This window comes from Semicossyphus pulcher, unplaced genomic scaffold, assembly GCF_022749685.1.
Source record: "Semicossyphus pulcher isolate SPU_LCO1_2020_fin unplaced genomic scaffold, fSemPul1.0.p SCAF_21, whole genome shotgun sequence".
NCBI lineage: Eukaryota > Metazoa > Chordata > Actinopteri > Labriformes > Labridae > Semicossyphus > Semicossyphus pulcher.
Genome location: NW_027211695.1, coordinates 9,714,466 through 9,818,853, shown reverse-complemented (window position 1 = coordinate 9,818,853; position 104,388 = coordinate 9,714,466). Strand labels below are relative to the sequence as shown.

General features: G+C 39.4%; 7 protein-coding genes across 8 annotated transcripts; 4 read left to right on the top strand and 3 right to left on the bottom strand.

Moving 5' to 3' along the window:
- The first annotated feature begins 2,806 nt into the window (after nt 1-2,806).
- On the top strand, nt 2,807-53,409 carry ppp2r5b (protein phosphatase 2, regulatory subunit B', beta). The gene is made up of 13 exons (XM_069671806.1): nt 2,807-4,215; nt 29,085-29,281; nt 31,624-31,725; nt 33,052-33,144; nt 33,484-33,614; nt 35,646-35,705; nt 39,011-39,119; nt 43,025-43,078; nt 44,628-44,678; nt 44,867-44,986; nt 45,182-45,309; nt 46,309-46,410; nt 49,502-53,409. The coding sequence occupies exons 1-13, from the start codon at nt 4,023-4,025 to the stop codon at nt 49,737-49,739; spliced, it is 1,578 nt and encodes a 525-aa protein (XP_069527907.1). The 5' UTR covers nt 2,807-4,022; the 3' UTR covers nt 49,740-53,409.
- Nucleotides 53,410-56,740: 3,331 nt separating this feature from the next.
- On the top strand, nt 56,741-59,049 carry LOC138601228 (glycoprotein hormone beta-5-like). The gene is made up of 3 exons (XM_069672809.1): nt 56,741-56,788; nt 57,639-57,840; nt 58,861-59,049. Exons 2-3 carry the CDS (start codon nt 57,640-57,642, stop codon nt 59,047-59,049), a joined length of 390 nt encoding a protein of 129 aa, XP_069528910.1. The 5' UTR covers nt 56,741-56,788; nt 57,639.
- A 1,918-nt stretch (nt 59,050-60,967) lies between these two features.
- Nucleotides 60,968-61,803, bottom strand: gpha2 (glycoprotein hormone subunit alpha 2). Its single transcript, XM_069672847.1, has 3 exons — nt 61,683-61,803; nt 61,185-61,369; nt 60,968-61,072 (listed from the first exon to the last, which is right to left on the bottom strand). Exons 1-3 carry the CDS (start codon nt 61,801-61,803, stop codon nt 60,968-60,970), a joined length of 411 nt encoding a protein of 136 aa, XP_069528948.1.
- A 7,660-nt stretch (nt 61,804-69,463) lies between these two features.
- On the bottom strand, nt 69,464-77,503 carry LOC138601138 (uncharacterized; the record flags this gene model as incomplete). The annotated part of the gene is made up of 8 exons (XM_069672719.1): nt 69,464-69,503; nt 70,019-70,212; nt 71,835-71,901; nt 75,465-75,601; nt 75,932-75,960; nt 76,264-76,374; nt 77,223-77,298; nt 77,441-77,503. Coding segments are annotated over 8 exons (717 nt in total), but the record flags the coding sequence as incomplete, so codon positions are not given.
- Nucleotides 77,504-79,720: 2,217 nt separating this feature from the next.
- Nucleotides 79,721-84,293, top strand: LOC138600959 (aldo-keto reductase MSMEG_2408/MSMEI_2347-like). Its single transcript, XM_069672524.1, has 6 exons — nt 79,721-79,816; nt 80,140-80,441; nt 80,596-80,741; nt 83,187-83,326; nt 83,457-83,615; nt 83,730-84,293. Exons 2-6 carry the CDS (start codon nt 80,194-80,196, stop codon nt 83,907-83,909), a joined length of 873 nt encoding a protein of 290 aa, XP_069528625.1. The 5' UTR covers nt 79,721-79,816; nt 80,140-80,193; the 3' UTR covers nt 83,910-84,293.
- A 494-nt stretch (nt 84,294-84,787) lies between these two features.
- LOC138600779 (uncharacterized oxidoreductase YtbE-like) lies at nt 84,788-89,391 on the top strand. 2 transcript variants are annotated; one of them, XM_069672279.1, is made up of 6 exons: nt 84,788-84,944; nt 87,345-87,647; nt 87,894-88,039; nt 88,241-88,380; nt 88,500-88,658; nt 88,750-89,391. In XM_069672279.1, exons 2-6 carry the CDS (start codon nt 87,403-87,405, stop codon nt 88,927-88,929), a joined length of 870 nt encoding a protein of 289 aa, XP_069528380.1. In that variant the 5' UTR covers nt 84,788-84,944; nt 87,345-87,402; the 3' UTR covers nt 88,930-89,391. The 2 variants fall into 2 exon arrangements, with proteins under 2 accessions (XP_069528380.1, XP_069528381.1); XM_069672280.1 differs by having other exon boundaries at nt 84,790-84,872.
- Nucleotides 89,392-89,462: 71 nt separating this feature from the next.
- Nucleotides 89,463-95,677, bottom strand: badb (BCL2 associated agonist of cell death b). Its single transcript, XM_069672282.1, has 4 exons — nt 95,547-95,677; nt 94,688-94,840; nt 93,907-94,127; nt 89,463-92,641 (listed from the first exon to the last, which is right to left on the bottom strand). The coding sequence occupies exons 2-4, from the start codon at nt 94,830-94,832 to the stop codon at nt 92,504-92,506; spliced, it is 504 nt and encodes a 167-aa protein (XP_069528383.1). The 5' UTR covers nt 94,833-94,840; nt 95,547-95,677; the 3' UTR covers nt 89,463-92,503.
- Between the last annotated feature and the right edge of the window lie 8,711 nt (nt 95,678-104,388).

Genomic DNA, 104,388 nt, shown 5'->3' with positions numbered 1-104,388 from the left:
AGTTTGAGTGTAAATGAGTGTGAATGGCATACTTAACAAATCACATTTAAATGCGCATAATTAGCGCTTTTCATTCAAATGGGCATTTGTGCATTATAATTTTATTGAAATGTCTTTTCTCTTGTCTTCATTTGCAGATTTAGTATCGAAATAATCCAAAAGTAACTGAAAGTAATCAGTTACTCTACTTTAACATTGTGATATTTGGATTAGGTTACTGATTAAATTATTTAACAGGTAATAAGTAACTGTATCAGAATACATTTTTAAAGTAACCCACCAAACCCTGCTTTTCTTTAAGCGTCACCATGAGGTTAGCATGTGGTTTTTTGAATGAAATGTCAAATTCATGCCTGCCTCAAAGAACAAGATTTGCTGATTTCTTGACTTTTACTGTTACGCCATCATCAGGCCAAATATTTAAATTGTCCAGTACTTGGGTTTATCAACAAATATGCAAAGCAATGAGGCCACCATCAACATCAGGTGGACTTTGTGTTTTGTGCTAATTTGGAAATCTTGGCGAGCTAGAACATATATGAAAAATCAATGTTAGAATTGTCTCTTTTAGCATGTAAGCGTGTCGATGTTAGCATTTAAAAGCTCAATGAGTTGCTATTCATAGTCCGTTTAATTATATTTCATTATACAACCTATTATAGATTGTAGCCAAACGTTATCAGGTTGAATAGACCTGAGTAGAGTGTTTCTACAATAGCCCACAATTTTTATATTTCTTATACTGAAAAGACCAGTATATCCTGCTAGCAATAGAAAGCAGACCAGCGGGGCTCCTAGTCCTTACCGGACTGCCGGTCCCCCCCGGTGTTTTCCTCAGAAGGCAACCGGCTAAGCTCATCTGCGCTACAACCTAGAGGCGGAGGATGAACATAGGGGGAGGAAAGGGGCGCAGAAGCGTCCTATAACGTGCCTTGTACTAGATATAAGATTATAAAGCTGGACTGTGTTTATTGTGAGGAGAGCATTAAAGAGGGTTCAAGGCTGGCATCGCAAACACGTCAACAATACACATTCACCGGCAGCCAAGGTGCGACTTTGAGAGGGAGATGAAAGCGCGTGGATAATTGCGCTTTTGAGTGCGCGTGTAAGAGAGAGAGCAAGAGAGAGAACAAGTGGCTTAGTGCAGAGAGGAACAATGGATTGGACTTGATCCTCTAAACCAACTACAACCCCGAGCACACGAATAAACAACACACACGCACATGCGCGCGCTCACCTCAAATAGGAAGCGAGGAAAATGGGGAAAGGGAGGGTAGGAATGGGGAGAGTCAGACTCAAACACTGATTAGCGGAGAAGAGGAATGAATATTTCATATCCGGATGAAACTGCTGCCAGAGGTTTGGCAAAAGTGATGCAGTGAGAGCAGCGCGAGGCGCTAATGACGCATCTGTTTAAAATTACCGAGTTTAAGAGGCTTAGACATGCAACATAAATAAAGGTAAATAAATAAATAAATCCGTCCTATAGCGTCATCCGCAGTGAGGAGCCTCTTTCCTCTCTCTCCTTGCACCACCGTTGGGCTGAGGTACCATCGACAAGACGGCCAGAGTGAGATGAGCAAGCATCCGGTCACATTTTTCAAAATAAAACCTTTATTAATGCACCTGCCTTTTAAGAGTAGCGTATAAGTGTGGCACCAACACCTTTACTCTGTGCCTTCTTGTTTCTTGAGGGGAATATGGTATGTGTGGAAGGTCCAGGCGTGGGATTTTATACATGAAACAACACAGGAGAAAATTAGAGCCATACTGATCTTTGGCCATGCCACAGGACTTAAATCAGTCTGGACAAGACTCAGAGAAATGGTAGCATGTCCTTCAATTCCCATTGTGTATTAACCAGTAAATTGTATTTTAAATTATTCTGAAATACAAAAATATGTCCACAAATGTTGAAATGAATAAAAATAATATACATTGTTATAATGACCAAAATGCTTCCTTGCTCTTTATTGTTCACTTTTGTCCATTGTTGTTGGAGTCTGACTATGACCCCTTCTCAACTGAGTGTAGAGTTCATTGACTGCGATTAAGCGATTTGATGCAGAATCTGTCTTGAAGTTGTGCTTTAAAGTTTGCCATTTCTAATTCACATTTGCTATTATTGGAAAAGGGGCGAACAATCGAGCCGCATTTGCACAAGTAGTATGAGTATGGGATGTTGTTTATGGATTTCATAGCATCCAACACAGTAATTCCCTACAAGTTGATATGGAGACTAGCCCCACTAAAGCCTGAACCACTCTCGATTTTGTCGAGTTTCTCACAGATAAACTCCAGACAATTTGAAAAGGGAACAAAACTTCCTGCCACAAAACCTCTGCACATAGCGTTCCCCAGGGCTATGTGCTCAGCCCACTGCTGTTTACTCCAATCATGTTATTTAATATGATATACAACAACACCCCAACAGGCCCCAACAGCAACAATGATGACACACAAAAAAAAAGAGCAGTCAGACCTCTCTGATGTCAGCGATGCTTAGATTCTTAAATTCCATGGTGTTTAATCGAGTTACCACACAGCAAACCTAAGGCAGTAGTCCACCATAGGAACTCGCCACAGGGAGGTATGAAACAGGGGTGCTATTAGAACAACACACTAATATTTGCCCCAAGGTAATCAGGCAATAAGTTAGTTTCGATGTAGGCCATCCACAAAACGCAATCACACGTTATTTTATCTAGCTCGTATTTTATTTTAAAAACCGGATATTAGCATATCCTGTACACTCCCGACTCAATGCGTGAGGTTTGACGCATCTCGGTGAGGCGCTGTACGACCGGATAACAGGATCGGAGAAGGGGGACAGGAGCAAAACGCGTCAGTCTGACAGACATAGACGGGGTGCTATTGTATAACACAGGCCTTCAGTCTTTTTAATCCAGGCTGCTGCTTACAGGAGGAACGGCACCTTTCTTTTATTTTTTCTATTTTCTTCTTCTCTCACCGCGGAGGTAGAGACGGAGGGGAGCAGCGGGGCTCGGTGTTGCATCGGCCGCTGGCGGAGGAACCTGCACATGTCGGCGCGGTGAGGGACCGTTCGTTTCCCCGCCCTGATACGGTCGGAGGACGGCAGGAAGTGGAGGTTGTGTATAAACCGCGGCGAGGACAACATAATCCACCTCTGAGAAAAACGAAGCAGGTGCGGCCGTTTTAACGGTCGAAGGAGGATCCGTTAAAACGAGCGAGAAGGACAACAGTGATGCGGCAGCCGAGGTGGGCCCAGATTGATGATTTTATGATATCATCATCCACCGCCAGGACCGATCACTGATTCTATCGATAAGGAGCATCATCGAGGGGAAAACTGATCTGGAATCCGTTTGTTTGTTTTTGATCTGGATAAACAGGAGCAGGTTAATCGGGGCTTGGTTGCAGTGATTTCTTTACATAAGGAGCCTCGTGATCAATTATAGAAATAAATATCCAAATTTAGGCCCATGACTTAGTGTGTGTGTGTGTGTGTGTGTGTGAGTGTGTGTGACGCCATACAGCAGCAGCAGAGAGGCGTGTGTGTGTGTGAGGAGGCGCGCCTGTCTGAGCATCATCTGGTAGCCTAGCTGTTCAGGCTACTCTTCCACGGGGATGATACACAAGCGATTTTTCATCTGTGCGTAAAAACTGAAGATTCAGGGATGCTGCTCATGTTGCTGCTGCCATTTCCTGTCCGGCTCTGATAGATAGAGACAGCGAGGCGCACAGCACGAGACTGGACACCTAGAAATATCTTTCCTTTACCTCTCCTCCGCCTCTGCACCTTCTTTCCCCTTTATCCTCCTCCCTTCTCCTCCTCTTCCTCCTCCTCACCAACTCTTAGGAGCGTGTATTCATTCTGATCAATTGATTAATCCATCTGTGATTCAGAAAGCCACCCACTCTTCCATCCTCTACTTCATTCACCCATAGCCTGTATCCTCCTAAGCACCTCTTCACGGCCCTCACGCGCGCAAAGGCACGCACGCACGCACCACCACCGCATCCCCACCTCGACATCCAACATGGAGACGACCAAGCTGCCTCCGTCAAGCCCTTCCTCGCCGACCACCAGCTTCTCGGTGCCGTCCGCGGAGAAGGTGGACGGCTTCCCGCGGAGGTCGATGCGCAGAGCCCGGCAGAGGAGGTCCCACAGCTCGTCCCAGTTCCGCTACCAGAGCTCCCAGGTGGAGCTAACCCCACTGCCCCTGCTCAAAGGTGAGTAACTACTTTACTGAAGCAGCCATGGGTTCAAACATACAAGTGTATCATATGAGAGGGCTACCATTGGGGATGAGGAGTTCAGTCAGGTCACCATAAACTCACTCTTTAATCTGGGATGAAACACCCCTAGATGAAAGTAAATGCCTCTTCCTGTTTTTACATAACAATCATCGATCAGTACTGTGGAGAAGTTCTATGGATGGATTGTTTTTTTTCTATTGATGATGTCCACTGATACGTATTGTCCTCTCTGTCCTTTTCCTTTCTGACTGATAGAGAAGATAGCAGGGGTTTTGATTTATTGATAGGAACCAGTTTGGTTTGGATTTCTGTAAAAGCCTGCGATATTCAGATCTAGGGCTGCAACATTGATCAGTGAAATAACTGAAACATTAAAAAGAGAAAACACAAACCATTATGTGCAACGTTTTGCAATGATTTGAAAGTGAACAGCAAATCCACTCTTTGGAGAAAATTACATCAGGGATTTTCTTTTTGCATTTTTTGTTTGAAAATTAACTTGACTGATTGATTATTAACATTTTCCTATCAGTTTTATGTAACAAAACTATTTGATACGTCTTCTGCATCTTATTAGCCTTCTATTAAGATTTGATCAAAGTTGAAGTAGATAAGAATAAAAAACGATATGGAAAATGATGCTGCAGGCGGGATTACAGTTGAGTAAGACATGGCATACTTGTCTTTGAATTATCCTCATTATTAGCATGAGCTAAAATTGCTAAATATTATCTCTTATAAGTACAGATTTCAAATCGCAGTGTTTACATGCATTGTAATCTAGTTCATTATAAATATTAATGTGTTTAAATGGATATAAAGTGAGTTTGTCCCACCATTCGAGTTCGTCACTTTGCTGTACCAGCAACATCCGCTCATCTCCCTGATTAGTTTATGGCAGAAGCACCCCTCTATTATGAGACCAGCGTCTTAATCAACCTCTGAACAAAAATGCAAACAAAACATAATTGTGTAACGGCTATGTAAAGATTAAAACATCAGACTGGTGTGGCATCTCGTCGAGGTAGTTAGAGCTGCACTTTTTGCAGGTCTGTTTTTTCCAGTGCTCTCGAACTGGAGCTGCTGGTACTACACAGTGGCCACTTTGATCTGTGTGAGTGTGTTCAGCTCAGAATGAAGGCAAGAGGCTACAAAGACATGGAACCCATTTGCTTTGAATTTATACCTTATGGCTGCAAGTCCAACCTGCTGTTACTGCAGATAGGCATGACTGGGATAGGAAGACCTGTGTTGATAAGTAAGAGTTGAAACGACTCATTGTGCAATCAATTTGTCCATTTTTGATTGAAATCAATTACAAATAATACGATTACTTTATATGAAATAAAATGCTCCCTGACTTCAAACCCAAGGCTTCTGCTTCTACGGCCTTGCTCAGTCTTGTAGCTTTCACAGGGGAACATCAACTTATGTTAGAAAACCTTTTTATGCTTATGGCTCTTCTGTACATGTGTACGTATAGCATGTACTGCACACATGCTTTAACCCCTCAAAGATATGTTCTTGCTAGCAAGTGAGCATACATCACAACACCAGATCAATACTTTTGTACCTTTACTGAGGTTCTTACATTAAACAAGGCCTCCAACCAACCATGTTCCTTCCCCCTTTTCTATATTTTCTTTCTGTAGAACTGCTCTATGTCTATTTATTCATCTACACCTCTTCCTCACCTTGTTATCGTCTTTCTTTCTTATCCTTGTGTGCAGCAGAAGGGCACATTGTAGGTCTTCATATATGCCTCTGACCCCTCTTTATGAGGTTACTCACCGTTTCATGTAGCCTGCAATCTCATCCCATTAACCCTCTACAAAGAAAAGACCTCTCTGCTTTTAGAGTTGGTACAAAGTGTGTTCAGCTGCGTGTGTGCTCTTATATGTGTTTTTATATTTCATTTACCCTGCTACAACTTCCTCTCAGGCCCATAAGCACGGGGTGTGTGCAGCATGATGATGGAGGCTTTTCATTTCAGCTTCACAGCACCTTTGCTTCAGACTTCTCTGTGCATACATGCTGTAGACTCCACAGACAAAAAGTCCCAGTTATCACATGGCTGCTGCACCGCTGCGGCACTGTTTCTGGATCCCCAGGAGGAACTGATAGTAAGATTCTGCAGCACCGGCGCAGGAGAAAAGCCTGGTGTGGGGAAGTCTGTAACGGGCTGTATGTAGGCCAAGTGTAGACAGACTTGTGGGTGTTTAACCCTCCAGAGAATAACATTCCCATTGTTAATTTGAACTCCTCCTCCTGTTAACAACGGCACATCTTTTATACTTTAAGCCCAGAGCAAATGCCTACTAACAGCTTTAGGCTGAATATGAAACATGATAGAGACAGAACGACATGGCATATAAAAAGAAAGAAAATAAGAAGAAGCATTAAAGGTTAAATCCACCCTTTAACACTTGAACACCTGCAAGAAATAGCTTTTAGGGATGAACAATGCTTTCATATGGATCAGTTTTGTTGTGTGATGCTGTATTATAGCTTTATTTTTAGAACAAGGGCACTTATTTTTTGATCACTTTAAACAGGAAGTAATCCATCCCAGGAGAGACAGATTTACTGATCCCTATCCTCAATCGATCACCGTAGGATGTAGTTGCATATTGGTGATTTTTCATCAGTTGTGTTTGAAACATACCAGCCTTTAAGAGTTTTATTCTTCTCTAATTGGACATTGTTTTTTGTATGATACATGAGGCAGGTTTATAGACATTTGGAAGAGCAAAAATTAAAGTCAATTCTTTGGTCAATTTTTCTGCTAAATGCAGCCCAGTTTCTCTAGAAATCTCTCAGAAATATTGAGCACCTCTCAGTAGTCCTTCCATTGCCATATGTCATGCTGGTGCAGGAAGTAGAAGTAGAATGCGCTTTCTGTAGCCAGGTGGCAATGTTGACATTGGAGCTTTTCAATTATGATGTATTGGGTATAGGGTTATTGAATGATATGCAACAATCAGCTTAGTCATCTACTTAGAGAGTCATCATTTTTCAGCTTTTATTTATTTATTTATTTATTTACATTTTTCAAAGGATTTAGGGAGGATTTTTACTATTCCAAGACTTGAAGAACGGTCCCAACCTACGAACTGGCATATAATCTTTCAACACTATTTGTAAGCAGGTTTTCATTCAGATATAGATAGATACCAGAAATTGATTTACCTTTCAGTTTCAGGGCTGTTGTTCTCTACCAGATCCTGACCTCTGTTCAGAGGTCCAAGAGACTCTTTAAAGGGGTTTTACATCAAATCATAAGTGGATTAGAGCTAGTGTTACTATTATATGATGGTTGAGAAACAGCAGACACACTGAAGTTGTAAATAAGAATATCTAGGGGTTATTTTCAGGAAATATGGACAGGTTGACAATAACATAAATCCTTGTGATGCTTCAGAAAACATTGCACTGATCTGGAACACTAAACCAACCAATAAAAGAGCAGCAGGCATGGTCAAGGCAGCCAATTAATCAAAAGATGAAAGGTGAAGGGTACATGGCTCCTATGATCCAATTTACAGTGGCCCATTGGCCCGTAGCAAACACACATGCACAGGCATTTCATCCCTTTCTTAACACTGTCTTTTGGAATTGGACCAGAAAGCGGTTGCACTGTTTTGGACAGTTCCTGTCTTTTATAATAGATAGCACAGAAAAGCTTTAAAAACTTTATGGTGAGATATCTTTCAAGGTCAGTTTAATACATTTATAGCACTCTTCAAGTAAACGCCTATTTTGATGCAGAAACAGTTTGTCTTCCATAAACTGCCTGTCTAGAAACTTGACTGTTTATCGAGCTAAAACTTACTTGTATAAAAAGGAGATAGATCTCTGCCATTACCACTCTGAACATTCGCTGTATTTCAAGAGGTTTCTTTTTTTCCTCACTGTTTCAATGTGACTGTAAAAAGATGGAGCTTTGATGTAAGTACTGCTGAACACTTTCAGACAGGGCCCCAAATGGGACGATGATTAAGTCACACTGAGGCACCCAGGCTCCATAAACTTGGAGCTTCTCTGGGACCTAGGAAAATTAAAATGTTTAATATCTGCAATCACACAGTTACAGAGCTTCCAGATGGGTATCAAAAATGTTTTCAGATACTATGAAAGCATGTCTCTCCTCCATGTCTCACTACACTTGAATAGGCACACAAAATGAGGAAATACTTGAGGATGGTGTCCAGTAAAGATGGTGCTGGGAGTTAATGGTTCTGGAAGCTGAGTAGATCTTATTGGCTTACATCATCTCTTTAGTGTTTCCATTTGCAAAGAATCAGTATCAGACTGCATTAAGCCATAATTTGATTCAAAGTCTATCTATCTATCTATCTATCTAGCTATCTATCTATCAATGCTAGCTAGCTTGCTATAGATCCAGCTAGCTGTCGACCTACCTTGTTTGGCTATCCCTCTATTTAGCTATTTTAATCAAAACAACCTTACCTGCTAACTTGCTAACTTGGAAAATGGCTAGCTACAAAGCACTCAAGCTAGCTCGGTATAGATCTAGCTAGCTATCCAGCTATCTTAAATGTTAAAATTGTTAATCAAAACAACCTTACCCCTGCTAACTTGGAAAACTGCTAGCTACAAATCTCTGAAACTAGCAAGTTAGCTGGACATTTAACGCTATCTATTTTTTGCTATTTATCTATCTATCTATCTATGGCTTGCTATGAATCCAGCTAGCTATCGAGCTACCTTGTTTGGCTATCCCTCTATTTAGTTATTTTAATCAAAACAACCTTACCTGCTAACTTGCTAACTTGGAAAATGGCTAGCTACAAAGCTCTCTATATCGATCTAGCTAGCTAACGAGCTAATTGTTTATCTATCACAACTACAAAACAACATTAATTAATTTGGTAGAACGTGCATCAGATTGGGTTTGCTGATTAAATTCCTGCCTTAACAATGTGAGACTTGCTTTTATATTTGCATGAATTCGCCATACCGATGTATAGCTCATCATATAACATATTATTTGTTGCAGATTTATCAGTGTTGATTATCAAATTGGTCCTTGGCTTTCCCCTGGTTGTCCTCCTCCATGTCTTCAGTTACACTGCAGCATTCTGTCAAACTAGAGAGCAGGCTGTTAGCCCAGCACTCCTCCCCAGCTGTGATGCTCTCCCTTGGGCAACAGGCACCAGTCAGGCTTTCCGGACACGGGTGTTATGCTGTCGCTAGCAGGCTAACCAGACAAAGGTCACATTCCTGGCACAGATGTAGTCAGTAGATAAAAAAACTTATGATTAAGATTTATGTATTGTCCACACACCAAAGACAATTTGCACAAATGCGACTCAGGATGACTTTCGTTTAAACTCAAGAACATTACTAAGCAACTGTGTTTCTGTGAATAGTGGAGGATTCTGCAACCAAGCAAAGCAGCACAAGAATCCTTGGTTTTGACCTTGAGATATGCTTGGTTTCAAATCTCTCTTAATTTGTAGATTTTGTAGATTGTAGACTAAAAAGGCAAATGAATCATATTTATTTAATTGAAAACACATATGGATTCAGCATACAATACAATCACAATGTGATCAGATTTTCCGCACCACTAGGCTTGCATTTGATTTGACTTACAGTAAGGATGAGTCATCCAGCAAAAAATACCTTCTTCACATTGTTTACCTGTGAAAAAGGATCCACTTGATGGATAAAACATGTCATTAACAAGGATGGAAACAGCATAACTACAGCTATTGTCGTCATTGCATGATGACAGATGGAAACATAATTACTGTAGAAGTTTCACCACTGTGGTTTAACAGAAGTGATCCAAGAGAGTAGCAGAAATGTAATTAAACACAGCAGGTAACATTGTTACTGAGGTAAAAACACCCTCACTGCAGTCGGAAATATTATCATTGTGCATAGAAATGTAATTATTCATGGAGGTGTGATGTGGATGGCAAATAACCATGATTAGGCATGCAGGTTAGGTATGGGTTTAACATTTGAGAGTTTTACTATGCAGCGAGTCTGTGATGTTGTTTTGAGGGTGATATCTTACAGAGGCACTGCAGTGCAAGTGTTTATTAAAGCCTTTGTTTGTGATTGTGTGAGTGTGCAGGGTGATCATGGGACACTTTCTAGTCTATCTTGAGATCTTGGGGAACGTTGTTGCAGCCAGCAGCTATCTCAGCAGGAGCTCAAAGAGAACACTCACAAAACAAACGTTCTGCTTAGCTCAGCACTCTGCGTTCGCCACAGTAAATGGTTTAAGACCTAAGCTGACATGACAGGAGAAGTAATATGTAAGAAAAGGATAAGTTATGCCTAATTTATAAAAAGTACTTCTTAGACTTATTCATTATTCATACATTTAGAATGAGGGAAAACAAGTATCTGTTTTTGGAAGTCACAAGATGATCATACTAAAACAAACCCATTTGAACTCTGTGTCATAAGAGGCACTAGTTTTGTCATCCTTGTTAAAAGAAAAACTTGATTTTGGGTGGCACACCATATGATGTGGAAAACAGCAGTACATGAAGCCAAGAAAGTTTCCTTTTTTACCACAGCTGTTTCTTATAGTCAGTGGTGTTGTTGGAATCCTTCTCATCAAAAATTGATACCTAACTGTTTATTATTATCCCCCCACCAATGTGGAAGCAGCAGAGTTGCAGAACAGCAGCAGCCCTAATTGCTGTTTTGAAAATGAATCAAACACCCTCAGCTGCTGTTTGCTTATCAAGGAGCTGAATCCTCAAAACAGCTCAACAAAATCATTAATAGGAAAGCACTCATATCAAGTTATCCATAGATAGAAGGTTTAATGCAAACACTATTCAGCGTGCAAACTAGTACCAGCATGTCTGATTACTATATTAACCATGCAAAGGAAATATGCATATTAAAAAATAGCCGTGCATGATGGTTTCTGTCCTTGACGTGTCCATCAGTGGCAACCAGCAATAGCGGCTTTTCAAAGGGCTGCTGAGTGGATTCAAATAACTGCCAGGCCCTAAAGGATGATGTGTGAGCTTAGAGAGTGTTAAATCTCCCTTACCTGCATGAAACCCATCGTGCCGGCTGGCTTTAGCTTTAAAGCATCTCAGAACACCCTGCAGATATACAATCGGCACAGCATTGTAATTGAATCAGGCTTTGTTGCACTGGGAAACAGATGGTGAGTTGAACCAGAGTGTTATATCAGGAAGAATTAAATGTTAGACGTTTGAGGTAAAGTAGTGATCAGTTTATGTGTGCATGCTTCCTGTTAAGATAATGATACTTATTGCACAACAGCAAGCAGTCAACCTTTTGCAAACAGGATGTCTTGTAGTATTACATCTAAACACTGATTATGCTTTCAGCACACTGGATGCTTTTTAACATGTTAAAGGTGCCTTCTCTTTATATGAAATGATTCATTTAAAATGTTCCCAATGATGTCTGTGAAAGAACGAAAACACACTGCTGTTTGTGTTTCATGATCAAAACTGGGACATTTTCACAGCTAACAATAAAGGGATTAGAAGGAAAACATGCCGTCAGACATTTCTGTTATAAAATCTTAAAAGACAACCTCATAAAACTTAATAGAGTGAAAGTATCATTTTAAGGACAAGCTGTACCAGCCTTAAAGGTGCAAAAAGACTGTAAGCTTTTTAAATGTAACATCATGTGTTTCAGGGCAAAAAAACAAAGAGACAAAGAGAGAATGTCTTGGCTGTGGCTCAGTAGCAGAATCGATCGTCTCTCAATCGGAAGGTTGGGGGTTCGATCCCTGACTGCTACAGTCACATATCGAAGTGTCCTTGGAACACTTAACCCTAAATTGCTCCCAAAGGCTTAGGTATCAGTATGAATGTGCATAGATACCAAATGGAGATTGGCACTTGCCATCAGTGTGTGAATGTGAGTTTGAAAGGGTGAATGTGAGATGTAGTGTAAAAGCGCGTTGAGTGGTCTAAAGACTCAAGACTCCTGTTGAGTCTGCGATTGAGGTTTTCAAACATGAACATCAAAGTAAACATAGTGGAAAAAGTGGCGAGGATCAACGTTAGCTATGATCTGGACAACACATTCAAGCAACAGCATCTCTGCATCCACCTCTGCATCTATTTCAACATCACAGATAGCAGCCAGGTAAGGGATTAAACACTGGCTGCATTCATGGCTATATTGATTTACTCTGCCAAGCATGTTGATAGCCCACAGGCGTTGGATGGTGAAAGGTACGGCCTATGTTTCAACATGGTTTCTAGCAGCATTTTAGGAGCTGTGATGTCCAATTGGTTCATTGGGGCTTGGCTCAATCCTGGAATGCAGGACCTCTAGTCCGTACCCAAGAGGTTAGGGTTGGATGTACTTCTTTTCCAGTAAAACTTAGTTGTATCCTGGAGTGCTAGACAGCGCGGGTCTATCAAGTGACTTGTTCTGTATGGTGTTCTGAAAGAATACCCTTCAAAGACTTGAAATTCTCACAGACCTGTAATCCAGTTACCTGCTCATTCCTGTTTGAGCATACATTTATGTAACTGGTTGGATGACATTTAACTAATTTTAATTTTATTTACATGTGACCAATCAATTGATTGATTGGCCTAAATTGTGTTCTTCCATGTTAAGTGCACTTTTGTGAACAACAATGGCATGCAATTGCCCACTGCAATTTTACCCTTTGAGAGATTGTCGAGTGCAAAGAGTTAGCTATTGTAGGGTATTGTATCGGCTGTATCTCATCATCCATTCTGATGTAACTCTGCTCTGATCCTCTAAAATTTAGAGTCCAAATTTCACTATATGTCCTTATTATTGGCGCTGACATTAGTGTAGCATTAAATGGAGATCACTACATCGCTATAACAGTTAGCAAGCTAGTTAGCTCAGCTGGTGAGTGTATTAGCAGTTACCTCTGGCAGGTAGTTTACTTAGCAATGTCACCAAACTGGTAGAACCACATATTTTGCGAAGACGCCAGGTTGAAGTTCATTGTGCCTCTTTCTAGCGCGACCATGCTTTTGAAAAAAAGGAGGAGGAGGAAAAACTTGTTTGTAGTTGGCCTTTGCTTTCCCACTCAGCTTGATAATAACTCAACTCAACTCTATTTGCTTGGAACTGAAAGTACTTTCACTCAGTCACATGAGGTTTTTAGCTGGGTGTAAAATAGCTGTGTTGCCTGTGGTTGTTTCTTCCATATGACACAAACAAGGCAGCAACGCATATAGTGTGTGTATTCTAGAGCTTTCATTCTTTGCAAAGTTGCTGCTTCAGACCTGAGTGGTTAGCGGGTCTGTGCAAAGCATTTCATGTCACGTGATGATCATCTTTTTTACCAATAAATGGACTGCGGTGTTGTAACCATAGACTATATACATATTGGATGTAGCCACTGTGATGTCACCATTTGGTTTGTTTGTTTGTTTGTTAGTACAATGAACCGCGAAGCAAGGCATACAATTTGTCCGAGTGTGTGCTTACCCAAAAGGCAGCAACAACACAAACCGAGTTTTTTGGCTGAATTAGCTGAGGTTACACCTGTCACTCAGAGCGGCCACACCCCTAATTATGTATAACTTTAAACCTCATTTAATTTAAAAGGTGAGTTATATAAAATTCACCCCCAATGAGCAGAGAAATTAGCTATAGAGAGCAAAACATCGATCGCACGTCAAGTGGAGCCGTTCCATGCAGTCAGGCATTTGTTTTAATCTGAAATGCTAATGATGCTAACTGATTTTTTTTTATTGTTAAAGGAAACATATAGAAAATTGGCTGAAACACTAGTGATAGATGCAAAATTTTCCTCGTACAGCAACATTTATGTGACATACAGTTTGCATTAGCTAACATAAGATTCCATGCGTTACCGGCCTCAACAGACCAAATAAGACTGCAGCAGTGAAACCTCTGCGTGTATGGAACTAAGCAAAGTTACTGAGGATTTCAGGGCGGATATTTGGGCGGCTGTGGCTCAGTGGTCAGTTGTCTTTCATTAGGAAAGTTGGTGGTTTGATCCCCAGCTCACTCAGCCTACAAGTCCAAGTGTCCTTGGGCAAGACACTGAACCCCAAATTGCTCCCGGTGGAATAGGCATCGTTGTGAATGTGATGACTGATTGACAGTTGGGCATTTCATGTAGCAGCCTCTGCCATTAGTGTGTGAATGGGTGAATGTGACATGTAGTGTAAAAGCAGCTTTGAGTGGTCGCAAGACTAGAAAAGCGCGATATAAGTGCACTCCCTAAAACCTCCTCACTGAGAACAATGTGTCCTAATGTTTTCATTTTTGTTTGTCCAGCATATGTTGTTGTCCACATCATAAAAACAAATGTATGGCAGGCTCTGCTTTAAATGCTGCAGTCACCTTCTCCTACAGATTATTTGTGGGGGATTGAATTACTCTTTGTGTGTGTGTGTGTGTGTGTGTGTGTGTGTGTGTGTGTGTGTGTGTGTGTGTGTGTGTGAGTGTGTGTGTGTGTGTGTCTGTGTAAGGGAGAGGCCAGCTGGATGGGCCTGGTATTGGGTTACAGAAGGCATGAAGTAGTTTCTGCTCACTGACTATCTCAGATCAATTAAAAGGGAGAGTCGTGGAGAAAGTGAGGGGGTGATGAAAGAAATGGAGTGATTGAGGAAAGAGGAAATGACTGAACATTAACTTGACAGGTGGGGGAGGGATGGAGGGAGGAGGAGAGACGGCGAGATAAAAGATTTAAAAAAAGGCAGAGGATATTGCAGGGAAGAGTATGTACTGAAATGGCTAGCGGTGCAATAACCACAAACCCTGCTGTGTCACTGGAGAAAGAGGTGATTCTTAAAGGAACACACTAATGCTCGGACAAATAAGCTCTCTGGTTCGATCACCATAAGTGTAACCTCTAGCGTGTTGACTATTAAATGTGCTCTTGTGGATCTATCTAAAGTAGCGCATAGCTAAGTAAGCAAAGAAAATCAAATATTAGACATGCTGAGGTTGTGAATCACGCTTAAAGGAAATTGTTAAGGAAGATGTATTCTGCATTTGATGTTCGACTAAGAGCAGAAAATATGTGCAAATGTTTTCATAATTCACAGCCATCTTTTTAAAGAGTAAATCAGCCACAAGGAAATGTGTGATTTATTTTTTCTTTTACCACAATTTGTGTGACAAGATGCAGCAGCAGTGTGGAAAGCACTATGTTGAAAATGTACGCTGCACAGGAAACCAGCAGATTATTATTCAACCGGCGAGGGTGACAAAGCTGCTAATCAAATGTTGAGGATGTCTCCAGCTGGGATAACCGTCTTAGATATTTGTTGATTTACTGTCTCCAATTTGTGTTTACATTTGGCACAGCAAATATTGCTGTTTAAGGATAATCTTAATATCTTAAGTCTGTGGTCAAGGAGAATTGGGCTTTAAGAGCCAGGAGGAGACATGTCCAGTAGCCCTGTCTGTCTGTGAAATCTATTTATTGATGGTGATTCAGCTGATTACAGGGAGAGTAAGCACCTAATAACTACAGGCAAGACAAGAACCACAGCCTGTAACACCCAGGCGCTCGGTTCATTGTGCTGTGTGGTGGAAATGTGTATTATTAGTAACATTGGATTATTTAAAGATGGGCTTAGCCGACACTTAATCTTTGCCATGACTTACCCTCTTCTAACTGCCTTTGTTAAAGAGAAAATGAGATTTTTTTCTATCCGTGAATCCACTGAATACAGCTTATGTAGACCTTCTGCAATGCTTTCATCAAATGCAGTGTTGTTTTAAAGCAAATGTCTTCAGAGAGAGTTTTATTAATGATTTTTTCACTTCAATCATAACTATTTTTCAGATGGTAAACATCTTAATTTGGAAGGATTTTGGAGACCCATTATTATGGCATGTTTTATGCTCAGGATTTAGTGTTTAAGCCTAAAAATAGATAGAAAAAATAACTGTTAATATTTCTAAAAAACTAAAAGTGTTCAAGTATCTCAGGGTCTTATAAAATAGATTGTGAGATTGACAGATGGGTTGGTATTTGGCATTGTACCAAACCGTCATGGTGAAGAAGGACCTGACCCATAACGTGAAGCTCTTAATTTACCAATCGATCTACGTTCCAACCCTCACGTATTGTCACAAGCCTTGGGAAGTTACCAAAAGAACGAGATTGAGGATACAAGCGGCAATGAGTTCCCTCCGCAGGGTGGCTGGGCTCAGCCTTAGAGATAGGGTAAGGAGCTCAGACATCAGGAGGGACCTTGGAGTATCTGATTAGGATGCCTCCTGTGCACCTCCCTCTGTAGGTTTTCCATGCAGACCCAGAGGTAGACCCAGAACCCGCTGGAGGGATTATATATGCCACCTGGCCTGGGAACACCAAAGGATCCCCCAGGAGGAGCAGGAAAATGTTGCACAGGAGAACGACGTCTGGGCTAACTTGCTTAACCTGCTGCTGCCGCAACCCGGCCCTGGATAAGCGGAGGAAAATGGATGGATAGATGGATGGATAGTATCCCATAGAATTTCTATTCAGCCTGTTTATATTTCACAAAATAACCTTTAATAATAATATACAGTATGTTGATCAAGAAACACTATTTGAGCTTTTCGACCACATCCCACAGTTAGTGCAGTTCTTGATATACAACAAATCCACTTAAAAGGTACTAAGTAGTCTATAAAGCTAGCATGTTTATGCTACATCAAATGATTATTTAGGCCACTTTTGGACAGTGGAATAAGCTATAAACATGCCATTGACATATTATAAATTTTTAATGTTGTTATAGCTAACATGCTAGCGAAATTTCGGTTAGCTACACATCCAGCAGACACAGAGCAATGTTAGCATTAATTTGGAGATGTTTTTATGTCCAATTAGCAAATTTAGGCCTAAATCTAACATCCACTCTTCTTTTAGCTTTGTTTGGCCTCTCCTGATGGATATAACTAGCTCTTAACTACATTATGCGCTATCTTCACCAGCAAGTTGCTAATTTTGTGTGATAGCCATTTTGTGCTTTGCTAGCTCAAACTGAGGTCAAACAAACAACTACTTACAAGTCAATGATAAATGATTGAAATGATTGTGAATGTGAATAGCCATACTTTATTAGGGACAGGAAAGAAAATGATAAAAGGCCTGGAGCGTTTTTTTTAATCAACACTAATAGCTTATTGTGCATTAGAACTATTGTGCATGTTCAAAGCGCTAGTTTCTAACTTTATTTGTCTTGTTGGGTTTGGCTTAAAGACGCAAAAACTCTCTGAAGGGACATGCAGAGTCACAAGACAATGTCTTTGGGGTTTGAGGGACACCCAGCAGAAGAACAATTATTGGGTGACTTTACCAAAAACATTGTAAAGAGCTCACACTTCCATCAACAGTGAACGTAATTAACACCATCACTGTCATTAAGGTTGAGATTTGTTTTGACGCTGAATATATTGAGTAGTATTTAGAAACCAGTCTCTTTTTTGTTACATTTGAAGTAGAAATTCTAGATCCAGACAAAAATCAAAATATTATGTATTGTTCCTTGGCCAGAGAGCAATCTGCCCACTAAATGTATAATGGAAATCTGTTGATCATTTGGTGAGATCTGCTGACTGACACACAGGCACAACCGAGAGCTCAAAAATGTTAGCTTGAATTTTATAAGACTGTACATACTGTATTTACGTTATATGCTAATACCTAGCCGGGGACATTACCTATTCTTGGTACCATCACCGAATGATGACTTCCGAGTATTTCCTGCTCTAAAGCGACAGGATGATTTGTCCTGTTCTTTCTGGGCAGGTAAATAGCCGTTTACTCGAAAATCTAAAGATGGAGCTACAGGAGTTGTGTAGTCAATCACATATGATAACATCCCTCCTCTTTATTTTCATTCTGTCTATTATCAAGATAAAGGGCAATGTATCGTACTTGTTTCCTAGACAGTTTGTCATGTAGTGGATGTGTTTATTAGGTGGATTAGTTTATTTAGAGATGGACTTAAAGCACATCACTTAAACCCCTTAAGGTGATATTTATACTGTCTTGACTTCCTCGCTGCATGGTGTCTCACTTTTGATAGCAGCTGAAGCTCCCTTCTACTATTTATAACTGTCTTTCTCCTGCTTCCTTTCTTTATCTGCCTCTATCTCCCTCTCCCTTTTCCCCTCCCTTGCTCCCTCTCTTCCTCTCTGCGTCACTGTATCTGTGCATTAAGCATGAGCGTGTGTGTGTGTGTGTGTGTGTAATGACAGAGGTGCAGAGGCGGCATGGATGGTAGCTAAAACAGAAGCTGTCCTCTGTCACACACTCAGCCCCAAACAGAATAACTGTTATTTAAAGACGAGAGCTGTACTTGCTCATTTGAGAAGAAAAAAAAAGGCTTGGAGAGATTGATGTTTGGAGGAGAGGAGGGGCAAGATGGAGGGATTGAAGGGAGGAAATAAGGGAGGTACCTAGTGATGGAAAGATAAGAGAGAAGCCGGAGGAGGAAGAAGGGGATGATGTCATCTTTTAACCCTATGTTGCTCCCTTCTCCCTCCTTTTTCCTCCCCAGATTCTTCCTCGTCTCCTCTCTGCTCCTCTGTCTTTCTTCAGCAGGACTATATTTAGATTTGTGCAGCTGCGAATGTGTGTGTTTGTGTTTTGATGCTGTTGCAGGGCGCTTGGCACTGCTCAGTCTTATATGGTGCTGCTCCTTTTACCAAACGCATCCCCTCCTTCTGCCTCCTCTCGCTCCCACCATCTTTTCCCTGTCACATGCTGTCTTTTCCATCTCTGTGTTTCATGTCGTCTTTTTTTATCAGCCTCTCCATCATCCTTGCATTTAAAGGATGCTTCTGGACATATTTTTATTATTGTCAACAAACCCAATGAAAAGACCAAAACCATAAATGAATCTTTCCCACTAATGAGAATTCTCTACCTTATGTTATGTCTTTTTACTAATCCATCTGTGTCCAAAAACTGTTAAACAAATTAAAAAGGTGCATTCGGTGACAGTTTCCGTCATTCAAATGACTATGAGGAACTTTATTTATGGTTGACTCAATCACACATACACTGTACTGCTGCAAATACTGTCTTGTGCAGCAAATGTGGATTAAACCGACAAATGCACTATGTACTCCAGTTTGAATAATTTTCTCTAAAAAAATAAAAAGACCTGCTAGAAAGAACTTACAAAACCTAAACACATAGTATTCACTAACTCACTAAATATAACTAACTTTACATATATTAACAAGCAGTTTAGATTTAAAGAGCAAATAGTCTTGGCGGTCAGTGTCAGTGCTGGGATTAATGCATTACAAAGTAGTCAGAGTCAGAGTACTCAAATTACTTTTTTATTGTAACTAGAGATGTAACACATTAGTTCTGCAATCCAAGTAATCGTTATTTAGTTACTTTTTCATAAAAAGTAATCCGTTATTTCCAAGTAGCACTGTTTCTGTGTCTCTACTTAGCTCAGTACCGGCGAAAAGGTTAACCTACAGTTGTGTCTAGGGCTGGGTATCGATAAGAATCTCTCAATTCGATTCGATTCCGTGTCACAAGGTCCCAAATCGATTAGATTCGACTTCTGATCCGATTTGATTTGATATCTATTTTATATATTTTCTATATTTTTATTGTAGGGGTATTACAATATCACTGCACCTCTAACCTGGTGCATTATCAAAATGTTATGTAATGTTTACAATAAGAATTAACCCCAAAGAAGTTACATCATGTTCTTTTTATTTAGCATGACAAACACACAGCAGTAAACACAATATTAACAATTTTATGAATTAAGACAGCTTATGAACTTTTTTTCCAGTTTCAGATTTTTAGTCCATCATTTTTGTACATCTGACTCATGGTTTTGATTAAACGAACTGGGGTTCAACTTGCGTGAGATTTGGCCACGAGATCTCATAGCGCGAAGAACAAAACCACACGTGACTAATAGATAAGGGGAAATTCTACAATTTTTTCCCCCCTAAATATTTAGTTTAGAATACAGTAGTTAGAATCCCGATCCCTACTCCTACCAGTTGGTGGCGGTAATGCACCATAACATTGTTTGCCAAATGCCAAAAAACACCACAAGAAGAAGAAGATGTGGGGAAAGGCATACTGTATAACAACATGCCGAAAATACACTTGTGGCCAAAGCTGACGCTAACATAAACATCAGTGCAAAACTAACTTACATATTCATGGACGCACACACGATAAAAAGACATAGAAGTTTGCAGTTTACAAGTCTGTGCATGTATCCTTTACTGCCATGTTTTAGGGATGCGCTGAGTTATGCTGTGTTCAGGAGTGCTCAGAAACGGGAGTGATCAGACACGATCTCGGGATTTATTAATCGATACTGGGTCATTCGAATGGAAATCAATTTGAATCGGAAAAATACATTTTAAAACCCAGCCCTAGTTTTATCAGTGTGCCTGGAGCTAGCTAATTCAACTACAGGCTGGCAGAGAGGACAGCATTTACTTTGTGGAAATATTCCCATTATTTTGAATTTTTGGGCGAAAGGGACAAGAACAACATCACGGTGAAATGTAAGTTGTGTCTGCAGGATAAGTGCTTGTCAGCTATGAAGAGCTCAACTTCCAATCTGAACAATTTTTAAACACAGCTCTGCAACACTAGTGGGACTAAGAGCCTGTGTTGTTTTCGTTGAAACAGCTGTGCCTAATACTGTATGCCTCTGTCCAGTTCACTGTCAGATTGTTAGCATGATAAAGAGCTGTAAAGGTTATATTGCAATCTGTCATTCCTGTTATTAGGCTGCAGATTATGGGCTGTAAACTTGGCTATTCAGTGACGGTAGAGTCAATATATTCAATGGTAGACGCACAGTAAGCTGCTGTAGGTTGCTTTAGAAGTGGTTAGTGTACAACATTTAATTAATCTCTCTAAGTTCATCTTGTGCCTTTCCCTCGTATAAAAACAAAACCTGAACCTAAAATGTATCTGAAAATGAAGATGAGCCCAAAAGAGGCAAGAAACAGCTTCTTCAATTTAAACACACACTGCGTCTTGATACAAGCTTCTTAGTTCAGTAGCTACTAAACTAAACAGCTTATTACTAAGGCTTTTACATCAGCTTCAATCAATCAATCAATCAATTAATCAATTTATTTGTCACGTTATATAAAATACACTGAAATGGGATTGAAGGAGAGATGAGCTGCTTATTTCCACAACCTGATGAGTAACCCGTAGTCACATGTTGCCATTGTTCAATTACATTCACACAGGTACCACCACTACTACTTGCAAAAACCACCCCAAACACAAAGATTAATGACATGAATCTAACAGAGCACGGTACAAATTCTCAAATCCCAGCCTGTATTATTTAAACAACAAAGCGTATTCAGAAACCTGAGTCAGGTGTCGTAGTATTTATTGTGAAGTGACTCATGAATCTATTTATTTGTCATTTTGAAAGAAGAGCAGGCTGCTAACCTCATTCAGTTCATGTTTGTGGAGACAATTCCCCATTTTTCATTTGACTCCACCAAGTGTCAGGCAGTTTATTTTTTCTTTTTAAATGGGCAATAATTTCAGACAGCACTCCTCAGTGTCTGCAGAAATACAGTGATTCAGTAGCTTCCTACACTGCATACAGTAAATGAATTGGAACAGCTGCTGTCTAACTCAATCAAAGTTCTTTATCAGATTTTTCTTTCTCGTCTAAATTAGACTGTTCTCTGCATTTCTGTTGTTCTTACAACTTACTCTTCATTCTTTGTCATTGCTTTTGTACCACCTCCCGCTTATATTGCACCCCAAGCCATCCATGCAGAGGGGCTCTCAATGAGTTGCCTCTCTGGAGGTTTCTGACATTATTTTTCCAAATAAACCAGAGATTCTTTTTTCCTTCTCAGACAGCTACAGGGCTGGGTAAGAGCCTTTTGTTGATGTGTGCCTGTAAAACCCAATGAGACATTTTATGTGCATATTTGGCTAGATTTCTACTGGGAGCTAAGAAGTCTTTTATGACGTCTGCTCGGTTGGCCCTTGCTGAGTCCATTCACATGCACATTAGTGAACGTGTTTCTTAGTAGAATATGGTGTTAATATGGAAACTTAGAAATATTAAATAGTATAAATGATTCAGTATCTGTTTTCTAATCATCCAAACTCTTTGATGTCTAACATCTCAGCCACTAAGATCTGAACCAACAAAGAGTGTTTCAAATCTGTATCACATGTTTACATGACATTATATCCTGGTTTCAATTTGGAGTATTCTAGGGAAAGTTTATCAAGCTTTTTGAAATCTGGATAGGTTGCAATGTCGAACACATAACCGAGATACACCAAAAACTGAATTGGAATTGCAAAGAGTGTGTGTTATTGAAAGCACAATAGGCCCTCTTAATAATTGAGCGTCCACTGTAAAGCTTATAAAGTCAGTTTTACTTACATGATATACATGAAGGCCTGCGGCTGCAATATATTTAAAGCATAATTTTATTTCGCCCTTTTCAGTGGTACAAGCTGTAAACGTGATAATTGTCCAAAGTTAATATATTGAACACATCCAGTGTGAATAACTGGAATAAACACTCCAATAAAGCCATCTATTGGCTGAGCGAACTGTTGGTTGTCTGTCTGGTCCATTTACATGTCAGGATGCAAAATAAAATGTGTAAAAACTTAATGACACTAAAGTCAATAGCCATGAAATTCTCATTTTAACAGAGCCAATGCACACACACCAGAGCCTCTGGTTTTGTGGAAATTTTGGAGCAAAGTCTCTGATTGGTCAATCGACTAAACACAAAGGAAGTTGATAAGTGGACGTCTGACAGTTTTCAGCATAGAAATATGAATAAATGATCACAAGAAGACATTGAGGATTCAAAATCCATAAACTTTCAATATTCATTATTCAATATTTTGAATATCAAAGAATTTTGATATTCAAAATATCAAAGTTTGGTGATGTAGTAAATGACTTCATTTGTGCTGGGAAATAGGATGATAGGTCAAATATGCAGAAAAGTTGCGAGGTTGAATTTTCGTGAATTCGCATGAATTTGAAAGGTGAAGTTGAGATGTGACATCTAAAAACAGATTGTTCGCTGCACTTGCCTGCAGATATCTGTCTGATATCTGATATATGTCAATAAAAACCTAAATTGTCGTCATATGACTGCTGATGGGAGCAGAGGTGGCATTACCGTGGATTGCAACTCGCCTACTTTTGCTCTACACACAAACTGTTTTTCCTGCATGCATCCAAAGCCTGCAGATACGTGATTGGTTAATACTAATCGGCAATTAAGGCAAACTAACTATTGTTCATAAACGCACACACGATAAAAAGAGTCCGTCAGCGCTCACTGATGTCTCCGTAGTTAGAGCAGTAAACAAGTTTGGGTAAGTCTCCCTCAGTGTTTTTGGGGGGGATGCGCTGTGTAGTGCCGAGTTCAGGTGCGTTCAGAAATGGGAGCGCTCATCACGTGACATTTTTTACACTATATGTGGTATGTTGTGTTTGCTGAAATCCACTGAATGTGTTATAGGTTACATGAAAGTAAAATGTGTGGCAGTGTCATGTTTGTTAAGTTGAGTGTTAAAATGTCAGCAACAGTTGCATCATTCTGTCGATTTACTTTGTTACAGTCAGAAAGTGAGGAACATCTGATGAAAATGAAACATGCTTTTAATGTCATTATGAGAACTGTAATGATATTATTAAGTACTCATATTTGTACTCGGTATCGGCAAGTACCCAAATGTAAGTACTTGGTCTTAAAAAAAGTGGTACCGATGCATCCATACTTGAGGGAAATATCTGGTATGTTTGCTGTTGTATGCTCAATTATGTTCACCATTATGGCTGTCTGCTTATTGGTGCTGGGCACATAGTGTACAGAAAAATGTTGTTAATTAGATGAGATAAATGAGAGCTGTGATCATTCCCTGTGAGTCTGTCATCATAAGTGACTTCTTTCCCATTACACATGGCCATCACATCAAATCAATCTCTGATATAGAAATATTGATTAGTCTAGCTTTAAAAAGTCAAACAGTTGAGCTTTATTCTTCAAATTATTAGGAGAATAAATAAAGGCATAACACTTAACTACATTCATTTAATGCTGCATTTTAGATTTCATAATCAGCGGCCAGTTTATTACTCATTCAAGACACCAATTTGGATTGTCAGAAACATGAAAATAGCTTTGCATAAATGACTCACTTGCTGTGATTAAGATCTTAGTTAATAGTCTAATCACTGCACTGGCACGATATTAAAAGCTGTAAGAATGAATGGGTCTGGAGTGACCTGCACTGACCTAATAATAGCACAGCCACGAGGAAAATTCACATCACTCATTAAATCCACATTTCGAACTGACTTTGTGGCTTCTGTATCTGTTGTTCCAAGTGTAAGCTTTTTGTACCTGTACAAGACACTTAATAGACAGTAAGGTAACACTGGTGCCAGTTTGCTTTGCCTTAATATGTTCTGTGGCTTAGCCTGTCATCTTCTTTCACTTTTCCTCTCTTTTTTCTGCTCTGTCGTGTTCTTTCTCTTCACTCTCTCCCACACTTGCTCTCACATGACCCACCAAGTCTCTTCAGTCTCTACATCTTCCCTCTTTTTTTCTCACCTCCTCTCTCGCTCTCTTGTCTCCGGAACGCGCACATACATGCTTCTTCTTTCCCTTCGTCTTTTCACTTCACTCTGTTTTTTTTCTCGGTCCCAGCACAGCACATCTTCATACAATTACTTTCCATTAAAAATGGATTAGATTTCACCTTCACAGTCCGTCTACAGAGGGAGAACACGAGGGAGGGAGGGAGAAGAGGGAGGGTATGACAAATCAGGAGAGAAGGATTAAGAGAGAAAAGGCAGGAAGGGACAGATAAGGAAGAATAGAATATAAATAAGTAAATAAAATACAGAGGGGTGGAGAAAGACAGGAAAGAAAGGTACTCTTAAAGAGACAGAGAGGTAGAAGCAGCTACCAGCAAAGAACAATAAATGCAGAGGTGTTTTTGTGGTCCCCTCTGCAGATTTAGGCTCACATTCCTCCTCAAAGCTAAGTCAGAAGTAATAGTTCACCCTCTTTTAAACTTTTTCACACATTTTTGCATCACAAATAGTCAGAAAATTGTGTGAATGTGGCTGTCAAATATTTGTTCAGTCACTGAGAAATGGCTGCAATTCAAGAACAAATTGACCGCTTAGTACGGCTCAATGGACAGGCTCATAGATGTCAATGCTAGCTGTAAAATGGGCAAAACGGAAGGTTAAAGAAACCTCAAAGAAAGTCCTTATGCAAGTCACATCATGAAAAGTGAACGGAAAATAAAACAAGACACTGAATGTTCCTGATATTCTGACTCTTTACACAAACACCACAGAATCATCTGCATACAGTAGAACTTTTCTTGAATCTTGATGTAGTCTGGTTAGATTAACACTCAATTTAACCCCCCATACACAAAGTTGTGCAGGTCTGTTTATGTTTTTTAATGTTCCATTTCATCGACTTTACAAAACAAGCAACTTAGTAGGTTTGTTATGTATTAGGCCTTTGATAAATCCTCTAGTGAAAACAGATACTCTCATATTAGCATCTAAAGTATCCTGGGCATTGATACAATAAAAAGACCCTTAAATTTCATTAGTGTGTTGTCATATGCCAGGACACATCAAGCAAAGGGCAGTCCTTGTCTATTGTTGTGAAGCTCAGTGCCAAAGGGAGCAGATGGTCCTGGTGTGTCCCAAAGAGCTGAGGAGGCCTGGGGCTGGAAGAGCTCCAGTCAGCCCCCCCTTAACCCTCCTGAGTTTCCCACCTTGGGGTTAAGAAGGGTTAAATCTAATCTGCTCCTGCTGTTTGTGTACATGTGAGTGTATGTGTGTGTGTGTGTGTACGGGAGCCTTGGATCATCCTCTTTCCAACAGCATGGTTAGTCTAGACTGCTTCCGTCAATTCTAAAGCTTTATTTTTTTCTTCGGACACAGTAAACTGACTAAACAATATAGTTGCTTCACTTATATAGGAGCCAGGCTGAGACCACTATTCTCCTAAGGGTGGCACAGAAGTCAGTGTCTTGTTTAGTGTTTTTTCATGGTGTCACGGCACCCTTAGATTAACTGCAAGCATTTTAGATCAACCACTCTTTCATGTTTTCACTCAGGCAACAGTTATGGCTTGATAAGGACCAAGTGTAGTATTAGGAATCATACATAATGGGCTTTGTCCTTTTAGCCACTCTTGCAGTATGGCTCAAGGGATGGCAATGCCAGTCTGTGGGTCGAATTGTCACTTTGTTCCAGATGAAGTGCCAAAAAATATTGTACAGACATTCATGCTAAATCTTTTGACTTTTGTGATCCCCTGACGTTTCATCCTGCCCCAAAATGACATTTTAGGTTTTATTTGAAGTGCCTCAACAACTAGTTACCATAACATTTGGCACACACATTTATGTCCCCCTCAGGATGGATTGTTATCACTCTGGTGATGCCTTTTATATAGTGCCATCTTTTCAATTGACACTTCCATCAGTCACAGCTGAACTCAAAGAAAGTCAAATCTAGGACTGTTATCTGTGTTTCAAGGCTAACTAATCCACTGGCCCCTGTTGCTCTGTATTCCATCATATTGTCCAGTTCAGTCAGACAACTCGCATGTGTGATAGTTTGAAATGTTTTTTGCAGCAGCAGGACATAGCTTGTGTTTGGCGTCTTGGCTCCGACTTCATCACTCCTCGCAAATGTATTTAACATGCTGATATTTGAGGAGTGATGAGATAATATCTTAAACCCCCTCGCTGGAGCCTGCAGGTGGATGCTGGGGTGATGGTGGAGCTGAAAGTATGAGCGTTGTACTGGTGCAGGGCAGCGATGGTGATGACAGAGCAGAGGGAGAGACTGGAAATCTTGCAGCGTAAATAGACTGCCAAATTGGAAGGAAGTGTTTGTCAGGTGATTGTGGAGAATGACACATGTCAAGTGTGAAATCAGTGCAGCTCGAGTTGCCTGCCTGACGCCAGCAGGCGTCGCTCCATTTATCACAGTATTGAAAAGTTCTAGACTGTACTCTGTGTTGTGTTAAATGTTAAGTACAGGGTGACCATATTTTCAAACCTCCATATAGGGCCACTTTAATTTTACCGCAAACCCTCATGTATGAGCTCATGGTACAATTGGATATTTCATCATTGCACCTTTCAACACCATGGAAAGTGCCTCAGCAGATGAAAAATCATTACAAAAATTACGAATTTTTTACTGAAGTAGGTCGCAACAGTGCTACTTCCAGCCTGTTCCCACCGTTTGTGTTTGCTCGTTTTAATATGGCTTCGTATGTCTGCATTTCCGCCGTGGAAAATGGACACTAGCAGTGTGTGCAAAACCCAGCATAATTATTGCCTGGTGTTTTTCAAAGGGAGCTGTAACTCTCCTGGAACTGAAAAACACTGACTTCCTTTTCGGCTAGACAGGTAGCCTACCTGACGTTACGCAGCAGGTCCTGTCGGTATGATAAGGCGGGCTAGCTAAGCAACAGCCGCACGCCGAGATTGATTTACGCAGTATTAAACTTTGACTCATGGCGCATAAGTGATGTTTTTCTATTGGTTAAAATAGCAACAGCCTTGGTAACGATGTTGATTGACATATATTAATTAAGTAACATGCTAAGATGGTGAGCATTATAAACCTCATACATGCTAGCATGTTAGCATTGTCATTGTAAGCATGTTTTGCAATCCTGTCATTAGCATTTAGCTTAAATCTGCTAGCTAGGCACAATTTGTAATGCTTCTTTAAATTTAGTTTAGTTAGCGGCTGTTTTATTACAGGCAAAATGAGGGTATATAATATAGAATAGGCCCCTTATTGTTTCTATTGGGCAGAAGTACGACTGACAAATTTCCCTATTTGAAAGAAAAGAAAGGGAGTTCTGTCAGCTACAGTTAAAGGGTCCTCTCAGCTAAAATTACATATTCAAAGAAGTGATCAGTTTCAGTGTCTTTCCAGCCCACCTTCGTTAATATTATTTATGACAACAAGATATACAGTATATAATGTCATACACATACAGTCTGGACAACTGCAACATATTTCCAGAAAGAAAAGTGTTTTTTTTTTCCCAACGTATTGTTTATTTTAATGTAGACCAGCGTATAATTGTTCTGACCAAACCTTACATACATCTTCCTTATTTAAGATTCTCAAATTTCATCAATCATCTGGTTACTCAGGAGAAGAACCAAGCATTCCCATTTGGCTGCTGTCAGAGCTTATAGTCTTTTTTTTCTTTTTGCGTAATACTTTGCAGGATTAGCTGATAAGTTTCACACAGCCCTCAGCACCCGCAGAATCAATTTAAAACTCCCTGCATGTGTTCAGTAATCCACGGGTATCAGCTTCTTTCTCTACATCTGTAAAAAGAGGTGTTTTTGGAGGTTTGAATGTGACGGCCGGCAGCAGGTTGTTTCATTGTGACGAACAGGTCTGCAGAATGATTCTGACAGGTAATAGGAATGAGATACAACACAGCCCTCTGGAGGAAAGTGTGTGTGGACATGTGTGTGTGTGTGTGTGTGTGTGTGTGTGTGTGGATTCAAGCCTCTGTGTGTGTGGGTGTGTACGAATGTGTTTGTGGAGTAATAGTCTGCTCTTTTTTCCTCATTACCTTTGAGAGAAGATCTAACCTGTAAAATACATCTCTGTATACTCTAACAGTCTTACTTCATCAAACGTTTCACTATCAAACACAAAGCGTCTTTCAGGTAATCCATGTGACTTGGCTCAGCAGCATCCCCCTTTTTGTCCTTTAACCTCCATGTCTAACACTTCTCTTCTTTCTCTGTCTTTCTTTCTCTCTACCTCTCAATCATCCAGACGCCCCGGTGGCAGAGTTACACGACCTGTTCTGTAAGAAGCTGCAGCAGTGCTGTGTGCTGTTTGATTTCCTGGACTGCGTGGCTGACCTGAAGGGGAAGGAGATCAAACGCGCAGCTCTCAACGAGCTGGTGGAGAGTGTGGCCACTAGCAGAGGAGTCCTCATAGAGCCTCTGTACCCAGAGGCCATAAAGATGGTAGGAGGGGAGGAGGAGAGTGGAGGTTATGGGTTGAAATGATGGACTTATAGATGCATTAATTAGAGAATACAATTATAGATATAAGAGTATCTGAAGCAATTAAACACAAGATTGTAGCACAGACAATGACAAACAATGTTAATAGTAGATAAGCAAAGGAAACATGAAAAGCAAGATGACAATTTCCTCAAGGGGTTCAATCCTTATTATTTGGAACACCTGGAACTCTACACACAGCAGGAAAATAAACTAAAAAAGAAGAATGAAAGGGTGGGCGAAGGATGAAAAGAAAGAAGGCAGACAGAAGGTAATATCCAGCTATGGAGCGCTGGAGTGTTCAAAGGCTGTAAACAAAGGTGGTAAAAGAGGAAAAGAGAAAGGAAGAGAGGGATAGATATTTAAGCAAGTAAAAGGAAAGGAGACATAAAGCGTTAGCAAAGGGTGCTAAGTAGCAATAGTCTGCACAGATGGCCTGAAAAGAGAGGTGGACAAGAAGTGGAGTGTGGTGGAAAATGTGTGTACACCATCACAAGGCAGCAGAGGTCCCAGAGGATGTAAAGAGGAGGAAAGGAAACGGGGATTGAGGACAGAAGGTAATGCAGGCAGAGGATATAGCTTATGTTATGGAGTCACTATACTCAGAGGATGTGAAAATGCTGATGGGACCGAGGATGAGATGAAAGGAAAGTGGGCGAAAGCTTTAATGTGGAACCACATTAAAAAAAAATCTATAAAAGAAGTTGCTAATAAGTTTATAGATTAGAGCGGTGTAACAGCATCAATGTGAGGCCAAGAAAGTAAAGTTCAAACAGGTCCAAAAGCCTAATAGGCTACTGGACAAAACAAACTAACACCTGTCAAATGATTTTTTTAGTTCCCATATCTCCCACAAATGTAATGGCAATTTGCCTCTTTTATTTTACATAGAAAAAAACCTTAAGTCTACTGTCATTCCTGTTCCTCTAGGCGCAGTGGTGCTCAGAGCTAAATGCTTACATTAGCATGCTAACATGCATACAATGATAATACAGAAATGCTGAGCAAGTGTTAAGCAAGTATGATATTTTCCATGTCCACTATTTAAGTTCAGTGCGTTAACATGCTGACATATTTTGCACATGGTCGATCAACAAACCCACAGACGCTCTATCATTGTCATTCATAGCCACTGCTAGCATTGCTAAAGTTAACCAAAAGGTTGTTGCAGCAAAAAGTCGATAAAGTAATTTGTCTGAAATAACACTGAATCTTGCTGGGAAAAGAATTTGAGATGGATGTTTATATTAAAGAAAGGGGATACAATCAGTAAAAGAGAGGATGGAGAGCTGATAGGATAAGAGTGAGGAGCAAAGAGGTCCAAAATATGCTTACATGCTCATGTAAAATGAGCCATATCCTCCTGCTGTGAGAAGTTGTACTCATGCAAACAGATCTTTGCAAAATAACACTTGTAAGTGTGACGTCCAAAAAGAGCTACGCTACGGTCAAAAACTAGTGTGCTCTCCAGGCTCCATTGCGAAAGATACCTTATACCAATAGGAAGCTAGGGCTGGGTGCAATCATAATTGGTGTAAACACAACAACCAATTAAGTTACTTGAACACTTTGCTATATTCTTTGCATAAATGGCTCTTACAACGCTGAATTAAGGCGCTAGGATCACTACGGCTGTTTTTGCAATGTAGTTTATGCACTTAATGGCGAGTGGAAATGCATTTGTTGAATAAATCATGATATAGCGAGAAGTCATGTTGCATGGCTTATTAGTTCCTCTCCAACGCCATTCTGCAGACAGCATCAAATATGGCCGACAGTAGCAGAAGAAAAGTGGTGGAAGGCCTTTTTTTCTTTTCAATGAGCAACCACTTCTTCTTTTGATTGGATGGTGTAATCTGATATCCACCCAACACCAATTGTTTTACCCATTATATTTGATGGATTTGGTTGACCTTTGAAATTGTCCTTTGAAAAGAGGACTCTTCAAAACTTGACATTTGAATGATATTTTGTAACACAAACCATTTATCCTGGATTTATCCTCATAGTTGATTTAGTGTCGTGACAAATGTGTGCATCCTGTTAAAATATCAGCCTGATGAAATATGGAAATGAGTCAGAGGATGTTTTTGTGAATGCTTTTCTCTGTAATGACTATGACTATACTGTAACAGGACAATTGAGAAATGTCAATCAGAGACTCAAAGACTTAGACTGAAATAGAGTATTTGGAAAGTATACCTACACTGCTTTTCCTCTATACCCCCCAAAAAAGGACCAGTCCCTCATTAACCCTCATCAATTTTCATCTTTTCATTCATTTTCCATTTGTGGTTTTCCAGATCTCTGTAAATATCTTCCGGACTCTCCCACCCAGCGAGAATCCAGAGTTTGACCCAGAGGAAGATGAGCCGACACTTGAAGCCTCCTGGCCACATCTGCAGGTACATTATACAAAACAAAATCATGTTATGGTAAAATTATGACTGTCCTGCAGTGGTAAAGATAGAGGAAAATGTGTTGACTTTGGCCTTTTCCCTTAAAAAAACTGCTAGGTGTTGTATGCACTTGCTTTGTTATGAAAGTGAAACACAGTGCAGTGTCAGTAACAGCCATGACAAATGGGCCTCACTTTATATTATATATCATATTTAGGAGGGCAGACATTGCCATAATGCACACAACTCCCACCAGGTGCTGCTGTTAATGCAATGTTCAGCATTTATCTGCACATAAACATAGTGTACCTGCTTCTCAGGTCCTTTAGATCAGTTAAATCTGCTGTTTTAAGCAGAAATGAACTCAAAAATGTTCCTGTTTTTTCACCCTGATTAACAAAATGGAGCTCTAGCAAAGTAGAACATCCCATCTTCTAAATAGACTTGTGATGTTTGTCTAGATGACATTTGGTAGTACATGGTGTACAGTCACTCCTGCACATTCAGGAAGAGATGAGTCAAAATGTAAGCGTGAAGTCCAGACTGTCTCATGGAGACAGAGCATACAGGGAAGAGGTTACGTTTTCTAATGTCGCCTTTTGAGATCCCTATAAGCTCATGTCCATCATGCAATGCTTCCAATAGCAGCTTAAAAGATGTAAAGATATCGCTATCTTGTTAAAAGTTAGAAGACAAGATTGACACCATACATACAGCTGTTATTTTAGCCTAGCATTTACATTGGAACAGGGGGGGCGGTTAGCCTTGCTCTGTCAAAAGCTAGAAAATCACAGTAGGTTTTAACAAATTATTTTAATCCATATGAAAACAGAGACTGTGTAAAAACAGCACTCTTTTTTCTAAGCTAGGCTAACCTCATCTTACTTGCTGCACCATTAGCTTTACACTTTACACACAGAGACATTGATACAGGTCTTCTCGCTCATCTCACTCTTGACAAGAAAGCGAATAAGCTAGCTTATTTAAACAATTCCTTCTGCATACTTTTGCTCACAGAGGGAGTGTAGAAAACACATCCAAAGCGAGCATAAGAGCAATCTTGGTTGTGTCAGTCATGGTTCTCACTGCAATCTTTTTATTCTTAATTTAACTTCTTTGATTCTTTGAGCTCCTTTTTGCTTAACTAAGCTAACCATCTGCTTGCTTTAGCTACATTAGTTAGCTCGTTACAGGCATGTGAGTGCCATTAATATTTTCATCTAACTTTTGTAAGACAATGAATAATTCCAAAATCTCAAATTATTCCATTAGAAGACAAACAAACACACAATTTATGATGTACTAATAGCTTGCTGCTTGTGTCTCCGTTAGCTGGTGTACGAGTTCTTTCTGCGTTTCCTGGAGAGCCCGGACTTCCAGCCCTCCATGGCCAAACGCTACGTCGACCAGAAGTTTGTCCTGCAGGTAATCCTCTCCCTCCTGAAGGAGTAAGGTTGTTAAATCCAAAGCTTCAAAATGTTTCTAAAATCCTGATAAATGAAAATGAAAGGAAATTACTTAATTGCAATTTAAAAAGATTATGTTGTATTAGTTTTTCTTTGTGGTTGGTAAAAAAAATGTTTCTGTGACCCATGAAATGTTCTCATTAGAGAACTGGTCTAGGTTAATGGTCAAAATTCAGTTTCAGTGTGTTTGGATGTAGGAGTGAGAGGGTTTGAGAATTAATGCAGTCAGAAGCAATTCTTACAAGCATATTACAAAACATACAGTAAGCATTTCTGTAATTATTGTGTGTGTGTGTAGCTCCTGGAGCTGTTTGACAGCGAGGACCCCAGGGAGAGGGAGTACCTAAAGACCATCCTGCACCGTGTCTATGGAAAACTACTGGGCCTCCGAGCCTACATCCGCAAACAGATCAACAACATCTTCCTCAGGTACAGGCTGCCTCCTACCAATCCAATGCACAGGATTTAAAGGTGCTATTTATAGCATTTAAAAGTCAATACATGAAGCATTAGCCAACAAAGAGCATCAACAGGGAGAAAAGCTGGGTTAATGACCTCTGTAATGCATTTTTCCATCAGCACACTGCTTCACTGGAACAAGTGATGATTTTAAACAAGAAATTATTATATATTATATATATAATCATAAATTTAAATTGAATTTGAATTTGAATTTATTTTATTTGAATAGGGATGATGCAATTTGACATAGTTCCAGTACATAGCACGAGACTGATGTGTTGCACAGAGAGTTTATAGCTTTCGCTAATTTTCAACTCTTGTCCCTAGTTGGGCCTTTACATATACAAAATTATACAAAGTAAAGCAGTCCGTATCATAAAAAAAACCCAACAACAACATAGAACTACAGATTTGAAAGTACAGTTAAAAATATATGCTATACTATAACAACACACAAATACTACACAATAATAAATAAGTAATCTAAAGTACAATAAGCTAAAAATTTGTAAAGCCCTTGTTTGCTTTAAGCCAGCATTTAGCCTTTCAAGTGAAAGATTTTATATCAGGGATTAATTTTTTGTCTGTTTGTAATGTGTTCCAGAGCTGACAGCCCTTTATGGAGACGGCTGATTGTCCAAATTTAGATCTTAATTTAATTTAGATACTGATTGTTGTATTTTACAATTACCCTTATTCATGCTCCTGGTTACTCTCTTACTGTCCTGTCTTTGGACATATCTGGTAAGGGGTTCAGGGGCCAGATTGTTAATACACATTTGAGAAAACATAAATGCATGAAGCTCTCAAAACTTAATAGGCTATATTTTTGAATATGTGACAATGATGCCACCAGATGGAAGTGGTCAATATGCATTTTGTAACAAAAGTTACATGAAGGAAGAAAGCAAGTTACTGATATGAGAAAATGTCAAAACATAATGTTATTCCAACTTGAGAGCACTCATATGTTAAATGGTCCCCCTTAATGCTGGTGCTGAAGGCTAAGGCTTAATTAACCGGCCACAGACAGAATGAAGCGCACTAGGTGCATTGCTTCTAGTGTTAATATTGGTGATAGCTTTGCAGCCATTTGGTCACCAATTTTTTGTTATTTTTTAAAAGTTCTTTTGCTGACTCTGAAGTACACCTCGCAGGCTGACATTAACAGTTTTCCCACACAGCTGCTTGTAATTATGGTCTGTGCAAAATGTATAAATGGAACATTGGCAATAACACAGAGCAGAATGGGAGACAAGCAGCAAATCCTTTTTGGTAGAAGTAGTACAGACATTTAATAGAATAGTTTAATTAACATTGAATTTCCCCTCGGGGATTAATAAAATATCTCTCTTTAAATTTTGAGAACACAAAATGTTACATGTAGTATTTTCTGGCTCACCGAAGTAGTATCCTGCCACACATGCAGGCAAACACACACAAGGCCTGTTAAAACATGACTGTGCACATTCGCAGTCATAACACGCTCAGAATCAGCCATCCTGCCTCTATCCAGAGATTTTAATCATTGTGCAGTGACACAAATCTCTTCAAATGATCGGTTAAACAGCTCTGACTAACAAGAGGGCTGTGATGTACTTCATCATGTTTCATCTTTTCCCTTCACTAAGTGTGCTAGAATAGTTGTGTTTGCAATATAATTAAAGCACAGGAGAGCTGTGATGCTGGAAATAGTTCTATTTCTTTTTAAATGGTTTAACTGTAATTGTACGCCATTTCTAGCTCTCACGTGATATCATTACATAAGTAACAGAGTTCTATTTCAGACATTGCTGATCATGATACTGATTAATATCCAGTCCAGTTAATGCATGGTGGATTTTACAAGAGAGAAACAGAATATGTTCTCTAGAATTGCAGTTCTTGTTTTACTTCCTTTTTTGAGCCTAAAAATTCTAGTTATTTGATGGACTCATCCATCATTACAAGTCTTCACTCTCTCTTTCTCTCTCTCTCTCTCTGTTTTCGGACCTTCAGGTTCATATATGAAACTGAGCACTTCAACGGAGTTGCAGAGCTTCTGGAAATCCTTGGCAGGTATGTGTCCAAAATCATGTATACACACTTGGGAGCGTTCTCTTCACTCTGAAGGAAAGCATACTTTGGCATGACCTTGTGAATGCATTAGAGTGGAGTTGAGTGTTCACACACTTACATTTACACTTACTGTACCTGCACCGCTGCTTGTATTTATGAGACAGCTGGTAACCCAGTGACTTAGGCAACTCCAAAAACTGGTGAGAAAGCAAAAGCACAACTGCAGCTGCTCAACACCAAAAAAACAATTTGCATTCATTTTTCTTTTATTATTATCGGCCCCTTTTTCTTATCAGGTAAACACACCTGTGAGTCCAAAGCCTGACGGAGCAACAAATAAGTTATATGGCAGGGAGGGAAATAAGTTAAAGTAGGAGGGACACAAACAAGAGGGGAGTTAAAGACATAAATGAAAGACGACTCAGAGGTTGGTGTAGTTGCTTGCTTTGTCTTTGTAGCCAGTAGGAGAAATATAGGAAAGAAAGACGAAAGATTGCAAGGAAGCAAAAGTGATAAAACATGTATTGCTCTTTGCCTGTGCACACACACAAGTCTATGGGAACAAGAATGGAGGGGTGATAGTTAAAGAAAGAAAGATGAAGAAAATGGAGGATGAATACATACATTTTTTTAAATTGTCCAGTGTGTTTTCTTTACTCCTTGTTCTCCTTGTAGTTCAACATGTACCATCTTTTGCCTGCTTTTTGAGATAAAAATAAGAATGTCAACCGCATCCCTGTGCATTTCTTATAAGTAGGAACAGCTAGTCTGGCTCAGTCCAAAGTGGAAAAATATTTCTACCTTTTCGAGCCATCTTGTTGACATAATCTTTTTTATTGATTGAAAAATACATAAACATGTTAGCTTGACTATTGTGAGCTTAAGTTGTTACTTGGCATCAAGTGTAGAGCCAGTGTTAACATTGTGAGTCAGCGGCTGTTGGCTTGAGTGACCAGAAAAGTCAGTTATTTTGTGCTTTTTACAGTTTCTTCCTCCAAGGAACTGAAAATCACAACCTAGCTTAAGCTGGCTAGGTAGGAAGCAAGTAGCCTTTAAGCTATACTGGGATGCTATACTTTTTGCATTCTTGCTTGAAAAGAAACACTCTCATTGCAGAAGTGCCAGTTGGTATTTCTTTTATTCAGGGGTGATTTAAAGAAGCAGTTGGCAATTGTTTGACTTAGCTCTGATTACTCTGAAAGCTGTCGCTGGCTAGCATGACTACAAAGTTTTATTGTTCATCTCAGAGTTGTGTCTTTCTCTTTCAAACAAAACATTGCAGAGATAACTGACCAGCTAGTTGCTGCTAGTTGCTGTTGTTAATAATGGCTTTTCACTTTTATGATGAGTAACAATTTAAGCTACATGACAACCTCGCTAGGAGGCTAGGAGAGTGGTGGCGTGGTTATAGAAGATAGATGGTAGTTACACTTTCTTGGAGAGAAAGTAAACAAACATATTTACTTTGTCTCATTTTATAACACCATATTCAAGTTTGAGATGGAAACCAGAAATGATTAGCATGTTGACATTCTTCTGTTAAATAAACATTGCTAGCAAGCAATAGCAAGATTAAGTGTCTTTCCCCTACATCTCACCATGTATAGGGAAATAATTTGGTAGACATGCCTTAAAATAATCTTTTTTGATACAAAAAAAAGGAAAAATCATTTTAAAAATAGGGCTGAAATCAAAAAGATTGAAGAGGTTTGTCACAAAGCTGGTTAAGTTATTATTTTCACAAAAATTTTACGATTGTTTCTTTACTTTTCCCCCAATATAAAACAAAAAATCTGAAACTCTATTTCTAATCCACAACCACCATTTGACCTGATCAAAAACTAAAATCAATTATTGGACAATGACTTTTGAAGTTTGTTAACTCTGAGTCAATGACGAGGAAAAGGGATGTAGTTAGAGGAAAGGAATAATCCAAGGTGAGAAAAGAGGGAGGAATGGAGGGATGAGAAACAAAGATAAACAACGAGATGGAGAGAGGATGAGTGAGTCAGAAGTGGAGGAAGGAGGAGGGAGAGCAGGAGAGGAGAGAGAGGTTTGTATTCATGTTGGTGGTAACAGAGGTATTTATAGCTCCTCCCACACAAGGAGACAGGAAGAGAGAGATGGGCGAGGGAGGATGCATTGTACAGAGAGAGAAAGAGAGCAAGAAGATAGAGGAATACTGAAAAAGGGGTGAGAGGGAGGCAGAAAGAGAGATTAGAGGAACAGCAGGGGCAAGATATTTCTGAAGGAATGTTCTACTGAGCAACGCGATCAGAAAATGAAGACAGACAGACAGGTAGACTGACTGATGTAGCCTAGACAGATTTAGATAAATAGTCCATGCGAACTGACAAACAGGTCAGAGTGCTGCTGAATAAATGTTTCAAAGTTTAGTTCCCACGCTTCAGCTGCTCCTACTCTTCCCTCCGCGGGTTCTATGTCAGTCAGTGTAGTAGTGAACAGAGCAGACCACACATTTGTCCAGTCACTTGGAAATGGACACAGTATAAGAATAGACTCTGCCTCACAGTCAAATGCAGGTGCTAACACAGATATGAAAGGTAGATTTTATAATTAAATGCAGGCCCAAATAGAATCTGTTTTTACTAGTTATCCAGAATGAAAATCTATGGAATTCAGCAGCATGTTTTTCTTACTTGGAATGTAATAGACATCAATTATAGATAACAAAGATTGTTTTACAGCAAAAATAAGCACACACAATACAATGAAACCAACCTAAAATTACTTCAGAAAGGCTGAAAAAATAATTTAGTAGATTTAATTTGAATTTGACATTCTGTTTCATCACCAACAGTTCAAAACAAAATGTGATCCTATGTGGGAAAAATAGACAAAAGAAACACTAGTATAAAATGTAGACAAATGGCTACCAAAATGCTCCTTAATGAGGAGCAGAAAGACAAGAAATTACTTTACAAAACCATAAACCATTAATTGTTCATCTCCTAGCAATTATTATATGAGCACAAGCAACTTGATTTTACTGCAAAGAAGGCAAACTTGATAAAAGTGAGTATATACAGTATATTTTTTTAAGGCTATTTTGTCTTTATCAAGTAGGACAGCTGAAGAGAGACATGAAACAATGGGAGAAGAGAGTGGGGAATGCAATTCAGCAAAGGGCTAAGGGGTGGAGTCAAACCAGTGCATCAAGGACTGTAGCCTCTGTATATGGGGCATCTGCTCTACCCTCTGAGCCAAACCAGCGCCCCTAAAATTGAGTATTTAAGTGCAACTTTTAACCTTCCTGTCCTTTTCTTTTCTCTCCTCTCCTCCAGCATCATAAATGGCTTCGCCCTGCCCCTGAAGGCTGAACACAAGCAGTTCCTGGTTCGGGTTCTCATCCCCCTACACACGGCAAAGTCCCTTTCCATCTTCCACGCACAGGTCAGTGACCTATTCCGGCATGCGCTAACACTTAAAGGCTTTGTTTGTATGAAGGTGTAATGGTACTGCACATATCTGAGACTCAAACACAGAGATGTAGCAGGACACAAGGTGTAATCCAAAAAAAGCTTATTTTTCTTGCAAACCAGGTCGACTACACATGAGGTCAGTGTGAGACAGCAAACAAATCCAGTAAGTGAACAGGCAAAAATCCAAAAACAAAGAAATCAGTCAAAATCTGTCCAAACCAGCACTAGGAAATAGCTGGAAAACCAAGAACGAACTAAGATGTACAAAGAGAATCTGACAGGGAACACAAGGGAGTCTATGGGACTGGGGATGACATAATCAGGGACAGGTGTGTAATGAAAATAGGTGTGGATGATGAAGGAATCAAGAGACACAAGGAGAGGATGTAGTCTGCATCTACATCCACATTCAAGGGACAGATGCTTTAATGATTGTCTGTTGTTCCCTACAGCTGTTTTCCATGTGTGCTTATGTCATTTTTTAAGTTCAACTCTGATGCTGTTTGCAGATTTTTTTTGAGCCAATGTTCTCAGCATTATTTTCATCTTTTTCAAGCCAAAACAACAGAAACAGAACAACCAACCAACCTCTGAATTATGTTTCTGTATGCCAGAGCTTTAAAAAGCAGTGAAACTATATTTAGATCTCGGTTCACTAAAACTATCAAATGAAACTCCCAATACTTTGTGATTTTGCAGTTATTCTCCTGACCGAGTTGCAATGCTTGCAGGTTTCAGAGCCCGTACCCCTTCTACTATCCTAAATATTTAGGGATTTTACTGTACCTAAATCTTCTGCCAAAGGTTTCACTGGTCTCTTGAGTTTAATGCAACAGTTAGAACAGCCTACAAACATTAAGCTTTAATATGTACATGACAAGTAATAGGATAAAACATACTAAACTAATATGCTGTACATGAGTATGTCAATGAATATATCTCAATGATAGTATAGCAGTTATGTATTGTTTTGTAATGTATCAAATGTTCCACTAGGAGGCGCAGTTGAGTCACATATAATACTGCAGAGACATGCACTCAGCTTTAAATCACATACAAGTGTGGGGTTTCTTTGATCTTTGTGTGTTCATGTATGAGTAAGTGTGTTTGGGTTAGCATAATATTTGGTAGCTGGTCTATTGTGCTTGCGTCTGTGCATTTTATTTTTGTCGCCCATTATTTGATTATGCACAAGGTACAGCTTTCTCTACACAAACTGTTCTGAGGTATGCGTGTGTGTATGTGTGTGTGTGTGTGTGTGCGTGTGTGTGTGTGTGTGTGTATTCTAGGCCCAAGCATCACCGTGCCCTACATTTCTCCTCCCCGTCTCTCTCCCTGTGGTTCACACACATACATTATTCACACACTAAAACACACACTCGGTTGGACAGGGTCACGGGGGATACAGTGCTGGTGGACAGCAGTTTTGTGCTCAGTGGGCGTGGCTCCGCAGCACTGACCCAGTTCTGGATCTCCATATCAAAATATAATACAACAGCAGAACCTTTTATTCAACTTAAAGGTTTCTTTATGCTGAGAAATGATGCTGTGATGAATCATCCTTCCTGTAGCTTGTGAAGGGTTTTCTCATTTTCATTCACGTCACTGAATTGCGATAACAGCTGTTTAAACTATATTGTGTAGCCACAGCATAGCACATTATGGTTCTTTTACATTGAAAGCTCACATCAGACTGTTATTCTAAAGGCCAATTGATTTTTTCCCCCCTAAGAGGCCAGTATATCCTGGGTGTATGTTTTGACTTATTTACTCATTTGGTCAAATTTTAATAACATAGTTTTCTCCAGTGTCCACATTTTTGTTCATACTGACAATGGTGGTACAAGTCATTGGTGCAATATTTGTGTGGGTGACACTAAAAAAAGCCACAATGTATGTCTGTTTGTGTGTCTGTACACTGAGAGCAGTGAAAAACTGGAATCCAATTCCTTGTAGGTGTACATATACCTGGCCAGTATAGCTGATTCAGATTCAGACAGTTTCCCAGCTGTAGGTCTGACTTTTTATTCCGTTGCTTAGTTCCATTGCTGAAATTTGAGCAGCTTGTAAGTTACTCTGTGATTGTTGAAGTTAAAAGACTACTTGTTACTGGGAGTTATGAGTCTGGTCCATTGATCCATCAAAGACACACAGCTAACGCTAGCTTCACCCCCGCGTTCTTACAATGTGGAACAAAGACAACACTCAATGTCTAAGTGCTGCAAAGTGACTCAGCAGGTGCTAAGAAAGCATACGTAATATTAACTTCTATAAGGAATAAGTCATGACAATCTTAAAAAGCTAAGCTAACTAGATTGAGCTATCCAAGTGAAAGCTTTTGCGCACAGCTTGCGCTAGCTTGACCCCCTCATTCGTATAATGCGGAACAAAGACAACACTAAACGTGTATGAGCTGCAAAGCGAACGAAAGCTAAGCTAGCTTGAGCTATCCAAGTGAAAGCTTTTGTGCCTAGCTTATTAGCTTCCACTATTTGAATGGAACACAAACTTAACAGCATGATATGTACGCCAAAATGTTGAATTTTGTAAAGGAGCAGATGTTTTATTTTATTTTGAAAAGGTGTAATTGATTCTAAGCTAGCCTTGCAGGGCTAACATACACACAAATAAGCAGTAAACACAGAAGTTGCATTAAAATGTCATTATGAACCACTGCCATGGATGCCTGCCCAGATGCAAGAAGCCAACATTAGAGCTCCCTTGAACAAATTCATCCCAAAAAATAGATTCTACTTTGACCTGTCACCTTGACAAATCAATATTGGTAAAATCTCAGCCTTACAAACACTACAATGTCCATAATCCTTAGCCTAACAACGGTCTGGCCTGACAACAGAATCCAACGTTATATTTACCCCAAGCAGTTTCTCTAATCCCTCCCTAATGCTTTAAATAGTTTGACCGATCAACACCTTTGTTTTAATCCTCCTATTTTTCCTGCTTTTCTTTTTATTCAAGCTTGACATCCCTTTTTTAGCCTCCGCTCCCTCTTTCCCTCTGCTTCTGTAACCATGTTGTGGTGCGAGTGAGGGATAGGACAGTTAGGGAAGGAAAGAGAGGACAACAACAAAAGGTGGGATATAAGAATGAAAAGGTATGAGGAGTGAAAAAAGATGATAGCTGCCGAAGATGTGAAAGCCAGACAGGTAGAGAGACAGACAATGGAGCTTCAGGTCAGGGCTGAGACAAAGAAAGAAACTACAAAGGCAGAACGTAAAAACAGATTGCCCTACAAAAAGATAGATATAACCATCTGACAGTACACAACTGTACTGTCTATAATGATAAAATTGGACAACCCATCATAGTTTATATTGATGACATTTGAACTTACTTAACCGAAAGTCATAGAATGAACTTGTACAGTAATAATGTAAACAAAGAAAAGGTATAAAGTAGGACAAAGAGGAAAGACAAAGAGGCAGAGACAAGAGGTCTAAACTCTATCTCACATTAGCCTTAAGGGACTTCTTCTGTGTGACATCACTCCTTCCGAAGTAAACACGCACACACACAGCCTCCGTCGCCACGGTGCCCACTTGCCCCGGCAACTGGCCCGGTTGAAGGGGGCAACCGCAAAACACACACATGCACACACACACGTACACGTACACTTGCTGGATAATGAGAAATGATTGCAGATCTTATAAGGGGAGACGAGGGCTGATGTAGAAGTAGACACATACACAAATGATCATACACACTTGTGACACACATCTCCCCTCGGAAAACGTGTCTTTCCGATCTTTAACAATGTGTAATCCTGAGGGATAAGTGCTAAGATCCCCCTTGTCTCCTTGACAGCTTCAGGGAATGCGTGTGTGTGTTCTAACCGTCTCTTCTCTGTCCTTACAGCTGGCCTACTGTGTGGTGCAGTTTATGGAGAAAGATGCTACAGTGACTGAATACGTAAGACAGTTTTTCTGTTACTTTACCATACTCACACAGTGCTGATCAAATGTAAAATATAAAGTCCTTAGATTTGTAGTGTAGTTTATCACCTATACCTATACATATACCTGTGATATTGGGCTAAGACATTGCTTACAAATTGGGCTGTGGCAAAACATCTGCTCAAATGAGTACACGTAATCTGAAAAAGGTTGCAATTGGTGACAATGCTTACAGATACAAGAGTCTGCAGTCCACCTAAGCTCTACAAAACAATTTTGTGTCTTCCACCATATTGTTTTTGTTAAATTGCAAACAAGTTAAATGTTTTGGTCCATTCTCATGAACCTTTCCAGCAGCTGTTCTTAGAAAAAAAAGTTGTAATAAACCTTTTAGCATTGTATGCTAAAGGATTAGAACCAAACATCAACAAGGTTAGCAACTAACTGGTAAACATATCAGAGCATTTAGCAGCTAAGAAGCCATATATTGGCCTCAGTGGTTGGTGGAGACCAAATCAGATCTAATAGGACTGTGAATATTGGACTTGCAAGCATCGTGTGGCCAGAAACATGGGTCCCAATGAATGCTAATGATGCTCTCTGTCTGCTGAATTTTATGAAGAAAATGATGGTTCCTTAGCACGTTTGCTAAATCAATATTTTAAATTGATGTCAGTGTTTAATTTACATGAACATAATTTGCTCTAGAGTGGCCAAACATGTAATTATCACTGCTTTAAACAAACCTCCCCAGTTAGCCAACGTTATTTGGATGTAAACAACTTGTAATATCCCTGTGGAATTAAGGGTTACTATCAACATTTTTACCTAAATTGTCATCAAAGCTGATAAAAATCCATCCATCCATCCATTATCTATACCACTTATCCTGTTCAGGGTCGCGGGGGGCTGGAGCCTGTCCCAGTTGTCATTGTGCGAGAGGCGGGGTTACACCCTTGACTGATTGCCAGTCAATCACAGGGCTGACACACGGAGAGAGACAACCTTTCACTCTCACACCCACACCTACAGCCAATTTAGACTCACCCATTAACCTGACAAGCATGTCTTTGGGCTGTGGGAGGAAGTACCCGAAGGGAACCTATTCATGCACGGGGACAACATGCAAACAACACACAGAAAGGCCCATGTCATCCCAACCAGGGTTCGAACAAGGAACCTTCTAACTGTGAGGCAACATCGCTAACCACTGCACCATCATGCAGCCCAGCTGATAAAAATGAAAAAAAAACTTTTACTACTACTACTCAAGTTGTAGTAAACTGAATTTATTCTTTTTTTATCCATTTAGGTAAATAGTTCACCAATGTAGCATAAACACTGCTGGTCTGAGGTTGAATTAAAGTGTTTCCAATAATCTGCTTCTCCATTTACCAACATCTATAGATGACCTCAGTACCAAGCAAACAACATATTTTTTAATGCACTTGCCAAAGTATTATTGTATTATTGAAGATGGCACAGATGGACCCCAGCCAGCTATCCTGCTGGGTTAATGGCTGCAGTGTTAATTCATATTAATGCACTTCATATTTTCTCTGCAGATCATCAGAGGACTGCTAAAGTACTGGCCAAAAACCTGCACGCAGAAAGAGGTGAGGAAGCTCATAATAACAAATCAGTTGAAACATGTTGAAATACTTGTTGGACACCTGTATTAATTGTATCTCTTCATCCTTCTTCAAAGCATGTTAACATTCTTATTTCATTTTGGGAGTAATATGAATGTGTTTTCTGTCATTTATGTATCAAAAGTGTTGCATTTGTGTTTCTGTTATTACAGGTGATGTTTCTAGGGGAGATTGAAGAGATCCTGGATGTGATCGAGCCGTCTCAGTTCATCCGGGTCCAGGAGCCACTCTTCAAACAGATTGCAGCCTGTATCTCCAGCCCTCACTTCCAGGTATATACCATATCTCTCTACATTCATCCAATTCTGTAATGTTTCAATGTAGACTTGTTACAGCCCTCGCACCTATGTAAGAATGTTTGTATTTTTTTTTTTTTTGAGAGCAATAAGCCGGATAACTGTAACCCAATTTGATGGGTAATAAAGGATAAAAGAGAGTAATCTCTTCTGTCTCTGTGTTTGTTTTAGGTAGCGGAGCGGGCTCTTTACTTCTGGAACAACGAATACATCCTCAGTCTGATAGAGGAGAACTGTCAAGTCATCCTGCCGCTGGTATTCGCCACCCTCTACAGAGTCTCCAAGGAGCACTGGAACCAGTAAGTGGCTCACACACGAACACAAATACAATTCACAACCTACAGTATATGATTGTTTCATTGTGTTCAATTGGAGCGTAGCCTCAAGCTCTGTTATTAGATATATGACACTTCCAGTTGGTCCAACAGCGGATGAAACATGTTATATGGACATCTCCATTAGGACAAAAGCAACTCTACTGGCGCTAGGCTAAGTTGGTGGCTCCATTGAAAGGCCTGGAAACTTAAGTTAAGACCAAGGAGGATTAACCATGTTTTTTAATGGCTTAGAATGGCTGGTTGCGCAACTTTAGCGAGAAATACGTAACACCCAAAAAGTCACACCATCCAACATACAATGTAAAAATACCACGTTGTAAGATATAGTCCTAATTCTAAAAATGTCTTATGCATGGGGCGGCTGAGTTCATCTGTAGAGGTCGAGGTTATCTTTCAATCTAAAGGTTGGGGTTTCGATCTCACATGTCAAAATGTTCTTGGGCAAGACACTGAACCCCAAAATGCTCCTGAAGGCGTAGCCATCGGTGTGTGAATGGGTATAGATCTTGACTGAAATTGGTATAGTAGCCTTTGCCGTGAGTCTGAATGAGTGAAACTGACATGTAGTGTAAAAGCGCTTTGAGTGGTCAGAAGACTAGAAAAGCATTTTATAAGTACAGTCCATTTACCATTTACCATTTCCATTGGCCATGTACAATGGTCAGCTCTAAAGCGTAATACCAGTATATGTTGAATACTATGGAATTATTAATATCAGATTTACATTCAAGCAGCATTTAAAAGTTGTTCAGCCAGTCAAGGAGAAGCCAATTTAACTTACTAACTCTTTACACTGCAAAAACTGAACATTATTGCTTACATATTGGCTACTAACCCATGAATGACCCATGTGTAATTAATTAGACTACACATAAAGTTCCCAGTGGGTTTCTTTGACCTCCATCTCCTGACCCATGAATGAATGTCAAGGTTTATCATATTCTCACTCTGTCCCTCCAGGACCATCGTGTCTCTGATCTACAACGTGCTAAAGACCTTCATGGAGATGAACAGCAAGTTGTTTGATGACCTCACTGCCTCCTACAAAGTGGAGAAACAGAAGTGAGTATGACTCACTCTCTTTTTGTATGTGTTTATTTGTGTCACTGGATACGACAATGACAACAAGAGGAAGTAATAGAAGGCTCTTGAGTCATGTTTGAGACTGTACTTGTTCCGTTATCCATCACGTTGTATTTCACATTGTAAGTATGTATCGCTTAGGTCATCCTTTGAACATCACATCATCATCATTACACAGTTTCAAACCCAAGATAGTGGATACTTTGGGAAACTAAATTTATAGGGGTAGTTGGACATCTTTGCTTTCTTTCCGACAGTGAAATGAGAAGTTGAATATTAATCATGTCTGTGATTTCAGTACAGAGTTTGGGCATGGTTGGCAAGGAAAACAGCTACCCTGGCTCTATATAAAGTTAAGAATATGCTTATCAACACATATAAAGTTGACTTATTTATACAGTCTGTCTTGTGTGATTATGGCAAACACATGCACGACAGAAAACATATATATACAGTGTATTTTTTAACATCTCCTTAGCAATTCAGTGCAGAAACTCCTGCTATACTACATGATTCTAAATACAGTTGAACACAGGTTTGGTTTGGGTTGCTCTACTGCTGATTTATTTGTGAGTGCACCCAGGCTCAACACAAAACACCTCTTGGCAGGGGTAGTTACTGTATATAGTATCTACCTAAAAATAGCCATATATACTTATTACTGTCCATTTTCCAGAGTAACATCGAGGCAATCATGTTACAGTTGCCCAGGTAATGTGTACACGCTACTGTCCCTGCAGGCATCATAAGTACCTCCACATAACTTCACCAAGCCTGCAGAGAAGTGCAACCTCAAGGACAAACTCAAGTGACAAATGTCCCCTCTGTTGTTGTTCAACAACTTGTGGGCGGCTGTTGCTCAGGAGGTAGAGCAGGTCATCCACTGACTGGAAAATTGACGGTTTATCCCCAGCTCCTCCAGTTTGCATGTCAATGTGTTTTTTGGCAAGATACTGAACCCCCAAATTGCTTAGCATTGTGTAAATGAGTGTGTGAATGTTCTGGATAACATGTAGTGTAAAGTAATATAAGTGGTGGGAATACTAAAAAGGTGCTTAATAAGTGCATAATAACAATAAACAGCGGACTTTGTTGGGTCAACATCAAACACTAGTGGGTGTTGTGGATAACTGGCACATACAACCAGTGTTGTGACCAAGTCATCTTTGTTCAAGTCCCAAGTAAGTCTCAAGTCATTTGGTCCAAGTCTCAAGCAAGTCTTGAGTCATTTTTTCTTGGGCTAGTCAAGACAAGTCAAGTAACAGATTATGTCAAGTCAAGTCAAGTCGAGTCCTTAGTTAAGGCAAGTCAAGTCCCAAGTCAAGTCACTTTTTTCCACCCAACATACAGCACTCTTACCTGTATCCGGTCTTTATAAAGAGAAAAGACAAGGTATAAGTAGCCCGTCTAATAATGATATTATTGGCCAATTTATATAACCTGTTCCAAAATTATGACAATTAATTGTATCTGTATTATCTTGGCACAGACGCAGCCATGATAATGGTCTGGTCCCAGACAGTATTGAGTAGTGAGTACGACTGATGTGGCTTCTCTTCGGGAAAAAACATCAGGTAGCGGGGGGCTCTGATGTTGCGTGTTGCCATAGCGAGAATTTGACTGACAGCCAATCATCCAATCATAACAATCACATACCGGGGAGCTTTTTGAGTCGTCGACTCATGCTGCATACATACTTAATAGTAAGACAGAAACTTGACAACATTGAATTTTACAACATTCAAACTTATGAACACACTCAAGTCATCCGAGTTATCATGCCTCAAGTCAAGTCAAGTCTCAAGTCATTAACTTGCAAGTCCAAGTCGAGTCTCAAGTCATAATTTTTTGTCAAGTCAAGTCGCAAGTCATCAAAACAGTGACTCGAGTCCACTCGAGTTCAAGTCACCAAGTCTCAAGTCCACATCTCTGCATGTAACTACAAATATGCACATTATGCAATTGTCAACAAAAAATAAACAAAAATGAGGACAGTTTTTATTTAACTTTAACTTGTAAAATCCTGAGCTAGGTGCCACTAGGCCTCTTTATTCATGTGTACAGAGCTAGGTTAGGTATTTCAACCTGTCCCCAGTCTTGATAATATCCGTGTACATAAGGTTTTCAACATCATCCCACACAGACAGGAGGTCATTGCTGTAAAAAATGAAATATAGTGGCCCTAGTATGGTGCCTTGCGGTACTTCTGCAGAACTGGCTCTTGTCCATGATAATACTTTATTTACAATAACACAATTAAATATATTGTTAGAAAGGTTATAGTTGCACAGTTTAGTAAAAAGTATTAAATAGATAACTTTCAATTGCTTTGTGTAGGTCAAGAAACCCTTCCTTTATCTAGATAAACCCTGATGATTTAGTAGAATGGTTCAGTCTTAAGGCCCCAACAACAGCAAGTGTACTGATTGAGCTGTATTTTCTTACTTCTTGCCTGTCACTGGTTTTGAATACTGGAGTTGTAATGGCAGTTTGAAGAAATCTTGAAACTATACTTTTCTCCAGTGACCTTTTTATTAAGGTGTGCATTAGGATTTTACAGGAAAAAAGCACCTGATTATCTTTTGTTTTGAATTGTTTTGAAACAAATGATTTAATAATTATATTCGCTATAAAGAAATGTATTTACATGGAATTTAAGGAAATGTTATAATTATTTAAAACCACAGAAATCTCTTGATTTTTTCTTCCCAGTTCGGTTCATATCTTAATAAAAAAACATAAGGTATTTGTTATCTTAAGTCATGTAGCTCCACACTTTAGTCGGCTATCTCCAGATTCTCTACAACCTTTTGTCCTGACGTTTTATTTGCCTACTTTATGATGCTAGAAATTAGCTTTGGCCTTCCTTTACTGCATTTTAGTTCTAAGGAACATATACAGGAACCAATCCTTTACCAAAACTGATTGTATAGATATTTTCTAAAGCTGCATCTCTTGACTTCATTCCTGAACACGAATCACAACATTGCCATGCTTATACTCTTGATCTCGTACAAATGATTTGTAACCTGATATGGTTTCTTGTTCTTCCTTTATCTTGCCTCTCCAGGGAGATGAAGCGAGAGAGGGAGCGTGCAGAGCTCTGGCGAGGCCTGGAGGAGCACCAGGAGCGCCGGATGCAGATGCTCACCGAGGCTGCCAGGAACCAACGCAACCTCCAGGAGCGAGGCGAGAGAGGGGACCCGCCTACTCCTTCGTCCCCACAGACGGCTCACTCTGACCAGCCCGAGCCAAAACCCAGCGGGGCCTCCTCTTCCTCCTCTGGAGCAGGGGAAAGCGCCACCTAGGTGTTGCTTCACTAAAATTGGATAACACAGGGGTTAGGGGACAGGGAGAAGACATGAGGTTGATGGTGAAAGTGTTGGGAGTTGTCAGATAAAAAAAGGTACATAACAAATCCACTGTTCTTTTTATCTCGTATCATAGAGGAGGTGGCTTTTTGTGAGAAAGCCTACATACTCAGTGATCCAAGATAAAACCTTCTTTCTGACAGAGTTGTGTGAAACTGGTTCACCTTTTGCTGTACACACATTATGTTGCAAATCTGAAGATGAATATTGTCCTAAAGTGCAGATTGTCATTTAAATTAATGGCTGGTTGATTAAACTGCAGGTCAGTACCCCCAAATTGGTAGCTGGCCTTCAAATCAGCCTCTAAATAAGAGATGGAATTTCTCTTTTGATGCATCACAAACCAAGTTTAACATAACTTGTCTTGATATTTAACCGATCAAGTCAGAGTCTGTACTGTGGCCTTGTATTTATCTTTTGGTCAGAGATGCTTATTTCATGCGTGGATAGCACAATCCATTAATAAAAACAGAAGCAATTTCACACAAATGTCCCAAAACTTTTGCCGTACAGACCAGACACACTAACCGTCACATGCACACAGACAGCAGGTACATATTTACTGTAAATATGAGAAGACAGAGCTAACAAGACAAAGTGTATCCAGGTCATGCAAATCTCACACACCAATAATCATTTGATGCACCAAGTTTCTTTTTGACACACACTCACACACACACAGACACACGCATACATGCACACACACAGCTGGGTCTGGCGCTAACTCCTCTCCCATTCTGTCGGGTTCCACCAAAGGACGAGCCTAAAGTCCCTCAAGGTTAAATAACCACTGATGAAGATAATGAGAATGATATAAAGTACAATACTGTTCCTTCTTCTTACTTGTTACTCTACTACTACTCTACTCTACTCTAAGTACTACTGATGATGATGATGATGATAATGTTTTTATATATATACATATGTCTCTGGATATTTCTGTAGTGTATTATGGGAGAAACACTAGTGTAGCAGATACCATAAAGGGGAAGGCCGGCTCGAATTCACATCACATGTTAACTGTATGAGGCCATAATGTGAGCGCTGGAATTCAGCGGTATTCCCCTTTAACAGACCTTAAAGAGGGGAGGAATGAACTGGATTGGCAGTGGCTGTTTTTCTTTTCTTTTGAAATGATGGATGTTAGTGGTGCGGTGGGTGTGTTTAAATGGGAAGTTTCAAAGAAATCCAAAAACATTCCATGTTTAAAGATAAAGTTTTTTTTGTTCTTTTAAATGTGCCCTGTGGAGAAATAACGTTATGTTTACATTCAATGTTACACACCAAAACACACTTGTGTTTCCTTTGCAAATATGTTAAATGTATTTCCTTTCTCATTAAGCATTTGTTAAGCTAAGTCTTGCAATGTTTACATCCATGTTTCCTTGCTAGCAGTCTTCTTCTTCTTCCCAGCCTTTGTTGGTTATTATGCTATGTTTTATGCACATTAGTGCCACAGTGGAATAGCATGGAACTCACTCACAAGTTATCATACATGTTTATACTCATGTACAATACCAAAACAATGGTGACCCGCTCCTGTAAACATTGCTCCAGAGAAAATCTCCACAGGGTTCCTTTAATTGTGATGTTGCGGCACACAATGGTGGTTTTCTTTTTGTTTAAAAGTTTGACAAATTTCCTCAGAAATTTAAGTTATAACTCCTTAACTACTAAAAACAGTTTCCATGGAAACTGGTAAACTGGAGGACAAATAAAGCGCACCACAAGTGTTTCAGAGCAAAAGAAAAACACAGTAATCCAGTTGGATTTCTGCACCCGGGGCGTCTGTTCCTTTAGGCTCAGCAGACCTGACGCTGCTAGAAGGCGACCACGACGACGATAACTTATTTCAGTGTGAACCAACAAAAATCAGTTTATTCTTGTCTGATCATTATGGTAGAGTGATGGGATAAAGAGAGGGGGGAAAAAAACTGAAAAAAATTATTTTAGCAATATTTTCATTCTTTCAGGATAATCTGTGTGGTTTTAGGGGGTTAAACAGGAAGTGGGTGTCACACTCAAATGTTTACCCCCCACTCTTGTTTTTACTCCTGTTGCGTCCTTGATATTCACATTGTCTTAAAGGTACTTTCTGTGTACATTTATTTGATGAAAAATGATTTTTGCTTTGTAATTATGTTGTTTTTTTCTTGTTTTTTGTATGATCTCGTTCATTTTGTGGAAAACTGATACTGATGCTATTTATTTTCTATTTGATCAGGAAATGTAACCTTATTTGAAGATGATGGTCAGGTTGTGTATGTGTGCGTGAGTGTGTGTGTGTGTGTGTTGGTATGTATCCAATGAGTGAATCAGTCAGCAGGAGACGTGTGTAGACAGAGTGATAGAGAACGAGAGAATACAGTTCTCTCTTTGTTTCTTTTTCTCTCTCTCTCCTTCTCTCCTTCCTGAGGGACAGGGTTTGAATCCGAATGTATCATAAAACGAATCGATTGATTGTTTTTTTGACGCTCGAGACGCAGAGCTACCTGTCGGCTGCTTCGTAACCAAACATTCAAAAACCCTTCAAACCAGCAGTTTTCAAAACACCCACTTCAAATGATGCCTGAGTCAACAAGGTTCTGAAACCCACTTAACTTGCAGCTTTAAGATTTTTGAGCTGTTATGAGTAATTTAACATTTCACGAAGAGTCATGAATCTTACATTTCTGCTCCTTGCCCAAATGTCCAGGTTTTCTGGAGGCTTTAAATTTGATTGACTCGTTTGGATGCTTCAGGCTGCGGTCACACCTAATAAGCTGTTAAAGCCCTTTTGTTTTTAAGACGTAGACACTGCAGCTTTCCTTTAATTCCATCAGCAGATATTAAATCCAGGATATAAATTACCACACGTTGCATTACAGTTCATTGTTGACCTGAAAAAACAGTAGTTTGCAAAACCATGGTCTTCATTGCATGGAGTAGCTCACTTTTCCTGGAGACTGATCAATAGTGATCACATGACTCACTATTGAACTTAGTCAGCTGGTATTTGGAATTTATTGTCAAATAATCACTACTGAACAATTCCCATGAAAATTGAGACAATTAAAGGCTCTGGGAAAAGCTGGAACCTGAGTTAAGATCATTACACGTCAGTGGTTCTGTGCCTAGTCTTTATGTAAAGCTAGATAACATCTGTGTAAGGTTTCATCATCCCGCACAGACAGGCATTAGATATACATTATAAATAATAATGGCCCTAGTATGGAGCCTTGCGGTACTTCTGTAGAACTGGCTCTTATCAATGACAACAGGTCATTCACAATAATGCAACTAAATATATTGTTAGAGAGAATAAACTACCAAAATGCTTTGTGTATGTCAATAAAACCTTCCTTTGTCTAGATAAGCCCTTATGATTTAATAGCATGGCCCGCTTACTAGCTTTTTCTGCAAACACATGCCATGGTCCTCATCAGGGGATGGAGTTGCTCCCATTTCCTGTAGATTGATTAATAGTGATCACATGACGGAAGTATTGAACGTCAGTAGGTGGTATCAGGTGTTAGGAATGTATTGTCACATGATCACTACTGAACAGTTGCCATTAAAATTAAGACAATTGAAAGCTCTGGGAAAATCTGGGAAATAGGGACCTCAGTTGTTTCAGTGGTTCCCAGCCTTTTGACTTTTGACCCCTTAGAGCAAAGGCATGTCCACTTGCGACTCCTTGGCCTTTGTGTGTACGTAAGTCGGAGCAGTGAAACCAAAGAGTGTTTTCTATTCTTAAATTGTTTTGATTGCAGGGTTTTCAGAGGCAAAAATATGATTCGGCAAAAAGGGCAAACATTTGAGGGAAATCAGAAAAATAAAAAATATTTTTTAATTTTTTTTTTTGCCTTGTCTATTTTATTGCTTTTGGCCTTACTATTTATCTTAGGATCCAGTTAAGTGACATTTGCCTCTTTTCTACATACGACAATGCAGAAGTATAGATTTAAATCGCATACATTTGCATTGAGCATGCTCCATGGAAGGCACAGAAAATGCATTGGCACTTTAGGTGTTACCGCAGCCCAATACCAGTACACACCTTAAAACTTGCACCTGCAGACCCCATCTGGCATGGCACCCTGGGCCTCCAAAAAAAAAAATCAAATGCATCCATTTGGTTGGATTTCAAACACTGTTTTGATTCAGGCAAAAAACACTCAAAAAAAGAAAGAGAAACAGACATAAAACCTGACCTTGCTGTCATAAACCTCAGCTAACTTATGATTTTTGTTTTGGCTAGCTTCCTTACAAACCCTCTTGATTGTTACTGTCAGTCGGTCAGCTGACTCGGGAAAAACCAGAACCCCAGCTCCCACTGTTCTAGAATTCTTAAATGTACTGATCAACAGTAATATTCATCCTTCTATAATCCTGCCGTACATTCTAGAACAGGAAGCGAGAGAGGAGAGAGTGTTCATAGAAAGCTCTGGTATCGCCTCACAGACAGCCATCAAACTCTGCTTGCATTCACCATCACATTTCCTCTCTACGGCCATTTTTATGTGGCCACATTTAAACAATGCTTTAAATCTGAGGGGATGTGAGTGGATGGAATGAAAGCAGCAAGTAAAGATAGAAAACAGAGGAGGAGAAAGACAGAGGAAAGAAAAGACATAGAGTTAGAAACGAAAGAATGGCAATAAGTCAGAGCAACAGTAACAGAATGAGAATATAATGTTACCGAAACAACCGCATTACGTAGCAATTTCACTGAATTTCTAGATTTGCACTGTCTGCCCAATGGTCTGTGTTTGTTGTGTTGAAGAAATACCTTAGAGAAGATGATTAAGACGATGCAGAAGAGGAAGAAGATGTATATTTTGGGGACCAACACAGCGGTGGGGGGGTTTGAATGTAGAGAGGCTTACTACTGTACGTAACATTACAGGGGGGTGTAGAATGGAGAAAAAAACTATGTGCTAAAAATGAAACTTCACTTTGAGAAAACACTCTGGGAGTCTGTGCTGTTTTTGTGTCACCTCTTGTTTCTAATCTTATTTCTCGCTATTTGAAACTTTGATCTAAATGCACAATGTGTATTACTAGAGGGTAACAAATTTTGATTTTTATATAGACAATGTGTGATTTGGATAGAGGTTGCTAATGTAGTTATAAACTCAACAAGAAGTGTCACCTATCCTGCATTTCCCTTCACCATATACAGTATACATATAGCCTTTTAGCCTCTTTTAGATTGTTTTGTTTTATGGCCCAAAAGCTCCATTATCATCAACACAGCTCTTGTTAGCCGACTGTTCATTACCTGCTTAGCATCAAACAGCAGACAAAGTTAGCACCAAGCTTTTTGAACAACTAAAGCTGGGTACACACTACTAATATAATCAATATATTAGTAGTGTATATATGTAATCAAGCCGATTTTGGGCCTGATTCCCCCCTTATGACAAAAGAAGCAAAGTCCCATGAGATTATCTTGCCAGATATTCTTGTGGTGTGAGGTATGCTAAGAGTTATTTTACTTCCCCTGATCTGCTCTGAAGAACCTTGTGGCCGTAAACATTTTTCAAATCATAAATATTAAACCTTACAGTTATTTACAATCCTGTTGTGTGGGGGGAACCCAGAGGACAGCCAAGCACGCATTCTGTGGATTGTCACCTTGAATGTTAGCGAATTGGTAAGCAAGCTACTGAGGAAGGAAGAACAGCAGCTGCAGCCAGCGGTTGGCTGTGCATGTTACAGCTCGCGCTGGCTCAAAATCCTGCACATGTACAGCTCATGTTAATCCAGTCTCCACAATTTCATCCATATTTTTTTCTTTTTTTTAGTAAAAAATAGTCCAAAAACATCATCGTAGTTCATACACTATAGGAACAAAACTGTATAATCTATCATTATTTGTCGTTGTGTGGGGTCTCTCACATTTTTAACATCTGTTAAGATTTTAAAAAATCTTTTAGTGTGGGCCAGCTTAAACAGTTTAAAAATGGCAAGACTTTTCTCTTAAAAGTTGGTGGAGACCAAAACAGAGGTAAAAGGAGAGTGAATAATGGTCTGTCAAGTAGGGTCAATCAAGGGTCATCAAGGTTAAACACAACACAAATAAAAATGTGTGTTGCTCTGTTGAATGTGTAAATAATGAACTGTTAACTAATATGTTATTTAATATAAGATATTTACCAAAAAAATGTCTCCAAAAACCAACAATTTTTTATACTAATTTCAAATGTTGTATTTTTCTGATTGTTTCAGGCTACCATTGATTTCCATTAATTTCCATCATGTGTCAAACTCAATTGGCCGACTCATAGTCCTTGCTTCATATGCATTATCTATCACAATTAACATCAATCTGTATTGAGTTTAATCAGAATAACCAAATATTTAATTTTCATTATGATAGAAAATTGTAACATAAATATGGCAAAAATGCTAAAGCTTCAGGGTTTGTGGAAAGGTAAGCTGCAGGTAAGGTAATGGTGTGTTTTAGTGAACAGGATATACACAAAAAACACTGGTATAGTATGAAAAAGTATGTTCATGTACGGCAGAGGAGATAGTTATTCTGATGAGTTCACATTATCTGCTTTAAACTCTTAACGATGAAAGTGACAGGAATTAAAATCACCTATGTACCTTTGTCCTTTTATTCGCATTTCCAGTCCTTTGTCACTGTAAGTGTTAAGTTGAGTACTGACAACCCTCACTGAGAGTAGACCGCAGTGGGATAATTGCAGACACACACACACACACACACACACACACAGTGAGAGAGAGATACAGACTGAGTTTAAGAAAACATAGACAAGCATCAGTATTTTCCAGGGAGTCTCCATTATTTCTGGCTTGGGGTCTCTAATGGTTTTTCATTGTAATTGCTATGATGTCAGAGTGTCCGTCCGCCCTAATGGCCTCCTAAAAACAACAACAAGGACAGATTGGTTCCATTCACTGCTTGTTGTCCGGGCAGAGAGACACAGACGTCCAAGCAGCTCAAATCTCTGGAAGACCCTCAGCAAAGAAAGGTGAGAAGATTTTTTTATGACATCCATAAAGTTATGTAGGGCAGATATAACATTGCAATTTTTTACTATTAATTCATATTTAAAAGACAGCTGAAAAGTTAACATAGGTCTGTTTAACTGCAGCCTATAGTTTAGCCTATACAGAGTCACTGTACTCAGAGTGGTGCTCTCAGTACTTCTAAAAGTATCAATCTGTTCATGCAGAAAGAATTTTTATTTCAGTGTTGTATTTCTTAAGGGAAGTGAGGCTTTCTGCAGTCTGGCTGAGATGAGGTAATTCCAGTTTTAGTGAAGTGCAAGGAGTTTGCTGGATGTGCAAAGTAATTATGCAGATGTCTCCAACAGCATTAAAAGAATGATTCTGATTGCAACTAAAAAAAAGAAAATCTCTTTTTATGCTATTAAGAGATTTCTGATTAAATATGATATTCAATTCTTTTGCTTGGTTTTTGTTATATTAAAAGTCTAAACTTTAAGTAATTAGTTAATATATTTTCAGTGTTCAGGTCACTGGTGCTATTGCTGCAGTAGCCATAATGGACACTAGAGGGAGTTGTGCTGAATGTTCCTGTCTATTTCTCTGAAAGTCAAGCCTTTTGTCAGATCTTCAGGATCATCTTCCCTTATATTTGACAATAATATAGCAAAACATTATATATTTAAAACAATAGGAAAAACTGAATGTCGTCTGTTGTCACTGATATTAATTTAAACTCATTAAAATGTATTTTCAGTAACAACAAATGACATCCCAGCCAGGTCGATCACTGATAGCTGAGGAATAATAAAGTAAATATTTGAAGGAATATTGTCTCTTCTTTTTTTTTCTCTTTTGACCCATAATTCCTAGCATGCATCTCCATCCCCTGTCCCTCTCTGTCCTCCTCCTCCTTGTTGCCGGGGCAGCCGTGGTCTGTGTTGCAGTGACATCAACCCTGCACGGTTTCCGGGGCTGCGCGGTGCGAGAGTTCTCCTTCGTAGCCCAGAAGCCTGGCTGCAAGGGGCTGCGCATCACCACTGAGGCCTGCTGGGGGCGCTGTCACACCTGGGAGGTAACATACAAACATACATACACAGTAAAGTGACAGAACATCTTTCCCACTGTGAAAGTTTCTCTAACACTGGAGTTGTTAAACATCCTATAAATGATTGATGAACCAGGACTCAACCCAAACCATAAGAGGCTGATGGCCCTTTCTCGGCCATGACCCATACGTCATTGTCAGAATAAATGCTCAAACCCGTCCAAGCAGGGTGGGGTTACAGGACTTTTATTGAGCTCATTCTAGTTTGCAAGGATTCCTATTCCTGCTCTCAGTAATTGAAAAACCAAGTTTAGGGGGGTTAGGAACTCGATTGAAAGAGTTTAGAGGGGAAAGAGCTCTGAATCAGCAGCAATTCAGTCACATAGAAGAAGAATGAACGAATGAAAAAAAAGGACTCTCAGCAGCATGTCATGGTCCTCCTCAGCCGACAGAGGCTCATTTGATGATATACTCAGGGTTCATTTCAAGATTTTAGTTTTTATCTAAATACAGAGAAGACACTATGGTGTAGTTGACAGCTCTGAGAGGAGCAAGTGGACATTATTAAATTGGTATTTAGATTTGTGTAAAGCGCACAAATATAGAGAATATCAATTACTTTGTATTTTATTATTTATCCAAGTGTCATCTTATGTGTTATTTAAACCAGGCCGGAATACCGTTAAACAATAGTTATTACACAGCTGTGTTAAATACTTGATTCTGAGGTCTGTTATTTCTCAATAACAGACCGTTGCTATGAAGAACAGACCGTTGCTAGGGATGCGGCTCTAATCACAATCCGGAGGACTAACTGTAATCATATCAATCCACTGAAAGAAGTCTGGTAAAGTTGACGTCGACTTGTTTACAGAAGGAAAAAAAAAAAGAAAAGAGACAAAACAGCGGCGAGAAAGCACTAAAGGTTAAACGATACGGGGGTGTATGGGAAAAAACTATATATATATATATATAGTCTGAGGACATATCTATCAGAGCAAAGTAACCTGTGTTCCATCTGTGTGTATGTGTTTGTGACTTTTTCAGAAACCTGTGCCGGATCCCCCCTACATCCACCGCCACCACCGAGTGTGTACGTACAGTCGTACACGTCACATGACTGCCCGTCTGCCGGGCTGTCAGCCCAACGTGTCCCCTCTCTACCACTACCCCATGGCTCTGCACTGCCACTGTTCTGTCTGCTCTACACAGGACACAGAGTGTGAGACCTTCTGAGGTGCAGGACACTGTCTTCAGCTAACAGTGTTATCAACAGTTTTACTGATATGAACGACTCTGAATAAAATAATGAAATCAAGACATTTGTGTGAGACTTTCTGAGTGGGGGATGAGAGCGCTTGTGTTTATAAAGTGCTAAAGAAAGGACACTCGACATAAAATCTACTGAGTAATTTAGTATTGTCTTACCATGGTCTGAAGACTATTAATGTATACAGTTATACATGTCTGTATGTAAGAAATGAGAAAAAAGGGAAGTATTACATTTCAAAATAAGAGTTATGCAACTGCTCTGATCCACAGTTGCATAACTAGAACTCATTGGTATTAAGTGTAAAGTTTAAGATAGGATGTAACTTTGTTTGGCAATATTGACCAGTAAATTATCATTTAAAATGAATGTTAAATGATAAGGTTCTTTAACACATCAGGGACCAGGGTCTACGTAAAGTCCCAGGGATTTTAATTTGCCTCCCAAAAAGTCCCTCCTGCAGAGGTAGTATTTGTAGCACTTTACTTTTTCGGGTATGACTTGCAGCGCTTGACATATCTGATTGCTGAGTGTTTGCAGCATGCAGAAGACCGGTGGAGTGGCAAGAAGTATGACCATCCAGTTGTGGTACAAGTAAATAGTGGCTCTTAATTTCAGCATTAAACTCAATATTTAAAAGACAGGACAGTGCATGGGAAAAAATAAGAAATGTCCTTAATTCAAAATGAATGCAGCCGTATCTCCCTAAACCAGTGTAAAATGTGTGTAGCTTTTTGACCTCTGGAAACACTCTACAAGTCTACAAGTCCCTGGTACTTTTGGTGGAACACAGCTTAAGTGTATACTCACAGAATGCATGATCCTATATAAATCTGGTTTTGTGATTTGCCAACCTGTAGCTGGCATGATCCACACTGAACAGAGAGACAGCGGTGGTGAGGTCAACAGAGGCCCATTGTAATGTTGTAGGGACACACCTTCCTTGTGGGTATAAAGTATAGGTCTTGACAAAGTATGTCACTGAATTCAAGGCTTAAGGCTCAGTTTTAGTGAAAAGGGTAAAGTAAGGGTTAGAGTAAGGTATGTTGTGGTCATGTTTACTGTTTGAGAATGTTAAGTCAATGGAATGCCCCTTTAAGTGGAAACCAGTTAGTGTGTGTAAAGCAAGAAAAATCAATGTCCACATACTTTACAGTTGCAGAATAGAAATTTATTGAAATACAATTTCATCACAAAGTATACAGTGCATTCTTTCTTTTTTCATTTCCAACATTCTTTGGTTTCATCAATAGATATTATTTACAAAATGTCTTTTTGTTCAAATTCATAAATATAAATAAAATTTGTACATTCTTTGGTCTCTTGTCTGTGTATAGTGGTTACTGCAAAGAATGAATGGGATTACTCAGATATATGACCTTTATGTTGATTCCAAAGGTTGACAATATATTGACTTTTTTGTTTAATACAAGTCATATACGTGTAATGTAATGCTGTCTTTAATTTTGGCATACTTCAGAATGGGAAAGTGATGTGAAATCTTTTCTGAGTTGATTTTCATTCTGGACTGTGTTTGTACAACAATTACTACTGAGAAACAGTATGAATTATAGTGGAACTATTCTTTTAGCTGCTCACAAAGTCAAGTGTGTCAAGCCTCCAAGCAAAGTAAAAAATTAAAAAGATTCAGCCTTTAACACAAATGCGTGTCAATCAAGTTTGGCAGAAAACCTCCCTCACATCACATTTTACACTCACACAGACACACTCACATCGACAGTAACTTGCTGGAAGGCCATTTTTTCTTTAAAGCTGGATTTTTCAAGTCAACATAGATACAAAAAGGATTATTACTGTTGCATCACTGAAAAATTGCATCTGATGTTAGAAAGTGGTTCCTGGTATCGTGGTGTACGTTTGGTGTCAGTAGCGGGACTTGCGGCACATGTCACAGCGACACGCCTTCGCCGTCAGAATCTCCATTTCATCGTGGTGACGACCGCGAGGGCAGTCAAGGCGAACTTTAACCTGAGGGAAAACAAGGCAGAGGACATGAACAATTGGGAATAAAGATTTTTTCAATGTTCTAAAATGCTGTTTTAACCGCTCTATTCATTTAGCATCATCTTCGTCCCCTCACCTTTGCATCCTTGCTGATGGTGCAGCACCGTGAAGCAGAGGTGATGTTGTGGGTGAAGTTGGAGGCCACCAGCACTGAGTATCTGGATGGAAAGGCACTGGACTCGCAGTAGCCCACGCAGGCATAGACCAGGTGAGTGCCTTTACATGTGCCACGACGGTCACTGCGGATGGTCACGTTGAAGGCTGGAGAGGAGACAGAACTATGGGTGAGGGCGAGGAAGTATATGCTGTGTGAGTGCGAGAGCTTTGGATGCAGCACTCTAAGAAATAAGAGCAACATTTAAATTTATGTTGATACCTTGATATAAAAAGCAGAAACTCTCTAATAAGGATTATTTCTCAGCTAGAATGATTGTTCACGCTACCGTTCTCAGGACCACATTTCCCATAAACCCTGTTACTTTGTGTCAAAATCAGTGTTCATCTGGAAAAAGGGGGAATAAATGTATTCTGTTTTGGCAACAGTGTTAGTCGTTTAATTCTGTGTTTTACTTACGGTGTAGGTGACACCCTGGGGTGGGGCCATCAAAGCTCCAACCAATTGGAGAGAAGAGAAGCAGGAGTGACATCACTGGAAGGACCAGCAGGCAGAAATGTGAGGTCATGCACAGCGACATCTGGATGGCAGCCTGGAGTGTCCAAACAGAACACCAAAGTTACTTTAAGACATGAAAAAAATCTTTTTCAGAAGGCTTAAGAGTTTTTAACTTTTAAAAAACATTAAAACTTTAATGAGTAAAGTGTTGAATGTTGAATATTTGACGATGCGTAACTGAAGCTTAGTAGGTAAGTGGGTAAAAAACAGCAGAAATCAAGTATATTAAATGCATTAATCTGGATTTCTGGCTCCCTCTGGGGGTTGCCAGATAAAACACCTTGCTTAGAGGGGATGCAAGGTATGGAAAAGAAGGGAAAAACACTGCAACCTCTGATAAAGTAATGAGTGGGCCAAGAAAGTCAAAAACGTTCTGTATCAGTGATCTAAAGTAGCAGCAGTTTTCACTCAACCTGAGGTGATCTTCTCCTGCTCAACTTTCCCCTCAAATCAAAGCGTTGCCCTTACCTAATAGGTGATTTCCCATCCTGCATGTCAGCCTGTGTGTCACTCAGCTGAGTACCAGCTAATGTGGATAAAAACAATACTGTCTTTCTCTTTTCAATCTGCCTCATTTAACAGCAACCTGCTGACACACGTATGTACACAATGTTAGGAGCGACTCGTACAAATGTACACATAGCTGAAATCCTGACAGCAGTGCTATAATCAAATGCTGTACACGAATGTAAGTCTTCCTTTAAGAAAGAAAAAAGTGTACACACAGGCATGAACACCGACATATACTTTCTCATATGTGCACACATGCATGTATGATCTTGAGTGAGCGTCCGTGGATGCACGTGCTCATGGCCCCCCACAGCACACACACTCTAACACGTGTGTAAACAATAAAGTCATGATTTCCCTGGAATTTGGTGATCCTGACCCTTGACCTCTAAACTGGCAGCTATTTCCAGCTCCGCTTCCCTCCGACTGGAGCGTTGGGAATTGCCACCGCGGTGATGGTGGAACGACCCAGGGGACGCCATTAACGCTGCTGGTACGACCAAATTAACAGGGTCAGAACTGTGTGAGTGTGTGTGAGGACATTAACCCCGTGTCAGCTGGTGGGGCAGGGGGGGGAAATGCCCTGCTTTTTCCTCTTATGTGGGGTTTCCACGCCTGAAGGTTTGGTTTGTCATTTAGGAAAGTGGTTTGTAATATGCTAGTGGGAGGGCTGTTGTTAAAGACCACCAATGCAGAAAAAACAGAAAAGTTACGATCTTTAAAGTGCTTATAACATCACACAACAACACACAAACACATACATACCTTTTGTTTCAGAAAGTGTGCATGGAAGGAACTTATGACTGGACACGCTGCCCACCCTCATATCAGAGTGTCATAACCTATTTCTTTCTATTTCACATCCTGGTCCACAACATTAACTTGTTCTTCAAATATGCATTAGTAAGTTCAGAACTGAAAGATTGTCATACATTCTTTCTAAAAAGAACAAACTTTATACATAACTTTTAATTATTTTGCTAGAAATAAAATAAAAGGATTAGGACACTTGGCAGGTGAGGGGTATTTCAATGTAAATCAAATTGCCTGTATTCTTCTTTATAACAATATCATTCAGCTTCTGACATAGAAGTTACATTGGACTTTTTAAAATCTGATATTAAAACTATAAAATAGCTTTTATATATACAGTTTATAGTAGTTTGGACCAAGTCAAGGACCTGAAACTTCCCCCTATATTTTCTATTTATACTGAATGACATCAACAGGGTGTAATTTTTTTTTAAAGTAGCATCACAACTTTTTTGTGCAAATCTGAGCTCATTTAAAGCTGTGCAGCCTTGTTGACAGGAACAATACAATATAAAGATACCACAGACTTAAGGTAGAGTCATATTAATGCTTAGTGTTTTGTTATAAAAGTAAAAGTCAAGCCAAGTAGTGAGGATTTTCAAAATAAAACTAACCAAACAGTTTTATTTTGAAAATTATAAAATTTTCAAAAAAATGAAAATTTTCATATTTTAAGAACAATTCAATTCTAAAACAGGCAATTTTTGAATATGCAAAATTTGGGAATACATTTATAATTTAAACATCATAAGTATTTAGCAAGGTAAGCTTGAAACATGTCTGCAGAATCAGTATGTAGTAACATTTGAAACATAAGGAACTTTTCCATATATCTCCCACTTTATTACATTCAGATTGAACAGTGTATTTTGCCCATATTTACATCTTAATGTGACATTTAGAATAGAATTATCCACACATGCAATCAAAAGAAAAATAACTGTATAGAAATAAAACAAAAAATTGCAAGTCAACAGTCAAGAAAAATCAGAGGTTTTAAAGGTCTATTCCACCAATCTATAGACTGATGCATTGTGTAAAAAAAAAGAGCTCAACTCTTACCTTAAGACGGACTGTAGAGCAGGAAGTGCAACTTCTGGAGTGCAGGGCAGGTGTGTTGGCTGACAGGTGTGTGTGTCGGTTCTGAGCCTCATGCAGGGATGTAAGTAACTCAGGTAAGAGTGAAGGCACTTATAGCTGTGGACACACCCACATTTACACAGCGGAGAGTGTGTGAATCTTTCCTTTTTTCCTCTTTTCTATAGGTTCTCTTTCTTCTTCACTCTTTCTACCTGCATCAAAAAAAGTGAAATTCTCCCAAAAATATTAAATTGTCTTTAAAGTTCTTTCTTAACTGTCTTCCTCCTGCAGTGTTACCATCTCTGTGTCCCTCCACCCTCCCCCTCCTCGCTCTCTGTTTTAAACCATTAGGGGGGCCGCTGCTGTGACACAGAGGAAAACTAGATAGGTTTTCCATCATTGCACCACCACAATAGTAAGAACACACACAGCTTTACCTCACACACACACGAAAACACATACACCAGCTATACATACATACCACAGTTCTATATGCATACACTATGCGTGTATGCATGTAACGTCACACAAACATAATGTTATAGGCCTCAGCTGCCAGTTGATACATACTCCAAGTGATCTAATAAATACACTTAATGGGAGACCTTTTACACACGCACACACACACACACACATACAAACACACACACAGACACAGTCTGCCTGGATTTCCATTTGTAGCCGCAGGAGGAAGGGCAGGGTTGGGTCAGAAGATATTGTGGGTTTGGGTCATCTGTGTGTGTGTGTGTGGCACATGATGGGCATATTGTTGGGAACGCCTGGCTCTGCTTCTCGTCCTCCCTGTCTTGAACAGAGAATGTCAGCTTAGCAACCACCTCCCAGGCTCCTGCGGGCAGACACATTCGTTTAATAGACTCTTTGATTATTTGTTGGACATTTGCAGCTTGGAAATGACCTGATAACACCCCAGATGACTGTGTTTACATCTTTAATAACATTTTAAAAGAACCAAAAATGAGTCTCCTTTGTTCTTGGTGAGTATCCATGAGAAGCTTGGTTCAGGGTGAAGGAACTAATGTCTTAATTCGCTGGCAACAGCAAGAATCAGAATCAGCTTTCCTGAGGTTTTTGGTTTTGCGATGACTCTTCGTAAGAAGTTTGGGCTAGGTTGGAAGTAAGTGCTGTTGTGGGTCATTAAAGCCCACTGTGACACTATAGCCCACTAATATGAGGCCATAAAAATAAACGACTTGACTTTAAATAACTATCTTTGTCTCTGACAGACCTCTCAGTTAAAAAGCAGTAGCTGGAATCGATCCAGTGTGTGACTCAAACTCACGTTTGGCTTTAGCTCACTGTACTGTGGTTGATCCCAGGTGTTATATTCATCTTTGTTTCATTGCATGTTTTTAAGTGCAGCAGCAGCTCCACATCTGTCTCGTATCCTGCAGAAAGACAAACTGCAGATGTTTGTTTATGACCTTTGATCCACTGCAATGACAAAGTCAGAAAACCTTTATGAACAGAACTGTAATGAGTAACTTATCCTGTAATAATAGGCCTTGATTGATGCATTTAGGCTTGTTTCACGACTGCAAAGATCTCTTGAAGGAAGTAACGTCAAGTCCTACTAATGCAGTTTCTAATAACAAAGGGAAGCTTTTTGCCAGTACAAGAATATTTCAAACTTTACACAAAAGAACATTTTCTTTTCAACATTTTTTCCAAAGAATGATTAAGAATAACAACAATAAGGCAGGTCGCTGCAAAGAAAAAACCTACTTGCTTTGCTTTGGATGGATTGAAATATTCTAACTGTACTGGCTGATTTTTTTCACTTGTTATAAAAAAACAAAACATTAAAGATAGAATTACAATTAAAAAGACAAACAGTCCGACTAATTGATATTGCTTTTGTAGCCAAAGCCTGAGATATCTTTCTCTTCTTTGCCACAGAGCTCCACCTTTATTCAAACATTTAACATACACAGTGATGAGCCAAACTATTATTCTGTTAGTGACATGTGCTTTCATTATAAGGAACACACTCTGTAATTTGTTTTGAGTCCACAACATATACACAATCCTGCTGCTTAAAGATGCACGAGATTACCAAATGTGTACTAATCCACCGCTAAAAATAGGCCCTAACAAATCCACTTTTTAACTGTTGTTTGGATAGCATAGGCAAAAAATGTATTCATTAATTAAAATAATTAAAAATAAAACAAACTACAGTGACCAAGTTTTTCAGGAAGTTAAACCTTAAAACCTAAAAAAAACAAAACAATATATTTTGGACCTGTTTTCAAAGACTTTTGTACTTAATAAGAAAATAATGGGTTTTGAGTTGAGTATCAAACTTTGGGTTTTGAGCCTATGAAAATAAGCTAATTGTAGATTTTTTCTTTAAAACCCTCTTTCTGCTCCACATACGAACCATAGTTGGAGAAAAGTTAAATATGGCCACCTTCAAGGTGATCATTTTTCTTCATATACATTTTGTTGTTTCAGGTAACTTTAACTTATATAACTTTTCAATATAATAATAAACAGGTATACTCTATATGTAAAGTATACATATAGACTCGAGTCACTGTTTTGACAGGTTATATAAATTGGCCAATAATATAATTATTAGACAGGCTACTAATATCTTGTCTTTTCTCATTAAGACCGGATACTACAGGTAAGAGTACTGTATCTTGGGTGGAAAAAAAGTGACTCGACTTGGGGCTTAACTTGACATAACCTGTGACTTGACTTGACTTGCCCGTAAAAAATGACTCGAGACTTGCTTGAGACCTGGACCAAATAACTTGAGACTTACTTGGGACTTGAACAAAGATGACTTGGTCACAACACTGATATATATACACAAACATATATAACTATATTGTTACTTTATGTAGCTTTGTTGTTCAAAAAGTATATAAACACCTGAATGAGCCAAACTGCTGGCCTGTTCCGTCATGATCATGAGCATGCTCTGTAGTTTATTTGGAGTTCACTGAATATATCCTAATCTAACTTAATGGATTGTAAAAAATAATGGATTTGGAGTTGAGTACCAAATTTGGGGGCTTTGGTCCTATGACAATAAGTAAGCTATAGGATAAAGGACAGTTTTCCTATCTTTTAAACCCTCTTTCTGCACTATAAGAACCATAGTTCCTCGATGGTGCATGTTAAAATTATGTCACCTTTCACATGCTTGAATTCTCACACATGCTTTTTTCTTTATACACATGTTGTTCTTTCAGTGGGTTACTTTATAGCAAAATCTCCCTGGTTGTAGTTCTCACTTAAATACTTATTTAAAATAGATGCTATGGCTCCCAGTGCCGCACTCTCACACTCATTCTCACTCTCACACATCCTAAGGAAAACACAATTATCATCTTATGGCCCCTCTACCCCAAACATTCCCAATCCAGTTATGTCAATGGAAAACGGAATGTGTGACATCATCAACTAACCCCCCCCCCACACACACAAACATGCAAAACAATTAGTGTGTTGATTATAAATTGCACGGACGGCCACAGTGTGTGTTTCTTCTGATTTCATGCCAACCAGAGAGAGAGACAGAGAGAGAGAGACTATAAATCTGAATGGCTTACAGCACCTCATCTGGAGAGAGTTCGATGTGAATGAACTTTGCTAAACTGAACTGGAGACTCTCTCTCTCTCACACACACACACACACACACACACACACACACACACACACACACACACACACACATACACACATTTCTCCAGTGTGACTCAGCGGGGTGACTGATGTTTGTATCACTCAGTGGCCCCATCATTCTCGGCTGCCGTGGAAACCATGGCGTCTTGAATAACTATAATATCATTAATGTGTCCGCTTCCACTTCTGCCCTGTTATTCTAATCTCATTGTGTGTAAGTGCGTGTGTGTGTGTAAGAGTGTGTGTATGTGAAGTCAAATATATGATACATGTGTGTGCCTGTATGGCAGTGTATGATGTATGTGTGTGTTTTGAACTTGGGGTTGGTACAACTGTCTGTGTCTGTTATTGTAAGTGCTATAAGTGTGTGTATCCTGTCTGACAGGATATTGTGTGTGTGGTCAAAGTGTGTAAGTGGATGAATGATAACACACACAAATGATGTGTGTGTTATTTTGGGCTCTATGACAATGTAAGGAGAGGATTAGGCAAAGTTTTCCTGTTTCTAAGATGATGTTGGAGTCCAGTTGACCCATTTACCCCCATGTATAAACACACACATGCAAGCATGGCCACGTGCACGCACACACACACGCACACACCAATCCTGTTCATGAAGTTATCAATAACTGCTTTTGGCTATTTTGTCAAAGGGTGACAAACATCACCCCTCAGTATTCAAATACACACACACACACACACACACACACACACACACACACACACCTGAACACACACAAAAAGATAGAACACTTAGCTAATTCAGATTGACAGGAGGAAAGCGGAGTTTCCACAAGGTGACACTCAAAGGAGCTCAAGGTGTGCACTTATGAGGGGACACACACACACACACACACACACACACACACACACACAACAAGGGGGGTGGAAATTTTACGAAACAGTCGGCATTGTCTACAACATTTACCAGCATAAGGCTTTGGAATGTGTTCCTGTGGATATGCTAGTTTGTACACAGATGAAAATGTAACCATTTGCTTTTACTTGTTCCTGCCGTTTCACATTTTAAGTAATAGTTACCAAATTGCATGAAAACAATACAAACAATGATTAACATGAAAAATCTGAATAACTAGCTCCACTGAAACTTAAGAAAAATGTACGAGAAAAGAAATCTAATGAAAATGGTTTCAAATATCATGCAAGTAAAGCAAAATGTGGCAGAAATGAGATGGAAACTGAGAAATTAGGGATTTATTTCTCGGAATTCTATGTGATGCTATTAAAACAGTAAAACGAGGCAAGCTAATAGCAAGGTGTCTATCTGTGACGGAACAATGTAAAACAACCACGATCATTAAAACAACCATGTATGGAATAGGAAGCAAGGAAGTAACAATATCAATTACATGTGCTTTCAAAGAGTTGAAATAAAACAGGACCTCACACTCTGTTGCAACAGTCAATATTATAAATTAGATTCATGTAATAGAAAATTGTATAAAAGAACAAGAGGACATATTTCAGCACAATGGAAAAAATAATAAGGACACTAAAATAAAAGCTGATCAAACACATCTATAAAATATTGTTCCTGAAAAACAAACCAGTGAATCCATGACTGGAACCAGTAGAACCTCCTGTCTGTCTGCCACATTTCTCAGGGGTCTTTGAGCAACAAGGAGAAGGGAAATACATGGCTGCAAAGAGAGAGACAAAAAGAGACTTTTACTGTTTGTTCTTTTTGACAAACTGCATTCAGGATTAATGTATCCAAAAGGCTACCGTATGTCTCTATTAGCATAAAAACCCCTTCATGTGTAAGATTATCTGAGATGCTCTGTAAACGTGGATACACTTTTGTGAGTCTTGCCTCGGGATATGTGTAGTCTCAGCTTGTCCTAACAGACATTTTGGGGAATATTGACGATTTGGATTAGGAATATTTGACAACTTTATTGTGTCAGATATACAGTACCAATTAGCTCCCATTTATCCTGCAGGTTTAACAGTCAATCAGATCTTTAATAAGACAATGACATCATCATCATCTCCCCAGGTATAAATCTTACCCTTGCTGTTAACAGATTTATTTATCTGATGAAAATCTTTTCAGCTCTGGCTTGGAGCATGATGGTGAGATATTGTTTACTGTTTGAGTGGCTACTCTGAATCTGATGTATCTGCTCAAAGCCCACTGAGCCGTCATACCAACCGGGCCAGTTGAGACAGAATCCCAGGCCTCACAGGTGTCCCAAGGACAGAGTCTGCGTTATCTCCTTCCTCATCATCCTCCTCCTGATCCATTTCCTGTATTTTGCCTGAATGCGCTTCGCCTGGAGTCCCACTTCCTCTGAGTGTGTTGACATCTGATTTCTGCTGGGGTTCAACAAACTCTCTGCTCTCATTCTGAAGGAGAGAGGATTAAGAAAATAAAAATAAATACCCCTCCCATCAAACACCAGCTGTCGAGCAATGAGTTTGTTTCTGCTTGAGGTTCCTGCCTATTAAAGGAAGTTTAACTTGAATCTTCGCATAATGCTTGCTTGTGGTGGCTAAATGTTGGTTCTAAATAATATTACTAAGAGTAAGGTCTTGGCCTGCTCTATAAGAGTCATGAGGTAACTGCATCATTACAATGTACTGAGTTCTCCGCATGCATGTGTGGGTTCCCTCCAGGTACTCCGGTGTCCTCCCAAAGACATGCTCTTCAGGTTAATTGAGGACTCTAAATAGCCCATAGGTGTGAGTGTGAGTGTGAAAGGTTGTCTCTATGTGTCGGCCCTGTGATTGACTGACCGATCAGTTCAGGATGTACCCCGCTTCTCGCCCACTGTCAGCTGGGATTGGCTCTAGCTCCCCACGACCGAGTTTGCAGAGTTAGCATGATGTTCTATACTGTATGTAGCCATTCAATTCCAAAACCTGTGTGCAGGACTTGCATTTGCACACACATAAGCCAAATACATTGAAAACTTAGTCGAGAATATAGTTTTCTAACCAACTCGTGGAGTTGTCTTACTCAGTATGTGGCCAGTATGGTATCTAATTCTGGTATGGAGGTAATGCTAACCGACTAAGAAGCCTGATTTTGTATTTCGTGTTATGTCTGAAGCCGACAATTATTGTTAGCACTCATTTTGAGCTTTAAGTTATTATTATAAACTGCATGTGTGCCTTTCTAGAATGGAATGTTTGATAGGTTTAGCATTAACATACCCTATAAGTGGTTGAGCTTAGCTAACAGTCAACAGGTTTGTTCCTTTTCCCTCAAGGTCAAAGTGTCTTTATGAGTTTAAATTCTAATAGAATTCATTCACATAATGTACATTTGAAAGCCCAATCTTTTTTGTAGTCCGTGGACTACATTGGTCCTGAATTTGTTTGTGCAATCAGAACACATGCTAACAATCATTTCATTGTTCAAACTTAATCCTTTTAAAACCTGGTAGACTTGTGTTGGCACTTCCTTCTAAGAAAATAAATAACTCAATGGGCTGACATTTTTAGTTTCAATCATTTTTTCCATTTAAATATAATTTGAGTGGAAAAAGCAAGAGAAGGATGAGGTAGAAAAAAACTGTCAGAGTGGACACGTGTAAAAAAACACAGGATCAGATGAGATGAAGGACCACAGAGGGAAACAAAACAGGCGTAGGGTAATTTTGAGACTTTGTTGCTAATCAAACTGAAGCACATCACCAGAGACACACAGAAACACGTCTGATGTAATGCTATTATTAACCTTAATCACACTTGTTATCCTACCTGTCTGCGCTAATGTTAGCCTGGGGCTACAATAAAGACAGAGATGCTACAAGAGTGTGTGTTTATATATGTGTTAGAGAGGAAACGAAAGTGTGTTATGAGATTGATTTTGGAAGATAAATGCTTGGCATCAATTCATTTTAAACAACTGTGGGCCACAACGACTGACTGATTCTTTTGACATTTAAGAGAGTGACATATTAGTTAACCAGTTAATGTGCTGAGTAAAAGACAGAAGCGAGTGAATAAATGAAAAGAATCACCTTGTCACCATGTCCCGGGTCTCCATTGGCCTCTGCCCTCGTGCATGGATTGTCCACATTCACCCTGCTAAAGTTGGACAAATAAAAGTTTTTACTGTTGTAAAATTTTATAAAACAACACAACTTTTTATACATGGGGAAATTTCCTTTTCCTTTCAAAATAAAGTTTTTGATTCTTATGTTGTGTTTTTGTACAGAGCTCATCAGAGAGCCAGATCAGCTAACGTCCTATCTATTAAGTTCAAGACCAGTCTACCTTTATGAATAGACATTCAAGTAAAATAGCTACTCTGTTGGAAATGTTAATGGTAACCTGCTAAAGAAGGAGAGTAGGGGTGCTGAATTAGCTCAGTTGGCAGAGCCTGTGCCCCATGTACAGAGGCTACAGTCCCTTAACGCACTGATGACAGATCCGACTCCCTCCTCCCCACATTTCCTGTCTCTCTTCAGCTGTCCTATATAATAAAGGTAAAAGCCAAAAAAAAGAGAGAGTTTAAACAGAATGTCCATAATTTGTGTATAATATGACTATATAATAAGATTTTTCTGTCAATGTCACACTTGAAATGATGTTGCTTGGCTTCCAAATGGTTTAAGTTTCATGTTGGTGAATTAAATGCTGGGATTTTTTGCCTCTTCGCATTTTGTTTGATCAAAGAGGTGATTGGTAAAATGTTAAATGGCCTTTATCGTCTTCCGACCATTTTTACAGTACATGTCATATTCACCCTCTCACACACACATTCACACAGCTCCCTAAAAGTGAAGCCAAAAAATGTCGAGCGCTCCCTGCTGACTGGCTGCAGTATAGGTCATAAAGCCCGCCTCCTCCATGTTAACAGATGAGACATGAGTAAAACAATAAAATCAAAATACAAGCCAAATACATTTTTCTCAAACATGGTTTCTGTCATTATAGTAAGTTCTTATCATGCTGATTTATGTCTAAGCTTAGTTTTAATAAGTTATTTGATGCTATAAAAAGGGTCTAACGGCATGATTGACAGCTCTGTTGACAAATACGGCTCCTGCAGCCGATCTGTTCCAGATTAGCAGAGTAGAGGAGGAACGGAGAGAGGAAATGTAACAAAAACAATCACTAGTCATTGAAGTTTCCATATCTGTGAACGTCTGCTTCAGACCAACACAAAGAAGCTGTTCTGCTGTTAAATAGCCTTTTTTTTGTAAGTTAAATGTATTTTGGTTAGTGGAAAGGGCGGGACGTTGCTGATCTCCACTGTAGGGGTGGGACAAAATATTGGTACGGCAATATATTGTCGTCGTGACTCATGCAATAAAATTATCGATGACCTGCCCCAAAATATCAATATTTTAATTTACACATATACAGTGCTTTAAACAGATTTGCAATCCTGCAATTCTGACTTGGCGTGTCATTACTTCATGACTCCTTGCGGTGGCGCTTATGACATAAATGAGGGTAACATGAATGGAAATGAATTGGCCAAAGAAGAAGTTAATCAGATCTTGTGATGTATTATTATATGATTGTCTTGCAGTATATCAAATGTTTGCTGTATCGTGATATTATCATTATCGTGGGTTACCCTGCGATTCCCACCCCAACTCTATTGGGCGGACTCTGGCTCCAAATATCGTCACCCGTGCAAAATGGCATTGCCCACCTTGGGGGTATTTTGGCGTCAAACAAGTACAGTGAGACACATCAACCATCTTTTTATACAGTCTATGATTCATACACATTCATACACAGCAGGCTATGCCTTCGGGATAAGACCAAGGGTACTTCAACATGTAGACTGGAGGAGCTGGGGATCAAACCTCTTCTAATTTGAGGGAGACTTACTTTACCCCTATTATTATTTTATTTGATTAACTGAGCTGTGCCTAAAGACATTCACAAGATTCTTCTCAATAAGACCCAAATGTTCTTGTAATAAGAACTATTGTGTAAAACACAAGCTCCAACTTTTAACGTCCTTCTGCAACCCAGCAAGTCAAGAGGAGCTTTTCAAAATCCTTAACAATTCACTTTTCCATCAATAAAACAGATCAAAATTAATATTTTAAGTAATGCACTGCCTGTTCATTCTAAATATAAATCTCACCATTCTTAATATCAACTGTGCAGAAAGTGTTGCAAACATATATAGAAACTTTTTTGTCCACACTTGTTCTTAGAAACTTTTCTTTCTGTTCCTATTTTTCCAGCAGGTTTAACACAAAAACAAACCATCTGTCTCTGCAGGGCATCTTTTATACACACACACTCATACACACACCCAGTCAACCTATGAATCAGCGAATAAGCAGTTCTTATGAAGCCTCTGGGACTAGACAATCATGTGTGTGAACTTACACAGTGCCTCTGTGTGTTTATGTGTAGCACCTTTGTGAGGACATGCAAAGTGTTATGGTCAATGTAGTGAATATAATTCAGAGAGAATCGCTATTTGACACATGATTTCCTGTGAACAGGTAATGATGCTTGAGGCCCTGCTGTTTGCAGGATGTTTACACAGTTTGCGCATCTGAGTGTGCGTTTCCCAAGTTAGAAAAATGAGACAATTCAAGTTATAAACTAGGTGGAGGGCAAGATAATTGTGTGTGTGTGTGTGTGTGTGTGTGAGAGAGTCTCTGCTTTAAATAATTACTTTCGCCTCACTGATCTGACTGTCAGTGTGATTGAGGTGGCGCCCGTTCGCCTCTTGTCTGTTTCATAACCGCAAGAATCCCTGGAGCGAGTAAGTGTGTGTGTGTGAGTAAAACAGGGCAGTTGTCAGAATCGATGCTGTGTGATTTTATGAATAAGAACTCATAGTTTGATGTGTGTACAGGTGTGTGTGGACATGTGCTGGCTTTAACTTCTGTGGCACGTTATGCAAATCAACACAATGGCCCTATGCATACCAATGCAGGTGAATGGATTCATGTATATTGTGTATAGCTAAAAGTGGTATGGGGAATTGATTAGGGATAGACCGATTATCGGCCCTTTTTTTTTTTTTTTTTATCTGACGGCTGATAAGAGTTCATTTCTTTGCAAATTTGATTTAATTTTGTTTTATTTACTTTATAAAACTTGTTTGTTTGTTTAATAAACATATGCTTAAAGGCATTTAAACAAAGTTAAGTGTTGGAGTTTGTATTATTCAAAATTTTGATTCCAATATTTTAACTTTTACTGCAAATGAATATCGGCTCCAAATATCGGTTATCGGCCTCCTTGACTACTAATAATCGGTATCGGCATCAGCCCTAAAAAAACCATATCGGTCTATCTCTAGAATTGATGGATGCATTTATGTAAATAGTTCAGTTGTTAAATTACCATAGATCCCTAGCAGCGTAAATGCTTGTAAGATAATAACCGACAACACCGACAATAAGTTATTTTTTGATAAAATATGGGCCCCACATAAGAAGGCACATTCACACTTAGAATCATGATCTCAAAATACATCAACATTGGAGCCAACATGACATAGCATAGGGACACATACGGGTCGCAGAAGGATTAGTTTTTCGACTAAATTCCATTAACACATACATCACTTTGCATGTTTTCTTGAGGTTAATGTGATAAACATAGAATAAATGTAGCTGAAGGTTATGGATTAGTACTACAGTATAAAAGAGAGCACTCACCGAACCATAAAGGCCTTGCTTTCAACCACCAGGTCATTGATAATATCCTGTAGCATGGCCTCCTCTAGTGGCGAGTCTCTTTTACAACGCTTTGACTGGGGCTCAGAACCAGAGAGGGATTGTGCAGCCTCTTTCTCCTGGAAAACACACAATATATGATACATAGCATGGGGTGGATACTTTGTGGGTTTTTTTTTACAAGTGATTCAACTTTTAAGTAAATCCTGCATCACATTCTACATACATTACTATATGTATAGATGTTTGTCAGATTTAAGGAAAAACATTTATGGAGAAACGGGTAAAATGCAGATGTTTTTAAACAGGTCACAAAAGGTAATTTAAATGGTTGGATGACTGAAAACCTTTGGGACACTAGCAGGTCTCCCATAGGCTGTTTAAAACTGTATATGTATACTGCTCTCACTTTTTTATGTTTTATGTGAGTAAACTTAAAAACTACTCACTGGGCTCAACATCTTCTCTGCTGGCTTTTCTAAAACAAGAAAAACACAAGTAAAAGATCGACATGCCTGAATAGTATCTTGTGCATCTCTGCGTGGATCTGCTCAGCTTTTTAGGAAGAACTTATTTTTTGCTTAGAACAGTGTCTGTGAAAACGGCATCATCTCTCCTCTAAGATTGAAAGGTGGAGAAGATTTAGTCAAGGCTTTTGTGATTCATTCCAAAACATATACTGTTTAACAGTTACCAAAGTTACTAGGAATTAGTGTGTCACTTTTGTACTTTGTACTTTGTCAACAGCTGTGAGTTTTTGGTCATGTGTGTTCATCCTCACCATTCTCCATGTTCTTCTCAAGGTAGAGGAAAAGGATAAACGGGTAGGCTCTCAGGTTCCCATCACATTGTTTGCACATCACCTTAGACACTCCCTTCCACTGCTTCTTGTCTGGTATTTATTATTAACAAAAAAACAATGAACTTCTAAATTAGCATTTTGATGATCATAGTGATGTCCAGGCAGTCGATTGGTAGTTGTGTTCTTTAATCCATATTTTGCAGTACAGTACAATCCACTTAAGCATCAGCATATACTAAAGTGGTCCTTATGGGTCCCTACTTTGTCCTTTTCCTTCTTTACTACATAAAACACAAACATGCAGACAAAATGCATGCTTTTTCAAAATCTTGCTTTTGATGTATAAATACTGTTGGAACTTGCACATTGAATGACTTCATGCCCATGTATCACGGTAACAAAGGCTACATTTGTGGTAAAGAACTGATGTAAGTGGAATAGTTATAACGCTGACAGACTGGTAGGGCTGCACAATCATTTGTAATTTCATTGTTAGTGCAATATGAGCATTCGCAATACACACATGGCAAAAGACTAAATTTATTGCAATGAATAGTAAACAAGCCATGCTTTCTCACTTAGCATGCAAACATTTTAACCATTGGATGAAGCCCTGGGTATAATGGCCATGCTTTTACCCCATTTTGATGCCATCAGATTAAGCCCATGTTAGCTATCAGCTACCCTCAAATTAACTGGTTTCAATTAGGTGGTGGAAAAATCTTTTTGGATTTATTTTGGATTGAGGACGGACATTGTGTAAAACATGCAGAACAGCAGACAAACAGAAACTAGTTAAAGCTGATGTGCACGCTTTAGTATTTTCAGATTCATCACACATTTATTGTTATCGCAATATGTGTTATATGTTACCGTACATCGCAGAGTTTTTCATATCATGCAGGCCTATAATGTAAAGAATTCACTGTAAAGGATACAAGGGAAGACATTGAAGTGAGTACTGGAGAAGGGTTGGAGACTGTCCAGGTTGCCGAGAACAGTTCTGACGATTTCCTGAAAAATAAAGACATAAAAAAAATAAAGAAAGAGAAATACGGAAAAAGTCACAATTAATTAAAGTTAAAATAATTTTTAAAAAAATAGTGTCAACACAACAAATATGAATGCTGACAGAGGGATCAGTATGCATATTTACCTCCAGTTCTTGATTGAAGCAGTTTCCTCCCATGACCTCCTCTCCACTGATGAAATATATTATTCAAATTATAACATGTTCACAACACATTAGTGTCTCAGAATATGTTGTAATACAGAATAAGCAGCACCAACTGTGTGACATTTTAAAATTCTGGAAACTGATTACAGTTAAAAGGATCGTTACATCAGACTGCATTTTGCTGATGCAACACAGGCATTTAAAGGCTGCTGAACCCCGAGCGTCAAAAGTTTTAAGAGTAGTTTAAAAAGATTCTTCTTCAGTCACAAGGAAAAATGGTTTTAAGGCATTACAGGATCAGTTAGGAGTCTTTTTCTAGGACATTATCCTTAAATAAAGGCAGACAGGTCCTGCAGGGCCTGAGATCCTCTTGTTTTCCAGATGAAACGCAATATCAAGACACACTTAGGTAACACACATCAGAGCATGTAACAGTAGCCATTATAAGGGTAGTGTTGTATTGTCTTGAAATGGAGATAAAAGATCAATGTTTCCTTGCTTGCCTGGAGCTAAACTGTCTCCCAAACTGCTTTTTAGATTGGAGAACATTTTGTAATGCTTTGGAGAACTGAACCTTGGAATGGATGCAACATTGATCAATTTTTCTCTGGCTGGTTTATGTTTGGCTTAAGGATTTTGAGCTTTTGCTGTTTTTCAATGCTTTATGGAAATAAAGAAAAATAAAAGAGAGAAGGGCTTATAATGGGGATCACATCTCACGAATGAAAGGGATTTTTTGGATACAGTCTGATTCCATTATGCAAATATCATCAGTCAGCAAATATGCACGTTGTTTAAACGATATATATATCCACCTACCTCACGTATAGAAAGCAACCTATTACATAATCTAGATTATTTTATTCATTTCAGCACACTTTCCACTATTGACCATTGTCCTATTGTCTTAGTGTCTACAAATGTTTTTGTTATGTTTGTATTTATATCTGTAGTTTAATGTTTTGTTACCGTGTTTGACATGTTGTTCTTGTGTTAGTCTCCATGTATGCCTTTTTATGTGTATGTACACTGGGAGCTATGTAAACTAGAGTCAAATTCCTCGTACCTGGCCGATAAAGCTGATTCTAGTACCCATCATTCCTAGTTGCTCTAATCCAGAGCCTAGTCTCTGTTTCAAGTTTGTTCAGAAAATAGTTTCACTTTTTCCTCCAGCTACATTTTTTTGCTAGTTCTTATCATGCAAAAGTGAGATAACAGTCTGTTGATAGTGGTTTTTGCGGCTTACGTGATTCAGAAATACCTGCTTCATAAATCAAGACAAAGATTTCCTGCTGTAATGTTAGCTTAACAGTACTGAGAACACCTGAGGCATAATGATACACAAGTTACAAGTCCCAGTGTTGTTGTATTATATATCAGCACTCGTGGAATGCCTCTTGTCCATTCAGATTACCTGGTTGGAACTAACTGTAGTAATAGTATAAATGTGAGGTGGTGAAGATGTAAAGAACAATGACTGGCTCACCTGTAGCTGCAGCCTCCACTGATCTTGAACTTATAGATTAAACTACCAGCTTTGAATAATCGAGTTTGAGGAAAAGGAAATAAGGCTGACAGGGGCATGGCGGGCCTTAACTGGTTTGGGCAAAAAAAAGAAAGAAAGAAAGAAAGAAATAGAAAGATTTAATTGTTGGACTGTTGGTTCAGGTGTCATAATACAGTATGATACACAGTATATAGTCCAAAATCATAAAAATGTTGAATTAGTTTTATCAATCTAGCTAGGATTACAAGATAAACTATCATGCTAACTGCCTTACTCATGTAAACACTTCCCTATCTCTGTGTGTCTCTCCTTCTCTATTTCTATTTAATTTATACATTTCAATTTTCTTTCTCTCTCTCAAACACACTCTTAAAATTACCGTAATGTCTACAGCGAAAGGCGAACATGAAATTAATAGGACTTTCAGTAAGCAAACTCCACCCAGGACGCCAAGAGTTAACCGTGACGGTCAATCAAACCCTTGTGTCGCATCGAGATTCGCCGCATAGGACTAATTCCCGCCTTCCGGTAGCTGGACCTTCTCTGATTAGCTAGATCATCTTCCAATCAGAAGTGTCAGAGCAGGAGTCACTATGGTGACGCAGAAAAGCAACCAATCTGTCACATGCCTGTGTGCACCACGTGTAGTAGCAGAGGGGTGGCTGAAAACATCCAAATCTGTACAACGGTTTAATTTACAAATAAAGTTACATCCTCTTAAAAAAATAAAAAAAACTCGTGGCAATTACTTGACACTTTCCTTTTAGAAAGATTTGTGAATATACGACTGGCCGTTCGCTATTGAAGCGGCTGGTTTTAATAGTTATTCAACTGCAAGATCTGACAAGGTGAGATAAAATATTAACTTTGACTTTGACTATGGCGTATTTAATGGCGTCGTCGCCCAATCCGCTACATTATAATATAACAACTGTGAGGTTTCAACTTCAAGTCTGATGCATTCTAGATTAGTTGCAAGAATAACTGTACTTCATTGTGAGGTCTCAACGTTCAAACTGTCACAGTTTAGCTGCATTATGACATAACGTTCTGAAGCTTCATCGTTTGAACATGTTATACTTAAAACTAAATTGTGACGTTCCTGCCTGAAAACGCATTAATATTTATTTTAAAAATCTCATCTCATCCAACTCTCTCTCCCCTTTAACAGTGCTGGATCGACCAAACAGTCCAACAGGGTACAAAAACAAGTGTGTCAGATCAGATGGCCCCCTCATCCACTACTCCCTCTGTCCTCCTAAACACAGGGGCTCAGATGCCCCTCCTGGGTTTGGGGACCTACAAGTTGTTGGCTCCTGAAGATGTCAACCGGGCTGTGGATGCAGCACTGCTGGCTGGTTATAGGGCCTTTGACAGTGCAGCGGTCTACCAGAATGAAGCTGACTTGGGCCGAGCCCTGAGGGAACTCCTTCCCAAACATGGCTTAACCAGAGAGGATGTATTCATAATCAGGTTATGTATCTAAACTCATATGCTTTAGAAAAGAGCACACATGTATCTTAGTAACCTGTCATGTGAGCTAGATGATAAACTTATTGATTGAATATCTGTTTTGGAACATGAAACGAAATATTCACAAAAACCCTCCTTTTCTGTCTTCCTGCAGCAAGCTGGACCCAAAGGATCAGGGTGAGGGAGCCATGGAAGGAGCCCTTCAAAGCCTGTCTCAGCTGGATTTGGGTTACATTGACCTCTACCTGATCCACTGGCCTGGCACACAGGGACTGGAGCCGGCTGACCAACGCAACCCAGGTACAGACTTGAGAGTTCATATCAGTGTCAGTGGGTACTTCTCAAGTCTCATACTTGAAATTTTCCTACTGCTCACTTGAATCAGATTCATCAGATCATCTTGCAAGCATCCTAAAGCTCCTATTTGTGCTCCAAAGAGCTAAAGAGGGATCTCTGAGTAGGCATGAGTGAGAAACACAAGAACAGCAACAGTATTATTTTACTGCCCTACTTGCCCCCGATTGGATACCAATAAATATTGGACAGTGCTGCTGATCACATTAATCAGATACTGTATGTCACAGCTTTACTGGAGTGAAGATGGATGGTTGTATGAATCCCAAGTCTAGTTTAAAATCGGTTAATTTTAGGTCAGAACCACAATAGGACTACAAACAATTGTTTTTTTCACTCAGGAAAAGATTTGTCCTTTTGTGGTCTTTTTCCCATGTTAAACTTCTGTCAGAACAAAACACCTTTAACATAATTTATCATCATTTCAGTACAACCATGTGACTCTAATTTCTGAGAGTGGGTTTGATATGAAACATTGAGCCAAATAAATAAACTCCAGTGTTCAAGTGAGGCCTTAAATGTATTCTGATGATTAAATAATTTAATATAATAATACATTCAAAATAACTATCAATAAATACAAGCACAAATAATGGATAAAGTACATTAAGGTATTCTTCCTTTACAAATTGTTCCTGTACCTCTAAGCTGGACAAAATACACAGTATAAAAATACACTCTAGGTTGTTCTGCAGGTTGTTCTTTATCAGAATCGGCTTTATTGGCCAAGTGGGCACATGCAAGGAATTTGACTCTGGATCTTCTGTGCTCTCAATGTACAGACACACATACTAAACAGACATACTGAACTTAAAAACAAGGACAGGTTAGACAAGGTAACACAGACACTTGGACACTAAAAACTAAATCTAAAACTACAGACCTAAACAGGAGACAATAGACAATATGTGCAACACTTTGTTTAACAGGCTACAGAGAGAAAATATTGCTGCTCTGCCACTGATAACTATGAGCCTTACTGGTTGCTGAGTAAGAGTTAAACATTTAACAAGATATTGCAACCCTTTTGTAACAGATTGGTTGTGCCACCGTATAGTTCTCGTTTATTGAGGATGTGCTGACGCTATAATGCTTTAGGTGAGAAGTTACGTAGTGTTTCTTAATATTTTGTGCAGTTGCATTATTCTGTTGTCACTGCTGATGGTGTCTATGGGATTTAATTTAGATTTGTTGACGATGTGTTGTCTTGCTGACTTTTTATTGTATATTTTTGCATGCACGTTTATACATATATAGCAGGCCTCGCTTCAAATGACACTTACGAGGATGTCCTCATTTATCCCCCACTTGCGTCTTTTCTTGCATCCCAGGTGGGAGGGACTAAGATGCAAGTAAAAGATGCAAGTGAGGTAAACATGGATGCAATATAAAGAACACTCAATTTTCATTATTGTAACATAATATCACTTTGAGCGAACTGCAGTCAACCTTCTTGTACGCGCGGACACTCGCGCATGAACGAGCATCAGGGGTTTTTGCCCAAGACACACGAAACTGAGCATGCTCAGTCTCGGAACGCACCGGCTCTGTTTACTTTTCACTGATGATACGCGTTTATTGACTGGTATCATGTTGACCGGCATCATGTTGTCCAAAATTAACACTGTTTGTCATAATACCTAAGTTATTATCATGTTAGCTGGTGAAGTTATTTGTCAAGCTAGACTGACAACACACTCATACACACTCAAATAGTATTTTGGTTGTCATAACGTTAGCTACCATGCTAAGGCTTAGCCAACTAGCTCTAACATAAATACACTGCATGACTCCGGCATTGTGCCTCATAACCAAACGGCAAATTACGCAGACGAACCAGCAAAACATCACAAGCATCAGCTAACATTAGCCAGGCAGGGCAGGGTGGCTGGAGAGAGCTGGGATAAAGCACTTGTGCTGTGAGAGAAAAAACGCTGCAGTTTTGTTTCTATGACAACAATAAGTTGTGGGTCTGTTTTGATCCCCAAGAGCAATCGAAGGTCTCCATGATTCGCATGCCCTGCTGATGTTGACTCTAGTTTTCCCCCTGACGTCGGTCACATTCCTGTTTGGCCAGACGGGCTTCACTAGATTAAACTTTTTTATGTTTTTATCCTTGTGTGTACTTTGTGTTGGTGTTGTTGTGGGTGCTGGTCGTTTGTTGGCATTATCCTTCTCTATTTCACAGCTTGCGTTGTCTCGTGTTGTAGTGGTGGAGAATGGGCTCTAGGCAGAGGTTCTCGCAAACGCGCAGATACATCACATCCTTAAAGATAAAAGATACTTCACTTATTTAGAGATAATATGCAACCTACCTTCCCACTGTCCTCTAAAATGTAGTTGTAATTGAGTAACAGAGATGAGGAGGTCTTAATTAATGTTTGATTCCAGTTAACCGCGCTCAGAGTTGGGTGACACTGGAGGAGCTCCATGCCCAGGGGAAGCTGAAGGCCATAGGAGTGTCCAACTACACACCAGCACACATGAAAGAACTGATGCAGAACTGCAAAATCCCTCCTGCTGTGCTACAGGTAAAATGCAAGACAGTGAAAAGAGTACAGATAACATATAATAAAAAACAATAGTACAAGAATGTGTAATGTGCACATTCTGAAAGAGCCTAGCTGAAAAGTGCTTTTTTATTTCAATTTTTTCCTATAGGATGAGCTTCACCCACAACTGTGCAAGACAGAGCTGAGGAGTGTCTGTAAGGAGTATGGAGTGTGTTTCCAAGCCTACTCCTCCTTAGGGAAAGGAGCACTGCTTACTGACCCTGTGGTCATGGAAGTGGCAAAGAACTGTGAACGCACACCTGCACAGGTAAAAACATGCACAAAGATTATCTTAATTATTAATTGTCTTTTTGGGCCTGCATTACTCACACAGTGATCAACAAATTAAATGATTTGCACAAACACTTTTGTTCCTCTTTAGGTCCTTTTGCGCTGGGCTTTGCAACAAGGCGTCCCAGTTCTCCCCAAGTCTTCAAATCCAGACAGAATTAAGGACAATGGCAGGCTTTTTGACTTCACTCTGAGTGACTCAGACATGGACAGACTTTCGGCTCTGGACTGTGGGCACAAGTACTGCAGGAATGCATCACAAGTGGTTTGATGGAGCCAACATTGTCCTCTGTGATGCCACTTTGATGCTACTGTTCTTCAGTTCTGACTGAGTAAGTGGTGGAAAACAGGCACCATAAAGGGCGAGTAAATGTACAACTCAGTTTTTCTCTGTGAAGCAGATTTTTAACAAATGCATTGGGCTCATGCATCAGCATCTAAAATATCTCAAATATTTTAGAATTTAAGTAACATTTCTGACAACACTGGCTCAAAAGTTGCCCGTATATTTTGCCTCCTAGGTCCTATGAAATAATGAGAGCCTATAGTGATGCCTACTGACAAACATTTGTTTTCTGTTGTATACATTGTGTACGTATACTACCTGCATGTTCTTTATGGCCTTGTACCTTAATTAAAGTATATGCCTATCGCATGCTGTTGTGGTTTTTTTGGGTTCTCTCTTCCATTTGAATTGACTGTAGATCACATAAATTTGCTATGAAAAATAACTGACTTCAAAAAACACTGAAAGTAATTGTAAAACCACTTGCTCAGGACCCCATATATACCTTAACAGCCTTAGATAACATTTGCAAAAGTCAAAAATGAAAAAGAATCAACGTGTGGAGTTTCATTTCTCTAAATGTATCGTTAAGCAAACAGAATACTGACATCCATTAAACTTCACTCTCCAGCAGAACGTATCAAGTTCCGTAACCGGCTTAAACACCTAGAGATTGGCTGGACAGTACAACATCCCGCCTCTCAGTCGCTTCGCTTTCTTTGATTTGCTAGATCTTCTTCCAATCAGCGGCGTCAGAGCAAGTGTCACTATGGAGACGCCAAAATCCGCTAAAACTGTCACATGACTGTCAGCTGACCACGTGTAGACGAAAGGAGTAGTTGTAAACATTCGTCTCTGTGCAACGTTTAGAGTTAGAAGTAAGGTTACACTTGCCCTTTCTTTACCTTTTTTATTTTTTGTTTTTAAATTGACGCTTCAGTTCAGCATGTGAGTAGACGACAGGTTGTTGCCTTTTTATTCACTTCAACTTCAAAATCATTAAATCAGAAGCTCATCAAGGTGAGATACATCCACTATATTAAGCGGTGCTGCGGTGGCATCCTTTTTAATGGTTTCCCCACCCAGTTCTCTACTTTCTAATGTAATAACTGTGATGCTTTAACGTCTTAATTAAAACTGCGTCATTAGAAACATTGCAATGTGCTAGTATCCCAATGTCTTAATTGCAGCAATATTTGTTCTAACTTTACGGTCTAACTTTGTAAAGTGCATCTTTTTAACAATACTAAATAGCTTTGTGATGTTTCAGTGTTTTGAAACGGCATAATTGTAAGTTATTTATAACAATGTTTGTAGGCCTACTTTACTGTGAAGTTAGACCACATTGTACTAGCTGCATTTACAGTGGGTACGGAAAGTATTCAGACCCCTTTAAATTTTTCACCCTTTGCTTCATTGCAGCCATTTGCTAAAATCGAAAAAGTTCATTTTTTTTCTCATTAATGTACACTCAGCAACCCATCTTGACAGAAAAAAACAGAAATGTAGAACTTTTGGCAAATTTATTTAAAAAAAACAACTGAAATATCACATGGTCATAAGTATTCAGACCCTTTGCTCAGTATTGAGTAGAAGCACCCTTTTGAGCTAGTACAGCCATGAGTCTTCTTGGGAATGATGCAACAAGTTTTTCACACCTGGATTTGGGGATCCTCTGCCATTCTTCCTTGCAGATCCTCTCCAGTTCTGTCAGGTTGGATGGTGAACGTTGGTGGACAGCCATTTTCAGGTCTCTCCAGAGATGCTCAATTGGGTTTAGGTCAGGGCTCTGGCTAGGCCAGTCAAGAATGGTCACAGACTTGGTCCGAAGCCACTCCTTTGTTATTTTAGCTGTGTGCTTCGGGTCATTGTCTTGTTGGAAGGTGAACCTTCGGCCCAGTCTGAGGTCCTGAGCACTCTGGAGGGGGTTTTCTTCCAGGATATCTCTGTACTTGGCCGCATTCATCTTTCCTTCAATTGCAACCAGTCGTCCTGTCCCTGCAGCTGAAAAACACCCCCATAGCATGATGCTGCCACCACGTTTCACTGTTGGGATTGTATTGGGCAGGTGATGAGCAGTGCCTGTTTTTCTCCACACATACCGCTTAGAATTAACGCCAAAAAGTTCAATCTTGGTCTCATCAGACCAGAGAATCTTATTTCTCATAGTCTGGGAGTCCTCCATGTGTTTTTTGGCAAACTCTATGCAGGCTTTCGTATGTCTTGCACTGAGGAGAGGCTTCCGTCGGGCCACTCTGCCATAAAGCCCCGACTGGTGGAGGGCTGCAGTGATAGTTGACTTTGTGGAACTTTCTCCCATCTCCCTACTGCATCTCTGGAGCTCACCCACAGTGATCTTTGGATTCTTCTTTACCTCTCTTACCAAGGCTCTTCTCCCACGATTGCTCAGTTTGGCCGGACGGCCAGGTCTAGGAAGAGTTCTGGTCATCCCATACTTCTTCCATTTAAGGATTATGGAGGCCACTGTGCTCTTAGGAACCTTGAGTGCTGCAGAAATTCTTTTGTAACCTTGGCCAGATCTGTGCCTTGCCACAATTCTGTCTCTGAGCTCCTTGGGCAGTTCCTTCGACCTCATGATTCTCATTTGTTCTGACATGCACTGTGAGCTGTAAGGTCTTATATAGACAGGTGTGTGCCTTTCCTAATCAAGTCCAATCAGTTTAATTAAACACAGCTGGACTCCAATGAAGGAGTAGAACCATCTCAAGGAGGATCAGAAGAAATGGACAGCATGTGAGTTAAATATGAGTGTCACAGCAAAGGGTCTGAATACTTATGACCATGTGATATTTCAGTTTTTCTTTTTTAATAAATTTGCAAAAAAATGAACTTTTTCGATTTTAGCAAATGGCTGCAATGAAACAAAGAGTGAAAAATTTAAAGGGGTCTGAATACCCCAATCTTTCCGTACCCACTGTATAGCTTTTTAGCAATGAATCATTTGTACCTATGTTTGTACTTCATTGCAACGACTAGAAAAATATTGTAGGCCTTCTTTCAGCTACAAATTTACGCTCCAACGTTCCACCATAGCAAATTATTACAATATGTATTCTCAATTGTGACGTTCCACCTTTCTGAAAGTTGGTGTCATACATGGTTTGTACTTAGCCGAACTACGTTGTGCCGTCTGTACTTACAGCTACTGTAGTTTTCAACGGCTTTGCAAGATCACTGGTACTCAAGTGATACATTACAAAACTAAGGCGTTCCCCTATGGTGGTGGAAAATGTTTAATGAAACCTGTAGAAATCACTATTATTTGTTCACTCTTCCTCCTAGTAAAGTACCTACCCCAGTACAGTATTAACTGTATTGATATTTTCTTCTCAAGAAAATCCTGATTATTTCTCATTGTCTGTATGCATTTTTCATTCAATTCTCTCCCCTCTTTACCAGTGTTGTGAAGAACAAAAAAGCCCAAACAGGGTACATAAAGAAGAGTAAATCCAATCCGATGTCCTCCTCCACAACCCCCTCTGTCCTCCTCAACACAGGGGTTCAGATGCCCCTCCTGGGTTTAGGGACCTACAAGTTGACAGGTCCTGAAGATGTCTACCGAGCTGTTGATGCAGCGCTGGATGCTGGTTATCGGGCCTTTGACAGTGCAACCGTCTACCGGAATGAAGCTGATGTGGGTCGAGCCCTGAGGGAGCTCCTGCACAAACATGGCCTAACCAGAGAGGATGTATTCATAACCAGGTGATGTGTATATAGCTCATATGCTTTCCGAAAAAGCACCTCAGCATATCAGTCAAAAAGAGACCTTTGGGTAGTATAGTACAATCCAGAATCTTTATTTCCAGAAATTTTATGAGCATGCATGTCACCTCTGAATATAACTGGATCTTACCCAGAGACTATGTGGAGCACTGAAGCTCAGTTAAGTTCAACTTGCTAAAGCACAGATTAAAATTCTCAACGACCCTCCCCTCTCTCTCCCTGCAGTAAGCTGGGCCCGAAGGATCAGGGTGAGAGAGCCATGGACGGAGCCCTTCACAGCCTGTCTCAGCTGGATTTGGGTTACATTGACCTCTACCTGATCCACTGGCCTGGCACGCAGGGGATGGATGTGACTGACCACCGCAACCCAGGTACAGACTTAAAATTAAGACAGTGTTCAGTCATTTTTCCTTCAAACACCCAAATATCACTGGAAACATTATTATGTATGCATCGATAGTATGTTCATTTATGTTAAATATAAAGTATTTGAAGTCACTCTTTGCTCTATAAATAAGTAATGACTTTGCAAGAGATTAGTAGTTGTACTCCTAATTAATATTTGATTCCAGGCAACAGAGCTCAGAGTTGGGCAGCACTGGAGGAGCTGCATGCCCAGGGGAAGCTGAAGGCCATAGGAGTGTCCAACTACACACCAGCACACATGAAAGACCTCATGAAGAGCTGCAAAATCCCTCCTGCTGTGCTACAGGTATAATGCAGGATAGAGAAAATGAGGACACATAACAAATGAACATAAACAGAACAGAAATTTGCTTCAGCACTTGTTGTAAAAGTAAGTGCAGAAAGTGTTTTTTTGTTTTTCTTCAGGTGGAGTTTCACCCGCAGCTGTGCCAGACGGAGCTGAAGAGTGTGTGTGATGAATATGGAGTGTGTTTCCAATCGTACTCCTCCTTAGGGAAAGGAGAGCTTACTGCTCACCCTGTGGTCATGGAGGTGGCAAAGAACTCTAAACGTACACCTGCACAGGTAAACACACACACACGAAGATCATCTTGATTAACATCTATTTAAACACAATCACTTGGAAAAACATCTAAGGCTTTTTTTCCCCATTTAGGTCCTTCTGCGTTGGGCTGTGCAGCAAGGCGTCCCAGTGCTCCCCAAGTCGTCAAATCCAGACAGAATAAAGGACAATGCCAGGATTTTTGACTTTACACTGAGTGACACAGACATGGATAGACTTTCAGCTTTGGACAGTGGGCACAAGTACTGCTGGGATGCTTCGCAAGTGGTTTGACAGGCCCCTACTGGCACGAACGTACTCCATGATGCCTCTTTACTGTAGCTGTTTTTCAGATCAGACTGAGAATAATGCGGTAGTGCGAAACCATCAGTGTAAAGAGCTGGAAAGTAAGAGTTCAGGCTCAGACAACTGAGTTAATCAACTTCCTGTGCTATGAGGAGATTTTACATAGCAAATGCATGTGGCAAATGTGTTAAGGATTTAGGTAAATGTACGTATTGAGATATCTGTGTGTTCAAGTAGCATTTTACATGAAACACTGGAAGCACTTCTGTCAGTATGCAATCATTTTAATGTTATTTGCATATCCATTGTTGCCTCATTATTTTCTTTAATCATACTCTTGCCAAGTAATAATCAGGCATTTGTGTTCTAGATCTGATCTTGTCTAAGAAAACCAACAATCTAAAAACTGGCAGTTTGGTGAAAAAATTAGACAAGAGGCTTACTTTAAAACCACTCTTAAAATTATTTATTCAGACCAGCATAAACCAGAAGTTTCACAGCTGTAGAGAAAATACATTTACAAAAGTCATTAAAAAATGAAAAGGAATCCAACAAAAAAAGAAGCAAATATTAGAATTCAATTTTCTCCACACACGTCTCCAGATTCAAGTAATATCAAGGATGGTTGCAAAACTCCAGGCGCCCAGGCAGGTTAATCACACAAGGTGTGTTCACTGTCATTAATGTTTGAGTCAAAACACGACTTCTGAAATGGCTTTTTCAGGAAAAAAAAAACTGCATTAGCCATTATAAAGTTTTTTTCTCATATGTGATAGCAAACACACCTCCATGTTATTGTGCTTTCTGTATCAAAAAATGACAGCGAGCTGTAATGTTTAAGGCGGTAGTTGGGCAAACAGACAAGGCTGGCTATGTGGTGCCACATACAGCATGTTCAAGGCAGTTCAGAACAATATTATACTCCTTTAAATTCCAGCTGAACTAAGAGAGAGTAAAGCAATCATATCTGGCACCAAGCTCTCAACTCCATGTTTGTATTCTCTGCCAGCTGATTCAACTTGTGTCAAGGTACAGGAACAGGTCTGGTGGGAAGGACTTTTTTTACTTTACTCATTTCCAATTGACCTGTTAGCAATTGTGAGAAATCATAAAATGGAGAACATAAAATAATTGAGTCACTTCCTTTTCGAGAAGTAAGCATTTAAAATGTATCGGCATCCGTCTAACTGTGTTGTTGTCATGCTGGGAGCTTTGTACCAGGTACTTTGCAATTCAAAGACTTGCAAAATTGCTTCGGTCAATAAATGGTACACAGACAGGGTGATGCATGTCACCATACTAATGGTAGACTTGTATGATCTTAAAAAATATTTTCAGATTTTCAAAAACTCTTTGTTGAAAAATGTTCCCTCACCAAGTTTAGGAAAAGCGTTAAAAGAGGAAGAATACACTTTATACTTGTTTAAAGACAATGCAAATGCAGCCCCTTAGCCTGCACACCCAAGCACGTTACATCTCAGCCCCACCAGTTGGGAGGAAGAGAATAAGACACAAGTAGAACAAATCTATTACCATTTCCAATAATCACATACTGATAAACAAATCACAAATAGCCTAATCATATTTACCAAGTTGTGTAGCAGTGCTGATCTTTAATAGTAGTTTATATTCATTCACATTAATAGTAATAACCTCCTTAAAAGGTCATGTTGTGTGTAGTATGTGCCAAGTTATCCTCAAAAGCCTGAATGTAATAAATACATAGCTAATCAGCTGATCAGCACTCCTAGACTAATTCTTGACGGATTAAGATCCCATTTTATTCACATGTCAATCAATGCACATGAAAGTGAACACCCTGTATTAAAACCAATTGTATTTATAAACCCAGCTTGGCTGGAAACTGATTTTCCTAAACAAACTTGCGAACAGTTTGGGAAAATCAACTTTTAAATCTAGAGATATTACGATACTAATTGTTCCCTCCTGATGCCGATTCTGATAAATTATCGGCCGATACCCCTCTGATACTAATGCATTGAAAAAATATGTTTTTAACAGCTGTATACTACTCAGCCTGTATGGATGTTATCTGATTGCCGTCTGCTTTATGGCCTGAAGGAATCCTGACCTAAAAACAAACTGAGCTAACGTTACCGGCTAACATCTGGGAGGTAATAAATTATGGTATCAGATTGGTGAATTGACTGTTGTACTCACCCATACCCGATACCAGGTCAAAGGCAGTACTGGAGACATTTCATCTACTGGTATCTGAACAACTCTATCAAAATCCTTACACTTGTGGTTTATGTGACAAAACTCTATCTTCTGTATGCACTGGGTACTGAGTTAATGGGCTAGTGTGTTGGCTCCTTGTACAGCAGTTAAATTATCCCCACCCACATCTTTAAATATGCACGTAACATTTATCACAACAGCATGGATTGTACACTGCCTATTGCTAGGTTTGCCAAACTCATTAAATAGCATGGTAACCTTGTAATATAGGAACTTGTCAAATAAAAATCTTGCTAAACCACGTCGCTTGTAACCTCCCACCTGCCCATTTGATAAAATATTAACAAAATATTTACACATAAAAATTTCAAAGTCTGTTTTTTTTTTGCTCATCCAAGGCTTTAAAAAGATATATTCTTATTGGTTTGTGCTTTTATATGTCTGTTTAATTTCATTTTCTTCAGATAGAATCTAACCCTGAACTTTTACAAAAGATATTATTTCTGCATCAGAGATTGTCCTTGTACAAGATTGTTCTTTTTTGATTAATTTGAGATATAAAGCAGTTAGTGATAGTCAAGTACTGTTGTTAAATAAAGTACAAATTGTACTGTCTTGCAAGTAGCAGGACAGGCAGCTAGATCAAGGCCAGAGTTGAATACTTTTAAAAAATCCTTCCTTTTTATACACTTCCTCTGTTGCCTGCAGATTATTTTGGCACACAATTACAGCGGTCTCCATTAGATCGTGTTTGCCAACACAAGCACGACTAACACATTGACATTTCCCTAAAAAAACATGGAAGGAAATTCTAACAGCATTCGACGTGGCCTCAAGTGTTTGGATTTCAGAGCATTTATCTCACCATCTACAGTATGTTGCATATATTTGGTGGGCGAGACAGCTGAAATAGTAAGCATCTTTGAACCGAGTGGTCAACCTGTTATGTGCCAGTCTTTCTTTGTGTTTCCCGGACATCATTTCACCTCTATTGGTCCATCATTTCATTCGGTCTATGGGGCTCAGGTAGCTTAAAGTCTATCCTTATGCCTGACAGAACTTTCTCAGTGGGCTGCCCAACAATATCATAAACATCACAACCAACACTAATACAAAAAAATCTATTCAAATGTAGTTACCAACTACATATAAAATGACATGACTTTGGGCTCTTTGCCATGCTGTTTAGTTTGGATGTTATCCTTTTTTGATCGGACCGACCTTTGTTTCGCCCTGCTCAGGGTAGATCTCATTGTTCTCCTCACAATTGTTCTCTTGGCTGCCCCGTTGCTTTTTCCTCATTTCCATCAATCCATCAGTTCCTCGAACCTCAAATCACTCCAAATTTCTGGCTCAGTGCTTACTCAGTGCGGTGGGTATGGTTTTCGTGGTGGTTGTTCTCTCCCTCTGACTCCGGGTGACTAAAGAGGTAGCTCCACCAGCTTTTAGAGTGGTGCATCTGTGTGGCTGTCCCAGCACTCCTCACCCTCTTCATATCCTGTACAAGATTAAAACAGTGAATAGTTAAAATAAACGTTAAAGTTCAATTCGGAGCAGGCTTAAAGGCAAGATTTTGTTCCTGTATTAACCTAATAATTTTCCTTTGCCAAAAGCACATCTATTACTACAAGCTTTAAAGGAGCAAATCGCCCCTGGAAAAAGCCACTGTCAGTCAAAGCTGGTGTTCTCTGTAATCGATAGAAGCGATAATATTTAAAATTGGCACCATAGCTGTGGAGAAAGTTGTACAAGCAGCTCGTAGTTTTGTCCATTCTACATTCCTACAACACCCAGCATGCATTGTGCACCTCCCTCTGAACGGAACGGCCCAGCGATTACATAGGGGCGTCCTAGATTATGGAAGTGTAGTTCAGCAAGCTTCCAGACGACACAAAAACGCGTCATCTGGCGGAGGTTTTCCAGGACCTATTGGAGAAGCGGATAGCATCCTCCAAAAGCACAGAGCTAAATTGCATTTTTTTTCTACCATTATGGCATGAGCTCCACGTGATAGCATGATAGGACTGAGGTTGAAAATTGGCGAACTGGCCCTTTAAATCAATCCTGTTGTATCATTCACCATATTCACACGGTGCCCATATTCCTTTGACACATTGCTCAGGGTTGGAAGATCAAATGCGGTGATCAAAAGGTTAATGTTTTATTGCCTTTATGCAGTTTTCAAATCTTATAATGGAAGGGAGCCTGACAATTCAGTTGCTTACTCATTGACAAGCAACTGAAAAGATAATAGATCGTTAAAATCCAGAGAGACATTGGGCTGTATTTCAAAGTAAAAGAATACCTTTTATAACCCCATAGGAACCATTAGACAAACATTAAACTTCAAGCGCTCCCTTGCTAACATTAACGTAAACTACTCACCCTAGGCTAGGAATTCAAAACGTTCTATTGTATTGTGTAACACTATAAAGTAGCAATGTTAGCTAAGAAGTGGTTGAATGCTTCCCTTAGTAGACGTCTTAGCAGTTTTACTTTGAAATATGCCTGATCTCCCTCTGGCTTTCACTATTGTCTTTTCAATTGCTATTCAATCTATGGGACGCTATGAAATGCCAATGTTTTGTCAAATTTCCTACATTTATATGATCTGCAAACCTGGAACACAGCAATACAACAGTATAATAGTATTTAGGATTTCTGACCTAACTTCAGAGAAAACTTGCATTAGTGTTACTAAGGCCAATGGTCTTTTCCTTACTTCCTTAAAAATCCATTTATCATCACAGTGCTCATCCTCACCCCTTTGTCTAGCAGGCTGTCAAACTCATCGCTCATCCTTCTTAGCTGGCGACCGTATTTCTTGGCTGCCCACAAGGCAGGGGGAGCTGACTTGGATCGTCCCCTGAATGGAGCTCCCTCGGTGGGTGTTCCTGCTTCTTCTTCCCCCCTAGCCTGAAGCTCCTCGTCTCTGGAGACAGTGTATACGTGGGACTCTGAGTTCAGCCTGATTCGACCAGCCCCTTAATGGGAGAGACAAAGGGGAGTGGGGTTAGTGATGGAGCATAATTCGATCAACATTAGACACAAGGAATCACAAAATATCACTGGAACAACGTATTAAAAAAATGTCAACTATGTGGATGAAATCCAACTAAGATTTCCCTTTACTTCTTCCAATAGAGCTAAAGCTATCCTAAAAATAGGTTAACTTGCATTTCAACTTACAATGCATTCACATATTAATGCCCTAAATTATACAACAAAAGATACAAGAAAAAACAGATTCATTCATTCAAATGAGGCATATGATATGATGGCAATCACTAATGAAAAGGGGGGACTGAGGGATGTGTTAACGGTTAAATTATGAGGCAGAAAAGTAAATTTAGTAATAAGACAACCTTTAAGTCCCATTAGGAGCAAGATGTGGTTAAGGATGCTCAAACATACTTTGAAAGGTTTAGTAACCTGAAGTACCGTATAATATAGCTGTGGCAAATTTACTGCCCAACGTTGTAACAGCATTTAAACGTTCATTTCCACAATTTGGCCTTTCCAGAATTCTTTGAGGGTTTCCTACCTGCCATCCTGAGCTCAGGTAGGGCCAGGGTGTGTCGTTGAGGAATCTGCCGCTCATCCCCAGTTGACGATTGGTTGTTTTCTTCTTCCTTTACCTCCTCCGATGATTCGGAATCGCTGTCTGAAATAGTGAATTTTGCAGCCATCGTGACATCTGGTGAAGAAAGAAAAAAAATTGAGCTGTAAATTAAAAAACCTACTTTAATGTAAAATGCAGAAAAGGCAGTGTCCATAAGTAGTTTAAAATACTGTGTAAAAATAAATGTTAAGTGTTTTCAAGGTTATTAAGAACACAGCTAGCTTATGTTAATGTTGCCCTGCACTTAACCTCTCCAGGTGACATTGAAAACACACACAAGGCATTTTGTCCAGACAAATAAAATCACCAAAAAGCCATTTATTCACCTATAGCTGTGTGATAAAGGTGAACAGATGCATGAAAATGGCTATGTGGTCATCGTGCTACCGTTTTACAGTCAAACATCATATTAGCTAATTATTCAGGAATCATAAAATGGCATCATCCATTGTATGATGCTGCCCCTAACACACCCAGCAGGATATCTCTGCGCTTTGCTGTCCCTGATATTAGCCAGTCCAAAGGTATTCACAGTGTAATAACCCGCAAGATAACCGACTTGGTTTGAAAACAGACTCATAAACGATTTTTCTTAAGACTTGTTGTTATACTGTAATTAAATTAGCTAACACACCTTCTTCTCCGGTCAAAACACCGACTCGTCGGTTTTGTTGTTGTTGACTGAAGAGGACAAAAGAAACTTCCTAGAGGGCGGAAGCTGCTGAGTAGCTTAAACAGCTAACAAAGCCTGTAAGACAGGATAATGAAGGGGTTTCCTTACCCGAAATCTTTATAGAGTGAGTCCGAAAAGTGCGAGTGTGTCTTTAGTTGGCCTCATGCGGCCGCAGCTGTTGTTTTTGTTATCGGCGAGTTGTCTTTTTACTGTACAACACAGTTTAGCTCCGCGCTCACCCAATCGCCGCGCGTCAGTGCACCGCCGCTGCGCGCTGACGTCACTGTTGCGAGCTAGGACTGGGCTGGGGCTTTGTTTGTCTCACCGGCTTACTGTAATATATAATGGAGATGCGCAGCAGGATAAATTACGGACAAAATTCAGGCCAACATAGGCTATTTATAACAATGTATTTCAATTTCCAGCCCTAAGTTGAATTTGTGTAACAGCTTGATAACACTGAATAAGAGTCCTGCCTTCAAAGCCTGCTATAAGAGAGGGTACAAAGGCTGTATTACAAAAAATAACTTCAGTTATCATAATTAAAAACACTTATAATGTAGCAGAATGCCTCCTTTACAGTGTATTATGTCATATGGTGTTATTTAATATGAAATTTAATATTATTACTGATGTATTAGTGAGTAAGCCAACATTATCTTAATGTAGCTTATTTAAATGTAGTAATTTTTATATACTTTTATACTGTTGGGTGGTTTAATATATAATAATTATAGGACTATATAGCCTATGCCTCATATTTTATAAATTGATGTTATGTTGTAAAGCAATATTATGAGGTAAAGTAGCTTTCGATGTGAAATTAAAGTAGTAAGATAAAGAAGAGAAAATTGTCCACTTTAATCTTTAAGGGTAGAAGTACTCCTCAAATTTAGGTAAAGACTTTTTCTCTGCCATTAGCTTATGGGTTTCACCTTTTTTTTGATAGAAAATAAATAGATGGACAGAGAGACATGGAAATACCCCTTTGGGCCTGACTCGTGTAAAGTTGCATGCTGATATTAAATGAGTATTATTCCACCAAAGGACTTTTACTTCCTCTCCTTCTGAAGGGGCTAAAGGTGAGTCATAGGGAAACAGACAGGAGATGGGAGAACCCATGTTGCACAACAGCCATGTGATTATTGCTTTTGGCCGATGTTGAAGCTGATAAGGACAGGGTGGGGCGAGATACGGTAGGCATGCACGTGTAAAAACACAATACCCTTGCTTACTGAACATGACTAAACCATCATCCAACTAACTGAAAACAGGGGCATAAACACTGTTACATTTTATATTGTCTCTTATTCTTTTGTTTTATTATTTCTTCTTTCTGGGACCTGTAAAAGAAAGAGAGGGTTAGAAAATCCCATATATGAGCTTATTGTCATACCTTGTATGAGCAGCAGGCAGGGATGCAGGACTACAAACTGAGCTGCTCTGATTTTTGCTCATCTTGGTTCCTCTGTAGTTACACTGCTTCATAATCCTTTTGGTGAAACTCAGGGAAAATGCCCAATGAGGAGTTTCCTGTTTAACTACGACACATTGGTGGAGGAAAAATTTAAGATTGCAACATATAAACATTTTTTTTCATGACCTCATTTCTGGGAAAGCATCAAAAATACATTATAACATTTCTGTCAGTGGAAAAAAACATGTCCTCTGTCCCTTTTTGTTTGTACACAATCATTACAATAAAACAATACTGTATAGGGTGTGTGTGGCTCTGACTGTCCCCACACTTTCCTCACACCAGAAGAAAAGTCAACCATGTTATTATGTACCATTTTTATCTAGAGCTGCCTCTGTGTCTTTTCCCTTCTCTTCTTCATTCTTTTCTCCTCTTCTCTTTCATTAAGCGCCTATTGTGGGATTAGAAACAAAGCCAGTGTACTTTGCAAAATTAGTAAGTGACACTTGAGTAGGAGGAGCAAATTTTTTTTGTGGGGATTGTAATGCAGCTTTTCTAATTCAGTGCATCCAAATACAACCGAGTTTCTAAGCTTAGACAAACACACAGAGTCTGCACAGTCAGCTTTCCATGGAGGATGGAGCCGCTCCAGAAAATGACTGTTGAGACTTGCTGCTTTTGAACTCTATTTTTGGAGGGATTAAAGAAATAATACATGGGAGTTCTCCTTTCGGGAGCTGTTTGAGAACCATACCATTATTATTCATTTTAATCTGTGTGAGCGTGTGCGCGTGTGTGCAAAGCCATGTATGCACTAACTTAGTAGAATATAAGAGCCATGAAGGGCCATCCAAAGACTTTCTCTGTTCATGAGGGATCATTTTTGCACACACACACGCACATACAGAGTGTGTGTGTTTGTGTATAAGCATGCTGGATTTGAGTGTAATCTGAAGGAGCCATACAATTAGCATCCATTTATATCTGCCTGTACCAACCTCGCCCTGCCTCCCTGCCCCTCATCTGGCGGTTATTTTGGGAAATGGAGGCGTATGCGCTCCCACACAGTCTCCAAACCACCACTCAGTGTGTGTATGTCGGCTTGTGTGTGTGTTTGAGAGCAAATGCTGCAGCGTTTCCAAGCGGCTCCCGAAATGTTCCTTCCAATTTAATGTCAGGACACTGCCTGTCTGCCACCGCCGCAGCCTCACTCACTGTCCTTTCAAATGTTTCCCCTCTCTGCAGACCCCATTTCAGTCTAAGCTGAGCGAGATGTAGAGCAGGATTTGAATTATTTGAAGTAGGAGAGAGAAGAAAGGAAAGATGGTGTGGGAAAAAAGGAGGATGATTTAGTTTCCCAAGTCGTAAAAAAGATGACAAGTACGGTACACCTAAAATGCAGACAATATGTACCAGACATGGAGAGAGAGAGAGTGAAGGCAGACAAAGAGATAAGAGGGGCGTCTGAGAGTGTGGAGAGAGAATTAAGGTGCTGAAAAGTTGGCAAAAATTGTCAGACTTTTACTAGACTGCCACAAAAAAAAGAAGCGCCTCAGAGACAGAAATCAGACAGACAGTACAGAAGTACAGGAACATAAAAACGCAAACTTAACCTACATCAGAGTGAGTACACTCCCTCTGTCTGCTCATTGAACTCGAGCTCTCTCATCCCTGCCCTCAGTACATGCTCATTATATACAGACCGCTCCCTCGCTGTATAACCAAGTCACTCTGTGATCACAAGGCTGACATATGGCAACTTTCTAATTTAATTCACCCCACCCTTGTGAAGCTTGCCGGTCTTACATCCCAGCTCTTCTTAAACTACTGTTTTGCACTAAAAATGGATTGCTGACTTTTTCTCCAGTGGATAAAAATACAGGAATGCCCAGCTCAACAAGACATTCAATTTAGCACTTGTGCTGGAAACTTTCTCTTCTTATTGTAACATCTGTAATAGGATTTAAGAAACTCCATTTCCCATTACAAATAAAGTTGTGTTTCAAAACGCTGAGTCTTAGTTTTTGAAAACCCAAACACTAAAGAAATAGCCTGGCATTTGTGGTAATGTGTTTTTTTTTGTCAGGAGTTCGATAAGAATGGCTCATGTTCGTATGCTAAATAAGAAGCTACAGTTAGCAGGGGTTATAGTTAATATTAGCATAAAGACTGGAAACAGAGGGAAACAGCTGGCTTGAAACAAGGACGGATGGAAAGAAACAAGGAATACAGGAAACATGAAAGGATAGAAGATAAGATGAGATAATCCTTTATTGATCTCCAGGGGGGAAATTCAGGGAGGAAACAAGGAATAAAGGAAACAGGGAAGGATGGAAGAAATAAAAGAATAAAGTAAGGGTGGAAGTAAACAAGAAGGAATGGAAAGAAACAAGGAAGGAGGGAAGGAAACAAATAATAAAGGAAACAAGGAAGGAGGGAAGGAAACAAATAATAATAAAGGAAACAAGGAAGGATGGAATGAAACAAGGAATAAACAAAACAAGGAAAGAAGAAAAGGATGGAAGGAAACAAGGAATAAAGGAAACAACGAAGGATGGAAGGAAGGAAGGAAGGAACAAAGAAAGAAAGAAAGAAAATATGGAACAAAACAAGGAATGAAGGAAACAAGGACCGGTGGAACGAAACAAGGGAGGACAGAAGGAAACAAGGAATAAAGGACGGATGGAAGGAATTAAAGAACAAGGGAAGGATGGTAGAAATAAAGGAATAAATTAAGGAAAGAATGGAAATGGAAATAAACAATGTATACAGGAAGAAGGAAAGGAAACAAGGAATAAAGGAAACAAGAAAGGATGGAAGGAAACAAGGAATAAAAGAAGGTGTCGGCATCTCCTCTCATTGTACAAAAGTGAAGCCAAAATGCCCCCGGAGCAGGCGCTGCCATCTTGAGCATTTGGAGCCAGAGTCTGCGCAGTAGATCGTATAAAGAGAGTATTAAGGTACTGCCCCTTCTGCTAACGAACTTGTAAATTTAACTTAGAAACAAAACAGCAAAGATCCCTCACTAAGTTACGTTTCCTCTCCCCGTTCCTCCACTTCTTATCTGCTTATCTGGTACAGGTCAGCTACAAGAGACGTATATGTCAACAGAGCTGTCAATCATGGCGATAGACCCTTTTTAGAACATCTAATAACTAATTTAAACTAAACTTGGACATACATTAGCATGATAATTACTAGCTATAATGACAGAAACCATGTTTGAGAAAAATGTATTTGGCGTGTAGTTTAATTTTATAGTTTAACTCATGTCCCCTCTGTTAACATGGAGGAGGCTTTACGAGCTATACTGCAACCAGTCAGCAGGGGGCGCTGGAAATGTTTTGGCTTCAATTTTAGGGAGCTGTCATGTCGTCCATCTTTTTATAGTCTATAGTCTCCACCGATGTTTTTCTAGTCTCTAAAAAGGTACGCATGTATGTCATTGTAAAGTGTATATTTACAGGGACGGTTGTTAAAACTGAGCAGGCTATAAACATTCATGTGAAAACAATACAGTGTTCAAAAATAGACATGCCATTAAAGAAGATTGGAAGTTTTTTTCTCATAATATGTAACGATTTAATGAGTCTGCCACACTGCTATTTATGAAGCCCATTATTATTTGTTTGACATGACACAATGGTTTCAAAAAGTTCCCGTTGCCATGGGAAATAGGGGAGTTTGTCCCAAACCTTGCCGCTGTATCAAATCTCTACAACTTAATGAAGGGTGCTTCAAAGGAGTAAATGAGACAAACAGACTTATGTCGAAAAGTGAAGGGTCCAGTTTGAGAAAGGCCCTAACTTTAAAGCTGAGAAATTAACACAATATATCTTGTTAAGTGAAGTGTAAAATTGAGCTGCTGAGTCACTGCTCCTAGCTAAGAACCAGCTGGGCACATAAACACCTGTAAAACTGCAACTTGGTGTTTTTACACTTTTGCTCTTATACATTGTAAACAAAAGAGGTGTAATGTTTTAATAGCTGAGCTTTAAAGGTGGTTTTATCTTGCTTTTGTCCCTTTGGAGGGAGCCAGGCAAGTTGTTTTCCCATCTCAACTCTTAAGCTAGGCTATAAGTTAAGCTAGCGTAACTGCTTGCCATATAGTTTAATACTGAGTGAACAAGTAGTATCTTCTTGTCTTCTTGTGAGCAAATGTTTCCAAAATGTTAAAGTACTTATTTACAGACAGAAATGCAAGAACAAACTTTATTTTCAAAGTCTTCAAGGACTGTAATTAACATCTAGCTTTACTTTAGCGGACACACACTACTACCCACGCCTGTTCTCTCGTCAACTTACAAGCCACACATCTCATACAGCCTTTTTCCACCCTCTATAACATTATCAATTATAGTAGGGTTGTGTTCATGTGGTTGGAGTGGTACACGTGTGCTCAGAGAGCTAATGTTGCTGCTGGTCTGAAACATATGTACTCCATATGTGAAATTTAAAGAGCACACTGGTACATGTCTGTCATTATGTTATCTAATGATAGTTAATGAATACACAAAAAGGGCCCGTTGACTGGCTCCGGTTGTATCTTTTCTCAGATCCTTCACCTTCAATTGAGTACACCATAAAATATGGATTTAGTTTGGGTTTGTGATTATTCACAGTTATCTGCATCTAAATAATGGATTATTAAGAAAGCATTGTGTATCACCATAATAAAGTCATTATCACAATGCTGCTTTAATCGTGTGCGGTTAATGTAGCTTTTGTTGGCTAATCAGTTTATGTTTAGCACTGCAAAGCTCTGCCTGCAGTTCAACATGTTTTTATGCTTTAATTAGTTATCATGGTAGAATACAATACATACATTGAAGCTATTTCCTGTACTCTCGGGCATTTATACTATAGTGTAAAGCTGAAGTCTTTAAGCGACAGCCAGGTAAAAAGAAACAATGACTTTTACTCAACAATGAACTTAGTGAAAGGCGATTTCTTTCCAACAGCAAGCTAGCATGATAGACGGTCTGCTAAGTCTCAATGCGTAGCTCATGCTAACACGTGTGACCAAGAATTAATGTTGTTAAAAAGATAAAGTAGATGACTTTAAAGAACACAGCACTCAAGACCAGAATTTTATGATGTGGGAATTCAAGGAAAATTAAGGTTTCTAGTTGGCTAACTTTTCTGTAGCATTTCTGATGCTAACTGTTCCAAACCAGGCAGGAAATCATGCTAGCGACATCTAAAGCTCAGGAAGAATACAACAAGGAAAGAAAAGCATCAGCAGAAATGAGAAGAGTAGTAATAGAAGTATTTATTTTTTTTACACAATCTTTTGTTGTGATAATGACCTATGTAATATGCCTTTAGGATGCGTGTAATCACCGGCATTGTATCATAGCAAATGATGCTAAAATTCCATCTAACAGTTGTTAGGTCAGGTGCCACTTCTCGCTCTGCTCCATTCCTCTGCTTTCCTTTCCGTCGTTCACCAGAAGAGCGGGTAATCCATCCTCCTTAAAGATTTTATTTGTTCTGTTTTGACAGTGATGGGAGGCAGGAAATTGGATGGAGAGACACAACATGGTACAAAACAAGCTGCATTTGCAGCCCAGCGAGCCTACAAGGTATCTGCATTAGTCGATTTGCCTTAATCCTCCTCCCCGCGTTTCTTATTCCACCAACACAGAGTATTTTTCTCTATTATTCCTTTATTGTCTCTCTTCTTCCATGTCTCTGCCCTTGTGCCTCCTCTTCTTGTCAATCTGTGTCTCTCTCCTTCTCTCCCCAAGCTCTTTCCCTCTCCCCCATCCTTTCCTCTCATGTATCTGGGTTGCAGACTGAACTAGTTCATGCATAGTTTGCTAGCTGATGGCGTCATTGCCCCTGTTTAATTGATGTTGTTTGATAGAAACAAGCTGTTTGTTGGACTCAGTCAGGTGGTAACAACATCTTAAGAGCCTGACCAGAAACAAGAACGAGATGAAACTCAGAACGTAAAAACTTTTTGGGCTGTGATTTCACATTTAAGTTTCTGTTTGGAGATAAAAGGTTGCATCACATAAAATTTTGGTTACACAGTCTCTCGTTGTGTACAACTTTTGCTACCCTGATAGCATTTTTCTTTGCAAAGTTGGAAAAGTGCTGTAGCATACTTTCACAATTACATTAACAAACCAGCGAATGCTAATGAGAACGTACACTGACTGCTGGCTCCAGCTAGTCCCAGTCAGCAGAACACAAATAGGATAAGTAACAGTAACATTAGCATAACAATACAAATCTGCATAAAAATAATAAAATAAAGGCTGTGATAGATGGCCATCATTACAGGAAAAGGAGTTGGTACACATTTGCCAATAAGCCAATGTATTTTTCATCCTTCTTCTGTCCGTCAAAGCCCATTATCTCATTCAAGTCAACTGCGTCCTCGCGGGTCCGGTCCCTGCTGCATTTCCATCAACTGAAAACGTCTACAAAACCGTTTAACAAAATTATGAAGCACACAGCTCCAATTTTGAAGTTAATTTGAGATGCTTATAAAAAATGATGCATGTTTGTACGTGTATACCTTGTGTACGTTTGTGTGTGTGTTAGTGTCTTTGTTGTATGAATCACAGTGAAAGGTCAGTGTTGCTTGAGGGGAGAAGAAACAAAGGAGACAGAAGTGATGAATTGCACTTTGGGACACCCCAGGACAGGTTATATTGAACAGTGTGAATGTGTGTGGAAGACACAGAGAGACAGAGCTCAGGTGCATGCATACACATGTATGTATGTATTAAATAATACTACATTTCTACTGTGCTGTCTTATTAATAATCTTGTGTTCCTTTTTTTGTGGATGAAAAGAGAGTTCACGTCTTTATTTTGTTAAGCGTGTGCATGTTAGCTGACGATTTGAATTTGATTTGCATTTTTATTAAGGTTTCTTTACATTATAATAATAGTAAAGTTAATCTTAAAGACCAGAGTAATAAAATGCTTTACAAAAAACTAAAAACCCAACAATAATATACAAAACAGGAAGACAGAATAGAAGAGGAGCAATTTGAAATAATGATTGACTAAAAACACACACAGCATCCAACTGTAAAGTGGAACTTCCTCCTGTGACTTGTTTCACTCGAGCAACTTCTCCTTTATAACTTTTAGGTAAGAGAATGCAACAGTGATAAAGTGCTGAAAAAAAATGTAACACGTGGTTAGACAAGAAATATTCCTCATGGCTGTAGTAAAGATGTACTCTATGACTCAATATAAAATTGTTTTGTTTTGGACATGCAGTTTTAAATGACAGATCAGCGCTACCTTTGGAAATACAGGCGTCGTCTGACCTTTAGAGCACATTTTGATGTTCACATTTATGACAATGAAGGAATTGTGTGTTTGTGTGTCTGAAGTGTGTGTCTCCATTGTACCTGATTGGTTTCAGCCCCCTGATTAATCAGCAGCTTTGTTTCAGCGCTGATCAATAACCCAGCAGGCTGATGGAGTAGGTACATGTCTCATTTCAATCTTCTGTGTGGGTGCGTGCGTCTTTGCCTTCTTGTGATGGAACATCATGCTATAAGT

What these genes read in the sequence shown, in the direction of transcription:
- ppp2r5b (XM_069671806.1), top strand. Translation starts at nt 4,023, where the DNA reads ATGGAGACGACCAAGCTGCCTCCGTCAAGCCCTTCCTCGCCGACCACC. An exon ending in CCCACTGCCCCTGCTCAAAG is followed by an intron (nt 4,216 to 29,084) that starts GTGAGTAACTAC and finishes TCAATCATCCAG; the next exon opens with ACGCCCCGGTGGCAGAGTTA. An exon ending in ACCCAGAGGCCATAAAGATG is followed by an intron (nt 29,282 to 31,623) that starts GTAGGAGGGGAG and finishes GTGGTTTTCCAG; the next exon opens with ATCTCTGTAAATATCTTCCG.
- LOC138601228 (XM_069672809.1), top strand. Translation starts at nt 57,640, where the DNA reads ATGCATCTCCATCCCCTGTCCCTCTCTGTCCTCCTCCTCCTTGTTGCC. An exon ending in GGCGCTGTCACACCTGGGAG is followed by an intron (nt 57,841 to 58,860) that starts GTAACATACAAA and finishes TGACTTTTTCAG; the next exon opens with AAACCTGTGCCGGATCCCCC.
- gpha2 (XM_069672847.1), bottom strand. Translation starts at nt 61,803, where the DNA reads ATGTCGCTGTGCATGACCTCACATTTCTGCCTGCTGGTCCTTCCAGTG. An exon ending in CCCAGGGTGTCACCTACACC is followed by an intron (nt 61,370 to 61,682) that starts GTAAGTAAAACA and finishes TCTCCTCTCCAG; the next exon opens with CCTTCAACGTGACCATCCGC. An exon ending in CCATCAGCAAGGATGCAAAG is followed by an intron (nt 61,073 to 61,184) that starts GTGAGGGGACGA and finishes GTTTTCCCTCAG; the next exon opens with GTTAAAGTTCGCCTTGACTG.
- LOC138600959 (XM_069672524.1), top strand. Translation starts at nt 80,194, where the DNA reads ATGGCCCCCTCATCCACTACTCCCTCTGTCCTCCTAAACACAGGGGCT. An exon ending in GAGGATGTATTCATAATCAG is followed by an intron (nt 80,442 to 80,595) that starts GTTATGTATCTA and finishes GTCTTCCTGCAG; the next exon opens with CAAGCTGGACCCAAAGGATC. An exon ending in TCCCTCCTGCTGTGCTACAG is followed by an intron (nt 83,327 to 83,456) that starts GTAAAATGCAAG and finishes TTTTTCCTATAG; the next exon opens with GATGAGCTTCACCCACAACT.
- LOC138600779 (XM_069672279.1), top strand. Translation starts at nt 87,403, where the DNA reads ATGTCCTCCTCCACAACCCCCTCTGTCCTCCTCAACACAGGGGTTCAG. An exon ending in GAGGATGTATTCATAACCAG is followed by an intron (nt 87,648 to 87,893) that starts GTGATGTGTATA and finishes CTCTCCCTGCAG; the next exon opens with TAAGCTGGGCCCGAAGGATC. An exon ending in GACTGACCACCGCAACCCAG is followed by an intron (nt 88,040 to 88,240) that starts GTACAGACTTAA and finishes ATTTGATTCCAG; the next exon opens with GCAACAGAGCTCAGAGTTGG.
- badb (XM_069672282.1), bottom strand. Translation starts at nt 94,832, where the DNA reads ATGGCTGCAAAATTCACTATTTCAGACAGCGATTCCGAATCATCGGAG. An exon ending in ACCTGAGCTCAGGATGGCAG is followed by an intron (nt 94,128 to 94,687) that starts GTAGGAAACCCT and finishes TCTCCCATTAAG; the next exon opens with GGGCTGGTCGAATCAGGCTG. An exon ending in ACAGCCTGCTAGACAAAGGG is followed by an intron (nt 92,642 to 93,906) that starts GTGAGGATGAGC and finishes AATCTTGTACAG; the next exon opens with GATATGAAGAGGGTGAGGAG.